The sequence below is a fragment of the Melospiza georgiana genome, chromosome 1 (genome assembly GCF_028018845.1).
Source record: "Melospiza georgiana isolate bMelGeo1 chromosome 1, bMelGeo1.pri, whole genome shotgun sequence".
Taxonomy (NCBI): Eukaryota; Metazoa; Chordata; class Aves; order Passeriformes; family Passerellidae; genus Melospiza; species Melospiza georgiana.
Window position 1 is genome coordinate 132,373,544 of NC_080430.1, and position 144,179 is coordinate 132,517,722.

Below are 144,179 nucleotides of genomic sequence, written 5' to 3' on the forward strand. Positions count from 1 at the left end.
TTTTCTGGCTGTGCTCCCCACTGGTGGCTTCCTCAGACAGAGGCTCCTTCTATGCTCCCCCAAACCTTTATTGGTGTGGTTGAGAGCACCCCACAGGAGCTGGATTCAGTCTTGGAGTGGGTAATAGGATGAAACTTAGTAAAGAGCTCCCCTAGGTGTGCAAGAGATGGATAGAACTACCCACTTTCATAACAAAGAACTGTTTTAACTGAATCTAAGTGGAACTTCTGAAGCAGTGCAAATTTTAACAGCTATTCTTGGTGAAGTAACTAAGACTTGAAAACAATTTTAACAGGGCCCTAAATCTAACAAGCAGTTATCTAACAGAAGGTAACTCAATGCTTCACTTCTGAAAGATAATTCATTTTGTTTCCCACCATGAACTATTCACTGACAGAAAGGAAAATTCTGAATATTTTCTCTCTAATAAAGATATCTCATTCATTATTTTTCAGTCTTTCCCACGCAACCATTACACATAATGTATTTTTCTGACTATCAATCTATTTTTCCTTTTGTGTATCCTACTCATCAGCCCCAAATGCAGACACAATGTTCTGGTGCATATGCCAAAATGAGTCCTTGCACTCAAAATGCTCAAACTTACTTCAGTGCTCAATATACTGGATACAGTAATGGGCATACATGATTTAAGGACATTTGAACTAGGAAACAAATGGAAATAGCTGGTGTTTATAAAAATGGCCACAAAATAATTAAATTTCTGGGCATCTGGATGGTATTGCTAGAGTTTTTCCAGTGTTCTAGTTAGAAACAGATGAACACTGGAAACAGTGCACACATCACTGGAAATGGGACCGTGTTTCCCTGGAGGTAACAGTTGTTACATCTGGAGATCACCAACCCCAGGTATCGCTTCACTCCTCGGAACACCAACACAGGCAGGAATTCTGTGCCAGGGGTCTCCTCTGGCTCAGGCCTGTTCATTCAGCACACGTGGCAAATGGACCCCAAGGACACATGCCAGTTCTAGCACTGATGTTTTAGAAAATCAGAAGCCATGCTGTCAGAGGGTGTCACCGTCATGTTTTCTGCAAAAATCCCCTTGCCCAGGATTCTTGTCCTGGGAAGCTGAGAAGCCTCAGAGAAAAAGGAAAACAATACTATCTCATTTGCTTCTCCTGTGTTTTTCTGCTTTGGAATGTGTTTGGAGATTGTTTATCCAACAGGTGCATGTTTCCTTGGTTTCATGTGAATTGCCTTAATGACCAATCACGGGCAAGCTGTGTCAGGACTCTGGAAGGGGTCATGAGTTTTCATTATTATCTTTCTAGCCTTCTGTAAGATCCTTTCTGTATTCTTTAGTATAGTTTAGTATAGTATTCTTTAATATAATATAGTATCATAAAATAATAAATTAGCCTTCTAAGAACATGGAGTCAGATGCATCATTCCTTCCTGCCACAGGGCACCCCGCAAATACAAGATCAGGGTTAAAGAGAATAGAGAAATGTCCTTGTTGCAAGGCTGTTACAGGATCTAGGTATGAACAGAATGCTCAAGAGGGCTTTCTGGCTCTTAACTACTTATCAGAGGCCTAACTCATCCCTCCTTTCTCTTCACCCTAAACAGCTATGGAAAGGGCACAAAACTCTAATAAATCCATTTTAGCTGTGGCTGATGGCACGTTAAACAACCAAGTACAATGCAGCAGAGCCTTCATAAAACATTGCTAAACAACCCAGTAACAGCGTGATGCCAAAGGAAATGGTGGTAATGCAGTGACTCAGGACAGTCCCACCCCAAAATAAACTCTCCTACATTCTGACACTTAAAATACTTTATACCTTTGCAGCAATTTTTGATATTTGGTCATAGTTACAAATTCACTAGACTCATAGCTGTCCATAAGCAACTCCAGAAATAAGGAAAAAGAGTGTTTGTTGTGATTTGGAGTCTTTGAATTCTGTGAGGAAAATGTTTACATAGCATTCAAATATATGATTAGATGACCATATAAACTGAGTAGTCTCCATAATCATTCATTAGCTGTCACTGAATTCTGGAATACATTAAATATTTTCAATTTAGTCTAATTTTTACCAATCCCTTCGAAAAGTAAGGTTGGAATACTAAAGAAACAGAACCACTGAATAGCATATTGCTCAATAGTACTTACTTTGAATTCAGAAACTTTAGATCCTCAGATCTCTATATCTCAATATCTCTAGTCTGACAATCAGAAAATAAATCTACTTAGAGATCCACCAAAAAGGATCCAGCTCTTGCTAAAATAAAATCTACTATGAACGCACTCCTACCCTCACCAACAGTGTTTTAAAATACTGTTTTAAACAAAAGCTATTCTTAACAGCAAAGAGGTTCAGTTGCCTCATATTCAAAAAAAAAAAAAAAAAAAACAAACCTACATATAATCTAAAATAAAAATGTAAGAAAAATTTCATTCATTTATTCATTTTCAGTGAGAAGGAAAAACCAAAAAACCCCAAAGCCAAAGGCTGTATGTGTGATAGCATACACTGATCCAAGCCTGCTGTCACCCCCTCATCCACACTGAAAGCTTCTGTGCTGCTTTCCTGGGCTGATGACAGCCTGCACTGGGTGCTTGGCTCTGGCTCCAGGTACACATTTGTGTCCACTGCTGCTTTTACATGACCAGTCTGTACTGTGGTTGCACGGCTGCTCCTCATACAGTCCTCCCAAGGTTCTCTGTTTATCCTCTGGGCCTTCTGCAAGGTCTCCTGTCCTCACTCTAGAAGCTGGATGGTGTTTACTGCACCACGCTTGGTATTTAACACCTCATTTTCCCAGTAGGCTAAGCTCTTCTGCCACAGCCCTCTGGGGCTGGTTAACCCTTGCTCTACCAGCTGAGAACACATTCCCAAAGTACCAAAGTTACAAAGTCATATTTTTGTGGCTACCTGGTGAATGTTTTTCAGGTACTTTGATTTGAGCTGTCAGCACTATACCATTGGGAACCAACTCCCCATGGCAGACCCAAGACCAAGTCACTGCAAGACAAACATCCTGGACAGCTCAAAAATCCAAAACCAAAAACAACAGCAACACAAAAACCCCAAAAACCAAAACCCCAAAACCCAAAACCAAAACAAAACAAAAACACAAAAAAAGCCAAAAAACCAACAAGAACAAACACCCCAACAACAACAAAAAACCCCAAAACCAAAAAATACCCAGCAAGAGGAGGTTTCCCAGTCCATGGGGCTTTACCCAGTTGAGCACCAGATCCACCAGCTTTCAGTGCTCCACTCCTCTAGCCACAGTGAGAGGAAGAAGAGTGGGGCTCTCACAGCAGCCTTGGAGCACTCAGTGCAGCACAGCGCTGTGCTGGACACGTGAGGAAGCTGCTAACAGAGAAGAGACAACTGCTGCTCACAGAGGTACAATCTGGTGAGGGCTGCTGGCCATATCTGCAGCTGTCTAGAAGAAGTTTGGTATAAAAGAGGAGATTTTCCCAGAAGATGGCAAATAAACAGATGGGCTCTCTGTTCTTTTAAGGCTTCCCTCATTCCCTAACTGGCTGCTAATCAAGAGCTGAATATTGCCATGGTGTGTTCTTACCAATTTTACCTGCGCTAGCTTAGCCATATTCCCATGCACCAGAGTAATTTTTCTGATGAACTGTTCTGGACTTTCATGAACCACAGTGTAGGAATACTAAAAAATAAAATTGAGATTTCCTCTTTAAAATAGCTATTTCCTTTGTTGGACAGCACTGAAACAATACAAGCCTGTTTCTCTGCTTTCAAATATCTTTCCATGGAAGTCTCCTTGAAAGGGATTGATGGCTGTTTAGGGCAGAGACATTACTGAATATTCAGTGTCAGTGGTAATAAATCAGTGACCTTCTACACTGCCTGTTGCAGGGTATTAATATTTGTCCTCTTCACTGTGATACCTCTTAAATAATATCAAGGGAAAAGAGATGCTCTGTGGCTTATGCCAAAGTCAGTGCCTCCCACCTCTTACCACACTTCAGGAAAATTTCTTTTACGGAGAAGCAGAAAACCCCTCCACTGGCCTGTAAGATCACCTTTTTTCACTCAAGTACCTTAAAATGTACCTGTCTTTGCTGAGCAGATCATGCTGAAAAACAAATTGGAAAACAAGTAATATGTTTCAGCTCATACCTTCTGCTCCTCTGTATGGTCTCCCTCCTTGTCTTGTAGTTCAAGTTTTCTTCCAAGGCTAAATCAGAAACATAAACTCCCCAGATCCCTGCCTCTCCACCTTCTCCAGCTACCAGCAAAACTGGCACAATACACACAAGGGGAAACACTCAACAGTTACGTGGAACATCAACACCTGCAAACAGTATCCCCCTCTTGAACCTTGTATAATTTCTCATCATAGATGGGAGGGAAAAAGAAGACAAAAAAAGCACCAGAGGCAACAGTTTTTAGCACTACAGAGGTTGCCTTTGGCTTTTCTTGTTCCCTAGGTAAAAGAGACAGCCTTTTTACTGTCATTAAGCTTCCAACAGACCTAACTTCAGTGTTTCTAAGTTATAAAGAACATAAGTTCATAGAAGAGAACCATTCTGAAGTTCTTTCAGCATTCCTTATTATCTCCCCATTTTTAAGGTAACAGGAAACTGTGATCAAATCAAAAACTTTCACTGAATGTAAATGAACTGCAAGCAATCTATGTGAGTCAATAAAATCAGTCTGTTTCCCCAATTTAGCAAACATGGTGAGTTACTTGGAAAAATAAATGAGGTCTTATTACATGAAAGCCACAAAATACCTCTTTCTCAATCCCATCATCTCAGAAATTAAAAAAAAAAGGGCTGCAGGCACTGTAAAGCCCTTCTAACTATCAGTTACAATATATTCCAAAGTACTTCACTATCCACAAGCCAGCACATGCATTACTAGTTCACTACTCATTAAAATCACTGTGTAGCATGGGCATCAGGACACAGAATATTAGTAATTTCCTCTGTCTTTCTGGACCAGTTGCTGACCAGTTGCTTGGAGCACAAGCCATATGAAGAACGACTGAGGGAGCTGGGGTTGTTCAGCCTGGAGAAAAGGAGACTCAGGGGTGACCTTATCACTCTCTTCAGCTCCCTGAAGGGTGGCTGTGGTGAGCTGGGGGTCGGTCTCTTTCTCCGGGCAACAACAGACAGAACAAGAGGACACGGTCTCAAGCTGCCCCAAGGGAGATACAGGCTAGAATTAAGGAGGAAGTATTTTACAGAAAGAGTGGTCAAATACTGGAATCATCTACCCAGTGAGGTGGTGGAGTCATCATCCCTCGAAGAGTTCAAAAAAAGACTGGATGTGGCACTTGCTGCCATGATCTAGTTGAATTGTTAGAACATGGGTTGGACTTGATGATCTTACATGTCTCTTCCAGCCTTGAATTTCTGTGATTCTGTGACACTTGCAGTTTCCAGTTCTAAAAAAGACCTATAGAGGCCCACAGAGTCCAACATCACAAATCATAATTATATATCATATATATATATATATATACATATATCATGTCCCTAGCCATGCAGGTATTGTGTGGGGGCAGGTGGCCACAACTGGGAGGGTGATATTTAGCATACCAGCAAGTAGCACCATCCTGCCTTCGTCATTACAAAGGAGCACTCCACTGTCACCCTGTTTCATCAAGTGATGCACTGGATTTTCTGTAACTCCTTGCTGCATAAGGAAGCCTCCACCAGGCTTAGCAGCACAGGACAGGTAGACACCTATTCTAAATCATGGCTATCAGTAGCATTTCACCAATAGAGTTAAATCACCAAGAAGAAACAGAGTTGCAGGTGCTGTAAGTTTGTAAATTCCTCACATGCTGCTCAACCCTGATGGCAGGCACTAGGTGCCCATGAACCCGGATGCCCACGAACACATAACTGCACCATGTCCTGCAAAGCATCAGAGCAGTACTCACTTGTTAAAACGTTTTTTAGCTCCTTTTAAGAGGCTACCTTGAGCCACTTGTGCTGTCAGTGGTATGAGATAGATCTGGCGAACTCATTATCTGAAAGTCAATTAGTAATTGTGGTGTATTCTGAGACAGCCAACCCAATTACAAACAGTTTTCACAGTAGCACAGCAAGCCACCACAATAACAAAAGGAACTCTTGACTTGGCAACACCAGTCTGGTATCAATCTGAAATAATGAGTGTCCAGACAGCAAGAGTAACCTGAACCTGCAGTGGATTTAGGACCAGAAGTTGTGTACTCCAGTGTGAGAAGACTGGGACAAATTCTTTGGATGGGTCCATGAAGCTTCATGGCCACAGGTTGTTTTGTATCTGCAGTGGGACACAATCCTAGCATGTGACAGCAATGTCTGTTCCAGACATGTCTGCATAGTGGTGGGGACAGGGTGACAACCACAGACTCACAAAGTCTTCCACCTTTGTCTCCCATGCTTCTATACAGTCCTCCTCATCCAGCACATATCCCTACCTTGGCAACTAAAAGGATATTCCAGTGCTTTCTGTACTGAGAGATGCCCCTGCCTTGCATAAGAATTGGGCTGTGGCTGAATCTCCACCAGCTATTTATTCCAGCTGCTGCTAAAAAATCCCACAGCGCAGCTGTAACTTGGACTAATAAAATCAAATGTGACAGTGGAGTAAATTAACTTCGATTTTGAAACAGTACAGGGAAGACCCAAAATGCATTACACAGCAGCTCCTAGAAGGGGAGGTGAATGACATTTGGTAATCAGCCAAATCATCAGCCCAGAAACCCAACCCTGTACAGGATACCCATGTGCAGAGCATAACCCAAGGTGCTACAGGACCCAGGAGGGTAACCACATTCTGGAAGCTGTCCAGAGAGTGCTGGGCATGGGGAAAGGACAACTTGCCAACCCAAGCACAAAGGCCAGATAAGCACACACAGGAATTGATGAGTTCAGACACCAAAATATACAGCAGATCAGAAAGAGCAGAGATCAGCATTCAATTTTACTGTCAAATGTAAATATCATAGTGGGACTGCTACACAACAGACTTGGTTATTTAATGGGCTTAGAGTATATGTACTACATATATAATTTAATTTTCTACAGCTCTAATGAAATGAAGAAGACTAAGGGACCTTAATTTAAAGTCATCTGTCTCAATGACATACAGACTTCCTGATATCACTGGTATAAAATGAATAATCTCTAAATCATATAATGATAAAATATTTAGGTCAGAAAGGACCTCTGTAAGCCATCAGGTCCAACCCCTGCTCAGAGGTGAAGCTGAGGACCATTTCAGTAACTTCTCATCACATAAAAGTTAATGGTGGCGCTATAGAACAGTACACCCATAGTATGGTTTACTCTGCATAGTTTCCAGTGGTCAGACAGCAAGCTCTAGCAGTGGGAATTCTTATTTTATGACAGCATCAATCCCCATGCCATGATTTTCTTCAGTTGCCACTTGGACAATAGACCTTTTCATTATCTTGTTCTTTTGAGAAAGACTCATTTGCACTTTCTGGTACTGAATCTCATCTAGACATCAGAGTTTCCACAACATGCCCAGAAAAGTAGCATGGGAAAACTGAGAAAATTCACTTTTACCATGCACAGCAAGTATTTAAATGAAAGCATATATTATATGACATATTATACACATGCAAGCTGCTTAGTTTTGTCTCTGAAGTAGTCACAAGCCACAACAGACTTAACTGCAAACAGAAAGGTTTGGGAGAAAAAAAGGATACAAGGGTTCTGAAATTTATTTGTGAAGTCACACTGACCCCAGCACCAGCACCACTGTAAACCAATAATTTGGGGATTAAACCCTCTCCATTCCAAATACTCTTTGTTCATAAGGAAAACACTAACAATGTATAAACACTAACACTGTATAAAATGAGCTTGTTAATGATACCCACAATATAATTAAATAGTGTTTACAGTTTTACCTTCCAATGGAGATGGTTAATAAGTAATGAGAGAGTATTTAGATCTGTAGTTTGCCTAGACTGACTAAAACATCTTTTACCATCACAGCTGGGTCCCCAAGCCCCAGCTCATAAAAAGTAGAATGTGCACTCCCTAGTTCATGAGAAATCCCAGTGAAGTCAATGGAGACACTCACATAAAGTAATTAGGTGTGAATATTGAGTGCAGGATTAAGGATCTTCACTGCAGCTTTGTGTAACTGAGTGCTGCATTTTCTGAAGATATAAAACAAATCAAATTTTATCTGATGAATATCACAGTGATACACATTACATGAGGAAAAGTTTAGAAAATCTCATGCTTAAAGCTGAGACATCTCCATGAAAAGTGTAATACTCCAAAACTATTTTGTAGATTTTGTAGGATTTAATGGAAAAGCCATATGAGTATTTTATTTAGCTCTTGATTTAAGGCAAATTTTTGATGGGATACAGTTTGATGATTTCTTCTTGTCGGCTGTTTGACAGAAGCGCAGCGTTAACATGTAACACAACATGTCACCTTTTCAGACCTCAGTCAGGATCATTCACCACAAACAAACCCAAGCACTTAGGAACTATTACATAAATCAGCAGGTTGCATTCTTTTCTCTCAGTCAACAATATTCTACAGTTTAGCAGTGATAGAGGCCAGTTTGACACAGAAAGGACTGCCTTCTGAAGCAGGAATACATAGTCATTAAAGATGCCATGATAATTTTTGCCAGATTAAGGAGCACCATCTCAGGAGAGTTTCCAGGGTAAGTATATTACATTCAGCAAACCGCCCCTGACTCCAGCAAACGCAGGGCTCTGAGGAAGCCCCTGCAGGTCCCAGGTGAGCCCTGAGCTACCTGAGGGCTGTGCCCTGGCACGGGGAGCAGCCGCAGCCCGCGCTGCCGCAAGCTGGTAAAGACACCTGCAGGCTGCTCTCGAACACGTTTCTAAGCCAAGTTCGGTTCCGATGCTACACTGATCTTAACAATACACCGGGGGTGTTTCCTTACAGCAGATACTGTTAAAGGAGTTACCGCGGCAAGCACGGGGAGGAGGATAAATGAAGTTTGCTCGGACCCACGCAGTCCAAAGGAAAGGGAAACCCTTCTCCTGCGGGCTGCACCACGAGCAGCGAACCGCTCCAGCGGGACCCAGCAAGTGAACATCCAGCCCAGCCCCAGACGCCGCCGCGGCCCCTCGCCTCGGCCTCCCGCTCCCCGCCGGGCCCCCGCCGCCCGCGCTGCAGCCCCTGCCGCCCGCGGGGCCTTCCCGGCCGCCCCCACCCGGAGGGGCCCCCGGGGCAGGGCCGTCCCTCCGCCGAGCGGGGCCCCGGGGCGGGGGTGGCCGCCGGCAGCGCAGAGACTCGGGAAGGCAGCGATGCCGAGCCCGCCGGGCGGCGCGGGACGCGGCGGGGCGCGGTGTCCCCGGGCGGAGCGCCGCGGACCCGCCTGGCGGGCGGGAGAGGCGAGGCGAGGCGGGGCAGGGCAGGCGGCAGAGCCGGGCTTACCTGAGGGGCTGGCGGGGCCGCTCCGCTCGGCGCGGCAGCGGCGGCGGCCGGGAGCGAGCGCGGAGCCTCCTCCCCTCGGCGCGGCCCCGGACGGCGCTCCCCCGCCCGCCCCCCGGGAGCTGCCGCCTCCCGCCAGCCCCGTCCCCGGCGGCAGCAGCCCAGCACTGAGGGGAGGGAACGCGGGGAGTCCCTTGTGGAGACACCGGCTGCCCTGCCCAGACCTCCAGAGCCGGCGCGGCACCGGGAGGCCGCGGGAGGAGCCGCGGAGAGCTGCGTTCCTCGCTCCTCAGCCGCCTGTGCCGTCAGGGACGCGGTTCTTCACTCCTGCCTGCCTCCCTGAGGGGTACGACCGCCGTCCCACTCCTTCCCGCGTGCCCCGTGTATGGGACCCGCTCCCTCACGCCTGCCGGGAGGAAAGAGAGGGAATCGACGGCTCTTGCGGGACACGCGCTGTCGGCCCCAGGCGTTCCCGCCGAGTCCGAGGGACGCGGGGCCCGCTCCCTCCCGCCAGCCCCGTCAGGGATAGGGGCTGCCGGCCCCTCGGGGCTCCCGGCCGCGGTGGCCCCGGCCCGGCCCCGCCGCCCCGCGCACCTCGGCCCCGCTGCTGTTCCTCCCTGCCAGAGCTGTGGCGGGCGGCCGGAGTAGCTCCCGCAGCCCCAGGAGCAGCGCCTGCTCCGGCCGAGCGGGCTCTCCCGGCGGGGCCGTGGGTTCCCGCTAGAGAAAAGCGGTGTGGTTTCTGTCTGGCGGCTCAGCGCATCCTTCCCCGGCCAGCGCCGTGCTCCCCGGGCCGCAGCCTTCCAGGGATGCCGACCAAAGGAAACGTCGGGGAATGGAAATCCCATTCCCCGCGGGCCAAGGCAAACAGTCCCTGGTGATTCATGCGGTGTCTGCCACCGCGGCGAACCGGTGGGAGTCTCCGTCGGAGAAAACGCTGAGGGAAGCGTGAATAAGTTGGCAAGTGGCAGGGATCGTCGTTTCTTAGCTGACACAGCAGCGGCGCGGTCAGTAGTCCAGGTGGAAAAACTAAGTGTGGGGTTTATATCAACATTTACGTTATTATGTATGAAGAAGAAAAAATAAAACTCCTGCTTTGTTCCCAAGCAATTGTGATTTCTGTTTCCTGGCAAACAAACAAACAAAAAAAAAGAAACCCAGTGAAAGCCATTTAAATGGCAGAGGTGAGCAGGGCCCACTGTCACTGTCCAGCATAAAAACATAAATCACCAAGCCATGCCAACTGCAGTACATCAGGTATCAGAGGAGTCTCACAGAGGAGACTTTTACCCCTCAGAGCTGCTGGAATAATGAGTAACTCTGGCAATCAGCAGAGCTACTTTATGTAAGTTTTGTAAGGCACAATTAATTGCCTGTGATGTGGGTGTACAAAATCTAATCTCTAAAAGGAAGCATACAGATAAGAAGCAAATCTAAAACTGAAAATGGTTGGATTCACCTTATCTTTAATTCTGAGCACTGATTCCTGAACCTTTCCTGTAGTCAGAGAAAAGGGAAAAGATAAAAATGCAACTGAGCACTGATAGACATTATAGCAAACCCAGCAGGGCCAAGTGCAAAACAATTCTCCCATTCTGTTTCTGTAGAATGAGGCCCAGTCCCAGTCCTAATTAATGCTCTGTTGTCTGAAAATACAGAAACCATACTTCCATTTTCCTGTGCTGTGGCTTGAGGCATCAGCTGATTTGCCAGAGGAAGAAGAAAGTCAGGAGAAAATGTTGTAGCAACAAGATCATGTGAGAGCCCAGAGTAACTCTGGTGGCTTTAGCTCCAGTGTATACACAAGAGAGCCCATCACTAGAGCTCGTCCCAGAGGCCGTGCAGCCTGCTGCTGTTGGCAGGATGAACACAGAGAAGGTCTCCCAGAGGGAGATTGGAGGAAAGGATGATGGCAAGTCAGCACAAAGCATCTCTTTGTTTCATAAGAGACAGCATAGGAGATCGGACACTTTTATTTGACTTTATTTGACTTTGGTATTTATTTATACCACACCAGAAGTACTATGTAATCCCCACATTTCAAAGTACCAGTCTCTTTGCTGCTTGTCCTTTCTCAAATGATGAGCTTCTGTCCTCCACTCCCATCGTGTGACTTCTTTTGGATTTGGGAGAGCCTTTGTTCAAGTCTGTCAGCATTTGATACACTGGGTAGAGGAAGATTGGAAGATGTTTCGTAAGGAAAAAGCTGGACCCTTCTATCAAGCCATGCTTTGATATGCAAAGAATCAAAAATATGGCAAAAAAAAAAATCAGGCAATTCTTAAGCTTCATGAAGATTGCTGACTAGATACCTGAAACTTTGAGTCCGTTTGTTCCTTTCCTGTCTTCTTTTACTGCCTGGAAGAATTACTCTCATTCTGGAAGAAGGGATGTAGGCTGCTTCTCACTTATCACAGGCAATCACTTAATACAAAAACCACATTTCAGAAAGTAGGTTTTATATTATAAGCAGGTGCTTTGAGTTAAACAGCAAGGAATTGATTTTCCTCCTGCTGTTAGAGGACTGTGTCAGACCTTCATGGTAGTTAGACACTTCCTACTCATTTCCAGTCTAAAAGTATTTATGGCAATTTTGTATTTGTTTCCTAATATCAACATTGTCTTTAAACCTAAAGAACTCATTTTGTTCTCCAAGGCTTGCCTAGGCCATTTCGTGAGAGCAATCATTTTCAGCTTTCATTCTTGTTTCACTCAGCAAGTTCTTGTTGTGTATGTGGCTCCTGAGAGGGCGTTTGGCAAAACTAAACACGATGCACCACGCAAGCCCTCTCCACTTCTCCTGATGTGGTCAAGGATTTCTTTATCATTTTCAGGGGCCACAGCACAACTGATGGCTGATGGTCACCTTTGTGTCCAGTTTAGATATGCAGCTGCACCTGTTTGCCAGTGGATTAATTCTCTCTAATACATGATCTTGAGGGTCTCTTCCAACCTTGATGATTCAGTAATTCTGTGATTTTATACTATGGTATTTCATCTCTCTTCTAGTTCTTTAATTTTTTTTTTTTGCTTCCAACTAGCATTCCTAATTGTACTTATTGTAGATATCAAAGTAGATGATTGATTTTTCTGTCTTTTGAAGAAAATATTTTATTTATCTGACTGTGAGTGAAACTTTTCCTTTGTGTTGGATTCAGTGGCAGTATTAGAAGTATCTTTTCACTACCTAACCAGGTTTAACTTAGCTACAAACCATACCAAGATTACTACAGATCTTCTGTAGCATCTCATACCTTTTTTATTACTGCAGCTTTGCTTTTATGCATTTTCCTGTGAAATATCATCTTACATTTAAATGGATTTTCCAGATATTTAGGAGCAGGGAGAGTTGATATTTTTCCCCAGCATTACCAGGTACACATTAAATTAAGCTATTCTATACCAACAATATCGTATCTACTACTATCTACTAGTACTTTCAAGAAGCCTTTAATCATTAATCCTTTCGCTACAACTTCTTTTTCAAGTTTTCTTCCTCTTCAGTCTTTTAAAACACAGTGATTACTGCAGAGCCAAAGTATTGGCAAATGCCACCACCACCACTGATTGTACTAAAAACAATCATATTTTGGAGAGCTCCTAAGGTAAAGTTTCTTGACTACAGGTAAAACAGAAGATTCACCATATGAGGCTGTAAATTAGAAATGCTGGACACCATCCTTGGGTATTTTTTTGATTCTACCTAAATTTTTCCATAGTACTATCATTCAAAAAAAAATGTTATAGAATATGTCATTATTCAAAAAACTGGTAATAAAACATAGGACTGCTTAAGGAAACAGATTTTGTCAAAATATCCCTTTATTCTTTCTTTTTAATGGGCTATGAAAGGATCAATATGGGGTTGAGTGTAAAGATTACACACTTGGACATTTCTTAGGCACCCACATAACACAATATTTTGACTAGGGAGCTATAATGCTGCAGCAACAGCTTTGCACATGTGAAATAGATTGCAAAACAGATGATAAATCTCAGCTGTATGTGAGCAAAGAATACTCATTAAGTGAGTATGTTTCAATACAAACTCTGCAAGGATAAATTTTTTACTCCATAGTGCTTTAAATTCTTTATCCACAGCAGAGAACATATTCTATTTTGGCTACACCTTAAAGCTCTGAATTCAAGCATAATGTTTAAAAAATCTTGGAGTGGGATAGCAAAGAACTGAAAGAACCATTAGAGAACTGGAAAATATGCCATCCAGTGAAAAGCTCAGGAAATGCAATGCCTTTAATAACTCAGATTTAGGAGGTGACTTAAGGACACCATATAAGTAAGTATATAAAGGACAAAACTTCAATAAAAGGTGTCTTCAGTGAAGCCAACAGAAATGTAATAGCACTTAATGATAGAAACCTGCAGACAGAAAAATCAGAAACAGACTGGTTTATCTACATCTCCGTCCTTCATATTCTATAACATTTTGTAAGGGAATTTTTTTTTCTCTTTTGCAATTTTTTGACTAATAAAGAACTGCTGTTGTGAGGCAATCCATAAATTAATGCAGAAAATAACCAGTTTGGGGTAATTCTTTATCTTTTTGTATACTGAAGACTCAAAAAAGATCTTGTATTTTAATTCCAAAAGGGATATGTAGAGAGCATATTTAATGGTTGCCCAACCTTCAACTTGCTCAGTTTCACTGCTCCCTTGGTGCCTGCAGCTCTGCATTGCAGACCACGTTTTCTCCAGCTGTGGAGCTGGGCATTCACCTCCTGCCTTGGCCCAGAGGGATCTGGTATGGAGAAAGACATCAGTTTGTACAAGGTTGAGCAGGCTGGTGCCCGGCTCATGCACGAGCTCCCTGCAGCTGTTTGGCTGCCCGAGTTCCCCTGTGTGCTCTTACATCACAGCCAGCACAAACCAGCAGAAATCTACCCCTCACAAAAAGCAAAGCTGGCTCCTAGTGTTTTTTGCCGGACAGTCTGAGATGCAGGTGTGACTTGGCTGCTGCTAACTGCTGTTTGCACAGAGGCTTGGAGCACCTGTCCTGGAAGAGTGCCTGAGAGCGAGCACAGGGTGACCAGCACAAGGTCTCACAGAGAGCTGGACAGACCTGCCAATCCTCCGTGGCTCCCAAGGTCCTCTGCACAGCCCTGACAGCAAAACCCAGACTCCTTGTCTTCTGGATGTGAGAATAGGATTGGCAACAAAGGGATTAACATTTACATTTCTTTATGAACTTCATGAAGAACCAAGTTTCTGGGGCGATTTCCACAAACCTAGGCATTGCAGGACCAAACTTTCAGGAGCCAAATTTTTTTAAGGTTTTGATTTAAAAAAAAAAAAAACACCAAAACCTCTGAACATATACTTAATTTGAAGATTGTGAGTAATCTCTTTTAAATCTAAATTCAGTGCAGGGTTTGGTGCCTCCTGTTATCTCCTCAAGGTGGTCCATGAGTCAGACTTAACTGTGGCTCAGCATCACAACTGTACCATAGCCAAAAGAAAAGATGCTTCCAGTACACAACATTAAATCAACACCAAAGCTTTTGTATATATGCATATGTATGTACACATCTACTGTGTATATGAATATCTATGATGTATATAATACATATATAATATATATTAGTAAATTATCACAATGGCCTTTTAACAGAACATATTTCATCTGAGATATGCAGAGTCAGGCAGCATTCTTTTAACTTTTTCTTTTAAAGATGTACTTATGAGTTTAAGTACCACGCTCCTGTTGATATGTGCTACAAGAAAGTCTCTTTCCTTTTTAGAGTAGTAATATCATCACTAAAGAGGAAATCAGAGGAAATCTCAAGCCAGGAGCCACAGCAATGACAGATCAGGCAGGTATTTCTGCTGCAAATGTTGCCACAAAAGCCCCCAGGAATCTGAATGGACTGGTTACCCTTTGGCTGTTGAGCATCTGAAACACATTTTAAATGTTGATATAATTTTCTTTCTGTATTCTTTGTATGAACACCATTAGGTCAAAAGCCATACTGCCTAAATTCTGCCAGAGTTGTGGTTCAGATGATATTTGGGTGCTTATTTGAACACCACACAGACATTACATAAGATTCATGAAGAACCTTGTTATTTCATTTAAGATCCGGACACACATAATAATCCAAAGACATTTTTACATTTAGAATATTCTTTATTGTGCAAGGACTGATTTAGAGCTAGCAGTTTGCATGCTTTCTGGATCATGTTGTAAGATCTAAGTTGGGCTTCTTGTGTGTGTGATGTCAATTTTGTCCCAGAATTGAGTAAGAAAACCTTGTCTTGCATTCTGAAGGAGAGTTGCATTTAAGCATGGCATGGCTTAAATTGCCAAGGGAAATGGTGAAAATGAAGTTTTCCTGCTCACATGTTCAAAGTTACAGCAGAAGTAAAACCTGTGAATATACTTGGCAGAGTAGCAATTCCAGGATAATTTTTCAGCTAGATAAAGTAGGTGAGTGCTGTCTGTGGATGAATTCAGTATATACTTTACCAACAGTATGTAACTTCATTGAGTCCTGCCTCTTTGATCATATATAAATTTTTTTAAAAGTAAACATTATCCAGCCTGGATGGTAATCATAAGCTGCCACATAGTTCTGAAGAAAATTAAGAAAATAGGTAACCTATGCAAAAGAAATACTTGCTTTTCAGTTACCATCTGCAAGAGTTCTGATTTTCTTGTTCCAAAACATTTTGAAGAGTCAAATGGAATTTCCAAGAGAATTTCAGTAGGAAGAACTTAGTTAATTGCAATATGTGGGCCTCAACAATCAAAATTTTGCCTTGTGCCCATTCTCTGAGCCCCTGTGGCTGACCTCAGCTGCTATCCATGGCACTCAGAAAGATGGAAGTCTGCAGGGGGACAGAGACAGCAAGGCAAAAGGAGCCTGAGCCTGTATGTCCAGCCATGCACACCAGGGAGTTACTTGCCTTTTTCATTCACTTTATTAATGTGAAATGATTCTTAGATTCAAGTACATCTCATCAAGATTCTAATCCTCAATCATCTAGAAATAAACCACAGCAAGATGACCACAGAATTGTGGGAGAGATGTGCAAGCTCTTTACATATTCATACCCTTTGATCTGTTTCAGTTCCCCCGCTTTTATGTGTATAATATAATGAAGTTTACAAACCATGAATTATGAACATAACTGTGTAATTTATGTATCATTGATCTATCAATAACACTCAGGATAGTCCTTTTTACCACAATTGAGAAATAAACACTTTTCATTACATCTGTGTTTGAGTCTTTACCAAATTTGTTTTTAACCAGCAGCATGTTCCTGGAATTATAGAAAATGTTAGCTCAAGGCAGAGGATTCAAGTAAGAAAGCAGTATAGGTTTGCAAAATATCTGTCTCTTCATTTCCCTTTAGAGGTGTTATAATGTATGGTGTACAAATTAGAATCATTTAAGTGTCAAGCAGGTGGCTAGCTATAGGAAGAGATGCTTAAAACAGCAAAGAAAAAAGTGGAGTGCACATCCAAAGTAGAACCTGTGGATGTAGCAAAAGGACAATGTTTTCAAATGGATGATGAGATAGAGAAAATTATCTACCTCTTCAGGAAAACAGATTAAATTTAGCCTTGAACTCTAAATCCTTATCTTTTAAGTGATTTTTAAGGGGAAAAAAAATGGAGAATCAAATGGTAATTGACAAATAACCAGTAATGGTTGGTCAGAGTGTTACTGACCATCTGTAATGTATCTGCTTTACATGACAGCAGTTTGAACCACAGTAGACGTCTAGGGAAAAGAAAAGTTGGGAAGGGAAGGGAAGGGAAGGGAAGGGAAGGGAAGGGAAGGGAAGGGAAGGGAAGGGAAGGGAAGGGAAGGGAAAAAGAGAAAAGAAGAAAGTCTTGTCTTTATTTAGGAAGAATAGTAGAGAAAGAAAAGATTGATAAAGTTTTGCTTTCAAGATGTTGTAGGAATTCAAGAAAACTCACTGTAACTAGCAGGAACTTGCATTCTTTATTTTAAGATACCAAACATCTGCTGACCTGGCACTTCAGGAGTCAGCTGAGACAGTTTGATTTCAGTCAGCACTGGACCCAGGAAAGGGTGTCTCCTCTAACTAAACAATTAAGACTGATGCTTCCACTGATAAACTTGAATTTGCATAGGCATTGCAAAGTCTTCTTGATTAATTGCAGTACAGTGTGGTTTATAAAACCAATGACCTAGTATTACACATAAATTCTACATTTCCAATCATAAGGCTGTCAGATACAAATGTTTTAAATTATTTAAAAACTATGGTTTGATCTCTCTGTAGACTAATAAAGACAGTTAATAGTACAACAACATTATGATCTTTTTGATAAGCATTTCAAACTCTGCATGTCAATAAATAAGAAGCTGAATTCCTCAACTGGCAAAAGCCATAGACTTTTTATTGCACTAAAAATTATTTTAATTTATTTATTTATTTCAAACTACTTTTTACTAAGATCTCAATTTTTCCTGTTTGCAATAGAAACTAACAAAAATTTTACCTAGGTCTTTGAGAAATCTGTCTTGCTTCTGTTTGTCTATGCAATGCTAAAGACTTTGCTATCTATAAATATTTTATTACAGTCAACACAGACAAAGGCAGGATAATGAATGAGAGCTGCAGCAACTACAAACAAGAGAGACATGAACCTTAAGACACATTCACATCAAGGGGAGGAGACAATTTCCATCCCAGCACAGGTATATCAAATTTAAAAGCAATAAATACCTCAGACCATCATGATTTGTACAAATGCCATCTCAACTTCCATTCTAATCCAAATAATACTAAACACTTCAGAACAAAATTCAAAGGAAAAAATTACAGATGTTTCAAAACATGAACAGGTTAAATACAGAACTAGCTTCTCAACATTAGCATGTGCTCATCAAACCTGCTTTGGGTTTTTTTTTGAGGCAAAGGAAATGTAGTAGATCTAATCTGCCTGCATTTCAGAAAAGCATTGCCACAGAGGTGATTTATAACTGAAAAAGGAACAAGCAGAAGGAATGTGAGCTAAGTATGGACCTAGCTCATGGCCAGGCAAGACATTCTGTGTTGGGTGCATGTAGACACCATGGATACAACCAGAGATCACATCCTAAAACTTTCCCAGCTTGTGACTCTATCTGGTCTCAGAACCCCTGAGACAAAGCTGTTTGGTAGATGTTTGTTTGTTTTCTCAAACATACACCTCTCTTTTTTCTTAGACACTCCTTTTTAGCTCCTCCTCAGGCTGGGTGTGTAAAATAAACTGGTCTGGGCTCAGCTGGGACTGTGCTGCTGGTGCAGCCTCTTGTACAAGAGCCACAGATAAGGCAGCTCACACCTAAATGTTGCTGCCCTACACCTGCACAGTGGCAGTTCTGGAACCATGCATGTTCTGTTGCTTGGTGCTAATAGGAGTGCAGCAGTTGACAGAGGAGTTTTTCTGAGCTTCCCTTTTTAACCAGGGCTACTTTCCTAGACCCCTGGAGTGCTCACACAGTGTCTGTTGAGTGCAATGATACATTACCTTTATTTGAAACTTATTTGCCCAAATTACTATGTCAGGACTTTTTATCCAGGCTGAAAATTTGAATTGCCGAGAGGAATAAGTAACCAAAAGGTAACAATATACTGTGTAGTGCTTTGGGCTTTTTTTTGGCTGACAATTCACAAGATAAAAAAACACAAAGAAAATATACATTGAAACAGAAACCAGTCAGTTCTAGATGAACATAAGGCCACAGATACTGTGATTAATATCTATGGATTTAAAAGGAAAAGATTTGTATTTAAAAATAAGAAAAGTCAATTTTTTTAAAGAAAAAAACACCCCAAATTAGTGAATCAAATAGTCTGTTTTTAAGAGCCTTTTGAACTTCTTTAGCTGTTTTTTTGATGAGAAGCAAATCAGCAGGATCCCACAATAGCAGGAAATTTGAGCTGTTCTGTCCAACTGACAAAGCTAATTTCATCCTCTGTTCTAATGTAATGAAAGAAAAAAAAGTCATCCAATTTTTCTAATGATTTAATGGGCAGAAGATTTTATAAATTCCCAAAAGATAAATATTTTAACTAATTGCCAGCTCTTGCCTTTGTTCTTTTACTTTCATTGTTCTTTCTGCCCCAGGTGAGTGTATCTGATATTGCCAAGAATGACCACATTCATATAAATAATATCAATCTCCTGGAGTTTCCCATTGATTTATTTTTCATCTATTGATCTTAAACTGGTGTACTGGTGATACACAAAATAAAACTATAAAAGCACTTGCCTATCCAGACACCTTTTCTCCCTCTATAAGAGAGAGGGTGCCTGTTTTGTGCTTGCCTCTAGCACAGAATGAAGGCTGTAATATCTTCCATCCATAAAGTAGAACATATCTCATCTTATTAGGATGGTATCTGAAATTTGAAGACCACCTTGCCCATCCTGGCCTTGAATGTTGGACGTCCAATTTCATGCTTGCTTGTACTGTCATGAAGGGTCATGAAATGGGGAGTTTTGGAGAGGGAAACAGATGCAATATTACATGAAAAAAAAAAGAATCTGAAAAAACTCCAACCCTTTCAAAACCAGAAGCATTTACATACTATGGGAAAGTTTACATGAAACAGAAGCCTGTTACATCTATAGAGTTAGGATGCACATAGGTATTGTGATAGAGCTCAGGGATTCTGGGCTAAAAAGCTTTATGTGGCTCATCCCTGCTATTGCTGGTCATGTCGACCTCAAAGAGCAAACAGAAGTCTTCTGGAATGCTTGCAGAGCCTCTGCAGTGCTGCAGCTCCCTCCCTCAGAGCAGCTTCACAGCTCTTTTGTCTAGCAAAGCTTCTCATGTAAGCCAAGTAGCCAGCCCTGCTGCAGGCCTGATTCATCCCCTTGTTGTTTATTCAGCTTTCCAAGTGACCCTGTGTCCTCCACTCAGACTAATTAGTTAAGTCCAGCTCTGGCTACAAATGAAAACATTTCATTATTTCCTGAAAACTCTCCTGTCTGAAATGTTTGAATAATCTGTGTCCTGATTGCAGCTATGATAGAGTTAATTCCTCTGAAGAAAAAGAAAATAATTCACTGCATTAAATTTCACCAAGGTTCTTCTCTAAAATAAACTACTGTTGTAGCTCATTGTCCAGGGTATAGCTGTAGAACTGCCTCTTTGCTTTGAAATAGCTTTGTATCTGCTGGCTGGCTGACAATGAGGCTTTCACTCCCAATGCTAGAGTATCCTCTTCTGCTGGAGGTGGACACAGGCTGCAGGCAGAAGGTCACAGATCTGTATTCCACACCCTGCTGAGCTATTCAGCTGAAAAACTGGCCACAGTGCAGAATGATTCCAGGTCAAACCCATGGGCGTGGAGACATCATTTACAAATACCAAAGTCACTAATCCTGATTTATCAGAGCCAAGACTCCCTTTAGATAGCTATAGCTGCTGTTTTGGATTTCTCAGAGCTGGAAACAGAGATAGTGTTATCTCCATAGTGAATTTGCAAGACATGCTTTTTTTGTGATATTTAACTGCAGTTTCTACACCTAATAGAGATGGGTACATGGGAAAGATACAACCTGGCTCCAGAGAAGCAGCATCTAAGGAGAGCAGCTTCTATGGAGAGAATATCTAAGAAGTCTCTAAGGATAAAACTTGCCTCCAGAGGAGCAGTTTAGAGTTGTCTGTCTGACTAGACAGTTTGGCAGGCATTAAACCAATCCTCCTTTTGGTTTAGAAATAATAATCTGTAGACTTCCTTGCATTAAAACAAGTAAGACAAATGTATCATCCCCTTCAGTGATAGAATTCTGGAACAGAGCTTGTCTAACAGCTAATATAAGAGGTTACATGAGCAATTATATTTCCTCATGACCACAGCAGATGAGAAAGAAAGGGCACATAAGTCAACCAATATTGCAGCAGTGAACCTTGTTTCTGTGCTGTTGAGAGATGTACATGAATGTTGCCCTCCCATGTTCTGTTTCTGCTCCTGCTCCTTTTATATTCCTTTTCTGCCCTTAGCAGTAGCCAAGTCTTCCATTTTGCACATTCCAAGTGTGCACAGACTTGTTATTAGCAACAATTTTTAAACTGTCCATGGTATCCCCAGCCAACAGGGTAGTGGTGAGGAATGCCCTAATTTGAAAGAATTTGGAATTTGTTTGGAAGTGGTTATCATTTGCTCTGCTTCCTTGCCAAGATTTTATCTGGCTGTGTATTGATTTGATGTGGCCTTTACTAACACATCAAGACTGGATTGTTTTTACCAACCAGAGGTTTTCCCAAAGAGTACAGACAGACTAACACCTAAAATGACAGTCATTAGCAATTGTTTTAGAAAACTTCATGTACTTACAAGCATGAGTGCCACACTGTTGGGTCACCACTACAAATTCCTTGTTGCTTTCTCCAGTATAAAGCATGGAATGTAGAATAAAGGAAAGCTGCATTTCTGCATTGCTGAATCAGGAATAAAAGCACATAAAATCAGGCACATATGAGAAAAGTTGGATTTGTGCCTTAGCATGTGTAGGATTTGTGAAGCCTGCAATGTCTTGTAGCACACATTAAAAAAAAAGAAAACAAAAGAAAACAAACAAACAAAAATAAACCCCAAACAAACAAAACCAAAAACAATCAACCAAAACCCCAGAAGATATTTCAGCAAAAGATCTACTTATATTTCTGGTACTATCAAAGTTTAGATTCCTGTTTGCTGGTTTTGGCCTTATATTTATGATGTTTCATGTCAACATTTCCTCAAAGTATTTTCTTTCCACTCCTAAGTTGCTAAAAATTATTAATAAAAAGCAGCTATATTAGAGTTTCAGATACAAAACCAGGAGACCATTTGAGTAAACAGATGCTCTAGTATCTGTGAGAAAGGAAAAAATGCAAGGAATATTGGAAAAAACTCTTAGGAGTAAGCAGCTCCCAAAACACAGAACCTTAAGAAGCCAACTTTTTAATAGGCTGTGTTGCAGATGACTATTAAAAAATTAATTACAGAAAAGCTGTGGTGTAAATTCCCCAGAATTATACATGGAAATGGAGAATGAATTCAGCATCTGAGGATAAAAACCCTTCAGCTGGAGTTTATGTCTCTTCATGTAACCCACAGAATGCCATTTTTGTTTGGGAGGAGTGGAACCCATGTCTCATGGGGATTCTCTGATATGTCACCAGAACTAAACTTATATTACATTATCTGTTACCTCCTACCCAGCTGTTTATTCTGTGTGCAAGAATGTCATGGATTTGATACCACAACTTTCCTGCCCTCTTTCACTCAAACTGGACTTAATCCAAGGGGAGTTCTGGCAGGACACACTGTACTCACATTTATGCATGCATGGGGTGTGTGAAGAAGTCTTGATTCCTTAGTGAGACAACTTTAAGTCTTAAGAAATTTCATGTGAATTAGCACATTATCCCTATTATGCTGTGGAGAAAAAGTCCCAGCTTTCAGAGTAGCTCAGTTTAGCCCTGTTCTGTATTACACACTTCATCAGACCTGAAAAAAAATGCCTGTGGTTTTGGACAATGAACTAAAACCTTGAATTATCTTTTGGTCTACTGTGCAATAAATTATAGAATTTACTGTCCTTTCCTCATTATACAGTATGATGGGAAAGATGACAAATTGACTGGTGAGTGGACTATATTTTAGTCCTCTATAGAGAAAATTCTACAGTGACAGACTGATTGGACAGGAATCTATGTATGTTTGTGCTTGGAAGACAATAAAAAATTATTTCCATAGTCTTGAGGAAACAATCCTTTTTATTGTAGAGAAGTTTGTTTACACAGATGCAATGTATTTACAACCAGCTTTTCTCAAACAGATGACTGCATAACATCCTTCACAAATCTGTCAAGAATGAAAGAAAATGAAGCTCAGAAGCCCAGCCAGCCAGCACAACACCCAAATTCAGATAAATTCCCAAAGACACCTGTAATGAGAGTAGATGGCATTTTTCAGAAAGGAAAAAAATAGGACTGTGACAAAGATCAGTGGATGGTTTTCAGGATTGGTTCATTCAAATGCATTGCTTAGATAAACCATGGTGGATAAACCATGAACTAAAATTTCAACAAGCAGATGGGGACCTGCCTTTGCCAGGGGTGTGGGAAGGACAGGCAGAAAGCATCTGTCCTTTCCTTCCCTTCCCTGGCTTCTGCAAGAACAGCTCACAGTTGCAATCTCTGTGAAAAGGATTTGTTGGTCCTGTGTTCCCCTGGAACGCTTTTTTCCAGAAAAAGTCAGGAAAAGTTCCACATTTCTTCAGTGAGCAGAATGGAGTCAATGCACTAAGGGTGAGGACAGCAGGGTGTGGACTCCCATGCCAGCCCAGCCACAGGAGAGATGGCACTTTGGCGTCTTCTGGTGCCCCTCCAAACTGTGACTCAGCTCTGCACTGCCCTTTCCCTGGGTGCTGTGCAGTGGCACCAGCTGAGCCTCAGCCTGTACAATCACCCCAAATGCAGAGGAGACAATGCAGAGGGAAACAAGGAGAGGTAGAGACACACATTATATTCCCTTTTCATGTTTCTTTTCAATTAAAAGTAGAAACTTAATCAAAACAAAAAGTTAGATGTGCAGGAGGCACTTCTCTAGAGAAGAAATAAATACCTCACACAATCATTCAAGGGTGGATGAGTCCCATGAGAAAGATTCTCAGTACAACCAGTTCAATCATAAAAGGAATCTATACTTTCACATTGATGTATATGAGAAACAGACAAAACATATCTGCTGATGCTCAAGGAATTACATGCTTAAGTTCCCCACAGGCTGGGAACATGTATCTTAGAATCTGCATAATTTAGTTAACACTCAGCAGAACACTGCAATATTTACAGGCACATTCCGATGGAAAAACATTTGCATGTTGAGTGTGAAAGACACAGCTTTGTCACCTAATCATGGGACTTTAAAGCAGGGATTTTGTGACCTCAAAATACTATTTGTGAAGTTAGTGGAGAGGAAGAAGGTGTGTAGGCGGGTAAAGAAAGTAATCAGAATTTGCTAACCTTTTTTTTTTTTTTCGAGGATTAGAATGGTTTCAGGCTGGGATGAATTAAGTCTGTGTAGACCACAGGTTCTGGCTTGTTACACATAGAGTGTTTTGTCTACTCTCATTTCCCATACTTCCCAATTAAATATGTTTCCCATTAGCCAGGTTGATGAGAATAGTGCATAAGACTAATTATTCTTCTTGCAATCATCATGATCACTCATAGCATAGTAACTTCAAAAATACTTGCAGAAGATGAATGAATTGGAATGTCACTTTTTTTGACTTGGTCTGTATTCTGAAGTTGAATGTGGGCATCTGAGAAACATATTTGCAATGTTTTGGAAGTTTTACAAATTAAAAAATTAAGTTATACTCTGAACCTGATTGAGAATGCAAAGTTCTACTAGCACTGTATGTCAGACATGGTGGAAAAAGCTATTCAGTGACTACTGTAACCCTAGTGCTACCCAGAATTATTCTGAAAACAGTTCACTAGTTTCTGAAACTACTGTAGTTGCAGCAAATTATTAAAACTATCTACAGAATATGAGTCATACAATTTATGCTTCAATATGTCAGCAAAACAGCGAAGTGTAACCCACAGAGGTTATATCCTGGAAGTGAAATTATCAAACTATTGCTTCAATGTCTGTAAAGTAAAGCTATCCTCCCTAGGGACACAGCACTCTCACTCATGCTGACACATAAGGTGGCGGTGGATCTTTAGCAGCTCCATTCACAGGATCATCATATGGTGGTAACAGGACCTGCAGGAAAGGAAAAAAGTTTTTATTTTTAAAAAAGAAGTCAGATGAGAAAACCAACAGAAAAGAAAACCCCTAAGGCCTTGTCCACAACCAACCAATCAAACCCCAAAACAACAAAAAACCCCAAACAAATCAACAAAAAAAAACCCCAAGACAAAACTTCAAAAAAAAAAAAAAAAGATTAAATTATTAAACAGGAGCAGAACAGTTAGGAAAAGGAATATTAGCATGAAGTTCCTCCTTTTCAATATGTATATTCATAATCTGTTTCCATTATGAAAGAAAACAGATTTCTTCTCATTTCATAGTAACCTCAGTAAAAACTTGATGTCATCAATTCACTGCAGGTACCTGAATTTGCTCAATCTGGCATGGCAGTGATAGTGGCTGCTTCTTCTGCAGCTCTCCTCTGTCAAGAGTGCTAAACCTTATCTCCTGGAGGAGTGCTCAAACTGCCAGAGTGAGAAAAGTCCTGAAAACCTCTCCTTCTGAGCCCTCCCTGGAATAGCTAATCATTATTTTGGAGTGGTGAAAAAGAAAGTAAATGGAGAACAAATTACTCAATGTCTAAATAAATCTCCAGATTTATACTTCTGGAGTACTCAGCCATGAGAAGGAAGATCTATACTCCCAGAAGCATTTCAGTGAATCCTTCAAACATCTGACAGCAATTAGGAAATTAGGACAGGTTTAGTCATATATCAACCCCATCCACTGCAGTCCAGGCAGCTTTCTAGGACATGGGATATGCAAGTTCAGGCCACACAGGGCAGAGGAGAGATTTGAACCAAGACTCCTACTTGTTTAGGAAAGCATGCCTAAACAAGCAATTTTTAATGGCACCTGCACTGACATTAGTTAGCTTGCATGTGAAAAGACAAAGGAGGAGTTGGTCTGTGAACCCCAGCAGGGAGTGAGGATAAAATAAATGTCTGAATGAAGAATGAGTGTACATTTCCTAAAATATCTCAATAACAAGTAAGAATATCACTGAAGTGTACTGTCTGAGATACTTTATGCAGCTGATGATAAATTATTCATAATGGAATTTCCATATTTATCAGCATTGCTTCTTGGTCATTAAAGAGCATGTAAAGCTGATTGTCTAAATGTACATAGGGAATATCCGTAGGGACTTCTGCCATGAGAGGATTTCACCAATTCTTATATAAGTTGATAACCTGCCTTCTGCAAAGAAACATCCATAATCATTCCTTTTGGACCTCAACCACAACATACAAAATCAGTAGGAATTGTTCTGTAGATTTAAATAGAGTTTGGAACAGGATTTTGTGGGGTAATTCCAAGTGTGATTCACATTATACTCATGTGAGTTTACAAACATGCATTGATGACCATGTGTTCAAGTACATCTGTGCATGTTGTTAAGATTACAGAATGGCTACCTTGGCATCTTCAGCCCTTAATCAGGAAAGCTTCATTACTTAGAAAAGGAAATTGTCAGAGCTGTTTCTCTTCATTAATACCATATGTTTGAGCTTGCAAATGCAGTATTTTATGCACTATATGATCTAAAAACCCTCATAGTTGAAAAGCATTTAATAAATTATGTCACCCTTAAAGGCTGCAAGCACCTTATGACTATTTATCTAGTGAAATTAGAACAAGATTTAGAATTTCAAATATATATTATGATAAAAATCATAAACTTATTTTGCAATGTGACCTCAGTAAATCACAATGCTGACATGTTAACTGTGAAAAGCACTACAGATTAAATCCCCTTCCTAGCACTGATCCCTAGTTTAATAACAGAATTTCTAGTTCCTCATGTTACTAAAAAAAGTATCTCAAATACCCTGAAACATGTTCATTAGTTTATTACGACACAATATAATTAGTTATTAAATCTGACCTAGAGATTACTCTGAAAATGAATGAAGTTCCCCTTGTGAAGATTTAGCTGTCTTACTGCACTTTTGTAATGCTAAGCCCCAACCTGTGATCCATTTCTTTCAGGTTCAGAGTCTGTTTCATCAGGTGTGACAAGAAGTGACAACAGGCCCTGTCATCCAAAGAGCTGTCCATCTTCCAGCTGATAAAGATGAGCTGATAAACAATGGATGAACCTCTTCCTGTGCTCTGATCCTCTTTTAAATCCATGTGTCCTAAGGCTACTGTGTTTACATCAATATTATTACTTCAGCATTGAGGTTACTGTCATTTCCAGTAGGTCTCCTGCCCTGGAGAATTAATGATATGAGTGAACTTCTCCATTCCCTTCACTCTTTTATGAAACAAAATCTGTCTGGTAGGAGAAAAGCCTCCTGGTGAGGCTTTTACATCTTGGGAGTAAGCACTCCTTCATTCTGCAGACCCAAATCTCATATATGGATCAATGGCCCTAAGGGCCCTCAGAAGACACTTTCTCACTTACCAACAATTCAACAAGAGGTGAGAGGAGATAGGAATGCCTGCAGAAGTCTGGGCAGCTGTAGGTACAGTCTGTGGTAATTGGGAGTGGGGCTGTGGCAGAGCCTCATCCCCAGTGGGCACAGCTGTGAAAAGCAGGTGAGCAGCATTGAAAGCAATGAGCCATGGAGTGCCAGGTGCACTGAACAATCACCACAGGGAACAGAGGGCACACAGGGGTAATGCATGTAAGATGAAGAATATAAAAGGCTGAGCTAAAGAACAAGAAGGGCAGCTGCTTGCAGCTTTCTGAAGTGGCATGGTGTCACTCTGTGTGGGGAATGCTTAAAGCCTTCTGAAGTTGTATGGTGACACTGTGTGTATCATGGCTGTCTCAGCTGTGACACGTGCTGTGACAGACAGCAAGGAGATAATGCATTGCTATGCCTCAAACACTAATGGCCACTCAAGTGGGCAAGTTGGAACAGAACATTCCTGGAAAGGTGGGACATACAAAGGTAGGGCAGTCCCATTCTGGAGCCAATTCTCCTGTTCTGTAGTGACCACACAACACACAAGTGCAGAAACAGGGTCAAACAGTGGTTATATTCCTAGAGAGGACTGCGGACCACCAAGGACCCCAAACACCCCCTGACTCTTTTTGGAACTCTCCATCAGAAAACTCTGCGTGCTCCATAGTGTTGCATCAGATACAAAAAAACTCCTCCCTGGAAGGGGTCTGGGTGCTCCTCTGCTAACTTGCAGGTACATAACCTGACAAACTTTTTGGTTTGTGGGTCCCCACCCTCAATGGAACACAACTGTAACCATTACTTTGACCACAGACATTGAAATTACAACTGTCAGATCTTGTCACTGGATCCGCAGGTGGTTATGTCTTTCCTCTCCATTATCTGCTCTTAATCATCCATCCATCCATAATGATCCTTCAAACCTAACTGAAAACCTTATATGATGGCTAATGGAAGCAGACAAGTGCTGTGAATATAAATCAGCACAGATATTCAGGCAGTACATTATGCTCTCCAGAGACAGAAAATGGAAGCCAGTCACTGAGCCAAAGGGTGAATTCGGAAACTGGAAAAATAGAAACTCACTATTCAGCCTTATCTGTGAATCTGATTGGAATGGATACAGTCTAAATTGATTGACAAAGTACAAAAAATATCTGCATATTTTAGGTATATAGTACCCAAGGCTGAATCTCCACTCAGACAGCTGACACATTTTGTTTCATAGGCATTATGTTTTTGCATTTCTTTGTTGTGAATTGAGAAAAATATATGATAGTAGCCTGAGTGCTGTGGGAATCATGTTTGCAGAGTGTTTGAGACTGTCATCCACAAGTTGCTATAAAAATTATGAAGGACACTCATTTTTTGGTACTCAGCGATCCCTATGTGAAGACATTCTGTTTTTTTTCAGTAGACCAGCAAGAAAGTTTGGAAAATTAAATAGTTGCAGAGTTCAGTCTTATAGCATGCCTAAAATCTAAAGGACAGAATCTCCTAGCTTATTTCACAAGCCCTATAACTGGATTAATTTTATTTAAGAAGCAAGTACCATTTTAACACCATCCTTTAAAATGCAGCCAGATGCAACATTACTCACTGTTTGTACAATAGTCTGGTGTAAAAGCATCACAGAGAGACTCTGAAATCAGAGCTCTAGGGGTCTCAAACCAAGAGGGTTCAAACCCACAGCTCCAATCTGCCATATGAATGCTCCAGATATAAGGTTTTCAGCTGGGGAGGGAAACTGGGGCTACATAGCCCTATGCTCAAGTGGGACAGGGAATGCTGAGTACTGGGCTTTGTTCCCAATAGCATTTAAGCATTTTGTGATAAGCAGTCTTGTATTATATGCGGAAGTAATCCATAACTGACCCATAAGAAATCCTGTTCCTGACTTAGCTGGTGTCATCTGAGTGGTTTGGTTAATTGTATTACATAAGCATCTCTATTATAAAGCACATGATACAGAATGACCTTCTCTGAAAGAAATAATTACCAAACAAGTTTGCCAATGGCTATAACATATTCAGTTAATATAAGCATATGTCATTTCATATTTTTTACATCCTGGTTAATCTGGTTTTGGAGAATAAGTTTTTTAAGGCATTGCTTAGAAATATATCTGAGAAGAAACACAGGTAAATACTTGTATATTCAAAAAGTTGTAGCTAATCTTGTCCCAACAGTGTTTTGTTTGTTTCTTTCTTTGTTTGCCTGTTTTGGGGGGCATATTGCATTATTTCAATAACCACTCCTTATCTTTGCTGCTGATTTCACATTTACTTGAACTTTCAGGAGAAAATTTTCTTTCTTCAGCACATGTATAAGTTTTCTCATATTGCTGCAGTGATTCCTGTTTGAACTCAAACTCTTAGATCTCCTCTTTCTAAAGGAGAAAATGTGCTCGGTTCTGTATGAGTAAAATAAAGTAGATCAATTGATAATTTCTGCAATAAAATAGATCAATTGATTATTTATAAGATCAATTTATTATTTCTTCATTCTCACTCAAACGTCACTGAACTCAACAGAAATCTTTATGTGTATCCAGAGAATTTTGGATTGCTTTTTCCAGCAGCCATTTGCATTCTCCACTGGATGGAAGGGTACTGTTGCTGCAAAGAAGGTTTGAGTTTGCACAGCATTCTGTTTGGCTGCTGTATGAAACATTTGGGAGTTCCCATGACAAAAAGCCTTGTTGATGTCTTGTTAGAAACACACAGAGCTCTATTATACTTTTATCCAACACCTTCTTAAATGCCAATAAAAGGCTATAGATTAAAAAGGTCAATGATAAGTACTGATGGTTAGAGTGAGCATTCATGATGTTTTCTCAAACTTTAGCTTTTCCATAAAAACACCTTTGCTTTATGCTGAAGGACTTCAGGTTGCATCACACAGATGACAGTGACAGATGACAATAAATAATTGTGTGGAATTAGGGTCATTTCTACTGCAATTTCCTCCTGGTCTTGTCCTGGTCCTGTTGCTATTGTTTGGATCTCTGACAAATCATTTAACTTTGCCTTAGAAGGATCTCACATTTGTAAAACAGGTGTATTATTTGTTACATCTTAAAAGATGTTGGAAACATCAAGATAGAGTCGAAACTCCCTTGGATGACACTTGGATATGACTGTATGACGCAGGTGCTAAACTGTGGAAATATTTACAAACGAAATATGCATTTGCAGAAATTTCAGCCTATGCCTGAAAATGTTTATCCCAAGCTCTTCACCACAGCTCTCTATGTGCTGCACATAATTCTTCTGCAGAAGTGACCTTTACATTTTAGACACCTAAATCCTTAGGGAGGGCCAATGTGAGTGTGTGGGGAGGAAAAGAAGGGAGGGCAAAAGGAGTCCCAGGTCAGTGGGCTCAGGCTGTATTCTCTGTTTATTAAAAAGAGGAGGGACAGTATAACCACAGGGTGAATAGTGTTAGACAGATGGGAAGAATGTGCCAGAATACGCCAGTGCTGAATGCAGTGCTGAAATAGTCACCACATGCCTTTCCTAATACAGGGTATGTTTTCTCCTTGATACAGCACAAAGCTGATGCATCAGGTTCAGAGACAACTGAACTGAAAAAAGAGGTTTGAAGCAGCACAAGCCTAATTGCACCAGCCCTCTGCTTTGGGTTCATTTTATCTCAGTGATTCCAGCCATGACCAACGACCGACTTGCACCAATCTGACACCCCTGTGTGCTTTGGAGAGGGTTTAATGGTATGCAATCACATTTACTAATTTCATGTTTACTTCCCTGCTGACCTGTCATTTACCCAGCCAAGAGCAGTGGAATTTCCTCCCACAGCTGTGGTGCTTTGAGGAGCCATAAACTGCAACCTAAAGCACGTTCAGCTGCAGTGAAGCAGCATCCAGCCTACAAACAGCTCTAGAGGGAAGGCTGCCATCAAGACCACCTGTCCCATTCAAGATAGTCCCAAATGTACTGTCAGGCTCTTGACTACACAGATGTTATGAAGATCACCTGGGGAAAACAGCAGATGTCTGTGTGCATACAGAGCTATAGCCAGCTGATTGCTTCACTCTGTAGGCAGGAAAGGCTTAGGATAATTCTCCCTTTGCAATGTTTGCCTGCCAAGTTTGACAATGTGGTTTTTTTCTGAGCAGTCTGAGCTTACAAAGGAAAATGTAAAATTAAGGTATATTTTTTTTCTTAAAAATTTCTGAAATCCAAATCTCTTCAATTTAAGCTCTGTTGTGGAGACTTGAGCCACAAAGTGGTAGCTATTTCCTTTAGTACTTTGTGTGACAATGAGGTCTGGACTATATGTAAATATCACTGATTATTTAATCAATTTTGTATTTTATTTGAAAGTAAATAAGCCTATTAATGTAGCACTTGTTTTACGTCCTGTACAAGATTTACTGGAAGCTACTAAATATAGGGATTTTATTGAGGCTGACCTTCAAAAGTTTTCAACATTTCTCTGTGTAGGGGGAAAAGAAGTAGCATTTATCAAGAGTGTCTGAAGAAATATGTTTTTTTTCTATAATGAGTATCCAAGAGTTCACAGAATCATAGAATATCCTGAGTTGGAAGGGACCCACAAGGATCATTGAAGCTCAACTCCTTGCCCTGCACAGGACCATCCCCAAGAGTCACAGCATGTGCTTTAGAACATTGTCCAAATGCTTCCTGGGCTCTGTCAGGCTGATGCTGTGATCATTTCCCAGGGGAGTTGTTCCAGTGCCCAACCACCCTCTGGGTGAAGAACCTTTTCCTGATATCCAGCCTAAACTTCCCCTGACACAATTTCAGGCCATTCCCACTGGTCACCAGAGAGAAGAGATGAATGTCTGCCACCACACGTCCCCTTGTGAGCAAGCTGTAAACCACGATGAGGTCTCCCCTCAGTCTCCTCTCCTCCAGGCTGAACAGACCAAGTGACCTTAGCCACTCCTCACACAGCTTCCCCACTGACCCTTCACCATGCTGGTGGCCCTCCTTTGGACACTCCCTAATAGCGTCATATCTTTCTTATATTGTGGTGCCCAAAACTGCACACAGCACCCACCAGTGGAGAAACAAGAAGTATTAAAACTAAGTCCACTGAGAATTCAGTTTTCTATTTAATCCCTTAACACAAATTCACATTTTACACTGACTGTATGAAAAGGCGGACAGCCTTCAGGAGAAGAGGGAGCTTTCTTCCAGTAGTGAAGAAAGAGGAGTAATAATAATACCACTACTACTACTACTACTACTACTACTACTACTACTACTAATAATAATAATAATAATAATAATAATGTGGTGAGAAGCAGTCAGATGTTGCATACAAGGTGAGCACTGGAGAAGTAGGGATTAGCTTTCAAAATGCTGCAGTTAAGCACAAGTCTGTAGGAACAGCTCTCCTGGGTAAGTTTGAAGGTCCATCCAGATACAGTAATAAGTGGTGGATGATAAAGAAACAGAAGTGCAAGACAGAACAATGAAAGAAATTTAGAAAGAGCAGTGCAAGCATATGTAGTTACAACCTGACCAGAATATTCTCTAAACTGTCAGAAATTTGATTGTCAAGGACTTTTTGGGCTACTGGTCATCAAATTAATTTTTCTTGCATTGATTTTTCTAGCCTGTATTTCAGTCCATGTTGATGTCTAGCACTGCAGTGTCCCCTGGTAAGCAGACCCAAAGCTCATCTAGGTGTTTCATGAAGAAATGCCTTTGCTTTGCTATGAAGCCTGCCAGTAGCTGTTCCACTGAGTGTCCCCTAGCTCCTTTCTAAGTCAGTGAGCACCCTCTCTGCCACTCATGACTGTAAGGACCTCTGTCAGGTCCTCTCTTGTTCTGCCCTCTTTCATCTCACTAAGGGTCCTTGCTCCCCTGCAGGGCAGCCCCCACTTGCTTTCCTCATACCAAGAAACCCCTAGACAGTTTTGGGTCCAGGCTGAAGGGAGAGCTCCAAGACCAGGTTTGTGAAAGGTGCTGGGGAGGGAGCTGACCTAAATTTGAGCTCAGCAAAGTGGCAGCCACTTTCACCCACCTGACCTAGTCAGATGGTCTTCCAATGAAATCAACTGCCCCTTAGAAGCAATTCTTATAAGTAAATGCTTATAAATATCTGCTTCAAATGTGCTTGTTTACAATGTAAGTGGATGCTTTGGTCAAATGAGTCCAGTCAAAGCAAATGTTTCTGAGGAAGTAATATAACAATGTCTAAAAAATGTTCCCCTCTTTTTCTTTTGATTCCTCCCTGTTCCCAGATAAGAAGACCCCTGGGTATAGGGCAAAAACCAAAGCTTCATATCTGAGTCAAATCTTCTTTAATATTAAATGAGAAATGTTTGACTTTGCTTCATACACAGATGCTGTTATGGTTTCGTTTGAATGCTTTTGCTTGAAAATCTGTCCAAAGTATGCTAGCTAATTACTATTTAAGGATTTCATTACATGTTGTCTTTCAAATAAATCCCAAGAAATCTTCCTCTCAATGTGGACAAGAAGTATTTTCATGTTTATATGTATGTATTTCCTTTAGAAACCACACTAGAATGATTACAGATGGAGTAACTGGAAGCAGAAGAGCTCAGAGATAATTTATAACCCCATTCAGCAAAGAAGTGCTCCAAAATCATTTGAGCAAAGTTAGAGCTGGTATGGCTTTTCTTTGGAAAAACTGCTTGTTTATTCCAAGCCACCAGCTCTCCAAGACACTATTTAGGAAACTTTACATGAGTTTATGAAATTCTGTAATGAAGCAACACAATGTTTTCAGCACTCTAGATAGATGAATAAATGTATATATTTCTAGGATACAACAATATTTAGGGACAGACTGTGATTACCCTTGTGGTGGAAGAAAATTGAATTGACGAAGGTATTGTCTTGTTCCATCATGTGCAGTCTCACAAAAGTCATGCAGAATAATGGTGTAATTACCCTCTCCATTCAGAGGCATGGAGCAACAGCCCTCTTCAGGTCACAGACATCTTTGCTACATCTTGGTCAGCCTCATACTGCTGCATCATGATTGTGTACAGGCAGAACAGCATTATTTTTTCAATTTTTCCTTTTTTTTTTTGTTTTCAAAATGAGCACTTTCTCAGTAAGCACATGCTTTCTCAGGGTATATTCATTTACAAGTCACCAGTACTGAAGACATTGAAGCATACATCTACTCTGTGTAACAAATGGTTGATGTCTTGAGTGCAGAAAACTGAGAGATCACTACTCTTTCAGTGGACTTTTTAATTACTAAATTACCTCTCTTTCTAACCTTATCTTTTACAATTACATTGTGTATTCCACTCAAGAGTTAACAAGACAGAAAGCTGGGTATAGCTCACAGGGGACACCCAAATTGTTTAACAGGACTGATGATCTCCCAAGAGTGTGGTTATCACAGCCATGCTTCCATTACAGATGCTGCTGGAAAGGCTCCTGTCTATATACAAAAAAATCTATTACTGTAAGTAAATCACAACTGTAAAGCACCTGTCAGCCAGAAACTCCCAAAAACTTTTGCGGATCTTCTAAATTTGGTGGATGAATATCCACTCATCCTTGCCCTTTCTGAAGCTGAGTGTCTGCCCCAGAGTTAATTTAAAGCAGACCTTGCTTTCCTCACTGCTCATAAGGCAGAGGAGCAAAGCCACAAGTGCTGTGCAGTTTGGAACAGACCACAGTGGACAGCCCTGTGTCCATAAAGAGTCCCAAGGGACGCTTGGGAAGAGTGCAATTGCTCTAAGGGAGCCACTAAAGTGAAATGCAATGAGACTTAAAGCCCCCAAGTTAGGTGAAACCATCAACAGCCACAGAAGGACAGACAGGCCTCCTGGCATTGCCAAGCACAGGCAGGTGGGTGTCCCTCCCTGGCAGGGAGCGTGGCCTCCAGGCCATCTCTGAGGGAACACAGCCACCCCTGAGCCACCAGCTGTCACCACTGCCCCCCAGCTGGGGCTCTTCAGCATCTGAGTGCTTTGTGGGGTGGGAGAGCTTTGTCAGAGCCTGGGGAGGGAGGGACTGGGGTGTGTGAGGAGCTCCTCCTCTGCTCGGCCTAGGCCAGGGCTGTGCTGGGCAGTGCAGGAGGCTGTGATGAGGCGACACCAGATGAGGCAGTGCTGGAGCTGCAGCAGGACCACGCCTGGGGAGAGCTCTGTAGCAGGGCAGGGCTCCTGCACTGGCCAACTCTACAGCTAAAAATGAACCCCAGCATGGCTCATTTCTGCTGGGACTCTGCCTCACACCCTGCTGCAACTCCCTGCTTGAGCAACACCTGCCTGAGCAAATTCTCACCTCCCCCATCCTTAGGTGCACAGTGTAACCATGACTTGAATCTGACCTGGAAAATTCACACACAGCTCAGCTTAACACCCATACACCCTGGGCAACACGGATTTAAGCTGTCTTTGACTTTTGCTGCACTGATATGTATCCTTGGAATTATACTGAAGACTTGGACTTGTGTTTTGAAGCCCAAAAAGCAGCAGCTGTCAGATGGTAGTGAATCAATCCCATTAGGATAAAAAGCACTAAAGAAAGAAACACTGCAAATTTCTAAACACTGTTTTTTTCCTACATTGCAACATACCCAATTAGTGAACCCAAAAAGATTTGGAAGATTTAAATTACATGTCCCCATTTCATGTCTTCTTTTTAATCTAATTATGAACACTGAGATCATATTTGTCTATTTTATTGTAAATCTCTCACAAATTGTCACATATTAGTTCCAAATTCCAATATGTCCACTGCAAATAAATACAAATTTTAAATCTTCTTAAGAAAATAGATAAACATGTATATTTTGAACTTGTAATTTAGCTCACAGGTAAATTTATAACTGCCATGACAAATGAAAATGTTTTGGAAATCTTGTTTTTGAACTTTAGAGGGTATTTGCTCCAAATTGACATTGTTAATAGTCCATTCCAAACAGGACAGCTGGCTTCTGACAGCAGCTACCTAATAATAGTTGAGACCCATAACAAGAAGTGCAATTAGCCTATAGCACTAAGCAACAAAGAAAACAGGCAGCATGAAGTAATTCTGACCACAGGGAATGCTGGATTGTAATTTAAAAAATCTTCCATAAACAGGGAAAAAGTGGAAGCAAGAACTGAGAATAGATGGTAAGATGGAAAGTTAAAAAAAAACTAGAAAAATAAAGGACCAATCTCTTCACTAAGATTAAAGGTCAGCTGACAAGGCATGGGACTTCACTGCAAGTAGAATATGAAATGCTGAAGCAGCTGAAGAGCTGTTTGTTGGCAGATACAGACCATCATGATACTTTTCTGCAACTCAGAATCAAACAGAAGAGGAAGAACTGCACATGTGGCATGTGCATACTACCAAGATGTGAATGGTGGCATCCATGGGGATCTTGAGCCCTTTGAAGATTCTCTCATTAAAGAAATTGCTTGTGTGGTTATGTTTACAAAGTGCAATTCTGAAGAAAAACAGCTCCAGCATTTAAACCACATTTCTAGGTCTCATGTAGACTATTACATCGTATTACTAATGAACCATCCCCTTTACTTATTGCACTGGGTAGTTCTACTTATATCCTTTATTTCTTGTCCCTGATTCTTCCTCCTCGTCTCTATGTCCTGCTTTACCTGCCTTTCCTCTTGCAGGTTTTACCAGACAGTTTCCAATAAGGAAGGTCAAGAGTCCTCTGCCTGGACTCCACTGGGGGCCCTGAATGCACTCAGAGAGTCATGCCAGGGATATTCATTTTGGTGGTGTCAGCTCATTTTGAAATATTTCCCTGGTTTCTATTCACTGCAAAAAGATATTTGTGATCTAGTGGCCCAGTAACAGTTTGTGGCACACAAACTGCCACACAAGACCAGGTACCTGGTGAGCATTGACAAGTTTGTAGGATTTTTAGGGAAAACATTTTTAAAGCAGAATTATTCTCTGAGCTGTCTTCTACTCTGACACATACCATCCCAAATCTGGCTCAGCAGCTGGAAACCATAGGTTCCAAAGCAACTATCAGAAATAAGAGCTCTTGCTATGGTTTATCTGTCTCTGGGATCCATCGCGTGCTTCAGTCTGTTTAACTGGCATGAGTCTAAGGGTCCTTCCCTCGGTCCATAGCCAAATTAATCACCAAATTAATAACACAATTATACAAAGAATGGCTCTTCCAACTTTACCAAAGAATTTCTTCCTGCGCTCAGAGAAATCATCCAGCAGGAATGAAAGATCTACCTCTGCACTTCTCAAATAGGTCTCCTATTGCTTTGAGAAAGGGAAGGCAAATAAAAGTGTTGACCAATTAATTGCAGGCTACTTAGTTGAGGTCATGTCCACAGAGGGAATATATCTGCATTTTTTAAAAAGTAACTTATTAACCATTGCGGATAAGGGTATGTGAGATAAAATCTATTGAAGCGATTTTATAAAGCACATAAAGATCTAAATCCCACTTTGAAGAGAGATTTACAGCTTTACATTTTATCCGCACTGGCAGCATGACCGGAGATGAAACTTCCATTGATTGGCTTCAGTGAGAGTTAAAAATAGACAGACTGAAATCCCCTGGCTGTCCAAGAGCACAATAGAGCTGCTACTGCTCCAGAGAACAAATGTCTAACTTTGGGTTATCTTTTGCACCTCTACACTGTCAATTTTTCCAAACTGGATGAACATTTCCATGGTACTACTGTGACAGTTTAAACTTGTGTGGAAAATCAACCCTCAGCCATGGTGCATTTGAGAAGGTGGCAGGAGAAAGCAATCCCAGATTGGGAAAGGGGAAATAAACAATCCTCAGGTTACTATGGATTGGGAAAGTGGGACAAGCAATCCTCAGATTACTGCAGGGCAGCTACTTTACTGCCATGCCAAAACCTCCTACAGACATCTCCAGAAACTGAGAGAAGTACTGGAAAAGCACTTAGGAGGAAGGAGATCCATATTCCCAAGAGACTCTGCTGTGACTAATGCACACAGATGGATTCTCAGGTCCTCAGGAGCATGAGTGTCACATCTTCCCCCTGCCTGGGGTCCAGGCCATTCCCTGCCCAGCATCAGGTGGCCCTCCCATGTCATAACACAGCCTGTTGATGGAGCCAAGCCAGGCAGATTCATGTGGTGTCAAATTTTGATCAAAGGTCACAGAAGGAGGATCTCTCACCCAGTGGGCAGCAGGAGTTTCCCATTCACAGCCTGCAGCAGGAGGAGGGATGTTTGCACCAGATGGCACACTTGCAAAAAGGATGGCTTAAACCACTTACACTGAGTGACAAAAATCAGATTATCTGGTAGCTGATAAAAGGTTAGTTACAGATCAGATCTATGAGCATTATTTATAAGAACCAGTTTGACATGGGGAACTAACTGGAAATTTCTGTGCTGAGAACAACAGAGTAAATGGGCAGCATGAAGCAATTCAGACTGCAGGATTGAGTTTAAGACAAAATCCTCCTATAAAGAAGAAAGCTTCCAGCTCTGGGGGTCTCATCATAAGTAGGGCAAGGACCTGTAGGAGGCAATCCAAAGGAGGGCCACAAAAATGGAGAAAAGGAGGCTCCAGGGATACCTTATAGCACCTTCCAGTATCTAAAGGGGGTCTACAAGAAAGCTGCAGTGGAACTTTTCATAAGAGCATGTAGTGATAGGACAAGGGGGAATGGCTTTAAACTGAGAGTAGGTGTAAATTAGACATTAGGAAGAAATTCTTTACTGAGAGGGTGGGAAAACATTGGAACAGGTTGCCCAGAGAAGCTGTGGATGGCTCATTCCCAAAAGTGTTCCAAGCTAGGTTGGAAGAGGCTTTGAGCAGTCTGGTCTAGTGGAAGGTGTCACTGCTCATGGCAGGGGTTGGAACTAAATGATCTTGAAGGTCTCTTCCAACCCAAACCATTCTGTGATTCTATGAATCCATAATACTTAACATTTTTACTCTAAACTGTAGCAATTACACCGAGCCTCATATTTAAACTTAGATTTTTACTTCCATTTGTACAGATTCTTTTAGATTCTTGCTGATGACAAGTACATATCAAAAAACATCCCTGAAGATGACAACATACCCTGCAGGTATGACCTGCAACTCTGTTGGAATTCAGGTAGCAGGTTTGATTCTAAAAATGACATATTTATTTCAATAAAGAGGGCAGAGATTGATTCATATTTGTTAAGAAACTTGTAGTTCATGATTTAAAGGCATATTGGTATGAAGAAGCCCTGCTTTCCCAGCATTCATAAAAATGAAAAACCTTCATTTTAATACAAAAGTACACTTGAATGTTGGAAGAATATTATAAATTACACAGACTGCGGTGACCTATCACAGCATTTCAAAATTTTGTAAGGTTTCCTCAAGAGCTCTAAACTCTCAGAGGCCCTCAGTATTTCACTTTCAAAGCCCTTTTCTTCCATGCTTCATTTTGAAGCCATTTTAGACCAACAGTGTTGTGCCTGTATTTTTTCACGGTCATGTGGAGAGGGGTTTGTGTATGTTTCGGAATGCAGACATACATGCAGAGAAAGACAATCTCCTGAAGTCTGTGATTCCAGGGGGTGAACAGAGGGAAGAACTGTCTTCTGACTCACAGTGGAGAAGGATGGGCATTTAACCCCACACACTGTCATTCCTTCTGAAGCTCAGAAAGAGCAGAAGAAAGAAAGAGGCTGCTCAGGAGCACATCAGCTCCTCCATCACAACCCTGAGTGCACCGTGCTGGTGGGCGCCCATGGAGCTTGTCAGGGAACAATGTGAAAGAGATGGATATGGAATATGTCACCTAAAGGTGAAAGTGCTCACCCTGACCATAAAGAAGTAGTCAGACATGGGTCTGAATGAAGCTTGCCTCCACCTCAAATTCAAAACTCAGGCTGTTAGCAACTCTCCTCTTACCTTCCTCCTGAGCCTTTCTGTACTCACAAAGAGGAAATTTTCAGTGACTTTTTTCTGGTTAGCTGATAAATTCCCACACAGCTCTTTCTCATTTAATGTCATCTTATTGAACTTTAGAAAGATGCATCATACCTTACAGGAACAGATTCTCACCTTATTAAAATTAAAGAAGTGTAAATACTGGGGAAGAAAAGGAGTCCAATGGTCAGAGCCCTAGCTAGGAATGCACAACCTTTCTCACAACATGCTTTTGCTTTAGATGTCTTCTAAGAGCAAGATAAGCAAAGTTAAATTAAAGGCTCAGTCTATGTCATCTATGAAGGGGATAAAAGGGCTTCCTTTTCCCACAGAAACATTTGGTTATTACCAAATACAAAAGTACTGAGAAGAGCTTTTGTAGCCAGGCATCTCTAAAAACAGTCTTTTGCTTTATGAAGGCAGCAGTGAAGCAGGTGGTTTTAATGTAACTTTTAAAAACTAAGTTTAGTTTCTCAGATAATCCAGCTGACACTCTCTCATTGCTGAGCCTGCTGGCTCTGTGGGTTGTAGTCAACAGTGTTTGAAGCTGAGTTACAACTACCTACAGGCTGAACAAAAAAGAGCTATTAAAATCATTTCACATTAAATTCCTGGGTTTATCCAAAGTAGATTCCAGTAAAGAAAATAGTAATACTTCTTAGCTCTCAATAAATCCATGTTTTTATATTTAAATGTCCTGGTTGCCAGCCGTGATCATGGTCTGTAAAACTTCTTATGTTTTTCTTGAAGCTTCAGGTATAGAAGACAAATAACTATGCAAGAGTTACATATTTCATGTAAAAGTAGTGATGGTTTACTAAGCCCTTGTGGCTGCATGGGAATCACTCATTCCAAAGGATTACAGCTGACAGTCTAAAACCTCAGTGTGTGGAGACCACCCACAGTTAGGAAAACCTGAGCAAGGCAGTCCTGGGATTTCACCCAGATGATCCAGAGGACCAAGTTTGTGCTGCTCTCATTCTGTTGCGTAAATGGTGTAAAGAGCCTTGTTCCATCAGCCCTGGCTCACCCCACGGGCTGCTCGGGCACAGAGCCCCCGGGTGGAACTGAGCAGCTCCATGGTAAAACCTCTGCAAACAGAACTGGCTCTTTTCCAGAGACCCCTTCTTCCCATAGTCCTTCAGTGCCTTCTGCAAAAAGCTTAGCAATCATGTCTTGCACATGTGCATGTAAGCTAAACTACTAAACTACTAAAAAGTGAACCTATGCCTTCCATTCTTTGAGGTTAAAGTCTGTTTATTATTTTCTTTCATGTCGATCTTTGTTTCATTTGGTCTCCTTACCATACAAACCCCATCATGCACTGGGAAATGAATCACTGAACTTCTGCTGCCTTTTAGCTCTTCTCTGTGAGTTTGTAAAGCACTACACTAGATGTTAAGTGTCCTAAATCACAGTTTCTATAGATAAATCAGAATTCCACAGCCGATGTAGACCATGGCATTCTTGAGTCCCAATCAGTCCCTCCACAGTCCAGATCATCACACAGCTGGAGAGCTCAGAACTGGAGATCATTCCTGGGACCACAAGATAAACTGTAGTTTATGATTAACACAGATTCTTTAACAGATAATATGCATAAAATAAAACCAGCGTTTTAGCAATAAATGCAATTTGCAACCACTGCATGCTAGTCCCCTGAGTTTCAAGTCCAAACATCATCAACAGATGAGGACTGCCAAAGGAATTAAAGTAGTAAAATAAAGAGTCAGAAACAGAAAATAAATGCATGATAGTACAGAAATGTTTGCCATGTAAGATCCTTACCGCAGTGTCATTGGTGGTGATGTACACCAGCACATCCGAGTTGTTTCTGCCATTGATGTATCGGTAACAGTTCCACACACAGCTTATCAAGTACCCCTGCAAAGAAAAGGGATTTATTACTCTGTGCAGAAAATAAACCATGCATGCTTTTCTGATAGAGCATTTCCATTCTTTATAAACAGGAACATCAGCATGATAGAAGCATGGGGCAGTCGCTTCCCTGGTTGCAGTGACTGTGAGAATGCCTGGGGGCTCTGTGAGTAATCCAGTGTCATTCCCCATACTGATGGCATTGGGGTTCTTTGGAATTGGGAAGGTTCTGGGGACACCTTATGGTGGCTTTCAATATATAAAGGGAGCTTATTAAATCAATGGATTCCATGTGACTGGAATGGTCTGGGGTCTTGGTATTCTTGCCTGACTAGAGAAAATTGCCGAAGTAAAAGCTTTTATTGACATCTGAAGTTATTTCTGACATTTTAAACATTTTTTAAAATACTGGTTTGTTTTTTTTTTCCCAGTGTAAAAAAAAACCTCCAGTAATAGCAGCAATAAACCTACTGCAAGATCATAAACTTCACTGCTTTTGTTCTTGGAGCTTGGGTAGTGCTGCTTCCTGTCAAACAATTAGTTGTCTCCACTTTTTTAACTGGTTGGGCAGAATAGCCACCACCTCTTTCCTGAGCAGGAGAGATTTTAGTCTGAGTAGCAGAGATGAGCAAAGTGCCTGGAAGGAAGATAAGAGGCAGGAAGATGTGGAGGAGCTGGAGTCAGATCCACAGGATGTCAGTAACACAGCTGGCAGGACCAAAGCAGTTCTCTCTGGAGCTTTCTGCTTCCCATTGTTGGAGGCTAGGGTTTTACTTTTGTTTTCTTTCAAACCAAGACATTCATATAATCACACATGATGGTGATGAGGAGAACTTTGTGTTTTGATAGTGCCCAACTTATATTTTTACTTAATGGGTCTGCACAGAAATTCTTCCATAAACCTAACACATGTAGATTAAACTGCCAGCACTGAATTTGCATGTGTGTCTCACTGAGTGAGTCATACTTTTGTGACTCACTTGCACTGATGGCCTTCCAAAAGCCTCTTATCCCTTTGAGCTGCCCTGTGCTTCCTCTGTCTCCAGAGCTGACACACATGAGCTGTGTTTTTCAGGATGCCACGTGATTCACTCATGGCTTGCTTGCAAATCAGGAAGGTTTTTTTCCACCAGGGCTGGCTAAAATCTGGTAGATTTGCTTCCTCTTTTTTCACAGCACCTTACAGACCCTGGATTGACTTACAGCTGTTGCAGACTTTGACAATAATTTTGGCCATCAAATGGAGAGAGCAAAAGGCTTCTGGAATGAGCTAAATCCCAAGGGAAGATTAGACAGGCTCTGCAGACCAAGCTGTGGGCTGTGCAATCCCACCCCGGGCTACTGAAACAAGTAAAGGCACACACATGGAGAACTGCATCTCTTCCAGAATTAAGTAAAATGTCATTGTTAATTTAAAGTGGTAATAAGTAGTTCAGCAGCTTTCAGTGCTCAGGTACTATAGCCTGGGAAAGGCATAAGAGGCAATGCAGAACAGAGACTGAATATAGTACACTTCTGCGGGGACACAGCCTGTCTATATAAGAAACCCTTTACATTAAGCCTACCTATTTGCAAAACTATTTCTATACCCCTTCTGTCAAAATCCAGAGTGATGGAAGCCCTGTTTTGGATAATACAATCCTCTCAGGGAGAAGCAAGTGGGAGATTTACTTTTTAATGCTTTCATTCCATGTGGTGAATAAAACACACTTAACCCCACAATGAACCTCTACAGCTTTCCCAGCTCTAAACCCTAGCTCTGCATGCACAGGCTGTCTCTCACTGGGTGAGGTATGTTCCTTGAATTAAGGAGGTCATCAGCCAGCTCACACCAAGGAACTGGCCCTGAGACACTGACCAGCATAGGGCAGAGAGTGGCAGCAGCTCAGAGAATGTCCCTGTCCAAGTGCTCTGGCCATGTGCTGCTGGCCTGCAAACCATGACTCACAGAAACTTGTTTTCCTCAACCTGAAACTTTATTTAGCTCATTCCTAATAATTATTTTCTAGCAATACTGCTGCACTGTTAAATGGGGCTCCTGATTCAGTTAGAAATTTACTTTCCTGAAAGACTTGGCTGAGGTTTCTAATACTGCTTTAAAATGTGTGGCTGGACACACAGTATATAAATATATTGATTTTTATCTCAGAAGACTAATGTTCACATTTGAAATGGGCCCTAGATTAAAGGCCTCCCTTGGCCTAATCCCCTGAGTGGATCTCCTGCTTACCACAGCACAGACTGGTGACAGACAGTGACACCTTTTGGGGGAGGCAGCCCCAAGCAGCCACCACCAGAAAGGACAGGTGAGTAAAAAGGCATTGTGTTGAAACAGGCATTGTGCCTATTTCTAGCCAGCTTTTAGTCCTCTCCTTTGGATGGTGGGAAATTACTTGAGACCCTAAGGATCTGAAACTCACACGACTTTGTCACCCTGTCTCTCACTGTTGCAGTTGCAGACTCACCTGTTAAGCTGCATAACAACAGAAATGAACTGCAGACCTGTGCTCATCAGATGCCTGACCAGAAGACTGACCAGCATCTTTGTGGAAATTAGAGGTTGTTGTATTGCGCTGCTTCTTGCAACACAGCAAGGGAAAGTCTGTGCTGATCTGGGTAACCCCTCACTGGCAGCAAGCGCAGGGTGAACGCCACAGACCCAAGAGAGCCCCCTCAGGTTAGTAGCTGCCTGCACTGAATCCCCTTTGACTGCCCAGCTGCTTTGATTTTTCTGTTTACAGAGCTGAGATGGGCTTCAGTCACTGGTGAAAATGAGATAAAGATCTCTACACAAACTGAAATTTATACGAAGATTTCAAATTATGCTAATGGAAGACCAGTTGACCACATGTATTTCCCATGTTGGTGTTACAGAGAGAGAAACAATGGGTTGCTGTGCTGATAAAATCTGGAATTAAATTTATCTTCTCAGCACACTAGAATGTGTATCTTGTGTGTTTAAAAGGGTTGTATAAGAACAACTGCTTAGAACTGAAAGAAATGCTGTAATTGGAAAGAATTAGTATTAAACCAAACCACTGCAACACTTTATATGGCATCTTACAGGGCCAGGACATTGGCTGTTGGCTAACAGTCACACACACTGAGGTATGCCATTTTAAGCAACTGATTCCTGTTTTAGAGACGAGTCTCCCATAACTATCCTGTCATCATCAGTGCTGGGACTTGTCCTAGGCCTTTGTGGAACAGGTGACAGCCTCATGGCTATGTACTGGCATTCCTGGGAGTGGGGACCAGAGCTGGGCTCTTGGGGCTGTGTTCATGGTCCCAGGTGCTGCCCACAGCCCTGCAGGAAGGCAGCAGATGCCAGGTGATGTGTTGCAGGCCTCTCCCCCTGCCAGGAAGAATGCCCTTGGACTGAGGGCATTCAACCAAATCTCTCAGGGAGAACACAGAACTTCATTCTTATCTTTTCCCATCTGCTGAGGACACCAGGACATGCAGAGTGGTCTCACCTCTGGGCTCAGTACCTTGGAGATGCAGCTTACAGGCATATTATGAGAACACATCACACTGGCAGCTACCTCTTCCTACCTACTGTTCAGAAAGAGAAATGCCAAGGAACAGCCCATACTCTGAAGCTGCAGAGTGCTTGGGGCAGCCTGGGGAAAGGTTTAATCTGGCTCATTGAAGCCTCAATTGTCCTGTCTCAGAATCTGGGAGAGCTGAGAGGACATGACTCAAAAGTCCAAACCAACTGCAGAGGACACAACTCAAAAGTCACTGTGTAGGCTATATGCAACTTGAAGTCCTGTGTATACAAATGCACATATAAATACATTTGTGCTGATGGATGTCCTTCCTCAGCCAGAAATGAAGCATCTATGTTTCATGGTATGCAACTCCAGTTCAGTTTCTAGACAAATACAGTGAATGGAATAATGTACTTTGGTCTACTCTGAAAAGCGTTCTGTGTGAAACCACCTGAAATTCCCATTAGGTGCTTCAGATGCAAGTAAATTATAAGGACTAAAAAGGCAAATGCTTGTGTGTGGTTAGCTTTCTTACCACCCTCTCATGTTCACAAACCCATGACTGCAAAACACAAACCCAGCATCTAATACTGCATAATCTTGCTTTCTGCTCAGCAGTGTTCTTCTCTGAGTGTAGCTTCACCCAAACCAAAAGTGTCATAATACCAAATACTTCTGAGGAATTAGGTGATTCTGTTTAGTATTTCCTGCCAGTTGAATGCAGCTTTTCCTACTGTAGTTTTTCCTAGGTCACAATGTTTTGGTTCCTCTCCCTATTTCTAGTTGAACTCCAGAGGGAGAGGAGGCATATTTTTTTATACACAGTACCTTTCCAGTTTCAATACATAAATGTGGTACCATCTGTTAAGTCTATCAGAGATGAAATGTGATGCATCTGTGTGTGTTCAGCTTTTATTTGATGGAGCAGATTCTGTAAATCTGCATAGCAGCTCTTCTGGAAACATAAGAAATTCAAATGAAAATGCTAACTGAACTTTAGCATATGTTTCTGTGTAAGTCACATATTTTGTGACTCATTTATATGATAATACATTGCTAGAATGAGCATTATATAAGCCACATACACTCTTGGAAAAAACATGTTTTACCGCTTAAAAACAAAATGAGTCTTTGGCACTATTAATTTCTTAGGTTTCTTGTCTCTGTAGTAAGCATTTATGCCATTCCAATTTTAGTTGCCTTTTTTTTTTAAATAAGCTTGAAGCTTTATTTACATACTTAGTCAATGAAACACCAGACCCACATGGGGTAAAATCAAGCTGTTGGTTGCATCACAGAGCACATTCCCTGTGGAACCTCAAAAATCTATGGATTTATTAAATTCACACATATTTCTTAGAAGTGCAAATAAAATCAGCTGTATGGTTGTGAACATATAAGGCCAGAAAGCTGAACTCTATTGCTAAATCACAGCAGAGGAGTGAGAACAGCTTCCAACAGCACTTTAATACACCCTAGCTGTTGGGTTTCTTTCCCCAATTTTTAAGTAGCTTCAATAACCTCATCTACCTCTTTTGCCACAGTAACGTTCCCTGTATATGTCATATGCATTGTCTGGAAGCAGCACCTTTGGTGTCACTGTGACTCTTTGGGACTTCTCTAATCTAATGCAAAACTACTTTGCAGAGAGAGCAAGACTAATCTGAAATAAAGTCCCACACAAGAAATACAAAACCAGCAGCACTGTGCTGTGAGAAACTCATAGAAGGCTGCAAGAAAAGGGCAAACACACCAGCATATTTTACAAGAGATCCAGTGCTCAGGGTACTAGTAGGAGCCACAGGTGATTGTTTTTCCTACATTAATTTGTCTGATCTTATTCTGAGCTCCTTTTGAACTTCTGACCCACAGCAGGATGAGTCTGCTGCACTGGACAGTCAACCTGGATGTGGTGGTTTCACATGAGCCCTTTCCAGCTGCTCTGGGAATTCTACATCTCCTCTTTGCCTGGTACCTGCCACCTGCAGGCCTCTCACCCACTAGGTTTGCAAATAAATTCTCATTCCCTGTGTCCTTCTGTTGCCAAGTCTGACAGTTCTTTATGGTGCTCTTCCCAGGAGAGATTCCTTTGATTTATTTACCTGCTCTACAGAATTCTTTCTGAGACAGGGCACCCACCAGAAGGGAAATCATGCTTCCAGAGATGGTGGGCATCAGAACTCGCTAAGAAATTACACAATTTATATTTTTGGTTTTTCCATTCCTTTCTTAATATTCTTAGCTTTTGATTTACTTGTTTGACCAGAAATGAGCTAAGTTAATATTTTCATGGGTCTATCTGTAACAGCTACAAGGTCCCTTTTATAGTGGTCATTCTTACTTCAGAGCCCACAGCAGTGTTTGTGAAACAAAAGCATCCTTCCTCAGTGCCCACTACTTAGAATTTTTTACCACTGAGTTTCTCTACCATTTCCTTGTTCAGTCAGTCCATCCCATGAGATTCTCCTGCGAAGATTTCTTGACTAATTATTTTCCCCATTTTGAATGACACTGCAAGAAAACGTTGCTAGAGTTCCTTCGCCTTCCCAGATCTCTTATGAATGCACTGAACTGCATGGGTCACAGTGTTGGAACGACTGATAATTTATCTTTATTCCCTAGCTACAGTCAGTGATGTGACCTTTTCTCTTCTCCCTACACATTTTAGGGTGATTTTTAAAGGTTTTCAAAGACACGCTGCCAAACACATTCTGAGAAAACAAGAAGTCTGTTTCAACAGGTTCTCCCTTGTCCACTGCTTCAAAGGATTCTTAAGCCATGAGTTCCTCCTACAAGAATCACACTTCCCCATTGTGGACTACATGTCCTTGTGTTTGCCTTTGAGATTTTTCACAACTTTTTCACATGTCTATAACCCTGTTTCCTATAGGTATCAGGCTGCTGGGGTTGTAGTTACCCAGAACTCTTCTAAAGACAGACTCCCAGCAAGGGACATTCCACCCATGACCAGAAGTGGACTTTATACACAGCAGTGCACTTACCTTAAAAGCCAAAATAATACTTATGAAAAGGAGGATAATCACAACCAGACATGTAGGGTTCACAGACATAATCTCTTCCTTGTAGGGAAAATTGTTGGGCTGTGTAAGCAAAAACAAGCAAAACACTGTGAGTCAATCTCAGAAGTCATTTAAGAGCCATTCAACTAGAGCACTCTATAATTAACAGCTTACAAAGCTTTCTGTGATCCACTAAATCTGGAGCTCTCCCCACCAACAACCAGTTTCAGTAAGTGTGGCTACAGCAGGCACTGTGAACACTCAGCTGCCAAAGGCTCCCTGGAGGGCTCAGGGATTTGCTTGTTGCTTTGGATGTGGTGTGGGCTCTCTCTTCCTCTGTGCACACTGGGTTTGTATCTGACACAAACTAGCAGAAGTCTGAGAGCTTTGCAGCAGGAAATCTTCCACCATGGGAAATGGCAAGCAAATCTCATACTCACTGAGTAATCATTACACTGACACTGGTTGCCAAAGAACAATGGCAGCTCTTTCCAGAATATCAAAGCAGGAAAAACTGGACAGCATAATCCTTTCACCTAATATTTTATGACATTTCAAAATACCTTGAGTCTATTCTACTCCATCTTATTTTGGCTAAATTTGAAGTACTTCGGTAGGAGCACGTGTTAGTGCTGCCAAGTGTGTGCCCCATGGAGTCATGGGTCCTACACGGGGCCACCTCATGATTTCAAGTTGAAATGTGGAAATCTGCCCCAGGCCCTTCTCTTACCACATACATGAAATAGAAGTGACAAAATGAATCTTCCTGTTTAGCACAGGCTCTAGTGATTTAGAGCTGTGAAACACTTTAGGATCAGTGACTGAAAAACAGCTCCTAAAAATGTTTTACTGTATTTTTTTATTGCTTAAAATTCCAAGCCCTTTGAAAAGAATGTTCCAAATAATTCTGAAATACTGCAAGATACAAGTTCCTGTTTCAGTTAGAATAAACCATTGTTCACAGACAGAGCTGTTCTCCACAAAAGATAACTCCACTGCAACAGTAGCTCATTATATCTGAATGCAATAGTTCCTTCCACAACTCCCTGTTCCCTTACAGGTCTAATTACTTAACCAGGCCAGCTCTGCATCCTTGTCAGGACAATTAACCAGACCGAGCTACAACTGTATTCTTGGCAATGATGGTGTAAATCCAGAGTAACCCCTTAATAACCCTTATTCCAGCACTCAGCCCAGTGCACCAGGAAATTATCTTTTTTTTGGACAGCTGCTACTGAGAATAGCTCTTTATTTAGCACTTCCATGAACTGTTCAGAGTGGTTAACATCAACAGCAGCTGTAACCATTTGCAGCTAGATGTTACATAAGCACATTTTCCACTTCTTGACAGCAATGTTTCTGTTCCTCTGCTGAATTCCATGGCTGAAGTTTTTATCATGTTATCTTCTTTGTTGAGGTAGAGCTTTTGTAGGGAACTAGCTTGCTATAATTCAATAAGTTACTGCTTTTTTTTTCCCACAGAAGGTTATTCTAAATATAGTGGATGCAGTCACCCAGAGACCAAGAAAGCAAGAGTATATGCAAAGAAACAATGCACTTAAAAATTAAACAAAAACTTTATATGCATAAAATTTAAGTATTAATGCCCCAACCTGCCCTCCTGTTTGCAGAAGAGACACCATAAGTTAGGAAGGTAGAAAGTCCAGTCAGTTAAGGACAGTTACAGTAAATCTGTATCCAAATGATTTTTTCAGTACTGATCTACCATTAAAAAAACAGTCAAAATAGTTTGTGAATATAATAAAAAATTCCTATTAAGACTTTGGTTCTCAAAGAAGAACCTGGTTTTTGGGAACCAGTCACTGGTCAAAGACTGGATGACTGCATGCTGTGTTTTTGGCCATAATCTAATGGCTGTTTCTAAACATCAGCTCAAAAGGGCTTTGCACGGGGGCGAGAGGAGGGCAGGGAAATGACCAAGAAATTTTCCTGCTTGAAAATCAGGAACATCTGCTGGAGCCATGATCGCTGGTCAAGTCTGGGCCATGGTGTTCTTCCCTTATACCAGCACCAGTGTTTCATCAAATATTTCAGCAAAGCCAGGAGAGCACATGAGGAACAAACACTGAGGTTTGTCCCCTTCAGGCTCAGCTTTCTGACTCTCTGTCCTGAGAGATGAAGAGATGAGAGGTGTAGGCAGCCCCAGCAAGGCAGGTGGGTGCTGCACCCATGCCATGGTCATCCCCACACACAGGTGCCAGGGATCTTGGTGCAGGATGTGAAAATGAAAGTCAGTCTCTTCTGGGGCTTCCAGGCTTCCTATGTGGGAGACAAAGCTTTCAGTTCTCTGATGGATAGCCCAGGAGCACTGGGTCAGCATGGAAGAAACCACTTTGCCTTTTTTTCTAACTGGGCTGGGCCGGCCTATGAGCAGTCTGATCTTAAATCCCAGCTACAAACCCCTCCAGTGCTGTAGGAAAACCAATTTATGATACCTGAACCTTTGGCAAAGAATCAGGAAAGATGGTAGGAAGCATCTCAGGGGCTCCAGTCTCACATGGTACAGGGACCACACTGGAACTGGTGCCATTAGGCAGCCCTTGGGGTCCCATCCCATGGCTGCAACTGTTCCCAAAATCTCATGAATTCCCACAGAAAAACAGGTACCAAGAGTGGTTCAGATGAATCAGACCACTGGTCTTCACTGACTGCAATGATGAATTTAAATATTGATGAGGATACATGAGGTGGGAAAAGAAATTCTGCTCCTGTCTTGGGAGTTTGCTCTCCTGTGGGAAGACCAATAGCTGAAATCCTGCTGCTGAGAAGATTCCAGCACCAGGCTCGGTGCTGAAACTTCTGGAAAAAGATCAGTGTCAGATGTTGTGCAAGGCTTGATGAAGCTGTGACTGAAATACATCTGGGTGGGAAAAACTAAGCCTATCATTGGAAATACAGGAGTGACTTTGGAGCAGAACATGATGAAATTTTCTATACAAACAAAAGGTAATTGCAATGGTGTTGCACTGGCAAGTTAAAGTTGTAATTAAAGTGTCATTTATAACCTTGTCATGGATATGGAGAGGGCTGTGTGCATAATAATATACCTGATACACTTCTAATTAAAAAAAAATACTGCTTATGCATATCAAAGCCCTATTAGACACTTTAAAAGACTCAAAAATGTCCATGGAAAGTACATTTCTGCTGCATTGGTATCATACAAATGCACAAAAAGAATAAAATGACAAAGGCTAAAGCCATTTCTCATTTCCTCAGCCTGCTGGCATGACCTTTCATGTCTTACTTCCCCTTGGATAACAAAAAATCCACTTTAAAATACAGTGTGTGGATTGTCATTCCAAGTTACAATCCTACAAGTATTGAAACTTACAACATTGAAAGAAAACAGCAATGTCTCTGTAGAATTTGTAAAGCTCTGCTATGAAGTTAGTGGTACTTCTTTGGAATTATAAAATGGCATTAAAAAAGTCAGAAAGGATATTTTGGTTTTAAGCTTTAATTTATAGGGAAAATTTCTTTAGGTTATTCTCTTTTATGTCCTCTAGACATTTCTCCATAAATTTAAAAGCATGACTGATACCACCTGAATTGTTAGGCAGCAGCATTGTAGGCAGTCCCACAGTAAAGTTACTTAATATACTTTGAAATTTTGTTTAGATGAACTGTCATAGTCCTGCATTTTGATTAGAAAAAAGTTTGCATAACTCAGTTGCAGACCAGCCTGTTCTGCACCTGTGCTTCAATCATTTCATATGCTGTTATCAGATGACAGAAGATGAAGTGTTTAATTGGAAGGCTTTAAAATGCCAATATATCAAAGATTTAGTGGGGTTAAACAAAAGAAATGTGCTTTAGGTCAAACTGCTTTAGACCTCTGCTTAGAGCAAGAACTAAATGATTTTTATTTTACATATGTTGAATTTGCTGTATGCAAAAGTTTTTGCTTTTTACATGACAATGATAATGACCAAAATATCCAGTGTAACTCTTAGAAACTTTGATCACATGATCACCACAAAACTTACTAAATTCAAAACTTGTAACATTGACTGATTTTACATGACCCTTCAGGCTAAGATGCTCCTGCAATCCATGGCAATTGTCGCACACCTGAGTGCAGCTGGGTATCAAAAGGCAACAAGAAGTTTCCAAAGAAGAAGCCAGTACAGACTGATGTTACCAAACACCCTGCGAGCACTACTGCAACACTTTCAGCTGTGGCCCTGACCAGCTCATTGATATGTGATCGTCATCTTGCTAACAGTACACGGAGAGTTTCACAGCAGCTGTAACTCATCACCCACACGCTGACATCTGGCAGATGTAAAAGTAACCATAGTATGATACCAAAGTAACTATATAACAATACCAGATAGTAGTAAAGTAGAAATGGTTAAAGAAACAGGGTTTTTCTCACCTTAGAGCAAACAAAAAGTTCTTCTGAGACTGCTAAATGTATTCTGTTACCAAATGCAAACTTTCTTCCAGATATTCCATAATGGATTTGAAGAACAGTTGGGATTTTTCATTTACCTTATGGAGCTGTGCCCCCTAAAATACCATTTCCCCAGTGCAAAGTGGTTTTAGAGGAACAGAAACTGTAAGAATGCCAGGAAGAAACACAATCCTTGTTCCTGCCTACCCTGGCAGACCACTGCAAAGGGGTGAGGGCAAGACAACCCCAGGCCTTGGGGTTTGCAAACCATCAGGAGGGATCACACCCGAATGGCCCTGCATTCATGGTGTAATTGATTTTCACCTTGTCCCATATCTGAGTATCTGGTAAGGGTGGATGTGCCCTTCACATCTCCCCTCTGGTCCTGCCCACTCAGACAGATGTACCTACTCTGAACCAAATGTAACAACCTTATGCCAACAGATGCAGCCCTTCCAGGTAAAGGGACAAGGGCCTCCAGTTGAGCCACATCACCCAAGACACAGGAGGCATAATCAGCTTCAAAGCAGATGCAGAACAGTTTCAAAACTTTTTTGAACAGGTGACATTAACTGTTCAAAATTCATCACAGCTCTTGGTAGTTTTTCCCCATCACTAATCTTCAGCATAAATGATAAAACACAAACTAATCCTTGTTTCTAAATGAACTTAACTTGAACTAGCTTCCAGCCGCTCATTAGCATTATGCCTTACATCTAATTTAAACAGCATTTTAATACCTCATTATTTTGCATATGAAAGCTCTAATGGCACTACCTCTTGGTCTTCTTTCTCAGTAAATGAAGCAGGAAAAGCTGATTGTCTCTCATCATACTACAAAATATCCAGCTTTTATATAGTTTATTCAAAGGGACTTTTCTGTATGTTCTCTGACTTGCAAGCATTGTTTTCTTACAATCAGTCTCCAAAAATAGATGAAGGAAATCCACACTACCAACAGAGAAGGGAAGCCTCCTCTCCCTTACTATTAATTGCTCTTTTTTCTGTCCACAAATCCCAAGAGCAATTTTTGCAAACAGCAAAACAACCTAGGGACTCTAGTTTTGGCATGTAAATCCCTAGGCTGCTTACAGGGTCACTGCATCCCAGGCACAGTTGTCAAACTGTATGCTCATCTGTATTGCTCAGGCCTTTACATTCCTTGGCATTAATCTCTGTAGCAACTGAGATTGGTGGCTGAACTCAAGTTCTCAGGCAGTCCAGCTCAGTGTCAGCCACGGGTTTCATGAGAAGTGAATCTGCAGGGAAAAGTCACAAGTGCTGCCACTGGGAGATGCAGAGCTGTGCTCACTCTGGGCAATGCAGGGGAGGGGCTTCCAGAGGATGACACAGAACAGCCAGATTATATTCCTGCTCACAGCCTCCCACCAAAGGACTCAATCCCTCCTGACAATGAGCCTGGAGAAGCTCTCCCACGGCTGACATCAGCTTTTGTGAAGTGCCTCTTGGGGTCCAACATTATTAATGGAAGTCAGGAGGAGCATGAAATCTACTGCTGATTGCTGGAGACCTTCCTCTACTGAAAACAGAAACTCACTGGCAGATGGTCAGCTTGACCACAGCCCCTGTGCAGTGTGCCAGCAACCCTCTCCTAATCCATGTGATACATCCTGTATTGATCTGGTGCTTTATTGTTGCTCTGAGCATCATGCTGCAAAGCCAAACATCTCATCAAGCCCATTATGCCCCTGCCCATCTTTATTGATGGAGTCAGTAATCTTGTCAGTGAAGGAAAATGAGCTTGCCTGCAGGACTGATTTCCCATGAAACTGTGCTGGCAGTCATTAATAAATTTTTTCTGGTCTAATCCATTATCAATTGACTGTCCTCTCAGCCCCAGCCCTTCTGTTAATATTCTGCTTGGTAGCAATGTCAGGCTAATCAGCCTATAATTATCCTGGAAATCCCCCTTGCCCTTTGGAGCACTGACAGTTTGGCACTCCTGAAGACCTGTGGCATTTCATTATCAGTCCAGAATATGATTTACAACAGCAAGACAAAGATTTGTGCAACCAAAGATTCAGCACTCCAGAGCAGCAGTACAGATCAGAGTGCTGTGCTGCACCAAATCCCTTCCAAAACCTGCTCTTTCTATTTCTGCTACAGAAGGACCTGTTATTTTTTTTATCTGCAAGGAAATAAAGGGATTTTTAGCACACATTTCAAGAGGAACAGCTGGTCTTTGCCCTTCCAGTGAGTCACCTCCAAATGCAGCACCAGATTTTCAGCAGAACAGCAGAGGCTTTTAAGTGAACATTGACCAGCCTGTTTTTGTCCCCATCCAGTTCTTGCATAGTGACCAAGACTGAGTAAAATCTGGTTACAACTCATGCTCTGGGAGGGGGGAGAGCTCTGCAGCCACACAGATGCTCGTGCTGCCAGAAGAGCAGGGCTGGCACCCATGCAGCAACAAGGGTCTGTAGGCAAAGGACAAGCAGCAAGGCTCCAGAAGTGGCAGTGCCAGCTGTAGCACTCCCAAACCATGGCTGTAATTTGCTCTTTTCCACTCATATCTCTGAGAACCTTCTGATTTATGCCTCTGCTTCTCTTCCAATGCAACATCAGCTGTGAATGCAGGTGGGTGTTAAGTAAGATGAAGGATAACAGGCTCCTGATACATCCCAGCTCTCACTGGCATGACACATTGCCTCTTGCTGCAGATTTGTGTGGCTACTTATCTGCCTGCTGGTTCTCATTACCTGTTATTTATACTGGCCAGCTTTCCATCCACACTACAAAGTTCACAGCCAAGCTAATCTGTATTCAGGCTCTCAAGGCAGATTTTCAGAGACATTTGCAGCACTGGCTTCTCCAGAGCTCTGTGACTCCATGTGAACCCTGCTGGATGTGGGATGTGTTCCTGTGATGAGACAGAGGCTGGTGGGCTCTTGTCTTTGCTTTTGGGGGTGGTGATCATACCTTGCACACTTATGCAATACTGGCCATAGATGTTTTTCAAGGCAGAATGAGAAGGGAGACTCTAAATATCCCTAGGACAGAATCCAAAATATTTTCTAGCAAAACCAAACCTACACTCAATCAAACTCCTGCCTAATTAAATGTGTTATAGCTACCAAATAAATTAAAAGGAGCAATAAAATATCCTTGAAAGAGTACCAAAAATAAGCCATATATGAATACAATAACTCTGAATGCAAAAGCAATTATTCATCATCCAAGTCTTGCAATATGAGTCTCACTCTAAATGAATGGTGCTAGAGCTTTCATATCATTGCAAAACTTCTGAGCTTTTCACAAATATTGTAGTAAGTTACTAATGTAGCCTTGCAAGGATGCTGAATTCAGTCTGGCAAGGACTGAAAGAACTTCTCAAGGACTGTATGAGAAGGATACCACTGGCCAGAAATACAGGACAGAAACTCCACCGTATAGAGGTTTTTCCCCCCAAAGCCCCCAGAGGTCTGTGAAGATGAAGTGATTTACCAGCTGGCGGAGGTAGTCCTGAATTGTGCTGGGATAGACGAGCACGCTGATGGCAACCAACGTGTTGAGGGCAAAGTCAAAGATCTGGTAACAGAAGAAAGGGATGATCCAAGCTGCATGTTGCTAAAAAGGAAATAAATTAGAAACTCATCAGCCATAAGTTAAAATAGAGGAATATGTCTTTCTAGAGGAATCTAAGAAATATTTGACATTATGGAGTATTAAATCAGCTAAACGAAATATGACATTCAGCCAAGAGGTTTGGCCAAGGCAATTTGGCAGCTTTACCGCAGTCATATGTGCAGTGCAACTCCCACAACTCGCTGCATTAGGAGATTCAGAAACCACACAATACTTTTCCTTTCTAATTAATAGGATTAATGTTGGAACAAACCACAAGCTTGGGAGGTGAATGGGAAGAATTCCCTTAACTTTGATAGGTACAAGATTCAGTTCTCTCAATTCACCATTTGCCCAGAGCTCACTCATATTTGAAACTGCAGACAATCAACACAACTGCAGCAGGGGGCCCTGGGGTACCACTGATCCAAGCGATCACTTCTGCTGCCTCTTCAACTTCTTTTCCCTCTCCCAATTTTCAGCTAAGCAAGTAAAAAAGCAATTGTTAGAAAAGAGTTTTCTTAATTTTGTTTCTATGGAGTTGTGTGGTTCACTTTATTCGTGTCTCCCCAAACGTAATGAATTATCAAATGTAATGAATTACCTTATATGCACCATATGTAGCCATTGCACAGATCAGAATCATGAGGAGAGAAATTGCAGTGGCAATGCACATATCTGGAAAAGAGACATGACACATCAATGATTGAAGGCAAATTCAGAGCTTGGTTCAGTTATTTTACCACCTCCTTTGTGCAGAGCATCTCAAATGCAGGGTGGAGATGGAGTCAGGCGCATTGTTCGGGCATTGCTGGAGGAAATCTCTGGCTTTTGTGGGGAACCTCCTAAATACAAGAAGCACAGACAGTGCTTCTATCTGTTCAAGTGCTGACACTGTGCAAACCACTACAGCCTCTATAAGACCATGGAGATGAATGGTCTGGTTTTACTATGGATTTTCAAAACTCAGGAGCAGTTTTGACAGGACTGTTTTACTCGTGGTGCTGATATCTGTAGTGAGAATGTGTCTGCTTTTCTGCATTCCAGATTGCTTCCTCACCAACAGCTGCTGCATACCATTGCTCATATATCTCTATACTGTAAAAGGAGCAAAACTGGCAGATAAAGTCATCTTAGCAGAAGTAACATCTTGAAAAATTTCATTTCAACCAATAATACTACAGAGATGTATTTATTAGTGGAAATGTATAATTGTCAGGAAAGGTAAAGCATAAAGGAAGGAAAACATTCTATTTTTTAAAGCTTTGATTGGACAAATTACAAGACTCCTATCTTTTTATTCTACTGCTGACCAGCTTTCAATTAACTCTTTATTCGATTTAAGAAGTTCCTAAGCCATGAACAGTTGGAAGGAGATCCTGGGGAAAAAAATCACGTTTGGTCTTTTCATATGCACATCCCTAGGTAACATTACAGATCACTGTCAGGAGATCAGAAGTGAATTTCTGAACTTGACCTTACAATGAGTTTGGGAGTGCATGGAACATTGTGCTTATTTTCTGAGGTTAAGCCAGTGCACAAAGAGGACGTGAGGTATATAGGACATGGCTTTAGAGATCCCACTCTGTTGGTATCTGTGAGGTCCATCCTGTTCACATTGCCGTCACCAGGAGTGTTTAAACTACCTGCCTCAATGAGGTACATGGAGGAGCTCTGAGATGCACAGACACACCACAGTGTTCAGGATGTTCACTACCCTGACTTTGGAACCATTCAAAGTGTAAAGATGGCATCATTTCACCACAGAACTGCCACAACATCTAACTCTAGCACATGATGAGGGGCATGGAACAGTCCTCAACTCAACTCCCTGGACGCAACAAAATCAGATCCTGGGTACGTGGCCTGGAGCCTTCAGCCAAGTCTCTGAAGGGATGTGGCAGCTGTGGACAGGTCTCACCTGCCACCAGCAGGAAGCAGTGCAGGCTCAGCCAGGTGATGCCTGAGGAGGAAGGATAGGCACCAAGTCTGATCTGTCATTATTTCCAGCCTACCAGAATGATCATCCATGTAGAGAACAAAGACCCAGTCCTTGATCCTCCTGTGCCTGAGGGAGCACAAACTTTGCCCTAGATGGCACCAATCCAGATTTCTGCATGCAGAGAGGAACCTGAGACCTGTGAAGCTGGAGGGAAAATGAGCAAGAGGAGACTGCTGCTGGCAGGTGAGGACATGTCCAGAGCTGCTTGTGTTCTCTGGCTCCTTGGGCACTGCACCTACCAACAGCAGGATTAAGGACTTCAGAACCCAGGTTTCCCCTTTTCCAGAGCACTGCCTGTGTCCTAGATTTCAGGATTCTTGTTCTCTCTCTTTTGCCCCCAGAGTTTGTCCTTGTGATTGCATAGGAACTCAAATGCCGCAGAAAAAGTCCTATGGCAGGTACTTCCTAATTAAATGGATTAAATTTGAAGGACAAAGTGCCCTTTCCTGGCACTTGGAGGAGCACATTCAAACCACTGTGGTCTGATGAGGCCCTGGAGCACAGATCCTTTCTCACAGTAGAAATGCCTGAATCTCTGTCTTATTGTCAGAATCAGCAGGTGTCACCCAGGAGAGGGGCCTGCACTCAGCAGCAAGTTTAGCTCACCCTGGTGCTCCCTGCTGCCTCCACAGTGGCTTCCTCCAGCTCAGCTCATGGGTGCTACACGATGCCACGGGGAGGCAGCTGGGCCCCCTGCTCATCATTCAGCAGGGAATGACACCTCAGTCATTCCAAACTGCTCTTCAAAGGCACCTCCTTCTCCTCTTAGAATGTGTAGGGACTCTAGACAACCAGTGCAGTATTTGAGCTGCATTACCTCGAGCAGTTTCTAGGTTTTCAGGAGCTGTAAAGGCTGTGCTGTGCCTGTTAGAAGTGATCTGAATTCTGCCCTCAAGAGGAAGAAGTATCCACAAAATATACCTCTACTAATAAAATATATACCTCTACTGCAGCCTCTAAGGACACTTCTGGTTGTGTGGCCTTTTACTCTGGCTGCCTACATACATCTTGTGAAATCAAAATTAGTACACTTAAGGTAATGAAAGAAAAGAAGTGAAAATTGCTGCTGTAGCCACTAACCTCAATTGAACCTCTTGTAAAAGAGGCTCATGGATCACTATTTTGATTCTGACCATCAGTTTGGAGGCATTGCTTATGCATTTGTTCTTGATCCCAACCACCTCCTTCCTGCACCTGGGGGGAAGCTGCTGCCATTGTCATTTGCAGCAGATGCAGGAGTCACAGGTTCCACTTTGCTGGTGACTGTGGCAGCTCTGGTTCAGAGCCAGAGCCCAGCAAACTGTGAGGAGCTTGACATTGAAGATCTGGTCTGCACACTCCTGCTCCCTGTCTCCAGTGTCTCCCTAACCGTGCTCCACCATGCCAAGTCCTAGTTGGCTCAAGCTAGTTCTTTCTCATTTAAGGCTTCATTGGGTTTTTTGAGCTGTGTCAGCTTCAATTAATCAGAGTGAAACTAGATATGCAGCACATTAAATGAGAAACTGACAGGGGTGTGTGATTTTTTTCCAGCCATGCTGTGCTTTCTATGGCTAGAAGGGCTGCACTTGCATTGCTGAAGGGGTTATCCAGCCTGTTTGTCCTAGATGGCTTTCTGAGTTTTCTCCTTGGGTTTAAAGAAACCAACTGAGTTTTTTAATTCTTATACCTTGCAGTGACATCCTACTTTCCTGCCTCTCTGGAGAGAAGCTGCTGCTGGGGCTGGGCAGAGCTGCTGCCATGGGGTGCACAGCAAGCTGCAGCTCAAGCTCCCTCAAATCACCTCAGAAGTATTTCCTTGTCTTCCTCTCTGCTCTTGCAGAGGTGGGTGCTGCAGGGACAGGGAGGAGCAGCCAGCAAGGGCAGTCCCTGGGTGCGGAGTGATGAAGATCTCAAATCCCCATCACCTGCCCCAGCCCTGGAGTTAATCACTGGCCCTCAGCTTTGAGAGCAGGGACCAGAAAGCTGCAGATCAGCAGCCTGCAGCCCTCCCTCAGTCCACTCTCCCAGCCTTATTTATCCAAGAGCCTCCTGACTGCCAGCTGAGGATTACTGCCTTGCTCTGCCCTGCAGGCTGCTTGTGCAAGCTTGATGCCCCTGCTGCCAGCCACCAGGCAGCCCCTGGGTCACAACCTGCACAGCAGCAGCATTTTCTCCCTGGGAAAGAGAGGTGGACAATGAGAAGGAAAGAATATTCTGCACCTTTGAGCCCAGCACATTTACTCTAGAGTATAAAATTAGAGGGGAAGATGCTGCCCTGAATATCTTATACTGGGAAGGGATTTAGTTTTTTGCCTCTCCCTATATCTGGGACTAGTACTGTATAAGAGGTGCTGATGGACTGGGACAGGAATGTACCTACTCCACCACTTCCTTTTATCCCCCAGCAGAAGTCCAACCATGCTGTCTGTAGATTTCTTTATAAAGTTTTTCTATTTGAAGTAATATTTTCAAGTTCTGGGTGCATGTTATATTCATCAGAGAGATCATCACATTATTGTCCCCTGTCCTGAGATGTCTGCCTGTCTTGTCTGCCCATCCCAGGGCAGGGACATGGGCAGATTTTGACCTAAGTTGCTGATATCAGTGTCAAAGTTTCCCTCAGTTTCTGTAGGTCATGCAGAGGATTTCAGTCCTTGCTGTCATGTGGCCTGTGAAGTATCACACACACATCTCTGACACTATGACAGCAGTAAATAAAACCAAGCAACACCCACTGCTTGTTTGGGCTGTTGACATGTCAGGATGATGATCTGTGTGTCTGGAGAAGCTGAGCAGAAGGCTCAGGCAAAACCCTCTGGGAAGTCAAAATGAATTAGAGGGCTTTTCCATCTCCTGCTCTGAGATAATTAGTCTTTCAACAGCAGCAGTATTACATTGAGCAGCTCACACATTTCTAATTTTCCCTAGTCCAGCTTCTAAACTCCCTCAGGAAATAATGAAAAGAAAGACAAGACTAAATGGGCTCAGCTGAATATCCAGCACAGGAGGAAGCCCAGCATTTTACCAGGTTCTGAGATGTACATTTTGGGGAGCCACACACACCACACACACTGGTGTGCACAGCAAGCTGCAGCTCGAGCAGCTTGCTCCCTCCAGTACCTCCCTCTGCCACATGGTTACATCTTGGCAGAGTTTCTTCCCCTTTGCTTCCTTTTCTAGGATAGAAGGGAAAATAAATAGCCTAGAGCTTTTTTCTAAGTGTTCAGGTAAATCCTTTCTCTGACTAATCAAACAGGTACTTTGGAGCCTCTGGTAATGCCCTTGGAACCACACTAAATCCTGGGATTGGAACTGATGTTGCTCTGGTATTTCCAAGCAGTTTGCACCAGACTGGCTGTGGCTCTGCAGGTGGCAGGAATTTTCCCCACTGCAGGAACAGAAAATTGAGAATTCTCCATAAACCAGGCACAGCTAGAAATAAATCTGAATATGATTATTGGGGGAATCCTGGTTTCTTGGAAGTCAAGGGAAACCTGTCATTAACTTCATTTGACTACTGTGACACAGCTGATAAATTTTGTTGGTTTTTTTTCCAGATGATGTTTTCAGATCTTTTATGAGGGATTCTCTTACAGGAGAGAGAGGAAGGGAGTGACAAATGTTATACGTAAACTCCGTGTCTGCATTTTTTAATTGTTTCTATTGATAGGAGGATCAACAGGAATGAGAATAATGGGTATCAATGTTTGTGTCATTATTATTTGTCAACAGAAGTACATACAGATAACAACTTTGGGACCTTCTTTAGATTAAAAAATATGTATCTTCCTGTATTTGATACACATGGTTTCAGTGCATAGAGCTAACCTGGAAAACACTGCTTCAAAAAAGACAAATAAAAGTAAGAAAAGAGCAGAGTATGTGGAAGTTTTTCTGGTGATTTATCTCATAATAAAACATTTCATTACATTTGAACAAATACAGTCATGCTTAAAGAATAGAAAAAAGAAATTATCTTCTGCCAGCTATTTCCAGTAACCATAAAAGTCAATAGCTTGACTCAACTGCCTTTACTCAGTAAGGCACCAAACCAGAGGGAGTCAAAGAATAAAAGGAGACATTAATTCAAGTGTTCATTCGTAATTTAACTGCCTGTGAAATGTTCCCTTTACCAAATGGAAATGAGGTTGCTCGGCCCATAAGCCATCCTTTCACAGTCTTGCAGGGTTCACTTCAGAAGCCTTGATAAAAATATACAGAAAATACAATTTTCAAGTGTAGATGGAAATCCCCAATGTACTTTATCTGACAGCTACTGCATTACAAAACAGAATTACAATTTGAAAGCCTTGGGCACTGGCAGGCCTCTGATGTCAGCTATATAAAACCACACTGACAGACAGTTATTACCAAGGTTAATCTCTGAGAATTAGGACAAGGCAGTCAGTTTTAATATGTCAGAATCAGCTAGGAGCCCATCTGTATCTACTGTGGTCCTTACTTTCTTAAATCCAGTTATATAAAAAGATTTTTAGTCGGAAGTTGTAGGTGGGTTTTCAATGAAGACACAATAAAGTTGCAATCACCCCTTATCATTAATTCAGTGTAGATCCTCAAGGCACATCTGCATAAAGACCTTGTGGAAATAAGCATCCTTTCAGTGATACCCAGCATCTCTCACACAACAATGGGCAGAATTTTCTTCTCATGTGTGGGGCTATTGCTTCTCCTACAGACATTTTTATTGACTTCAGCAGGAATGAGGAAAGGACTTAGAACCTTTAGCTGTGGATGGGGGGATTCTGAGCAGAAAGACACCAGTGTGATTAGCAACAGATCGCATTTCAGACTACCATGAGAAATGTTGAATGTAACCATTGTGAGCAGAAATGAAAATAAACAGACATTTTTATCAAAATCAGATGGAGGGAAAACTTTACTGGATATGAATTAATTAAATCAACAAACCACCAAATAATTTGGAAAAGTTATGGAACAAGGAAATATTCTCAAAGGACAAGAGTTTTTGTAGGAGACATAAATGGCCTAGCTTACCCTTCTCTGAAACTATATTAAAGATTTTCTATGTTGTCTTTCAGTAAGAGAAGGAATTGCTCTGTGTTATTGCTAATATGCCTGTGACTGTACAGTTGATATTTGCATTTGCATCTATTTGAGCAGGTTTCTGCAGGTCATGCCAGATGCACAGGGGGTGCATGAACACATCCAGCATGAAGGAACACACTCAGCTGTCTGAACAGTAGCATGAGTTCCTGCGCATGTGCAGGCACGTGGGATGTGGTGCTGCAAGATGCAGAGACTCCGTATCTCCCTCTGGCCTGCAAAATTCCCCTGGGGATTTCAGCGCCATGCTCAGGGATACATCTCCCTGCCAAGGGCTGGCTCTGCCCCTGCCAAGTCAGGACACAGCAGAGCAGATGGATTGATTACTAGTAGGTAGGTGGCAGATAAGGTTACTACTAGGAAACAAGTTTGAACTGTGTCATGACACCTTTCACAATAAAAATGCATCTGCAAGATACAAAGGTGAAGCAATCATTAAAAGGACAGTAATTACTGAAATGATAGGACAGTTACATAAACACTGGAGCAATGAGTGCTAGTAATTAGGGAATTTGTACTTACTGGCATCATCCATAAATTCAAATTCACCCCCTAATTCAGCACTAGTCAGGTGGTACTGGTCAGGATCAGTCAGGGCACTCAGCAGAATCAGCAAGACCACCGAATTTATAATCTACAGAGAGGAAAAAGGGAAAAGGATCAGTCTGTGAAAGTAATCCATGAAAAACCTCTGGGCAGTACACACCCACCATGTTTCACACCATCTGATAGAGACTGTTTTCCAACTGTACAACTGTAGTATTTAACTAACACTGTAATTAGTTTCTTTAAGCTGGTAAACAGGACTGACTTCTTCCCTCAGCAGCAGCATGAAAATTAAACAAAATGTAGATTACCTCTTTTCATTCTGACTCTATTCCACAGCAGAAAAGTTACTGCTGCTCTTTCAGACTATAAAACACATTAGCACATTCACCAGTCCTTCTGAGATTATTACAAATGGGTGTTGAAATCAAGGACTATCAGCACGGCAGAACCAGAATTGGGGACAGACCCTGTAAAACTGCTAGATACCAGAGGAGCTCAGTTACTGGAAAGGGCTGTGTTCTAAGAGGCCATGAGTGAGGTGCTGGCTCAGGTGAGCTGCTAAATGAGGAGGCCTGGGGGGGGTGGCAATGTGAGCCCCGTGTCTGATGCTCACATTCCTGTGTCTTATGGCACAGATGGACATTCACAACCACCAAGGCCTTGGCTATGAAATGCAGTAAGTGAACGAAATGCCAAGAATACCAAGTGATCCAGCAGAAGCGGATTGTCAACAATCAGCTATGGACGGATTGGAGAGGTAGCCAAGAGCTGTATTTTAAAACAAATCTGAACAAAATGCTCATATTGCTTTGAAGTGAAGAGAGCTAATTGCAGAAAAGAAGATTGCTCAGCATGAAATAATACAGCCAGGCTAAAAGCTTATTCTACAAAACTAGGAAGATAACTGGTGAAGAAGAAAAAGGAAAGGAGAAAGCTGAAAACAGTACGCTTGGAAAGATGGATTTCGTTGCTTTGGTTCTCACTTCAAAGTCATCCTAATCTGATCACAGGTTACTAACAGCAACAAGAAGGTACAGGTGTAGCACAGGTTATTTCAAGACATAACAGGCCAGAGACTTTCTCAGGTAAGATAAATCTTTTTTGATAGGGAAATTCCATCAAGTCCAGCTGATACCAGATCTGTTAGCAATCTTTGAAAACTGCTGAGAATAGACTGAGTTCACAAGACAAGAAAAGAGCAAGCACAGTTTATGCAATTTCAAAGCAGGAAGATCATGTAATGAATTTCTAGATAGACTGAGAACAAAATAAGAACAGATAATCAAGCAGTCTCCCCATTAACACTTCAAAATTGTATGGTGACAAGTAACAATCACCACGGGCTTGTCAAGGACAAACTGTAAGTAATTGATCTTATTTTCCTTCTCTGACAGACCAAGAGGCCCTATGGATAGGGCAGAAGCAGTAGATCACATCTCTGCATCTTAGCTCCCTTTTTGACATTTTGAGATTCTCACAAATGAGCATGGAAAACCTGGTTTGGTTGAATGTGCAGGAAGGTGAATGCACTGCCAGCTGCATAACTGTACTGAAAGAACAGCTGTGACAGATTTAAGGATTCACAGCCAGCAAAGATACATTGGTTAGGGTTTTCCAGTGTCATTGAGAGACTTGTTAAGTCACTTGTAACCTCTACCTTTCTCTAATTTGTAGACAAGTTGTAAGCACTTTGTGAAATAAGATTACAATTATTTTGACCAACTAGAGCAAAATTCAGACAACAGAGCACAATTCAGCTCCAAAAAGCATAGAGAAACACATTTGTGAAGAATTTCAGAAGAACATGAGGCAAAAACACTGAGTAAGTGACAACTGCTCAGAAAGGAGTCTGAGTATGGCAGTGAATTAACTGAACACAGCTCAGTGGAATCCCACAAGCTCAGCTTTGTGGCTACATGGTGCTGGGCAGTGCTGCAGAAACCTGGGCAGTAGATGCACAAACTATCCTCCCACTTGCCCTCCATGGGCCTCTGCAGAAAGGATTCAAAGTCCTTCTAAAATGTACAAGGAAAAACCCTGGGGAGGATTCTGCATCAGAACAGAGGGCAGTGAGACATCTGGAATGTAGGACAGGTAGGGAACAACCAGGGGTTGCTTAGCAAGGAAAAGGCAGGCGGAGATGCTCTCAGTCTTTTATGAGCAGAAAGGTGGGGGAAAAGAACAAGGCAACAGATCCACTGGCTAAACAGATCTGAATTACAGCCAAAGAAAATTTAAGTTAATGTGGTGAACAATTAAAAAAGAAGCAGATAGAGATTGTCTGGAGGGGGTTAGAGATTGTCATTACTGCATTTTTACATAGAGTAGTTAAATAGCTCTGTGTGGGGAATGCTGTAGCATGGTCTTGTCTTTCTCTTGGTTTTGAAGACATCAGATGGTTATCAAAATTCAAAGTACATTCCATAAATCTTACTGGGTTTTAACATCATGTATAACTCCATATCACACTTAGTTCTTGTTTTATACTCCTTTGTAGAAAGCTAGAAGATATAAGCCAGTAATAAATATGTTACCTAAGAAGACTACTCAAAATATCCAAGGAATCAGAAACAATAAATGCATAGAGTGTTGCTATTTAAAGACATATTTTTGGGTACAGATATAGCCATGAAAATTCATAAAATACTGACCTACACACTCTACTTTCTCCTTATGGATATGTCCTGATTCTGATTATGTGATTGTCAGCATTGCCTTAAATTCTGTATAAGACATAGATTGTGTTTGCCTGATCTGAAGTCTGCTGCAGTCAGTAGGAATCTCTCTAATGCTCTTTAGTGCATTACTTTTCTGTTCTATCAGTTTGTTCTCTAGAGATGCTCATAATCATCTGAGCACTTTCCAGCTGTGCTGTCAGCAGTGCAAGTGAAATACACCATGTGCTTGTTTGCTCCCTCTTTCTCCCAGAAATGTGTGCACAGTTGGGTGTATTGTGTTCATTAGTGTTTTCCTTTTGTTTTGAAAGCGATGTGACTGTTGAATTTTGAAAAATGTTCTAATGCACTAATTACGTCTGTCTAAAAACTTCCTGATGTAATGTTTTCCAAGGACACACAATCAAGGACAAGAGCATGAAAAATTATTCCTTGTTGGTATATGCAGTTAGTATGAGAGTTGAAATCTCCATTCTAGGAAAAGCAAAAGAGATTCCTGTGCTCTTTTGATAGCGCCAAAATTTCCTTCAAGATGTTTTACACTTTTTCAGCAACAAATTGGGTAACAACCAATCAGCAATGCTTAGAAAGCATTTTAATTATGCAAAGTTGCAGGAAGCTGCTAAACCCTGTACCTTCCCAGTGAGACACACTGTCCTTCTTTCATGGATGGAGAAACTGAAAGGTGTCCATGGCCATACACCAGTGCGGTTGCAGCAGGATGCTCTTCCTGGAATGGGGCAAAATAACTTGGACAGTGTCCTGTTTGCAAAGCTGTCAGTGGTGAACAAAGAAGGGGATCCATGCTGCCTTTGGTGTTGAACAATAGCTGAAGCCAAGTCTGACTCAATCCCGAAGTTAAACACTCTGATAGTGAGAAGAAAATGTGGCAGACCTGCTAAAATACCTGGATAAAGGAACAAACGAGTGCCCCTGCTGATAGTTTATCTAAAGCTCTGAGCTGACACAGCTGGGCTGGAGGCAGAATGGCTGACAGACAATCACCCAGCTCCAAACTGAACAGCAGGGCCTTCTACCACAGCCCTTCCTGCAGTGCATGTGTGGGCACCTCTCCCCCGAGTGGGGATGCTCATCAAGGTTACCTTTCAAGGCTGAGCAAAAGAAACTGGCCCTTGGTCACTGATATGGGTGGGTAACATCCATCTGTTAATAACAATTAAATATCAATTAATAATTTTTTTGCTAGCTTTAATACAATTGTTTCAATATTGCTTTGTGGTGTACTATAATAGTTGTTATATCTCCTATACTGTGTTATAGTGTATAATAATATACTGTGTTATAGTATATAATAATTCTGGCTACAATAGTTTTGTCTAATCATTATAATAATAAAACCATTATATTTATTTATTTAAATATATCTGGTTTGCTGTCCTTCATCCTGTGGGACAAAGTTGTATAAAGGTTCAGTTATACCTATATAATCCTTTAGACATAAACTGTTGATGAAGTCTGCGGTTAAGACTGGATCCAGCCATACCCAGACTCCTCTAGGAGGAGTTTAAAAAGCAAGGGGATCCTTTCTACACCCTGTAACTCAACAGGAGGGTTTCTTTAATAAACTTTACCTGAAGCTCCCACTCTGCCCCTGACAGGTGCTCAATAAGAATAAAATGCAAGACTTTGCACTATCAAGTCAGGACTGTGACCACAGGGTCCTACAGCTGATAGCACCCAGTGCTGCCAGGGGCTCAGGAGAGGAGCTCCAGGGACACTCAGCCTTATCTGACCTGCACAGCCCCAACCTGGGCCTGTCCCCACCCCTGCCCATGGCCCATCCAGGGCAGCCTGGGCTCACCAGGCCCGGTCCCAAGGGTACAGGACACGCCAGTCCCCAGCCATGCTCCCTGGAGGACCCTGCAAAGGCACATTGCAGCTGGTCTCCAGCTGTGGCCCTGGCCCCAGCCCTCTCTGCTTTTGGTTGGCACCCCTGGTTTATCCCCTGCCCTGCTGGGGCTGGTGGGATCAGCCCCAGTTCTGCCTCTGGGCTCAGTCCCTGCAGGATGGTGTTCAGAGTGCCCTAACAACACACTGGACAAAGAACCTACAGAAAGTCCTAAAAATGCCCACCTGTGCCCTTATTCTGATATGGAAATAAAATAATTATCTTTAAAAAATCCAAAATCTTACTTCTCTGGCAGCCGGATGGAATTACATCCACTTTTTTAATCAATGAAGGGGAGGAAAATAATAAATAATGCTTTATAGAAAATAATAAATAATGCCTTATAGAAACCACAGAATGTATGAAGCCAAGGAGAAAGAGGAAATATGGAAGAGACATCCAGATGTTGGAGCAGTAACTGGAGTTCTTGCTATGGGCTTATAAAACATAATTTCAGATTTGAGTAGAAGACACTTTAAGCAGCAACAGCTCTGTGAGAAAGGTGCATGCAGGCATGAGCATGAGCAGGTGATGAGACTGGGACTGACCACCAGCCACTGATGCTGCTTCCACTGCGCTGTGATAAAGAACCAGCAGATTAGGCACAATGTGAGGCAGTTATGCTGGAGAGGATGTCCAGTGTTTAGGATGCAAGGACACAAGCTCATGTCTTCCACAGGCAGCACCCAGCAATTATAAACTATATAATGCACGAAAATTTCAGACTTCTACAGTCAATAAGTCACCTTTTCTCCATGTCATTGGTTACAGAGGTCAGCAATGAACTGTGGTGACCCACAGGAATAAAATGCAGGGGAGAGGTGTCAGAAACCACTGCAGCAACAGGTGATCAGAAAACAAATATCACTGTCATTTCAGACCTTTTGTAGAAGTGCAGATGCATGGTATCTATCCCAGCTTATCTAAAATAAAATTAGTTCCAGTAGCTCCTAAGAGCCTGCCATTAACACCAATCTACTGATAATCCCCAACTCAAGCAGACAGAGAAATGCTTTGGCCAGCAACTTACACAAATGTCTATAAACACTGAAAGAATGGAGTTACAATGGCTTGCCAGGAGCTACAATGGCTTTCAGTCAAGAATCAAAATAAAATAGCTTTGTTAAAGGAGTTTAAGAAGAAGAAATATTATGCTCACTTTAAATCAATACACTGCATTAAAAACAGTGATGTTTCTATTGAAGTCTACAGGTTCCCCTCTACAAATATTCTACTGCAGCTTTCCCAAGGCTTTCTAATGCAGTGAAGAGAGATACCTATATTTACAGGAAAAAAGAAGAGCTCCCCCAGCTTTATTTCCATTGAGGGTTCAATCTATAACTGAATCCATGCATATAGCAGTCTGAGTGTTATGGGTGGTGAAAGATATTTGTTCAGTTTTAATTCTGTGACTGCTTTCAGCCTCACTGAACTCAAGAGAGATCCACTTAAGCACTCTCCTTAAATCTCAGCATTGGTGGTGAATTAACTCCCTGCCTGTGTCCCTTTTTGCAGTTCCAGAGCTGCTTTCATGACACTGGGAAGCCCTGTAATATGTAGGAACTGGCACACACAGTTCTAGCATATTTTTAGTACCCCACAAAACTGGCATGGTTTAGTTTGTTGTCCTCTACAGAGATACTAAGGAAGCAAACTGCCAAGGACATTAATTTTAGTAGTAAAAAATCCTAAAGATTTTTAGTAAAACTTAAGAAAATCTCCAGCAGAACCCTTGTACCCTCTTCTCTCTCTCCAAAAAACTCTGTTCTATACAGAAATGATAGAAACAAAACATCAGTCTTAAACTACTTTTGCTCCTTGAAACTAAACAGAAGAGTATTTTCTAGCACCTGGATATTTGAAGTCAGTTTCACTATCAGAAAAAGTAAGAATGAATGAAAAATGTCTATTTAAGAATCTCAATGTCTAATTCACCCTATCTACCTTTCCCTTTTCACTAGGCATGTTCTTTCCATATTTTCATTTTTTTCTTTAGGCATAGAAGATCTTAAGAAAAGCAAGAACACTTTTGTTCATCAAAAGAACAAAAGAACTCTACAAAGGAAAAAAAATCAGGGTCAGGATTTAACCAGCTCATGGTAGATTTGCACTATCTGGGGTGCATTTCCCAAACTTCTCTGTTAGTGTAGATAATGAATTAAGGTTTATTGTCCCATATAGGAAGATTTTTCTGTCCATTCTCTGTCTCCCTGTTAGACAAAGTTTTGTGTTTGTACGTGTTCATTTGGGGCTTTTTCTGAACTCTGACTGAAGAAGAAACAATGAGGCAATTTTATCAATAGAGGTTTTTAGCTGAGTGCTGTGAAGAGCAGGCAAATAGCACCTAAGAAGCAGGAAACAAGATGTCCCTTCAGTGTGCCCATGTTTCTTGACGAGTGTCCCTGCAGTGATTCAATCCCTTTCCCTCTGGAGGCACAGGAGCCAGCACAGCACAGCCAAGGTGTGAACTCCAGGAGAGGAGGAGCAGGAGAGCCCTGGCTGTCAGAGCAGACACCTCTCCCTTTTCCCTGCTGTGTAACCCTTCTGCCTCATGCTAATGAAAATGTTTCAACTGCCCAGGGCCTGGGGACAAGCTGCAGATGTGTTAGTGATGCACAACTTAATGAGTGCTCCAAGTTAGAAACCCAGACACCCTCAACTTTCATCCTATCTTTTCATCCAATGGAGCAAAACAGCCTGAACAGAAACAGAGAGAGGGACACTTGAACTTGGGTTAAAAGGGAATCCTTCACTCCTCTGACCAGTGAAACACATTATCAGGCATTATTACTGAAGCCAAAAGGTTGAAGGAATTCAGAAAAAAATTATTTATTTACTAAAAGGAAATGCAAGTGTTTAGTCATATCACAAAAGATCTGAAAAACAAAATATAAGCCTTCCTGCTTCAGGTGACTGCCCAACCTTAACATTACAGGATAATAAAAGAAAATGTTGTCCCTGAACAAGCTGTTCTTTCTCTCTGTGTGGTTTCTCAAAGCATGGTTCTAGCTGCTATCTGAAATACTGCACTGGAATAGGAGGAGCACTAGTCAGATCAGAAGTAGCAATTAGGATTTTATATTCTTTAATTTGGAGAAGATAGGGTAGAGTCCGCAATTCTTGTCACTATTTTTCCATACTACTTATGAGAAGGCAAAGAATCATCCAGGCAGGCTCAGACTAGCATATTGCAAAGTCCATATTATGGAGAGCATATAATAGAAAGCTGCATAAAGTATTTCAATCAGCTTTTATACACAATTTCAGCTTTGATTGCTATGACACTCAACATTGAACTCTAAAGATTATGCTGATTAAATTGATATAGGAAGTCCAGAATAATTTACCAGCACTCTTCTATACAAATGACTCAACTGCTGCCTACTGCCAATCTTTTAATAAGTTTAAAACCCAAACCACAAGAGGTCTGTTATTAGTGAAATATGGTAATGCTTACATTTATTAAAAAAAAATAGATGGACAGGTTGTGCAATATGCACAAGAGGTTTCTGGCTCCCTAGAGATAGAGTTTAGTTTGTTATATAGTTGTGAGAGACTGAAATGTTATGGTGTGTGGCTCAGATATTGTTATGAAGGACTTTTTGCCCATTAGGGCAAAACTGTATAAAGAAGCTGCAACCACCAAAGCCTTCCTCTTCCTGAAGATGCCTCCTGAGGGTAACTTGGGACTGTGAGTTAAGCTCCCTAAGGGAACTTGGGATAAGATAAAGGTGACACTGTTGTTCAGTCATCTCAGGTCTAGGGAGAAGGAGACAGACTGAGGGAGAGTGAACTATCCCCAGAAAGCCAAACCCAGCAGCTGTCCTGAAAAGCAGCTCTGGCTGGGATTGAGGTGGGGGAGGCCACAGCCTCATCTGCTGAGTCTGCACAGACTCTCCCCAGCCAAGGGGGCAGGAGGAGTTTTGGGTGTGTGGCACAAAGCAGAGGCAGTGAACAGCCATCCTCCCCTGCACCAGCCCCACAGGCCACATTCATGAGAGGCAGCTGGGGGGGTGCCATAATCCATCAAAGACCCCCCAGAGTGCTCCCAGACTCATTCCCAGAGCACTGCACGTGATGCAACTGCTCCAGAGCCTGTGGCAAGAGACTGTGCCACACCTGTTCCTGCAGGGCAGCTCCCTGGGCATCCCCAGCTGCCCTGAGGCACATTAACACACTGAAATCTGTGTTTTGAGGGACCCTCACCACCAAGGAGACCAGAAGAACAGGATCAATAGGACACCATCAGGATCCATGGAGTGGTGATATTTTCCCCTTAATCTGTCTCTCTGTCATGCTCTTCTTCTCCCTCCTCCTTTTTCTATTTCCTTCTATCTCTTTCTGCCTCCTATTTGCTGTTAAATAAAATCCATACTACTGACTTTGGCATATGGTCTTGCTTGCACCTTCATTTGGGCAGAGGCATCTCTTTCATAATTTTAATAACAGAATTGTAACATTATTTAATCTTAGTCCCTCCCTGGTTTAAAGAAATAAGCTATTTGTATACAAATTTATCAGTGGAGTCTTTGTTGCTTCTCCATTGTATTTAAAGCAAGTTGAACCTGTATCTAAGGAAAGTCCTGAAAATGACTGCTGAGGTCTTCTGCCCAGCAAGACCTCTAGGGAAATATTGGTGGAGTAATATAATCACATACACAATTATATCATTGCCAGATCAACTCACAATTTCTACTAAAGGTCATCTTGGTTCAGGATGCAGTGGAGAACTAGCAGAAAATTGGTATGCAATAAAACCTTATTAGAAAAAGGGTTGTTCAGGTGGGATTTGCTTGGTTTCTGCATTTCTCCTTGACTTCCAAAAATGCATGTTTGAGCCTTGCAGCTGACTGAAAGCTTGAGGGCAGAGCTGCTGAAGTGTGACTGTGATGTGAGCTGTGGCAGGTCCCACAAGGTCCCACTTTGGTGTGGCCTTGTGACAGAGGCTGAGCCACCGCTGTAGCTCCTCCCCAGGCTGGGCTGCCCAGGTACCCCCTGGCCCTGGCCAGCTCTCTGTGTGTCCTACAGCAGCGCCCAGGGCTTCTGTGCTCAGAGTCCCCTCCACCCTCCTGGACTCGGCCACTGCCCTGCTGAGAGGACTGGGCTCTGCTTTGGAGAGCAAGACACATACAAACACTTCATTAAAAAAAAAAACTAATAAAAACCAACACCAAAACACACCAAATCTTTGATCCATGATTCTTATGTAGCCACCACAGGCAATATCCAGAGAAGCCATACAAGTGACTGCACCCTTAGAGCACTCTGCAGCCCAAGGCAGGGATTTAGTCATGCAAGGAAGAAGTGGAAGGATGGTACAGTACAGATAATTACAGAAATAGTAAAGAACAGGATCACATGTAACCTGTCTGGCTGGCCACAGCTGTTTCACTGTTGGGAAATGCATCTCTCCAAGGTGAAAATCTCCCACAAATCTGTGTTTCTGCCAAAAGCATTTGTCTTGTCTGTTTTAAGCAGCTTAATATATCTCTGGATAGAACAAGACCTTGCTCAGCACATGCCAGCAACAAAATGAAAAGCAGTCACAGCACTCTCAAAACCCCTTTCAAGGCTGAGTACCAGGATAACAATAGTTAGAGCTGACTGCAGACACCTGAAAAAGAGCTGACCCTCAGGAGGTCCAGGAACAGTGTGCCAGGCTCATGTCCATGCTAATCTTCAGGGATGCCTCCCTGGCAATTCACCTCACACTGACCAGGAGCACTCTGACACCTTCAGACACAAGTGTGGGTTTTTCCTTCTTATTATGCTCTTTGGAGATTTGGGACTTTAAACCTCCAGCCCTGCTTGAGAACAGCACAGAAACTGCCCTGCAAGCCTTCAAGCCACTTTAAACTTCCAGAGTTTTACAGTCAAAGCACAAGCCTCACAATAAAACAAAGAGAAAAAGAAAGCAATCAAGGAAATTAACTCCTGGCTATTTTGCAACATCCGTTCTATATGTCCAAGAATATATAAGACTAATTGCATTTTCACTGACGTCAGTCTAATCAACGATCAGTTTAGGAAGCTTAATGTGTTCTCCTCTGGCTCACTAGGAGATACATATTAACCTTCAACAGAACTTCCAAACACATTTGACTTGATTAATGTAATACCTCCTCTCCTTTCTATAAATATATTCATGATTTTTTGTATAAAAACCCAAATGTAATTACAGCATACTGAACTCTTAATGGGATTCTTTCCTTCAAAAAGCATTTATGTAAACTTTGCTCCTCTTACAACCAACCATCTGTTTTCTCACTGAAGGGAATTTATTATCCAATTGAAGGCCTTAGTAAGAAAAAATGGGTATTTTACAAAGGTTTGCAGTTTCTGAGGTGATAATTGTATTGATTACATGAGACAACTGTGTGATTATCGAAACAACTGATGCAGATTATCAGCTGTCATTGCTATGATTACATACTCCATGAAATATCTTACTGTGGTATTTGGGGATATAAGAAAAACTGCCTCTGTTAGGGGATTAGAGCTTAAAGACATTTTCATAAATCCTTGTGTTGTGTCACAGACTAATAAACAGTTCAGTAAGTGCAAGAGCCGCCCAAAAGACCTTTTCAAGAAATTTTATCCCTCCAATAACTTAAAAGGTTTTTGCAAGAAAAAACAATTTTAATACATGTTTTCATGTCATACTGATGTATGACAGAGTCTGGGACAGACTAATAAAATGCTGCTTCTTCCTCTTTCTGCAGCACAGGAAACACACAAATATGGGGTTTTTTTCACCTAGAGCAGAAAGCACAGGTAAAACTTGGGATATGGTGTACCAATGAGCCCATCTTTTGCTCAGATAACCTTTTTGGCCTGCTCAGGGATGGATTCTGTCACACACAGGTAAGTGATTAGGCTCTTTGCAAGCTATTTTATTGATTGTGCCATTTAAATTCCTCCCATGCTGTCCTTTATTTTGCAATTCGACTGAAGAGGGCCTGAAGCATGAATTGGAGAAAAAAGATGGAATAAGGTCCTGCACTGCTGAAACCTACCTGGGCCTGTGCACAGCACAAAAGAGTTCTTTAGGAAGTTATCCTGATGCCATTCTTGAAGGTAATACATATTAAATTATTTAATAATGTATCTCTAGAGAAGTTACAGTCAGAATATGGTTATTGAGAAGGTCCTTCAGATAAGGTCATTTTGTTCACGCTAATGATCATTATTAGTCTTTATTTTTTGCTGTGACATACATAAAATTCATACATGTGCTTTCAGTTTGTTAAGTAAATGACATACAGGGCCTGAGCAGGTATTTGTGTGCAGAATCAGTAATTTTTTCCCTCTGGTCTTGAAGATAATGAAATGGATGTGATCCAGTCCAAGAGCATATACCCTGAACCTCCTCTGACTCCAGTCTCAGCTGGATATTCAACATGTACATCAATCATCAGGGAAGCCTTTAAAAGTAAGATTAATATTCTCCTCTATTCATAATGAATTCCAAGTTTTCTCTCCACTCTCCACAATAGCAAGCATGTGCATAGGAAGAGTCTATTGAGTTACTGGGGAGTGTTACTGGTTTTTTTCCATGATCTTGTCTTTCATCTTATGAAGTACAGACAAAAGAAAAACTAATGATCATTTTACAGACATGGCACTTGGGACATAAATATTTCATCAATTCAGCCATTTCTGTTAGAAGAATTGGGAATCTCATTTAATTTGACATTATGACACCTTCACTTGCTAGTGGAGAAATTTCAAGCACTGCTGACACTACGTCTCCTACCAAGGGATGGGAATTGGGAATGTCATGGGCATCACCCAGCTCTTTCCCCTGAATATACAGCCCAGGTCTTGGCCATGGACAGGAAACACCTGGTGAATCCACAGCAGGCCCCATTCTGCAGGAATGCTTTCCCCAGGGCCAGCAGCACTGGGCTGGCACTGGAGGTGCTAAAGGTGCAGGATAATCCCACCCAAGCCCAGCTATATCCCACTGGGACAGCACTGGAAGAGACATCCCTGGGTGATGTGAAGGAACTGAGCCTTCAGTGAGCTGGCTGCTATGGCCCTTCATACAGACATAAAGCTGAAAATCCTTTATTTTTAGTCCACTTCATTCCATATAAAGCTAATTTTCAAAGTAAAACACAAGGTCTCATATCAGTATTCATGAAAATTCCTATAACCTGACACTGAGATAACACATCAGGCTTTCTGATTGTGTCATTTTGCTCTTTTCACAACTTCAGTTCTTTTTTCAGTTTTCAAAATCTCCTGAATCTCCCAGGTTTAAAAATAATCAAGAACTTCTTCTTAGAATTTCTTTCTTTTCCCTAAAAAGGCCTTCACCGCCTGTTCAAGGGACCCTCAGGCACAGGTTTGGTGATGTGAGTAGTCTCAGACAGTGTAAAGCTTGCAGGAGAGCAGACAGAGCAGCTTGGAAGGCTCCAGTGCAGGGATATTTTGTTTACATGAGCAGTCACTGCTGATCTCTACCCCCTGCCAAGTAAGCCAAGATTACTGAAATCTTCTAACTGGTATTTAAGCACATTGCCATACATGCTGTTTTGCATGAGGCCTGAAAAATGCCAGGACATAAATGTGGCCTAGTCACAAAATATATATTTTCACTCTCCTTTTGACATTAGATCAAGTTCACTCTACCAATCTTGTCAGGGTGCTCAACCTTAAATCAGTGAGACCACAGCCCATTGCGCTTTTCTTTTCCTTTGCAATGTACGTCTACTACCAGTATATATTTTCATCATTAGGATTCAATCATTTTACTAAAAGAAGACTGGGACAGAGATAGATACTAAACATGCTTTCAACAATATATTAAAAAAAATCCAGAACTGAAATGTCACAACCAGCAATTCATGCCGAGCTCTCCACAAATAGCAGCTGAAACATTTAACCCACCTTGGCTAAAAACTTCAGCTCGGTCTATTTATGTTCTTACTGCACATCCTTCAGTGAGGGCCACACAGCTCGATAACCTGTGGTTATAAAAGGTTCTCAGCCTCCCATTAGTTTTTATTTTTAGCCCCTCGCTGTCAGGAGCTCCTGGAGGGCAGCGGCTCCCCAGGCGTGGCAATGGTGAATGCTCAGCACATTCTGCAAGAGCCCCTTGCCCAGGGCCAGCAGCTCTGCACTGGCACTGGAGGTGCTCAAGGTGATGCTGCAGGGTCCTGGGGGGCTGTGGGACCGCGGGGAGGAGCAGCCTGTGCCCGGGGCTCTGCTCTGCACTGGGGCACCAGGCACACAGAGCTCTAACGAGAAGGCTCCTTCTTCTGTTGTCTGTTTTTTTTTTTTAAACTGGTACCTTACAATTCCATCTTCTCCCCACCAAAGCAACCAGAAATAATCAGAATTCCTGCTATCTCAGATGTTGTCAGTGGATCCTCGGGGTGTGCAGAAACCCCACTGTCAGGAGAATGGAAAACCCTTCCATGACACTGTCAGCACATCTGATGTTGCTCCTTGTGTTTTAGACAAGGAAAGTGGAGTCCATTTCCTCAGGAAGAAGACACGCTGTGTTTATAAATGCTGTCACTGACAGGGGTGCTGTTACTCTGACTCACCAGCACTGACTGGGTCACTTGGAAACTGAAATGCCAGTTTCCCCCAGACTCCAGCACCCACTGGAGATCAGAACTGAAGTTGGCTCATTTCAGCATTGTCATTGTCCTAAGCAGCATAGTGACAAAATTCAGCTATGGGAAGTGACTTTCTAGTTTAACTTGGTTTGTTTTTTTAAAATACAACATTTGTAAGACTTTTGTGCCCCAAAATGTTTCTGCATTACTACTGTGACTTCTGATGTTATGTTATAATACAGACAAGTGTACAGTCCATCTCAGATAAAAACTCAAAAATTAATAACCAGCCAAACAAAACTGTTTGAAATAAACATTAACCCTCAGTCAGCCACATTGCTGACATTTTAATCCTTAGCATAATGTTTGTATTTAACATTGCAGCACCCTCTGTTAAGCTTTTCTCCCCAAGGCAGCACGCTAGTCCCTGAAGTGTGGGCTATTCTGCAACCCCATTAGATATTCTTTTCAGGAAATTTCCCCTGGCTACTCCAACTTTTGCAAGTTACTTTTTACACTGAAGTACCTCAGTGCTCAGTGACTTTATGTATATAGCATTATTTTGCTGTATTGCAAAATCACACAGCAGCGTGTTATATTACTGTAGATGAGCACCAATGGCTCTACCAGGAAGAAACTGCTGAAACACAAGAGCTATAGAAACATTAGTATTCTGAGATCCATCATGTTCTAAAATAGAGTAAAGTTAAATATTTATTTCCCAGCCAATGATACCTTATGAGACCATTGTGAGTGTCTGTGGCTGCTGTGCTTGAGATGGGAAAGCTCCTTGGGAAAACTTTTGTGGGAAAACTCCCTCAACGGCAGCATTGACAACTCCACGTGCACTCAGCTTCCCACTCTCCCCACTATTTGTGGGACTCCAAACACCCAGTTAAACATTACAACTAAATTAAAACATTAAACTTAAAGCTTATTGATGGGGGGGTTGCAGAATGTGGAGACACAGCCCTGAGGCTGTGCCAGCACTGCTCAGCAGCAGACAAAACCCTGGTGTGTTATCAACACCTTTCCAACTCCTGGTGCACAGCGTGGAACCCGGAGGGTTGCTATGGGAAGATGAATTCCATCTTAGCCACTATTTTTTCCACATTTACTCAGACATTAAATTCTGCCTCCTGAAATTCTGCTAACTCAAAACTGGTTCAACATGCGAAAATGTTGTGTTAAAAGTCTGCCAAAACTCCAAAGCTACTGCTTTTTCCTCCTTCAGATGCTTCTACTACTGAATCATTGTATTCGTTGTCATAGAATTAATAAAACTTACGCCTCACAGGTAGTGAGAAATGAAAAAGTAACAAGAAAACTATTCATTCTCAATGTTGATATTTTTCCTCAAGTAATTTCCTGTAAGGAATAATGGCAAAGCATATGTAGAATAGATATTGGTGTTGCAAAAACTCAGAGAGGGTTTTTGAACTTTGAAGTAATGCTCATGGGTCATGTGTGGCTTGGAGTAATGCAACCACCCAAAATACATGCAGAGAAAAAAAATGCCACCAGAACATCTATTTTTATGTTAACCCTTAACAGCACATGGTAATAAAACCATGATATGGGTTTATATGGGTTTATATGTTATGTTATATGGTTATGTAACCGAACTATAACTGCTCTTCTGAGCCAAAGAAATCTATTTGTGTTTGACTTTATCAGCCAGGGCCATTCATTCAAGGAACTACTCCTTCCTTACTTTGTGTTTCCTAACATAATAATCAATCAAAAAGGCTTAGCATTTATTATCTACATGCATCTAAATATCTATTTTTAATTATTAAATTTAAAATTCAAATACTTGCAATAGCAAAAGAAGCACAGAAAGAAATGTGTTCTGTATCAGTTTGAAGTAATTTAGAAATCCACTCTGAAAAAGTTATGAAAGCAAAACTATCAAGAACTGTAAATCAGGAAATACCTGCTCATAGGAAAGGAAATTTAAGACCAAATTTTGCAGTAAAATACTATGTGAAATTCGCCCACTGGTATTTAAATGTTTATAACAGATTAGGTAACAGTCTTAAAAGCTATCAGACTTTTCTTTGTATCCAAGCCCAGGTGATGCACCTCCCTCTTCCTCAAATAACTTTAGGTCCACTGAACAGATAAAATATCTATATCCCTTTCTCTGTGGAGCCAATGTGAAAAGGCTTCGTTCAGCTGAAGGCAGAAAGAAATAACAAGCTCCCTAGAAGAAATGTTCAAAAGCTTTCAGGTCATATTACAACTTAGCAAAACTTAATTGCAGCCAGGCAAAGAGAGGCATATTTTACAATATTGTCAGTATTGTACAGCTGTGGATGTTGCTATTAACCATATTTTATTAAACCAGGAGCAAGAAATGGTTCAACTAATGCACCATTTTCTCAGTGGTGAAATACATATTTTACAGGACATAGAATATTTTATATGATTTCTAGGACATAAATGTCAACCTAGCTTTTTTATTACACGGTTTGAATTTATTTAATGAGCTGCCTTACAGCGGAGGCAGCCCTGCATTTTTCACTTGCTTCTGCGGGGAATTTCAGTAGTTAGCAAATGAGCCCGGGTCTAATCTGCTTCCGTCTGCAATCATTTGAAAAATGATGCTTGGCAAACAGCTCTGCACAGCCTCGCCATCAGACGGAGATGGATTCCTCGCACCGAGAGACGGAGCAGGCTGAGAGTGCATCCACGTTACCTACAGCAAACAACCAGCCCTTTTTATTCTAACACCCTGCGACTAGAGCCGGACCAGCTCTGGGAAACCGCTTTCCCCACACTGCAAATGATGGGGAAACAATGGTCAGAGAGGAACCGAGAGCTTAACGCGGCTCCCCGGGCCAAATAACCGAGCGTCCGACAGCCCTTGGGTACTGCTGGGAACGCTGGTGTCCCCAGGGTGAATTCCGCACTCGTGTCCTGTAATCCCGGCAGAAGCAAGCTGTCTTTCCAGCACCTGCGAACAGCTGCCCGGAAGGCTTCAGCTCCCTACCAGGCACACCAAAACGCTACTGCCAAACGACGACCTGCCACACAGGGACAGCAGTGACAAGAACACTCGAACGCTGTATGAAGCAGCCACCAGAGATGATCAAACATGATTTTCTGCGCGGCGTGCGCAGGGGCCGGGCAGCCTGGCTGGAGCCAATGCACCGGCGGGGCCCGTGGGCTGCAGCCACCCCGGCCCGAGACCACCCCGAAGTTTGGGGGCAAACTCACCCCAGGGGTCTTCACTTATCACATTTTCAACCCTCACACAGCTTTTGGGTTGAGGCCCTCCCGTTCCTGCCCGTGCAGTGTATCCTGCATCCCCTGCCGCTGCCCCGGCCCCTGCACACGCACTCGCTCCGTGCCCCAGTTTCGCAGAGCCGGTGCCCGCCGGGATCAGCGGCGCGGAGCTGCTGCGCATTCCTCCGCTCCAACAACGCGGCTCCCTCCGAAACCCGCCCGGGCAGCGGAGCCGCTGCGATCGGCGCCCCCACCCGCGGAGCCGCCCCGCAGGCTGCTCCGGAGCCGGGCCGCGCTCACCAGGTACCACACGCCGAGGATGATGGTGCCCGTGCGGACATGGCAGCAGAGGCAGCAGCTGTTGGAGTAGAAACGCGCCCAGGGCGAGCTCAGCATCTCGGCGGCTCCTCGGGGCTCCGCCGCTCCGCGTCTCTGTGCGCGCCGCTCCGCGGGGCGGGACCGGGCTGGGGCCGGGCTGGGGCCGCCCCTCCCGCCGGGCGGGACCGAGAGCACGGCACGGCACGGCACGGCAGGGCCCAGCAGGGCGGAGGGAGCTCTGAGGGCTCTGCGGGCGTCTGTCCCCGCAGCAGCAGCAGCAGCAGCAGCAGCCCGGCCCCGAGGCGCGGGAGGGTTTCGGGATGCGCAGTCCCGGGCGCTCAGCGAGCGGCAGCCCGGCCCCAGCGCTGCCGGGCCAGGGCCGCTCCCGTGGAATGCTCCTCAGGAGATGCTCCTCAGGGGATGCTCCTCAGGGGATGCTCCTTAGGGGATGCTCCTCAGGGGATGCTCCTTGGGGAGATGCTCCTCAGGGGATGCTCCTCAGGGGATGCTCCCCGCCGCTCCTGGAACGAGCCCTGTGAGGGCGAATCGGCTCGGCGCTTCCTTGGCAAAGCTTGTAGTGCTCCTGGCAATTTTTGAGTGGCAAAGTAGCAGAAATAAACTCTATTTCTCTATAAGGAAAGATAATATTGGAGGAGGTCATGGAATGTTTGGAATTTACCCCCAAGTTCTGCATCCATGAACCTTTGTTTTCTTTCACAGTGCCCTCCTAATCCCCTCCCAAAGTTGCTGCTATTGGGGTGCCTGGAATTTCCTCGTGTCACTGATATACAAGGTAAGGTTGAGCTCATGGCCACTACCTGTAGTTAATGTCTTGATGATGGTGGGGTGTGAGGAGGACACGCATCATTAGGAGGAAGGACCCAGTCCTGCATATTCAAGCACTGGGCAAATTTGAGCTGAACTTCCCACCAAGCAGCTGACTTTTCATGTTTTATTATTTGTCCTCCAGATGAAACAATGAAGAAAATACTGTCAGAAGGTCTGTATGTCTACCCTGACCCTAAGCATAATTTACTTACTGCCATCCATCTTTGCTTGCCACCAAATTCCACGATTTATCATCAAAATATAACATTGAAAATACTCCGATGCTTCCCTATATGGTTGCTTTGGGGCTCTTCATTATTTCATACATACATCTGCGCAGAACAGGAACTTCAAGATAAAAGCTAACTTGGCACAGATGAACATTCTAACTGTGCTTTATCCCTACTTATAAAGCCACTATAGTAAATTAAATTAAAAATACTTTAGGTAGAAATTTTACATAAACTCTGTTCCTAGTTTGTCCTTTTAAAACTGGCAAGGGGTTGGCAGGAATTTTTGTGTATAAAAGGAAAAGCCACGTAGCCCTGAATTTATAATTTTGACTAGATTCTATGCATAAGCCGAATATTTTAAAGATTGATATTCAAAAATGAAACTAAAATTCTTGTAAAATGCAACATCACTATTGACAAATATTCCAGAGGCCAAAGGAAAATCACCAGCCGTGGGGTCTGGACTATCTCACTGATAACCTTGAGACACCTTGTCCTTTAATGCCAGAGAGTAGGAAAGTTAGAGATGAAACCCTTGCATGCGTCCCTTGAGGAAGGTAGGAGCATCTGGTTCATGAGGGCTATTGACCAAGCACCTGACCTTTTCAAGGCAGAGGCAATAAATTAAGGGGGATTCCATAAACAAGGGCACACAGATGCAAACCTGGTGGAAAAGGGGCCAGAGAGACAATGCCAAAACGCAGAAGTGTCAGGTTCCTGACTGATGGCCCATTGAAGAGCTCTGGGAAGGGTCACCTGCAGTTTGGAACTGATAAGAAGGGGAAACAGGAAGAACAGGAGGATTTGGGATATTTGAGGAGGACTCTGCAAAACTTTGGAGGGAATCATTAGAGGAAGGGGATTGTGAAGGACCAAAGGGGAGACAATAATTAGAGGAGGGGGATCAGGAAGGAGCAGAAGGAGGATCAGACAGACAGAGGTACAAAGGAGGTCAATCGCGTGCAGAGCCTGGCTGGACAGACTGCCCGCTCACCCTCACTTCTTATAAAACCTTTCTTAAGTGTCTCTCTGTAGTTTCCCCTCTCCACACTGTGTGTGGGGGCTGTAAGGAGCAAGTGCCAGCTGCTGGGGGGATCAGTGAGGGATCAGTGGGTGGGTGGGTGTTATTTGCTTGCAAGCATCAAGCTAGACCAGCTGGTCTCTGCTCGGATCTTCTGTGAGTCCTACTCCTACGTGTAGGAGGCACAGATGAGGGCAGCACCTTGTCTGTGGCCATCTGTGCAGCTGTCCCTGCTGGGCTCCTGTGCCTGCAAACGGGAAAGCAGCAGCTGCATCCCTCAGCCTGGGATGGGCACAACAAGCTGGGCTTTAGCAGCCAGGCAGGAGGAACTCGGGTCTGGAGCTGTGAGAGGCAGACACAGTTTATAACACCCTCCAGCACAGCCCTTCTCTCTGTGAGGAGAGGTTAACTGCATGTCTGCTTTCACTTAAGGTTTCCCATCAGTGGCTTTAACCCCCATATTCTCAGAAGGAAAAGGAAGAAAGAATAAGCAGCAAACACTAATCACTTCAGAGCAGTTTCCTGTATAATTATTAATTTCCATTCAAAAAGCCTGATGGGAAAGAGCAGGAAACATCAGGCTTCATGTCACTCTCTGATTTATAACAAGGTGTATTTAGTTTGCTTGGCAAGTTTTTGGTGGTGGGAGTGTTCAGAGCCTGAGTATTGCCACAGACACAGACCCTCCTCAACACAGCCTCTCGAAGTAAAACTTCCACGTCTCTCACTTTGCCTTACAAAGCAAGAAATGACAAGCACGAGTTACAGCGGGGGCTTTGAATCCTGAATACCTGATCTTACACCCTGATGATGGAAAATCATTTAAGGTGCAACAGGGCAACTTCTAAACCGGATGACACCTGAGTTTTGCCAAGGTTTCCAGAGGGACAACAGATACTCGAGATTGTCATCTTTATTCATCAAAACTTGAACAGGATCAGTATCACTGTCTTGCTCAGCAAGTGAGACAAAGTCAAGAGAATTACCAGCTTACTTACAAGCACTTGTTTCAGCTGTGCTGAAAAAATAAATAATTTTTGCAATGGGATCCATACGGTAAGAATTCTTTCCAAAGGAACACTCAATGCTGAAATTAAACACTGCACAGGGTCAGAGCCTCGCTCAGCCGCCGGTCAGCGTGAGGGCTGTGGGGTGTACCCAGAAAGGAAATGCAGGCCCATGGCTCCTGCCTGCTCCTCTGACCGCAGCAGAGCTGCAGATCACTGAACTCCGTTCACACAGCCGGTCACTGCACACAGCACACCCTGAGAGCTCTGCTGGGAAGGGACACAGCCCCCTTGGCTGCTCTGCCAGCTGCTCCCTGAGCTGCACTCTGTGTCCTGCTCCTGCTCGGTATTCCCCATCTCTCCCCCGTGATCTTCTCACTGCAGAGACAACTTCTCCCTCCTGCCAGAGGATGCTCTGACCCATTCAGCATTTTCTTGCGCTTTCTAGTGCTCAGTAAAATTGGTTACTGCTACTTCCCAACGCTGTTAATACCTGTCTGAACAAGATTGCTGGAAGAGGACAGGTGGCTTAGGAACTGCTTGTGACTCCCACCTTCTATCTGCCCCCACAGAGGTGGTGCAGCATAGTTCAGCTGCTTTGAATAATTCAATTACACTGCTGCCCAGCATTGCCTACAGCACTTAAACAAAAGGGCAGCTCAAGAGAATCGCATCTCCTGCTTGCAGGATTAGCCACGTGCTCCAGAGTGAACAAAGGTATTCTTAATTGTTTTGTATTTGGCAAATTAAGATAAGAAAAGGGTTAAACATTGCCCAGAAACCAAGGTCTGGGTATTGTCCTCAGGCACACGGAGGCGAGGACTTTGAGGAAGAGACTCTTGTAGTAGTAAAGAGCCATTGTAAGAGTCCTTTTGTTCAGCCTGCTTCAGAACCTGTGTTTCAGGATGGCTGCAAGTGATTCAAGTATTCAGAGCTGTAGGAATACTTAATGTAATGAAGTTTAGAAAATACCTGTACTTTCTAAAAGAAGTAAGCCTCCAGTAAAAGTCTGACACTACCCCTCTGCCACAAAGACTGCCCAACATGCAATCAGATAGGGCTGCTGCTACGATCCAGATTGGGTTCAAGAGGTCATTAATTCCCCTGGTTTGCCTAAAAAGGATCAGAGAAGAGTATTTTTCTCCAGCATGATACAACTCAGAGCACAGAGCCTGTAAGAAAGCCGTTGCAATGACACAGCTTGATGTGCTTGCAAAGCAAAATTCTTGTGTTTCAGCACCAAACAATGGACAACAAGTGGTTGGTGTTTGGGTTGGTTTTTTTTTAATTTCTTCTTTCTTTTAAAATTTCAGTTTAAATCATTAAAATTTGTTGAGAGAAATGCCTGGAACTTTTTAGCTCACTACTGGGATATTTTCTCATGATTTGTCTTATAGAAGATAGTGATTCTAATATCTTAGGAAATTTATATACGTGCCCATTTTCCTTCCTGATGGTAAAGTGTACTTGTAACTCCAGCTTCCTTGTGCCACAGCTTCATAATTCTACTTGAAGGTGTTGGTTTTAAGAAATATGTTATTAAAACATTTTGATATATTGCCCTGCCAAGAGCTGAAATATTCTCCAAGGAAAAGCTTGCTTTACTGCATGCTTCTTTCCCTGCTTTTCTTACTTGAAAGCCTCTCAATTTTGCTCTGAAAATATAGGACTCACAAGAAATGAGTCTAGAATACACTGAGATTCAGCTCTTTTTTCTTCTGGCCTTCTCATTCATGCCAGCCTCACAGATTAATTGTAACATTTTGGATGAGATGAAATAATCTGTGCTGCATTTGCAAGAAGCCTCAAAAATAAGCTGGGCAGTTATCTAATTATTTGCTTGGCAGCAGATTTGCAATTTGGTAACATGTTCCCTCAGATACAGTTTGCTTTCCCTGGGCTGCAGTCTCCTCAGGGATCTCTCCACAGGGAATGCCTGCATACCAAGGCATGGGGCTCTTTTGTGTCCACCCCTGCTCTCCTCTCCCCTGCCCGTGCTGCTCTTTCTCAATCCCTTTTGCACAGGGCTGCCAGAGGCTCACGTTTTCCTTGGAGAAGATATTTACACTGGACTTATAGCCTGGCTCTGCCAGTACCTTAACAAAACAGAACTCTCTCCTTTTGCCCTTGAAGTCTGTAAATTTCTGTAATTTTTCAGTTCTCCTGGTTTTTCCCTGCTGGCTCAGCATACCTGAAGATACTGAGAAGTGCAGACATCACCAGTATTTGCAACTGTTATCAACAAAATTGGAAGGTGCAGGTGTCCTGTATCCAACTAAAACTCATCAACTCTTCTCCACCAGGCTAATGAGCCCTTTACCATTCATATCCGAATAATTTCTACTCTACACAAACTCTTCTCCAATTTTTTTGATAAATTAACTTTCTGCTTATCAGACACTGTTTTCAGTCCTTTATGTTTATTGCTTCCCTCACCAGTGTGGGGATCTAGACAGTTTTGTACAAGCTTTTAAAACTGCAGGTATCAGGCATAACAGTATTCATTTATTCAATGCACACAGGATTGGGATTGTACCCCCATTCCTCTCCACTACTTGGATTAAAACATCCCCTGATTTACACTTGACCTTTTACTACACCAAACCAGTGGAAGGTCATGCTTGGAGCTTTTTGGTCTTTTGGCCTGAATGCTTGTGCTGGACACAGCATTAAACAGACTGGGACATTTTATCCATAATCTGTAGCCAGTTATAGAACATAAAGTACAGCATGCAAGGATGAGACACGGCGGTTGGATAAATTGGTTGTTGTGTTGCCAGTACTCTCACTGCTTGCCAGATTGCTTCAGCAAAGGAAATCTGTGACAGTTTTTAATACTGTGTTGAGTTTGCAGAGAGGTCACAGGTCTTTGATTGATAGGAGAGGCAAGCCTTCTAAGAAAAGCTAATATACATCAAACAGCATTTACTTCCTTTTAGTTCCATTAGTTAGATTAGTTAATGTTTAATTTATAGATTCATTTGAGTATGGTTCAACACTGGGAATGTTTCCAGATTTAATTCCCTTCTTCATTATGCCATTATGGGTTTTCCCCTTCTTTTAAAAGACCACCTTTTTTCTGTTTTAATATAAAAAGATGTAGACATTCCCATCAAACATGTTTTGTTTACCTACCTGTTTGAATTATTTTTTTTTGTTATATCTAGTAGAACTCATGATCATTTTGTCTTCTATCAGCAATCTCAGTCTAGTGATAAATCATGTCCTTACATTCTAGTGAGAACCAATACTGATTTTAAGTACAGTCAAGAAGAATTGAAACAACACATCTTCCATAACTGAGATTTATTACTGCCTGTAACTTACACAGGAAGCACTTCTCAGTTTCAGATTTGTAGATGCCAGTCAGGCTTCATGCAGTAACTCACCACTTCACCTGGGGACCTGCTTAGACTTTGCTCCGGATGCACTTTAGTCTTCTGAATATTAAGCCAAATGTGCCCAAACCTGGAGCTTTGAGCTACCACCAACTTTAAAGCAACTGAAAAGCATCAACATCATTACTTTGAATATCTATGGAGTTATCCCTCTTTTCCTGCTCTCTTCCAAGTCTGCTGTAGTCTCAAACAAACTCCAGGGAATGCCATCCAGTTCTTCTCAGCAGTGCTCACTGCAGGCAGAGGTTTGCTACAGAACCTTACAGAAACTTTCAGTCTCACGTGTATTGTTTTCTATGCTAAAAAAAAGCACTTAACTTCCTCATAGTGCCATATCCTCTGCTTGTTTACCCATCCACTGCTTATTAGGGAGTCACCAATGGAGATCAATTGCTTTCCAGCCAAGCCTGCAGAGCATGCCATAGGAGCTGGTGGCTTTGTGCTGTGAAAATATCAGCTGGGTTTGTCCCCTCCAGCTGTCTGTCCTGAATCCCCTTGATGACTGATTTGCTGAGCACACAATAGCAATACAAACCCAGTTAGGCAATATGTGCCTTTTTCTGCAGAGGCAGACTGCAAGTACTGTACATGCAATGTAACCTTTTATATGCACTATAAGTAATTACAGGTTGAGGATATGTCCTTCATGAAGTGCAGAGATACAGCACTGATGATATTACTGCTTCAAGAGCAAGGGAAACACTTCTGAACAATGCTGATGGTGCAGAAAGTTTAATTGGATTAAGTTTGTTCCAATTTATAAATCATTTGTATGTATTAGGAAATGCAACTAGGAAATCTAGATTTAAAGCTACATAAGACAGAGCCACCAGTACCATGTATATGTGTGTGTGGGATGAGACTGAAGCTAATACTGTATATTTTGTATTGTTTCTTCTAAAGAAAAGAAAGATCGAGGCTGCTAACATTCTCCTAATTATAAAAACCAAAGATACTCTTGGCTTCTCTTCATCACAGTCTCCTAAACATCCTCCTAAGATACCTAATGCCAGAAGTAACAGTGATAGTTTAAATCATATCTCTAATTTTTCATCTTTTGCATAGCAATTCACATAATAAATGCCAATACAATTCCAGTGAAAGAGCATTACTTGCCCGTTGACCTCCAGGTGCAGTATAAACATTGTTTCAAAAGCACACCTCACAATCACACAGCTTTCTGCTGTGTCCCAATATAATAGGTTATCAATGTATATTACTATACTGGGACTGTAAAGCATTTTATAGGCATGCACATGTCTGAACATGTTTGATTATGGCCTTAGGCAGCTTTGGGAAATCCTGACTGAGCCAACATTGCAGAGCTGTCCCAGCTCACAGCGGTATTCAGTAATGGACTAGTCAAGGCACAGGGGAAGTGTAATTGCAGTAAGACACAAATGTAACTCACCATCTGCACTGCAACTCATTTAGTGTCAAACATCTATGAATAAACCTTTGGAATGCCAGAGGTTTAGTCTTAGCTTTCAGAAACCCCATCTCTGCAGACCAGAACAACACACATTTGCCACTTTGGAGAGAACTTTCTTTTCATTTTTAATGTAAAAATCACTGATCACTAACATGACATTCTCCAAACTCAAACATAGTTTGAAAATGCAAATCTGTACATATTTCCCCTTCTCTTTTGATGTTTAATGTATATGAGCCTTTAAACCACTTAACTGCCACGTGGGGCAGTTTTGTATTTGTAAGACAAAAGACTCCTCACTGTGAGTTTTACCATGCTGATGCTGATGCTGATGGAGGCATCCTTAAAGCCCTGACAGAACACCCTCTTGATAGCTCACTTCATTTGGAGCAGGGCTGAGCTGCTGATTTGACATAAGAAAAAAAAAGCAAAAAAAAAAAAAGCAATTAGGACTTCTTTCTTCAGTTAAACTTCAGTTAAATTAGCTTTTTTGAGGTAGACTGCTCAAGAAATATTAGGAATATTTGGCTGTAAAGAGTTTAAAGCCTCCAACAGTATCATGTCCTGTCCTCCATACAGCAGTAACACAAAGCAGAAGTGAAACACTGTGTGAAAGATAACAGCGTGGTGCTCTCAAGAGATGTTAACATTACATTAAATGTTCACATAATAAAATGTGTTCCAGCACAATGCTCTCTGGCAGCACAAATTCCAGTGGTATACTAGTGCAAATTCAAGACTTTTAGAGATAGAATACTTAATGTAAAGTGAAGCACTTGCAGTCCTGCTTTCCCATAGTGATCTTGCTCTGCACAAGATTTCTGCCTCAAAGTGAAATAGATAAAAAAGTTATTTTATAATGTGACATATGACTTCTGACTAAGTTTGACCATAGTTTAGCATTCACATGATGTGATTGCAGAAATCCAAAACATATGGCAATCTTTGGGTATGTAAAACCTGCCTCTCTCAGTCATGTGTGAGGCTTTGGAACCCTTCAATTATGCATCTCTATAAAATATTTTTTGTATTCAAGGCTGTACAAGTTGAAGTGTTTTAATAATTACAAAAACAGTCACTAAATTTTCTATTCTGCATGCCTGCTAAGGTCTCACAGAAAAAGACATGCTCCTAAAACATCATGAAGGATTTCCATGGTTAACAGCAGGCTGCTGCATGAGTTGGATGACTTTGAACTGCATGTCTGTAGTATATGAATATAAAATAGCATAGTATTGATTTGCCAGCTCAATTCTATCAAGTGCTGATCCCACTCCAGAAAAGCACTTAAGTACTTCTTACTACTAGTACTGCTGTTCAGAAGTGTTCAATACACAGGTGAAGTCCAAGTAACATTATTTTTGTTTATTAAAAAGATAGGTTTTCCTTTTTTTTTAAATTAAATAAACACATTTGTTAAGAGCAGACTGCTGTTTGCAACTCCATCCTTGGAAAATGCAGAAAAGAATTCCAACAAAAATGAAGAAAATATTGAAAGTATCTGCTGATGAAGATTTTAAAGTGTTTTTAAATAACCAGCTAGGCATGAAGATGACAGACCATCATGCCTCAAGGTGGACCTCAACTGTGAAATACAATTGTGTGTCTTATACTTAATGCAACACCAATATTAACCCCACTCTACATAGGCCACAGACTTGACTTACAGCAGAAACACCAGAGAGCCAGAATAATTCTGGAGCAAGAATAACTCTCAAGTATCATCACAGCCCTCCCCTGATTTAACAGCTGCCTTTGCCCCTGCTGGAGGCGAGGCCGAGGGCAGGGCAGGGTTCGGCTGAGCTGGCATTGCTGCTGCTGGGCGCTGGCCACTGCTCTGCAAGAGCCACCATGCAGTCTCAGATTTGGTTTTTCTTGAAGTGACTACTCAGACCATGCAGGCAAGAGTTCAGGAGAAAGAGTTTAACCTGAAAAAGTTTCAAAGCAATTGAAAGACTCCAACTTTGCAGCCAGGCTAAAAGGCAGTGTAACTAAGGCACAAAACTGGAACAACATACTTCAAAAGTCAAATGAAACATGATGCTGGCACAGCAGGGTTACTTGCAACAGATGACTTGAAACAGGCACCTGAGGCAGCTGCCCTGTCCTAAACTGCCCCTGACAAAACTCAGTTGGGCCAAGACTACAGGCTTTTTTATCACTGAATTTATAGGCTTTATTCCCCCTCACACTATCACTGATTGATTACATTCTTCCATGATTCAGAAGCCATATGGTGGTGGTTATGAAAAGAATACTGTTTAACACTGCAGCAACCTAAAGCAAAAGAGTCTTTGAAGAACACATGGACCTGACAAAGTCTCAAACTTCTGGAGAAAATCACCCTGGTAACTGCAGAATTTTATTGATAGAAATACAATTCTTGAGATGCATTTTATGTATACCGCAGGAAAAAACCCAAACCACTTATGGAAAGACAGGTAGCAGTGATGAAGAATTTTACTGTAGTCTGTTTTCTGTTCATAATTTTACTGCATTCAAACAATAAAGTATCTTTATTGAGCTTTATGGCTTTTGGTGGTGGCATTGGCTTTTATTGTTGTTTTTTTGTTTGTTTTAAAGTACAGTACAAGGATCATCTGATCCAATCTTTGTAGGCAAAAGCACAGTTGAGACAAGATGGCCCAGCAATCTATTCATCTGGATCTCAAAAGTCTTCAATGTTGGGGAAATCCACAACTTCCCTGGGGAGATTATTCCAAAGGCTGATTGTTCTCTTTGTGAAAAAATTTCCCCATGTGTCCAATTGGAACCTCCTCAGGAATAACTTGTACCCATTATCCCTGGTCTTTTCCATGTGGCTTCTTTTATAAAGGGAGTCTCTATTTTTTCTTTAAATAGTGGAACATGGTGATAAGGTCTCCCCTAAGTCCTCTTTTCTCAAGGCTGAACAAACCCAGTTCTCTCAGCCTTTTCCCCTGTCACAGGCTTCCCAGTTTGTGGCTCTTCTCTGAACCCTCTCCAGCCTGTCCACATCTTTTCTGCACAGCAGGGACCAAAACTGAGCACAGCATTCCAATGTGGCCTGATGAGCTCTGAGCAGAGTGGGAAAATGACTTCTGGATCTCTGCTGGTGATGCCCTTGTGGATGCAGCCAAGTACCCCGTTGGCTCTCTGTGCCAGCACAGCACTGTTTGCTCATGCTGATCTGACTGTCCACCTGGATCCCCAGATCCCTTTCCACAGAGATGCTCCCCAGCTGGATGGATGCCAGCCCTATGGTGCTGCACACCTGGGTTATGTTTTCCCAGGTGCAAGACCTGATGATTGCCCTTGCTGGACTTCACCAGATTCTTGTTAGCCACTCTCCAGCCTATCCAAATCTTCCTGCAGGGTGGCTCTCTCTTCCAAAGCATCCACTTTCCCACTCAGTTTGGTGTTGCTGGGAAACTTCATCATGGTGCACTTGATCCCATCTTCCCAATCACTTTCTGAGGATATTAAGCAGAGCTGGGCCTGACACCAATCCCAGGGGACCCCACTCGTGCCACGCTGCCCATTTGAGGAGGAGCCATTGACCAGCACCCTCTGGGTGCTGCCTCTCAGCCAGTTCCCCCCACCACATGGAGCATCCATCCACACCACAGCCCATCTGCTTTTCAGAGGGAGGCTGTGGGAAACCATTCTGAAGCCTTGGAGAAATCCAGGAGGCAATGTCCACCCAGCCCACACCAACCAAGCAGCTTGCTTTGTCAAGCTCAATTTGTTCTTCATCAATCTATGTCGGTGATCCTGTGCCTCAACTGACTTATGATAGCTACCAGAAGGTTTTGTTCCATAATTTTCCCAGGGACTGAAGCAAGACTGATGGGCCTAAAATTCCCTGGATCCTCCTTTAAGGCTTTCTTGTGGATGGGGGTACATTAGCCTTTTTCAGTTTTCTGCCATACCCCCAAGTCCACATCATCCCAAGATGATGGAGAGCAGCCTTGCAATGCCAGCTCCTGTAATAGCTCAGCCCCACTGCTGGCTCTGTGTTTGTGCAGCCTGGATTTGGCCCCAGGGCCAGGGGCCCAGCAGTGCTGGTGCAGACACAGGTGAAGGAACTGTTGAGAGCCTCAGCCTTTTCAGCATTACCAGTGACTAATTCTCCTGTCCTGTTTATCAGTAGGACAGTAGTTGCCTTCTGTTTCTGCTTGATGTTTTTATACCCAAAGAACCCATTCTTGTATTTTTTGACATCTTGGCCAAATTCAACTGGAGCTGAGCTTTTTCTTTTCTAACTCCATCTTTGCACACCTTGGCAATGTCCACATAGTTCTCAATAGGTATGGATCCATATTTCCATCTCTGGTATGCTTTGCTTTTGAGTAGACTCAGAACCTCGCAGTTAAGCCAAGGGGGTTCTTGCTCCTCCTACATCTCTTATCTTTAAATGGGATGAACTGTTTTTGTGCTTTCAGAAAAAAAGAGCATTCTTAAGAAAGTCCCAGCAATCATTAGCTTCTTTACTCTCCAGGGAAGCTTTTCCTGGAATCTGTCCCTTTTTGAAAAAAATTAACACCGCAGTGATTTCAGACATGGCTGCAGGTATTTTCCACATTCACTGGCTGCCTTTGTGAACAGGTGAAAATGCAAGGTTATTGATCTTCTGCAGTGCCTTTGAAGACTTTTGAGAGCAGAAGCAAAGCTTGCACCTGTCCTTACACATATGCCCAGCCCCTCAGCAGCAGAGGGACAGCAGTTGATACAGCTCCTACTCTTTTGGCTAACTGGCCACAGCTCAGGAAGGCGCTGCTCTCCCAGGTCCCAAGCCTCTTCAAAAGACACATTAAAGCCCAGCCAAGCCTCTTCAAACACACATTAAAGCCCAGCTGTCTGAGCAAGTCCAAGTTACAGAGTCACATGAGAGAGGAATTCTCTCCCACCTGGAGCTTTGTTTGCAGACATAGCTCCAGGCATGACTTTATTTGTTAGCTATATAGGTAAGGCTGGCCAAGGAAATTTGAAAAACTGTGACAGCCCTTGTCAGAACAGCCTCTGAAAAAACCCACCTCAGTAACAACACATTTGATTTATACTTCACCAGGTATTTGAAATAAGGAATCACTTGAAGTCAGAGTCTATTGAAGAGCTAAGTGGAAATACTGTTAGTACAGGACTTGCTATCTGTGAAGAAACATACCTAGTCAGTTTTGAGCCCATTGTAGCAATCTGGTTCTGAGTGATCCACGGCTTACCCTCTGCCATGGACTGAATTAAAAATACTAAGCCAAGTTAAGGGATCACTTAATGCTACAAATAAGACAGCAAATATGTTTTATAGTTGCAGATGTTCCTAAGCCTGTTTTTTTTAAGAGTATTGTATGAATTCCTGAAACCATGAGTTTCATGTTAAGAGTTTTAAATGCACTTTTCAGAATACACCTCTATTAAAGACATCACAGTTTCCGTTAAAAAAACCAATTTTCAGTGAACCAGAAATCTTCAGCTTGGTACAAATAGCCAGAAATGAAAAGAGCAGAAGTTCAAGAGTTTCCTCAATGAAGGACCCACTATGGAAATCAGACAATTTTTGTAATGCAATTAAGTTTCAACAGGACAACCCATGAATCATTAATAACATGATACAGAACACAATCAACAATAATTTCCACCCCCCACCAATGAAGAAACAGAAATCATCCCACCTTGCTCCCAACATCCATCCCAACTAACAGTAGTTCTGTTAGTCCTGCAGTGAGCAAAATCCATTCTGTTGCCACATTACTTTCAAGTTAAGACTTATCAGTCACACAGCCCTTCCTGCTCCTTCTTCCCCAAATTCATTTGGCTGATACTCCTTGTTCTTTAATGAAGTAATTCACTCAGAATTTTAAGAGTAAAATATTTTTAGAAAAGTATTTTAAGAAGCAATTAAAATTATCAGGCTTTCTCCTGCTGTCTCCTTCCAGTTACAGAGAACAATGAAGAAATCTTTTAGTACTGGCCTGAAAAATCAGAACTGCTCATTTTTACTCAGTGGTCATCAGGAGGAGACTCACAGGCACAAGTGTCTGTGAGGGGCCCGCAATTTTTAACAACTGAAATCTTGATTGGCAACCTAGTTGAGTTAAAGGCACAACAAGTAACAGATGAAAGTCTGCTTAAACCATGTACTCTGATTTCTGCATTTTCCAAAAGCCTTATTCATAGGATAATCCCATGGCTAGAAACTATTAATAGGGCAATTTCAAATGAGATACAATTCAGTTACAACACAACAGTACTAGCAATATTTCTATAAATTTTTGAAATGCTTTTAATATGTACATTCTTTCTTAGTAAATATTAAAGTAGTGCTCTTCACTTGCACTTTTTTCTTTAGACTTCTAAAAGGGTATCAGAAATACAGTTTTCACCCCCCTCCAAACCAATGCAGTTACCTTTGTAACAAGCACATATGAATTCTGTACACCTTCCCCTCCCCACAAAGGAAATAAAAATATGCCATGGCTATCCAATTACACATCATCACAAGTTTAAATTACACATACAAATAATTCCAGAGTATTTAGAAAAAAACAACATATTGGATTTATGAAATCATTCCATGCATTCAACAACAGAAAAAAAACAAAGGAAAAAAAATTAAGTTTCTTTAAAATGGTGGCTTTTTGCTCTATCCAAGTACCAAAGTCTGGATTCAGTGTATCATTAAGACTAACCACTGCTTGAATCATAGAAACATGACAGTACATAGATAACCAAGTTTCTATTTATAGACAATATGATATAGAGTTACTACCTCTCCAATGAATGTCAAATAAAGCAAGTTTCGCTTTCTAAGACATTGAAACTGCATATTAAGAAAACAGTAAGAGGTGCTGCTAAATAGGTCACAACATTTTGAAAGGAAGGCTATGCATTTATATGACCCTGCTTAGCAGCAGCAGTTAGATAGCAGGGTTCCTACGTTTTAGCTAGTTTGTTTCTTTTTCCAGGATGACAAGCTATTTGACTAATCCAGAAATATCACAGATTTTATTTTCAAGAGGAAAAAAGAGTTTTTGCAATGAAAGTCCTTGGGGGCAGTCTCCTTCATGACATAAAATCTTTGTATTTTCTATAAGAGTCTCGTAGCATAACATACAGATTGGAAAGAGATTTCAGACATACATTAAAAACCCGAATTCAAAGGGTATTTTTTAACCTTTACTATGAAGTCAAGTAAAATTATATTATTTACATGCAAAGGACTCTGCATGATTCCATAATATCCTATTTTTCATGTTTACCTTAAGATACTCCTTGAAAAGCTGTACTTCAGTTCTAAATTTATTTCACATGAATAATGACAAATATCACTCATAGACATTATTCCCTCCCAGTAAATAAATCAATACCATCAATTTGCTCAATTTATTTTAACAGATCAATTTAGAGTGTCATGTTCCTGACATACAGGAGTTAATACCTGTGCAAGTTAGTATCCATTTATTAGGAAAGCTCTCCATTAGCAGGTGCATTTTCAGTACAAGTAAACCCAGCTTGCTGCATTATCTGCTCTTGCCTTGCAATACTGTCAAACTGCAGTTGAGTACAGTAAGAGCACAAGATTGTTGATCAGTACCACATGTTACAGCTGTTAACAATGCTATTTGTGCCACAAAACCAGAAGTCAATAATTTGAAAAGAATCCTGACTCTTCAACTGAACTTACCAGGTGATGTTAAATACCATCCTTAGCAAACCGAATTTTGTGAAGGCTATTTACAGTGTACATGGCTGAGCATGTACCTTACAGACACAAACACATCTCCACTTCAATACCACCTCATTACAGTGCCTGAAAATGACAACACATCTTCAATGCCATTTTAATTAACAGTTTCAAGCGGGAAATGGTCTTTATTTTACAACTGCTTTACTTGCATAATTTTTTTTATATAAAAACACTAACTCCTGTCCAGAAGTCTAGACACATTCTACATACTACAGGTTAAGGCAGTAAAAAAATGTGTTCCTGATAACTGTTTTTGACAATGTCAATTAAAGCTGTCTGAAGCTACTCCAGTTCTCCAACAGATCTTTTAAATCCAAATCATTTGTGAGTGAAAAATTCACTTTGATTTCTTCAGAGTTTTAGTAATATAGACAACAGAATTGGGTGTGGTAAGTCAACAAGTGTTAGGAGAAGGAAAAGTTTGATTTCAGTTCATTTCATGAGTTTAGAAGTTGAGAGAATAGATTTTAGATGGGATCCTGAATCAACCAAGAACTGTAGGGAATGAAAAAGATAACCAATTTTATGCACATTACTGCATTCTTAAAAATATACTGTTATCTTCAATAATTCAAGTAAGGTAATAGGCATTATAAAAAATAACTTCATGAACCATACTCAAGTTTCAAATCACATTCTCAAACTTTTAACCCAAAGCAGTTTTATTGTGTTAACTTCATATAATAAACCATGAAGGTCTGACTGTACGAATGGTTAATGATTTGCACTTGAGATTCCTGTGATAGCTAGCAGACTTGCTAACCAACTTACTGTAAAGATATGGCAGATTATGTATTGAATCAAAGCACTTTGATTTAGGCATAAAACAAATTCAAATGGTTGACATTCTGTGCTTCTAATGCATCACTCATAAGAGAGGCAAGAAACACCCATTATTGTAGACGATTATTTTTACAGAAAACCCTTCCTTGAAATTAATCATTTATCCGCAGCTGTAGATGAGAGCATAATCTGTTGTAAACAGGGCACTGTGTTGTAAAACCAGTTTTTTTTAAATTAAGATCTCTCTCCAAAAGTTGGGAAAACAAACTCTTCAGAATGTCTTTCAAATGTAGCATGTTCTGTTTGCTATATCATAGTTACTTTCATTTGATTCCTTTTTAAAGATGTTTGTGTTCACAGCAGTTCTGTTTTTAAAAATTGTTTGAAATTTTTATAAAATTCTGTACATGTTCACAAATTATTGCATAAACAGCATAATCTTCATGATAATATTCAGCAACATATGTCCATCTTAGAAGTTCACGTTTCCCTTCTTGCTTTTTTCTTCTTTTTAACTTGTTTGGGAGATTCCCAGCTTTCTTCAGACTTTGCTAAAAAAAAAAAAAAAAAAAAACCAAACAATTATAGTGTTAGGACTAAGACCATTTACACAGAATTGGCTTTTAAAATCCTGGATAATACACACTGTATTATTAGGAAGTGATCCAGAATAATCAACTAGAAGTTTTATTCTGATTAAAAAGTAGGATGAAATTGGCATGCATCTAACACAACACATGCCAATTTCATCCTACTTTTTAATCCCACAAATACTTAAGAGTGATAAATGTGAAAGGCCATTCATTTTGCAAATATATTACTTACAGTAGAGTCATTGTTATTTTCTGGCCTAGAAATAACATACAGGTACACAATTGACATTAAATGCTCACTCTTACCAGATTACACTGCTCTTAACCACTATATCTGAGTAGTTTTAAAAAGTATTGAACTATGTAAAGATGTGGTTACATGGAATCCATAATCCCATAAAGAAGCACTATGTTCTTAATAAAACAGACTGCCTTAAAACATGCTGGCTGCCAAAAGTAGTAAAAAACATTAAGTATTGTACATACTGAACCTAAGAGATGTTCTTTCAATTGCTGAGACATGAATCAATCACAAAAGATTTCATATTTTAGAACCAGAAAAGTTCTAAGTTGATACATTGACTTGAAATATTCCATTGTTTCATGTGTTCAAAGCCAAGAAGCCAATTAACGCAGCAGAATGAGATTTTGTAATTATAAAGTCATCATGTTTCTTCTGAAGTCATTAAAATCTCATTTTGTACTTCAACACTTAGCCAGCAACTTATTATGGATTGTCAGTATTTATTAATTTTCTTAAAGAATCTGAATCAAAACATCTTTTTTTTTCCCAAGCAATACCTTTCACATCCTCATTTCCCTTCTAAATTTCCTGTTTTACTGTGTAAGTACTTCAAACGCTTTTGAGTACGAACACTTTTGTCAAGTACAACAGGGGGTACATTTGACATTCCTGGGCACAGCATATTTTCAAAAAACAATATACCTGCAGCAATTTAGCCAGATCTATGCGCTGCTAGACTACAAAAAAAACAACTCCACCCAATACCTTTCTACTCCCAAATAACCAACTGCTTCCCTCTATGATTACATGGAAGCATATGGAAAAAGATGCTAATGAGCTAAATTGAGAAATCAAAAGACCTCAGTAGGCTGAAAATGGAATTATTTGTATTTTTTCCCAAATTTCTGGTAGCTAAATATTCTGTCAACTGCAATGTTAGTAACCATCTGTTCTTCACTGAAGAGTTACAAGCAGCCCTTTGAAACAATGTTGGCAGAACTCCTTAGTCACAGCAGGGAGCTCCAGTCCCAATGGTGATGAGTCCAAATCCAAATCCAAATGTCTATTAAGGACAGGACAAGCCCAACAGACATTTTCAGTCATCCAAGCATATGAAGCCAATTTTTCATCACAATGAAAACAAAAATATCAAGGTGCTGTTAACTTTAAGGAAGTAAAAAATATGGCAAGATGTATAAATAAGACACAATGATCTGATATGGCACTTAAAACTCAAACCCCAGAGCAAAACATTCTGACTACACTCTAGGGGAAAAAGCACATTCTAACTTCAGACAAATAAACTGCACTGAGAGATACTTACTCTGTGGAGGAGGCACACTGTTTTGCTTAATATTGGGACTAGAAACATCTGTCTCTTGCAGCATCTGTGGCACTTGGGAAGCGATCTTGTCAGAATTGCCCTCTGATACAATTACAGATGGCTCAGTAGAAACAGCAAGTGAAGGAGCCTCCTCAGACTATTTGAGAAACATAAATAAAAGTTTTCAAAAGTTTAAGTAATGCAAAAGCAAACACTCTTAAATGGTGTTATTCTGGCAGTATACTTAGCAGCTGCTGAGAAGATGGCATTGAAAAATTAAGCCAATATTAAAATCCTGAAAAATTTTCAATTGAGGCTGCAATACTATGACTGCCATCTAGTGCCAACATTTTTAATTGCATACAAACAAAGATAAGCAATACTAATTCTTAAAAGACAGCACATGTAAAGAAAGGGAGACCAATCTATAAATCACCAAGACCCTAAAAGGATTCTAGAATGTTCAACAGAGATGTGAAACAGTGACAGATATGCATTTGGTTGCAAGGTAAGCAGGCAAGTTAAATAGGACCAAAGATAACTCAAATCCAAAACAAATCACACCTCCAGTCATTCCTATAAACTGCTCAAAACACTTTGTATATGCTTACAGAATAACAAATATTGGCAAAAGCAGTCAGCAAGTATTTCAGTGGAACTTACTGCAGAAATAACTGCCAAGTAAAAGGTACTTGTGTTATTTTTCAATTATCTAGTTGATGTTGAAGGTTTCCACTACGGAGACAAAATGTAACTGTACCCTAGTGTGTAGTACTTATTGCAATTAAAATTATAGCAAAACAGAAAAAAAAACATTTTGACATTCCAACAGGAAAGTCAAAATATAAAAAAATATAAGATCTCACACCGAGTCACCAATGACAGAAAGCTTCAAAAAAGAATTTATTAGAACACAGCATCTTACCAAGCAACAAACCCCAAACATTAAGGTGTTATTAAGAAACCATAGCTGTAGTTGTGTCACAACAGCTGAGACCTGGAACTATGAAAACAAAATACTGAAGTCTACATCCCTGGATGCAGATGTACAGATCCTACACCATAGTCACCATTTTTACTGCTTCCATCACTATAATGTAGCCATCTCAAAAATTCAGTCAGAACATTCAAGAGCAATGAAATATAAATTTATTTTTAATTGTATCATACTAAGCAAGAAATTAAACAGCTTTAGTTGAAAAAAACCCAATACATTAATTTAAAGGATAGCAGTTCTCTGACCTTGCATGAATAGTTTGCTGTGCTCTTACAGATCAACTGAAACAAGTTTTTTAATATCTATAATTGCAGCATTTCTCTCAATCTACTGAAAAATTAGTAATCTCAAATCTTTTTATAGATCGACCATGCTGATAAAATGAACTTCCAGCCTACAGGAATTCCAAGCTTAGCCAATTCTAATGTTGTCTAATAGTTAGCAATCATCAGTTACATAAATAAATGAACTTAACAAACTGTGATTTCTAAAACAAAAGGAGGATATAAAGCTTCTAGTGCATGGTAATCAATTCAGGTTTGGCATGACAGTTTTGTTAGGATAGTCACACTTGACCAGCAGGTAAATCAACCCAATTAGGATTTTAATAGCTCAGCTGCCTCAGGTTGACTAAGAAACATGTTGCAGCTTGAGTGTTACAGCATGAAGTACTACTGCAAATGTAATGACACAAATACATAGAGCACTCTCTGGAAATTTTTCCAAATAGTTCTGTCCATGTTTTGAATACAGGAAAGTGGGTAGTGATGAAGACATAAAAAATGCAAGATATGCTCTCTGCTAATTCAGAAAGGAGGCCTGAAACAACAAATAAAGCCTATATGATAATATAAATAGTTATGTGCATAATTCTATGATTCAATAATGAAGTAGTGACTTGTCAAACTGTTACTACTTTTTCCAAGTATCTCTCTTCATTTAAAACTTGAGTCTGCTGATAAAAGGCAAAAGGTTTCAATGCAGCCCTATGTACAGCATGGGGGAAATACCATCCCCAGATACTGTGATGTGAAACACAAGGTTTAACATTCAGCTGTTTCTGATGTTTATGTGGATACACCGAATAACAACTGGTTTGTACCCTATATTTCATTCTCATGTTTTGGAGCATTGCTTAAGGCTAAACTACCTTACCTTGGAAACTTAAGTAATCCGTTCCACACATCACTCACAGACAGTTTCTACAACTTTTTACAACAGCCAAGTCAAACAGTATTGGAAGGCATCTTCGCATGTGTGAAATTACAACGAAGCCAAATCTGATAGCCAATCTCCTTTATCAGGGAGACTTGATAAAGACTGACAGACCATCTGCACTGTCAGAGACAACAATTCACAAGTTTCCCCTTATCAACTCTAGTTTCAGAGAATATTAGTAATAATTTTGTTTGTCCTTTGCCCCCACACTAAGTTTAATACAGAACATGTCTTGTTTCACGGTTACCGCTTACACAGCTATGCACAGACACATACATCAACAGATTGAATTTAAGGTTCAAGAGTAACAGAAGCTCTCAAGCCCCTCAAAAAGGGTGTAGTGTAGGTCTACATGAGATGCTGATGCCATCAAGTCACCTAGGAAGCTGGGTGTGATTTTAAACAGTAAAGCACTTAGCAAAATATACTGAAACTGCGCTTGTATTTTGGCAGTGCTGACAGCTTGTGAGAAAAAAAAATAACTGCAGATATTTTCCAAATCAATTTAGATTTCTGAACAACAGAATCTACAGTCTTCCAGGATGCACTATTATGCCACCTTGATGTCACAATCCAAGTTTTCTGTCTACACATTTTCAATTAAGCCTCTAAAATAAAACAAAACCTCACACTTCCAGGAGTTTGCGTACACAGGCAGATGCCTTTTCAAATACAGCTTCAAAAGAAGCCATCCCCAACACCAAACAATACACTAGTCAGGACAGAATAGGCAGCTGTTGCCAACCTTGACTAAAGGCTGAACTGATCTAAACTAAGCAGTTGTACTAAATAACTGTAGTAAAGCTCTACTTTGATAAGCCTTAAGTATGTCTGAATGTGCTTTTTATTTGGTGACTTGCAGTCCCTTGTAAAAGTTTTCAGTCTGATGTTTTCATTTGACTCTTAAGAACTCATTTTTATGAAACTAATGCTTAGCAATTAAAAATTAAATCTCAGTATTCTGATATATACTCTCTGGTACCAAACTGCTGTGTCACTAGTGTCGTTTCACTCTTTATAGAAATTAAAAACAAAAATCAAAGCCACTAGAAATATTAAATATTTTACACCTTCCTAGAATGAGATGCTTTATTGGGTAGCAGTACCTAAGAAAGCTGCTGTTTGGAGAAAGATGAAAGAGAATTTGTATTGTCTAGAATATGTTTTAACTGTGAGCTGAAGCAAACAGCTTGTGAATTGGTTCAAATAAAACCTTTTCTTACTCAGCCATTAAGCTCAGTAGAGCTATCAAAAATCAATTTTAGATTGCATTTAAATCAGAATATATTAAGTTAGTAACACTTCATTCTGTTGTAACAGTAGAATATGCCACTAGTCTTGTGCTCAGATCTCTTAGTTCTTAGGTTTCTACATTTCCAAGTTTTTAACCATTGCTTGAATATTCAAACAAGAAAGTAACTTGCCAGTAAACAAAGTCACTACTGATTGGGAAGATACTGCTTTACAGAGTAGACATACTTTTTAAAACTCATAGCTGACCTCTCCCTAAAATTCAACTGTGACCTTATCTACACAAATGATTTTGTCAAATGACTTGAGCACTTCCAAATCAAATTGTAACATAAATCAAATTTTGCATCCCTACCTTAGCTGGTTCACTAGTACTTATGGTCTTCAAAGAAAAAGCTCTTTCCTGCTGTGCTTGAACTTTTGAGGTATCCGCCTGAAATTGCTCTCCAGCTTCTCTATCCAGTTCTTCAGCATCCTACAAAAAGGGGAGTGGGAGGGGAAAAAAGAAGAGCCTGTGTTTGTAGTCAAGTTCTGACTCTTCTCCCCTGTCAATGAGTTTTGTTGCCATAATCAGCTTCTATAACTCAGAAAATCCATCAAAAAGAATAATTGAAGTAATGGGCTCACACTAGCCTATGCTAACACTCAAAATGTATAGAACATAATAAAGAAATACCCATAGAATCCAATAAAGCCCAGAAAGCAGAATGCTTCATGCATACTAACAAAAATCCCAGTCTCAGAATGAACCACACTTCACGCTCCTGTTAAATTACAAGAATGTGAAATTAAAATTAATTTACTCTACACACTTAGCAGAAGTATTACAATGACACTTGACTGCTCTTGGTTCTATGCTTTGTTACAAGTTTTAAATGCAAGCTGTATAGTTTTCTATCCTCACTATGCTTTAAAATGAATTTACTCTACACACTTAGCAGAAGTATTACAATGACACTTGACTGCTCTTGGTTCTATGCTTTGTTACAAGTTTTAAATGCAAGCTGTATAGTTTTCTATCGTCACTATGCTTTGATATTTTTGCAACCCAGTTTAGTTTACCATAACGCTTGTAAAGTAACCCTCAGTACAGAAGTTGGAAATATATCCAAAGTACCCAAGAGCCTCAACCTTTACTCCTCAAACAATCTAAAGTGGAAAGTTTTCATTGTTAATGTGGAATTAGAGTAGTTACACTCGTTAGTGGCACTAGAAGAATCCTGTGGTTGTGAAGAGGTCTCTGAGTTTAAACTGCAAACACTGTTCCTTCACTTATTTCCTTATGAAAATGCAGCCACAGCCTAAGTCTGACTCCTGACAGTAAGGAACACATATTGGCTTACTCCAAGCTCTTCAGCTGGCTTCTACTGCCTTAAACACTCAAGTCAAGAAATGAGTGTGAACATTAAAGTATAATCAATGAGAGAGATGAAGATGTTTAAATGAACGTGTTCCATTTTTAGAGGATAAGTACACAAATTTTAAATGAGTTTGAAGTAGGGCTGGCAAGTTAAATTACTAAACTGTTATAACAAGGGTAGCTTCTGTGAGCAGTTCAGTCTGCTCCTATCAAGCAAAACTCCCAATTATACATAAAAATTTAATACAGATGAGTTCTTATCTGTAAAATGATGACTTCATAGACTGATGGACTGAAAGAAAAAGTAACAAAATTGGACCGGTTGGAGAACAATGAGTAGAATAACAAATCTGATTATGTTAATATAGAAAGTAGGACTCGACACATATAATTTAAAAGACAGCTCACAAGCAATGGGAAGAAATTCAGAATGCCCTCACTGACCTTAAGTTTCATGTAGGACACTCACAAACACTTGTTAACCACAACTTATTAATCTTGACTTATAGAGTCATAGCAGAGTCCAGAACAAATTTCAATTAAAAAAAAGCTGCAGCCCTAGTGCTCCCAGACTGAATTTGCCTCAAAAGAAACAAGGGAAATCAACACAAGCTCCATCTCCACACAGACAACTTGAAAATAAAATTTCCTTGTAACAGGAATTTAATGTTTTACAACTTTAATAAACTGACTATGTGATAACCATAAAAGCTAATCCAAAGCAAGTATGACTGAAGATTTGCTTTCCCTCTCTAATTCTGTCTAATCTAGTCAGATTGCAATGAACATTGGTCATTCTGTAACTGTAAAGAATGTAAACTATGAATGGCTGTCACAATAAACACAAGCAGGATGCATTCTGATCATTAGCTACTAAAAGCTTTCTCCCTCTAGGAAAGTACTTGCTCCATCTATTCAAACATGATTCAATTGCCATGTGAAGTGCAATCTGCTTTTCCTAGCTTTACAAATCTGTTTCAATGCAATTCTTCAAAAGCTATTTAAGAAACACAGGAAACTCCAACCATCCTCAGTTTGAAAATATTCTTTCCCTCACTGAAATCTGACTCACAGAGTAGTTCCACCAACTGAGCTTGAAACATTGGCACTTACCATTTCTCATAAATCAAATTAAAACAGTACTTCAGAAAACCATTATATTCTCACACAATTGTACTGGAAGGCAGTTTAAGAGAAAACTTCAATTTCTTTTATTCTCCTAACTAGCTATATTCACCAAAGCAGATGTCTTTCAAAGGATATGAGGAAAAGGCTTCCCATGCAGAAGACAACTCTACCTGGAAACATTCCTACAGCACAGAATCCAGATTTGACAGAAAATAAGTAATTCAGGATAAATACTTTCCATGCACTTAGTGCTTTTCATAAATTCAGCAAAACTACAAATTATCCCACGTTCAACTTGTGAATACAACAAATTAAGTAAATACTAGTAAAATAAGAATTACTTTAACTCTTGAGAAACAATTGTAGACAATCCAATCCCATAAAGAAATTAATTTCCTAAAAATAATTTTTGTTCAAGATGCCGATAAGGCAATTTTGTGAATTAATTCCTTGCAATTGCCTTTTAAATCATTAAGATTTTACCTGTGCAGGAGAGTTAGCATCTTCACCCTGCTTCTTCTTTTTCTTCTTCTTTTTCTTGGATTTGCCACTTGCAGAACTCTGAAGAATTGGCTCTGCTTTTTCTCTATCATTATCTGAAATCTTCATATGGGAACAGAAGGTATTTAGCATTTAAAATGACAATGAAATATACCTTGTATAGACTAAGCATAAATCAATAGCTAAAAGGAATATAGATATACAAGTGGAAATGAGCACAGTGTTATCTATTTAGTTCATTCTAGACAAACCACATTCTTACATGCTATCTGGTAATACAGGTAGAGGAGCTGGGAATGGAAAAGGCAGCAGATCACCAGGAAATAGTGGCATGGAAATGCTGTTTTTCATGCTGAGAATTAAATATTGTCAAGAAATATTTATAAAAACAGATCTAAACCTTCCCACTCTATACTGATAACGTAGTCCTTGTAGTTATGGCAAGACAGAAAGGTTTAAGTTGGAGCTAACTGATTTTTCTCTTCTCAATAACATTCAGTGTTTTCCTTCTCTGTGTACAGAGCAAACACAGTCGTGCTACTCTTATCAGTAACTGTGATGAGAGATTACCTTTAGCATTACCCTTTTAGTTACTTTAAGAAATGGCAGTGGTAAGGCCAAAGTCCTGGAGCTAAGGAGAAAATACCACCTTTTACCTTCTGAGTATCAGATCTCTCTTCACGCTGAGGAACAGAAGCAACTTTTTCTTCATCTACCCAGTTTCCCCACTCTTCTGCTGGCGCATTCCAATCAGAGCTTGGATCAGCTGAAGAAAGTCCATCTACAAAGATGAAAAGGTTTTTTCAGGAATATTGCCTTACCCTACAGGTGCTCATTTCCAGTTTAAAAACCCCCTACACATACATCTACTTCTTGATAGCAAGATATAAATAGTAATTCCCTGTCTTTCTGAAAAAATGGTAAAGACTTTATTGATAAGTGGAGGACTTTTTAAAGTAATGAGTATGACAGTGATTTTACAGAGCCTAATCATAGCAGCAGCTAGGCTAGACGCAGTTGCTTCAAGACATTTTTCTAAACTATTTGAAGAGGAACAAATTTAAGAATTGTTATCTATCTTAAGCTGTTCTCTGCATTTTCTTTCTAGCTAGTGAAAAAATTAGGATGAACTGTAACACTGATCAATCTTGCCTTAGTAACATTCCTTTACAAGTGATAGATCTGAAACTAAATCTTACTGATTCAAGTAATCTTGTAACTTTGCCATTTTTAATAGTCTTTTTTTTCCTAAGACTCTTAAGTCCATACTCTATTTTGTTATTATTCATTTATAATGGAATGATAGGATTAAAGGGTCAGTTGCCTAAAAACAAAAAGTATCAGAAAGGAAGAACTAAGCCTTAGACTGTTTAGTAGAAAGTTGCAGCAAGCCGATTGTAAAACAGAACACACTGTGAAAGACTACATTTTCATTTCACATTTATATTAACATCACAAATATTTCTTCCCCTCAGTCTATACAAAACTGAAGAACAGCCAGATTTGGTCTGCCAACTATGGTATTCAATTTAAACAATGAAAATAAAGTAAAAATAAAAAGCAGTAATAAATCCAATTAATTTTTTTGGCAAACATTATGAAGCCAAAAACACATTGAGATCTTAAGATTAGTTAGAACATTTAGAATAGTTAGAAACTTTCCTAATAAAAATATTATCTGAACGACACCTACTTCAGATGCTAAAATTTACTGATTTGAAAAATATTATTCAATACTTTTCAGTTTACCTACTGCCCTCTCAGTAGCTGCTTAAGAAAAAAAATTCCATTCTTAGTAGTAATAAAAACTAGTAGTATTTGTATGTACAGTTAGTTTTCTTATCCTGATAAAGCAGCAGGGTGTATCTGTGTATCACTTTGGCCTAAACTTGCATTTGCCCACTTCTGCTAGTGTACTCTTAGTTGACAACTATGACAAAATTTTATTAACAGAAGCTTGAACCATAAACATTCTATGCTCAGATATGTGAATCAATTATGCTTTTGATAAAACATAAAACTGATTACTTTCAAAGGATTAACTGAAAGGTGCTTTCCTTATCCTTAAACTAGGTAAAGCACAAAAGGTAAGTTTCAAAATTATCTGGTAACAGAGCAATCATGCCAACAGTGGTGGAGTCAAGGACTGCATCAATCTATTCCACTCTTCCAGTTATTTAACTGCACTAAGTTGTTCTTAGGGAGAAGGTAACATGCAAGGCTGCTTCTGTCAACTTCTGGAACAATTCTTCAGGTCAACTCCTAATGAGATGCACTATGCTTTTTCATAAACAGGGAGGAGAAAGTGGGGAGTAAACAACCACTGTTCTACAACTCCCAAGTAATTTCAGTTATTTCTGTCCTGTATATGCTTCCTATATATGTAAGAACTTCCTAATGTTTGCTAAATGAGAAAGCAAGTAAGATTAAATAAAAGAGTCTGATGTTGCCTTAACTTTCCAGTAAGGTACAAACATGTAAAAACAAACTGACTCAAATTCTATCTACTAAAAACATATTTTGCAGACTTGCAGAAAATTTCTCATCACTTGCAGCAAGAGTCTTTCATTTCAAAGATTTTTCTACCTTAAAATGCATGAGCTCTCTCACTTCTGAGTTAGAATATCCAAGTATTTTTCCTAAAAATTTATCATTTTCTATCAGAATTTATTAAAATACTTATTTTTAATTCCTTCAAACTGTCTATTAGCTTACAGAATTCAAGTATTTCAGGTTTTTCCTCAGATACCCACCACTGTCTAATCTGAGTAGCTAATATAAATAACTACACTTTAACAGTAATTAACACTTTTTTAATGAACATTTTAGAGGAACATACTTAACCCAGACCATTCGTCATCAACAGGGGGTTGAGCATGACTTAAATCCCACTGAAAATCAGAAGTACCAGCCTGAGGAACTGATTCACTGTTGGAACCTGAAAGGGAATAAATAAAATTGTACTTGTAAGTTAGCAAGCTTCCTGAAGTTTTCTTGGAGGAGGAAGTCCAATCAAAGTAGGAAAGGAAGACAAAAGGCTCAAAGAAAAATGTCAGATTTTAAGGACTGTAGAAGACAGGAGAACTAGTAGGGTCTTGTGCATAAGGTATATTCAGAAAACAAGGAAGCTGAAGAAGGAAGACAAAATAAAGCCATGAGAAGAACTCAAAAAGAGATAAGAAGAGTGAGTAAAAGCAGTCTCCTCAATCTGAAAAACACCAAGAAATTTTATGGGAAATAAAACTGTTACCCTGTATCAATAAGATCTCTTACAGTTAAAAGCTTAAAATATCACTAGAAAGAAACCTCATTAATTACATTGCAGATCAAACAAATTATACATTACTAAGAATCCACTTCTCATTTAAAGCAAAGGTTTAAAGAACATAAAAGCAGCAGGACAAACAACAGTAAGGCCAATACCAGTCATGATAACAGAAGGTGTCACATATCTAACGTAACTACTTTCAGAAAAACAAACAAACAAAATTTCACAAAGAAGTAAAACAACAAAAACTATTTGTAAGAATTAAATAAATTAATATTTTACTGTATGATGAAACTTCTGAAATTCAGTTTGAATAGAATGTGGGTCTCTATTTTACATACACCTCTGCAAAGGATATCTCAGGTGACAGAAATATGGACATGTTCTCATTTCTTTTGTGGTCACTTTGCATTACAACATTGTTGGCCAAGCTGCACCAAAGAAAACTATTTCTCTTGAAGTTGAAATGGAGGTATTGCAGCTGAATCTTAGCTCAGTGTGTCACCCTAGTATCCTAGTTTATTTAATAAACTGTCATAAGTTTTAGCTTAGAAACTGAACTTGGTTCCAGGTGGCTGCTTGGGATTTTTTTTTTTTAATTAAAACTCTCTGTACAATTAAGATGCTGGACACTGAGCCTAAGTTCAACAGTTAAAAGCCTGGACACTGCAATAGAAGCAAATGTAGCCTAAGTGCATAAGCACTTGGCCAGCTATCTCCGAAAAGGAAACTGCCATGCCAAGCTCATGGTGTAAGAAAGCAAGAGCAAAAAACCTGACATATGATCCCTTTATTGCATAATAAATCATTGTAGGACTTATGTTAGTTGTTTAACACACAAGATTTATTATGAAGACAGGTTTGTACTCTATAGCACACAGCCCTTCAAAAAAGAAAACCCCAGAGCTTCAGCATTTCCATTCATCACACAGAGAAAGACTCAAGACTTCAAATCCTGCCTATGGAACATATTTTCAAAGTAATGATTCAGTTCCTTGATGGGGAAGAACTCAATCATCAAATAACAAACTCCCTCACAGGACTGGGGTATATGGGCTTTCCCAGAAAATCTTCAGATCTCTAACTTGAGATATTGCAAGGCTGAGAAACCTCTTATGCCCATTATTTAGACTTAACACACAACCAAGGCGGCTAAATAAGAAATCACAGAATCATAAAATCATTTGAACATACAAAGATCATCCCATTCCAACCCCCTCTAGTTCCAACCTTCTTACTAATATTCTGTGATTGATCTAGCTTTTGATTATCAATTTAATACAGTTATATTACTGTATATAATTTTATATGTATACTGTATATGTAATATACAGTTATATTACTGTGTATAATTTTAGCATAAGAAAATAGCTTATTAAGTGTCTTCAACCCCTTTGCAGTACAATTTTCAAAGAAAAAACAGAAAATGCATATTTGTATCACTTGGCAAACTCTATTCCACCTAGTGGGAGTGGAAGAGAGTGGAAAAATCTTTTGAAAGGCACACATACCAGAAACTCCAGGAGTTAATCCAAATGAGGAGAAAGAAGTAGAATTCTGTTCAGAGGTATTAATCCTTGCATCCACATTCCAAGCAGCTGTGGGGAAAGGGAGAAAAAAAAAAAAAAAGAGCATCACACACTGCTGGCAATGTTGAAAATGCAGCTATTTAATTAAGAATTGGATCAGAAAAACACTGGCTAGTCCAGCCATGATCGCCATGATGACATTTCACATAACTGAGGACATTAGTTAGTGCTGATAGAGTTGTGACTTGATGAACACACAGCTTGAAACAATTGTCAAGCTTTCCAAGACCATCTTCCCTTTACAGCTTTTTCTATATATAAGCTTCTCACAAAAGAGAAGTCAATTGGTTTTTGAGCCCCATACTATTATTCCTCCCATTACTGCAATCACTAAATTTTGAAAAGTACACATAAATGGAGCACAGCTTGGAGTATATTATATATATATATGTTAAGAAGGGAGAAAAATTCAGAACAATTTTTGATGAATAGGAGATACTGCTTAAAAATGAAGACATACTAGACTGTTACATATGCAAGGCAGAAAATAAGCAGAAATAGCCAGTAAAAACTACCAGTGGCTTTTATTTAGAATTACATTTACTTAATTGGGGAAGAAGGGGCTAAAAACCAGACAGGTATTCCAGATGTTGTCCAAAAAGTACACAGCCACTAACCCCCAATTTACTGACTCCTGTGTTAATGCATCCCAGCATACTGTTTGTGTCCTTTGCTACTAGGATCTACAGCTGGCTCACATCCACCTTGGGGCCCACCAAGACCCCTTATCCACAAAGCTGCAATCCAGGCAGTCAATATCCAGCCAGGGTTGCTTCCAACCAGATTCAGCACTTGATGTTTGTCCTCACTGAACTTCCTCGGGTTCCTTGGCCCGTTACTCCCATCAGGTTCAGTCCTTCCGGATGGGATCCCTGACCTGGACTGTTTCAACTGATTCCTCCCCCCACATTGAAGTCTGATATAATCTGGAAACTGGATGTGAATGATATGGTTGCCTCCTCCAGGTCACTTATAAAGATGATAAATAGGACAGTTCTAAGCACAGCCCTGTGACATCCCCCTTGTCCAGCCTCCATAGCGAGTAGGACTTACTGACCATTACCTTGGGCCTGATCAGTTTTACACCTGTCCTAGTTTGGATGCAACAACACTGTGAGAGACAGTGTTGAAAGCATTAGTCAAGCCATCATGAAAGCCTTTCACAGCTCTCCTTCATCCACAAAATTATTCATTTTACCAAAAGCAAATCAGCTTAGTAGATATGATGTATCCTCAGTAACAAAACCAACAAAAAGTTGGTCAGTCACTATGAACTGCCTTATTAGAATACACAGCAGAACACATCTAGCCAGAACATGAAAAAAGCCCTTCACTTCTACTTGGCAATGGTAAAGCTTCCAAGGGTATATCAGATCTAGCCTTAGGAACTTAATTTCAAAATCTGCCAGAGAAATAAAAGAAGGTCTAGACTTCTGCAGATTATGGCTGGGGTAGGGCTGTGTTTTGAATTTGTGCTGAAAACAGGGATGGTAATACAGGGATGTTGCTGAGCAGTGCTCACACAGAGTCAAGGCATTTTCCACTTCTTGTATCGCTGGCAGCAAGGTGGCTGGAGCTTGTCTTCCCAACAAGAAGTTGAAAGAGACACAGCCCGGACAAGTGACCCCCACTGGCCAAAGGAATATTCCCTACCATGTGGCACCATGCTCAGTATAGAAAGTAGGGAAGAAGGAGAAAAGGAAGGACATTTGGAGTTATGGTGTTTGTCTCCACAAGTCACTGTTAGATGTGATGAAGCGCTGCTCTCCTGAAGATAGCTGAACACCCACCAGCTCATGGGAAGTAGAGAATTATATTCTTGCTTGTTAAGACTCCACAAGTCTGAAGTAACACTGCTTTCCAGAAGAGATGAGGATACTTAGACTGAACAGTGGGGAGGGCCATGTTACAGCATTTACTAATAACTTGATGACTGTTGCCCAGAGAGAAATCAAGAAATCTCTTCTCCATTATTACTATGGACAGCGCAGGAAAAACAGCAGAAAACTGTACTGAGCACTAAAAAAAAGCCCAGTTTCTAATGAGAAAAATAGTGTAACACTGTTTTGAGAAAAACAGTGTAATGAGAAAACCAGTGTAACACTAAGTGTCACAAGAGTTAAACAATATTTATGCCTGGGGCCTAAAAAAAAAATACCTGCCAAAATGAGACAATTGATTTCATCATGTAGGATCAATAGAAGAGACTTACAACCTGGGTTTTAAGACATTATTTAAAATAAATTATGCTCCAAAATGGCTTAGTAATCATCTCCAGAACTTTATGAACAACACTGCGTTCCTGCGTTCCTTCACAGAAATAATTTTATGTCAGATAAACCCAAAAAACCCAGTTTAATTGTACACAAAAACATAGATGCTAAGCCATCAGCACTTGCAGTAAACAGAAATTGTTCTGTTAATATTTCACTAGACCATGTCAAGATTTTTTAATATATAAACAAAAATATTTCAGAGACTACTAAAAAATACATTTATGTAAAATCGCTTACATGAAGCAAGTTCTTGGAAATAGCTTACCAATAGGAGTGAACAAAGAACGCTCTTTCCAGGGCCTGCCCACCAGGCTTACTCCCCAGTCCTTTCCATTTCCATTAGCATCTCCAGTGTCTTGGCCCCATGCCAATGTCTCAGTCTTCCTCTTCCCAGCTGCAGTTGAAGGAACAGATGTCCATTTCTCCTCCCCTACGCCAATCTGTGAGGAGATTTTTACAGGCTTCTCATTCCAGCTTCCTCCATTTACTGTATGGCTTTCACTCAATCCCGGAGAAACTTAAATACAACAATAACAAAAGGATTATTTAACTGGATGGAGAATTAAAATATCACATATTTGCACATTCACTTAATAAAAAACCCCAAATGAATGGCAGCTTTGCTACACCAGTGTGATACAGACAGGGCTGCTGCTCTGTCTCAGCTGATTTTCCAGTTCAGATGATATGCACCATCTGTCTACCAACTTGAAGAGGGAGGAAAAAACAGGACCAACTGCACTCTTTCCTCATCCCTTTCTTTATAGGGCTTGAACCCAGTGTTGGTGAACTGGTGGTGTCTCTAGATTAGAAAAAGGGTGGGGAGGGTACTTTCAAAATTGTCAGCTAATTTCTCTTAGACAGTATGGGGATGACTTGTGGAAAAAACCCACACACTAAACGGTATTTCCTGTTTCATAACTGCGTGCAGCAGTTCTCCAAGCAGGATGTAGACAAAATTACCAAGTACTAGAAAATACTTCCTAAACACTACACAGCATTTACAAAGAGCATAGATATCATACTGATCATAGAATCCCTCACAGTGAGAGACAGAAATCATAGTTACACTCAATTTGTAACATATTTTATGTTTCACTAAGGTAAAAGACCACAACACTGCAAGAATCTGTTACATGTTACCCTCATGAGAAATTACTAGCCACTGCAAGTTTAATGTATTCTTGGAGAAGTCAGCAGTACACTGAGACAAAGATCATAATAGAAGATTTTTACATTTATGTCCCTATAAAATATAAGGGCTAGTGCATCCAGCCTCCCTTCCTATATATCACAAACCTTTCTCAAAGTGCTTTGTATATCAAATCCCTTCTCTTTTTATATATGCAGTGGAAAAAAACAGAAAAACTGCTCTTCCACAAGCATTTAAGAAATATTTGCATATTACAAGTGTAACACTTAAACAGTAAGCCAAACCCTTATGCACAAGTCAGTATCATATGCCAACAAAAAATACAGACCAAACATTTTATCTGTCAAATGAACTTGTAACTGAGGCAGCATCAACATGCCCAATTCAAGCTGGCCTCCCTGACATAGAATGAATTAGATGAGATATGCCTAGATTTTCTCAGACAAATCAATTCCAAACACAGACATCTGTAAGGTCACCAGTGCTGTACAAAAACCACTGCCCTTGGTCTACAGCACCAGCATTGCTCCTGTCAGTCAATGTCCTCCTAGCATCACATGAAGTCTTAGGGAAAGGCAACAAAAGAATACTGAAGAGACAGAAACCAAACTGCAGTTGCTAGAAAAACTTTTCTGCAACTTTGCAAAAAGGCAGCTGAGGTTCTGAAGAAGGAGCTTGATTATTCTCTGTTTTACTCTTTTTTTTCCTCTTTATTATACTTCTCTCTTGTCAAAAACTTCAACTTCTAAATGACCAGCCAGTTCTCACTGAATCACAGAAAACCAAAGATTGAAAAGGATCTCTCAAAGTCACCTAGTCCCACCTTTTGTTCAATGCAGAGATAACTTCAAAATTATACTACATTATTGAAGTTCTGGAAACCATAAAGGCTGATTGTCCAGAGATGCTCTGAACTATCTCATGAAAAACTTTTTTCCTCATGACCTTCCCCTTACTGAAACTCGGTTATTTTCCCCTGTGCTCCCATTAGGCATCTCTGAAGAATTCAGCACCCTCCTTCTCAGCCATGGTATAGGACATTTGTGTGTGAAGTAAAAGCTCTCAAAAACAAGCAGAAAGGAATTCACTTTCTGGATCTGTGTGCTTTTATTATGAATTAATTTTTTTGATTTGCTTATTTATACTAGTTATTTTTGATTACAGCAACACAGCTAATGTTGGCTATATGTAAGTAACAACCATCTTGATTTCATTATGTCAAACTAATTCACTTCAAGTATATTATAGCAGTATCTGTTATTAGAAAACTGTTAAGATTTACTAGTCAAATATATTAAGTTTTGTGTATGACATATGTCAAGTATATACATGTAAGTTTATAAACATGTAAGTTTATAAGTAAGAACTTTCAAAACTTATGTATTTATGCATCTCAAAGGAGAATGTAAAGAACTGAGTAACTTGTATATTCAACCTGGAACAAGTGTAAACAATAATCAGGACTTGTGAGCTTTCTGCAGTTTTCTATACCAGGGTTTCTTTGACAAAACAATTCATTAACACAAATACGTGAGTAAGTCTGAAAAGCTAGCATAAAGAATTTTTCAGCAGAGCTTAAAAATAAATGTTACTGTTCTGCACATAAAGATTTTTATAACAGGTAATCTACCTGAAAATTCAAAATTTCTACATGTAACAGAGACTGTTTTCAACTTCTTAAGAAATAACTGGAACTTAGAAGTATAATATTTGCATAGCCAAAAGAGCCAGATGTACAGTAAAGTTCCAGGCCAGTAACTCAAAACCCTGCATGGAAGTTGCTGTTTTCACTTCTGTAAAATACTCCTCTAGTTACTTAGGATGACCAATAACAGAAACTTTACCTTGTGGAATTGATGACTCCCCCTTCGCAGGTTTAGAACTGTTAATCTGTGCATTCAAAAGCGAATCACCTGATTAAGAGCAAACAAAGGTAGATTAAGCTTTTTTAAAAAACAACACCTGTAAAAATCTTTTAACAATCCATTACTAATATTTTAAGAAAATAATATATTAGTACCTTACAGTAAATTCAGACACTTCCAGAAAACTTAAGGATAAAATTAAAACGCTCTATTTTTTATTATTTGTGTTTATGCTGCAGACAGAATGCTGTCAAAGTGACTTGGGACCTATATACCAAATAACTACAGATTTCAAAGAACTTAAACTACTTTCCCAATGAACAAAGAGCATAAATCTAAACCACAGGTTGTTATTTACAAGCAAAGAGTGGCTTTAAGTATTTCAGACCTGTAACTCTTTCTAACATCTACCTCACCATAAAAACACTAGATACAGCTAAATTCTTTTTGGATTAGTCTTGTACACGGTGATACGCAAGATACAAAAAAAGTATGAGAGGTTACAGTAGTTACAGTTAGTAGCAGTGCATCAAGACAGTTGGAACTACCATTTCTTGAAACTCTGTGCAAACTGAGGGGAAAAAAAAAGACAACAGGAAACAACTGATCTAGTCCTCGGGGCAACAATGATGCACTCAGTCAAGGTGCAAATGAGAGTCAATGAAACAGGACAGGAGGGTGAGGCATACCAATTTCAATGAACTGTTTCAAGGTACCAGACAATTGTTCAGCTCAGTCTTTTTGTCGCTTTGCTAGAACACCAATTTTCCTTTAATTAAAGCATCTATTTCTCAGTTTTACCCAAATAAGAATTCCTGTGCCCACACAATCTTTTGCTTCTGTAACAGCAGCAGCTGTATCTACTGAATCTTCAGCTACAGTAATTGACTAGTAAATCTCAGCCACATGTGCCTTACCTATTATGAACAGCTTTAGAACATGATGCTACTAAATCTATGTTGGAAAAAAATACCTACATGTTAAGCAGTGAATGATATTTTAAGAGAACTTCAGAGGCATAACCTTCCCAGAAGGAAGCACTCAAAAAGTTAAGGAGTTGGTGCTGCCTGCAGCAGTGCTGAGGATGCCTTTGAAGTTTCTGAAAACAAAGGGCAGAGTCACAGAGCACAAGTGAAGGAACAGGGACGGGCCTGTGCAGCAACCAACAGCGCACCAGCGTGGATGGAGGCCGGTGCCTTAGCCACTTGCTCCAAAGCACTCTTGGGTTTCCCCAAAAATATGGCTAGAAAAGGGGGAGTTATGCACAATGAGAAAGTACTTTTACACAGCTTGAAATAATTTCCTCAAGAGTTTCACCTCCAAATATACCTAACATACATCCAAAACAGAGTCACTATTTAAGAATTCAAGTAAAGTTATCTTTCTAGGACACATTCACAGATCTATCAAGCATCATACCTTTATTTTTTCTGAGACCAACTGGAAGTGATGGTGTAGGCATCAGCTGTTCAATGGATACAGTAACTGTGTTTTCTACGCCCTGGAGATTTGATTCTCCTGAGCCACTGTCGGTCAGCACCTTGTCTCGTTTACGCTGCTGGCGCTTCTCTCTGTTACTGATTTTTGTTTCCCAGGCTCCTAAAACATCACCCAAACGAAAAAATCACTAAGCCAGAGAGGAAGAAAAGATGTTTAGCTTGTTTCATATCAAACAGAAGTCTGAGGGCATTTTAACCAGTCAGCTTCAACTTTAGATTGAAAACACAAATGATTAAAGGCAAGGGTTTCTGCGATAATACTTGGCTTCACAGAGCAAAACATGAAGAGCATGAACACCTTACTATCCATAGTTTCTCAGTTTTTATGAATTACTTTAAAAAAATCAGTTGAAGTTACTAATTACTGTTGTTTCAAAGAATCTATTTCCATATATAATACATGACTATGGAGTTATGAGTTTCTTGTGTTTCTTTATGAACCAAACATGAGTAAATCTTAAACAGCACTTAAGCCACAATGTTTGCACTTGGTGTTAAGTTTGTGTTCAGTACCTTCATCAACTTCCTTTCCATCCAGACGAGATGTATCCTGAACTGTTTTGGAATCTCCCTTTGATTTCTTTTTTTTCTTTGACTAGAATAAAAAGAAAACATTTTCTTAATGATTACTTACTGATCATTTGGTATAGTGATTCAGAACTCACTCTCCTCCTAAAATACAGGAATAAATTTAAAAGAGATTGTCCAAAACAACTCTCTGTGAAAGACTTATGCAGCACAGAATTGGCAGGTGAGGGGAACATTACTTATGCTGCAGAGTACAAAGCCAGTAGAAGAAACTATGCCGGCAGCATCATAGTCACAGAGGAGTAATGAGCTGTTTAGCAGGCAGATGTCACTCTGTCAAAATTTGTTTTGTGCAGAAGTATAAAGTTACACATGAAGAAATAAACAATGTCAGCAACTCCTTTAAAAAAAAAAAGGTTAAAAAAATCTAGCTTGTAAATTACTTCAAAACACAAGCTGCGATTAGAGCCCATACATTCCAAACTCTCTTTTCCTCAAGGTTTCACCAGTTATGGCTTCTTGGATGTAAGAGCTAAGCTAAACAAATAGGAACAGACATGACTGCTTCTGCAAATAGTTTCGGTGCAACAGGTAGCAATATAGAGTGTTGAAAACATAGTATTGAGGAAAAAAACCCCAAGATATTGGGAGAAAATATATTGCAGAAAGCCTTGGAGCAAATTGACTTGACTACCATAGAAGGAAGATACAGTACTGAAAAGCTTTTCAACCTAGTGAAGAAAGGTATAAGAACTACCAGATAAACATGAATGAAAAACAACGAGACTTTAAAAAGAAATATGGTTTCCCCCTCAAATGTTACAAGGTAAACTATTCACTTATTCACTGTCTCTGAAATATTTCAAGAATGCTGGACATCTTTCTGGAATACATCTGCCAGAGTCAGACTAGTAATTGCCAGCTGTATACCTGAGTTCCCAAAATTTGGTTTTCTAGTCTTAAATGTCCAAGAAGTGTCTAACAATCTCTCTGGAATTCAGAATTGGTAACACCTAAATTATTACTACATCTGCTGCAGATATGCTATGGGCCCCACAACGGCATGCAGCTCGTGTGCCTTAGAGTTACCACGTCCCCAGAGTAATCTGTAGCTTCAATACAGGTGCTGAGAGCAGTACAGCTTGTTAGTGCAGCAGAGATGATAAAAAACTCACTGCTTATATCAATGCTGCATCACCACACCTATAACATTTGGGAACTAATTTGAACGGTTAGCTCATGGTTTAACGTACATGGGGACCCAAGCTGAATTTTCATTTGCTCAGCAGACTACCTTTGCCCACATACCAGCTAACTAACTTCTGAAAAGCCTCCAAAAGAGAAGGGCTGGTTTCAAAAGGAACCTGAAGAGAATTTGTTCTAAAAATATGAACAAGTCTAATTATTTGCTAGGGCATCTTCTAATGAAAGAATTAAAAAGGAAAGTGAGAATTAGCATTAAAATTAGTTATATATTGCCTCTTCAAGCTCAACTAGAGAAAGATTACAAACAGAATAAGTTTGTACCTTTGTCTACCATTTGCAGCTACACTGAGACTGGAACTTGAGATCCTAAAGTTTCTATCCACAAAGCCATAACTACCCAACTGTCCTTTGGCACTAAGAGAACACCTGAAATTACTTCAGAAGGCTCCCTGACAACAGTTCAAGATGACTACTCTTCCAAATTGTGACTTCAGTTTCGTTAAATAACTAGCTCCTATGGTAGTATTGCCATCAAATTTTATACTTTTCAGGAAAACATCGAAGTTTAATAGCTGAAAAAGAAGTTTGTGATTAACAAACACTGTTTTTAAAAGGATCAAGAATGCAAATCTTGAAAACTTGCTTACTTTCCTAAACTGTGTTACCCTGTTCTGAAAAACCAGAACCATCCTTTTTTATCCAATCAACCCATCACCTGCTAAACTTTGTACTGCACCAGTTGCTATCTCAGTACCAAACTGATGGAAAGAAACAGCAAGAGATGCTAAAGCCAGAGCAAGCCAGCCAGTCATTCTGCAGAAATCTATGCATTCAGACTGTCACCTTCTGCAACACACAAAGATGCCAGTGTTGGCTCTGCCAACAGCCAAGGAGCACATGAGGAATACTGCAGGCATGCCAAATTTTTTTAAGTCTTTAGGATGCATTGTGCCCCATGCAAGAACAATAGAAAAATAAACCTTTCTTCTTGATCCCTAGCTGAGTAATCATTTCTAGTATTCAAGACAAAGCAGTTATGTGCTTGCAAACAGAATGGATGATGACATTTTAACTTCCCACAATCATTTCTTAGGGAACAGCTCTTTACACTAACCACTAAAGAAACCCCTGTACTGTGGCAAGTCACTAATTGCAGAATAAACCTGGTGAGCAGCCAGAGTCCAGACATTACCCAAAGCTTCCTCTCTCACAAAGCAGAAAAACACACATGAAATTCACAGCCCTGAAGCAGCCAAGAAATACAGAAACACACAGGATGTGTGATTTTTACTGAACACATATACTGAAGCACAAAAAAATAACCATGCCCTTCAGACCATATGCTATATGCATTCATATATGTAATACACATACAACTTCAATCACAGCCACTCTCTTACACCATCCATCCCAAAGATGGTACACAAAGACACTTACACAGGACCCCCTACAACCTCAGCAGGTTTGTAATGTTGCACATGTTATGGAAGCCCTGAGAAGCCTTACCAAATAAATAATTAAAAGCCTGTACAGTTACCATAGTTCAAAGGAAGTTCTTAAGCATGCTTTTAATTGAAGGGTAACAATTTACTCCTGACCCAATCATTTTCTGCCCAGGATCCCCCAAAGTGATATGAAACCACAATTTGAATAATCATCCACATTCATTTAGTGGTACTCACTTCCTAGAGCTGCAGTTTCAGCTTCACATTTTAAAATTCATGTCACTGTGTTTGTAATTTTAACATGAAGTTGAGTATAGAATCTAAACAGCTACTCTACTTGAAAACCTGCAAATAGAGTTGTTCATTCAGGTTCAAATTGTGGTATGTTCTTGGGAAAAAAAACCTCAGCAAAGTCAATCTGATGTGCAAAACATGGAGAAGAGGAAGAGCCACACAACATGGAACTTTAAGGCAAACCTATTTCACAGAAAAGTCAATCAATTTGCAAATTGCAAAAACATTTTAAGTCCTACAGCAAACTAAAAGGATACAGTCTTTTAGCCAAAATACTAACCACAAAAGAGGGTAAGCAAGTGTATTTATTAAAGCTGGGATTGGAAGGGACCTTAAAGATCATCTAGTTCCAACCCCTGCCATGGGCAGGGACACCTTTCACTAGACCAGGTTGCTCAAAGCCCCGTCCAGCCTGGCCTTGAACACTTCCAGGGATGGGGCATCCACAGCTTCTCTGGGCAACCTGTTCAAGTGCCTCACCACCCTCACAGCAAAGTGTTTCTGACTGTTTATACACAACCTTCTATTTTTCCTCAGTATAGTTACAACAAAAGCGCTTTATTGAAGAAAATAAGTCAGAAAACAACGACAGTGGGAAAACTTCATGCACAATGTTAGTAAAAGAATCAAGCAAAAAAAATTATCAAAGGCTCAAGCATATCCATGTTGCCCATAAATAACAGCATATATAACAAAGGAAGATTAGTCCTCACGGTTCAAAAAAGAACACTGCCAGTAGTAAGGTTACTTTTAGATTAGACATTGCAGATGGATGGTTTAAAATATATTTTAATGTAGCTGTTTAATTTGCGTAACAAAAAAGCCCACACCAGACTTCAAAGCTCACATTTACCATCAAAAATCAAGCACTCTAATCAGCAATGGATACATCTGGCAAAAGAAATAAGCAGGCACATGGTCTAAATCCTTTGAATAGTAGTCCCCCAATCGGTAGACCATTTACAAGGCACTTAACAATACTATCATTATGCTGCATCCCCATGAAGCCATCAAGATGAAACAAACTTTATTTCTGTAGGCTTAACGCTGTCACATGATGAACAGAGATATCAGTGTTTAGTGGGGGGCTGGGAGTGGGGTTTTCTTGACAAACATTCTGCGATAAGGAATGTCTCAGAAGTTAAGAAAATACCACTTTAGCTCTTTTCAACTCCAAATTGGATTTAGTACTCTTCACAGTAAGAAATCTGCCTCTTCATTCATATAAGTAACAGGATTTCAAACCAAAACCAGTTATTAGATATTGAAATATTATAAATCAAACTTCAACATTTTTGCTGTGTATCCATAACTAACCTTTTCATTCTTCTTTTCTGTGTCCACAGGCTGCTTTATATTGTCTTTATGGACAGTCTGTATTACTTCATCTTCAGATACATCAAGGAAAGACCGTCCATTAGGCTGTGTAAACAATGAGCATAAATAATAAAAAATTAGAGAAAGCAAATGAAAGAAAGCTCAAATTACACTATTACTGAAATGTAATTGTTGATGGAAAAATGCCTCTAAGATTATTGAATAGAGCAGACCAAATTGTAGATTGTTGTTCAAAGGATCTACTGCAATTCTGTATTTACCAAAGAAATGAAAACGCAAAGTGAACAAGTCTTATAATTTCATCTCACTCCTATTCAATTCAGGAATTTCATAGCAGAAGGTAAATTTTGGAAATTAACCAGCTTTTGAAATTACCTGTAGCTGTTCTGAAAACTGATTCAGCTACAGTTGTACATGCCATAAATTATCTAATTTAATCAACACGATTACCACTTTGTAGCAGTTCAGCAAGAGGACTAACTTTAAAAAGTAATTTCTACATTGACCAAACATCTGCAATTTCTCTCTATGCAAGTTCCCTCCCAGCTCACTTCCTTTGCAAGTTAAACTTCATAGTAGAACAGAAATTAGAAATCAAACATGAAGCATGACTAAGCATGGTAGCCTATTGTTCTTTTCAGACAGACTTGATTACAGGTGTTACACTACTCTACCATTTCTCCCTCACACAATTAAGGAAAGAAAATGAGCATGTGTTATTCAATATATAAAATTAAAACTCTGGACAATCATTAAATGAGTCTTTACATTACTTTTGACAGCAAAAGCATACACCTTAGTCTATATATTCCCCTTACAGAAATGTAGTAATTTAGAAATCATTTACTTCTAACAAAAGGCTATGACTGAAGTTACTCTGCTTAACTGCAAAAAAAGATCTAAATATTATACCACAGTCAGCCATTAATTTCACTACATGGAAAACAATTGTTAAGAGTAGTAATTGATAGAGTCCACACAAATATTACTGGTTCACATCCAGAATGACTAAGATAAATGAATGACTGAAAACTAAATAAGCATAAATAGCTACTTCAAAGCTGCTTTAAATCCTGCAATTCTCTCAAAAGAAATTTCAAGCTCTATTACCTTTAGTTAATTTTTTTTTGCTATTAAAAACCCAAAAGCTATTATAACTCTGCTTCACACAAACCTAATTGCCTCCAAATAAAACAAAAGCCATATCACAACTTAGCATGGCCTATTCCTTCAAATATTAGATCTGATCCTCAATTTAACTGTTAGAGGCATTTAAGTCTTGCCACATTGTACTATGCCTGCAAATCACCCCAGCATGATTTCACTAGTGCATAACACAGTATTGCTTACTGTAGTTAGCAAGCATGCCAACTTCTTCAAAGTAACTATAAATAGAAATTGAAAGATCAGGTCACCTATCCCTCTTCTCCTTCAACAACCAGCTTTAACCTAGACTTCTCATATCTAACATGCAGTGCATTTCCCTCAGCATTCTGAGAACAAAGTACAATTTACAAGTCTGACCTAGGAACTCTCTCTAAAAGTTCTTCTAAACCAAGTTCGCCTTATTGGTATATTCCACAGGGATACCAAAGAACTGATATTTCATCTTCAAAATAACTCATTGTCAAAAGTCAGTTCTTGTGCCTCTCTATTTTCTCCAGGGACTGCTTAGAAGTAAAGTTAGATAACACATTTGATGCATCTTGTATTGGGTGTAGACCAAAAATTTTACAGCCAACTAACTTTTTAAATTCTGTACCTTGCTTCTTAGCTATTACATATGTACCTTAAATTGAAAAGTACTTTATTAATCCCTTCCAACTATTCAATAAATAGAAGTTTTATTTTTTAGTTTAAAAGAACTTCAGCACTTTCTCTGAACTAATAAACGAATTCATATCCATTAAAAACCCTCTGGAAAAATTCATCCACATGACTGTTCAAAATGGTGTCTGATCATCTGATCATGTAAACAACAATCTTTAGAAACATGTTAGAAAACTTGGACTTTGATACATTTGGGAGAAATACATCCCTTAATTGTAATACCCTCCTTTTCAGTGGAAGCTTTCCACATTTATTTTCTGCCCATAGATGAATCATAGAATTTTAACCAAAATCCATGTGACCATTTTTGGATGAAAGAAAGCAACGGAAGCAAGAAACAAGAAAGTTTTTCTACAGTATTCAGAAATGTTTAATTTTAAAAAGACAACCACAGCCCAAAGTTTAAAACTTTATGGGTAATAAATTAAACACACACTGGCAAAATTAATTAACTCAAAATTGTGCAATTTATTATTTGCCATCTTTTCTACCCTCATCTTAAAGCTGCCAGGCAAGATGCAACAAGGCAGAAGCAATGCTGTCAGTAACAGCATTGATTACTAAATGCTTTTCTTGCCTAAGGACCTTAAAATTCCAATACTTAAATAAACCTTTTTGCACACACACTTCATTTGAGGGTGTTAAGATATACCAAATGTAGAAAAGGTTTTGCTTAGACTTTCAAAACAAACAAGAAGTACTCTTTAAACATGGTAGTGCAAAGGATAACTCAGTTTCATGCTTCAAACAGTATTAATGAAACTGCTATCACCTCAAGCTACAACGCTCTATTAGCCAAAATCTCAGTTACCCATTAGAAAGATACCTCAGCTTAGAATATCTTGGCCAAAGAAAGAATCTGGTAACCAATGTTTTCTGCAAGCTTCTCTTCAGAAAGAAACAAAGCAATTTTCTCTATGAGGCCCAAAGAATCCTACAGCCCTACTTTTGCCATATGAGCACTAACATATGCACAAACCAACACCTGAGTATCAGCAGAAAGTATAAAGTCTTTACACAATCTAAGTGCAAAGAAGCAATAAACAGCCTTAGCCCAAAAAGCTCAAATATGAAACTTCCTCAAATGAATGCAAATACTTTTACTAGAATGTGTAGCATTTATTCTCCAGGTGCATGAGAAACAATAAGAAGTACCAAGTCAATTTGGTATTTTCCACATCTACAAATGGATGGTGTGAATGGCTTCCTTTGGTGGTTGCAGAGCACAGAAGACGGCTACTCTCAAGTTTCTGTGGTGCTTGGCAGATTGCACAGAAACCATGTAAAGAACAGCTTCACTTTTTTTCTGCTGAAGTAGGAGAGGCACAGTAATTATTCAGAAGGGGGAAGAATCAAAATTAACTATAAAGTTTTATGGACAGAAAAAAAAAAATTCTTAATGAGGCTGAAGACCTTTGCCTCTTGCAGGAGTTAAAATAAAAACGAAAAAAAAAAAAAAAAAAAAAGCAGCTTCAGGTTTACTGCACAGAATCTGATGTAAAGATACCATGATACCCTGCTCCAAGCAGCCTGAAAGCCAGAACTGGCTCTGTAAACTTTGATCTTAATGAATGCTACACAGTTTCAGCTCCATTTTTTTCACAGTCTGTTCATAGCAAGTAAATAAACAAAATCTCATAGGTACTACTGTATTCAGTCAACACAGTGCTATTCAAAGAAACCTATTTTACTAAGAACACGTAGGGTAAGTTGGACCCTACTTATACAGGTACTGAATAAAGCCACATGCAAGGAAAAAACCAATCAATACTCCTCCTCAGAAAAGCCACAGTGAGGAAGACTTCTGACCCTGACTGATGAGTGTTACACATCACCTGCCATACAGTGAGCTCAGGAATTCTGTATTAAAGTAACCCTACAGCTTTTAATTAGACATCTGTAGTGTGTTCTTAAAGCCACAGAGCAGTTGCTCTAAGCTTTCTGAACTGCCTGCAATGGAAATCTAGACCCGGGCATAGCAAGGCTGTAGTAAATCTACTGCTAATAGGCTTTTCCCTCCAGCCCTCAGCATTAGCATCACAGCACACAAGCCACACGATGAAAATCACCAGGCAGCAATCTGTAAGAATTTTTGTTGCATCTTTACGTTTCCAATGCTATTTTGAGAATTTTTCACATAAGTCAGAAAACACTGGGACATGCTAATATTAGTCTCCAAACTTATCTTGGAAAATGAGCACAAGGCAGGCCTATTAAACTTTGTCACTGGTATAAACTTATTTGCACTTCAGTTAATGATTCAGTTTGTACATTTCCTTTTGGAAGAAGGTAGGATTTTTTTTCTATCTCACCATGGAAATAATGAATACAAAGTACTATAAAAATAACTTTAAAAATCCTAATGATACAGAATGACAGCTTAAAAACTACTTTGCTCTTTTGATTACAAAAAGATTTGCTCCTACATTGCCTTAACTTTATTCTATGCCTACATAAACCAAGCTCAATAGAGTACAATTATTTACATTCACAAAAAAGTCAGTTATTTTTTATATAAAATTAATAAAGTTTGTTTTTGTGAATCTGTCAAGTCAAGAGAGATATCCACCTATTCACTCAAATCTTCTGTGGAGGCATTTTTAATGTCTTTGGCAATGACTTGCACGAGCTTGTTATTTGTTTTCATACTGAAATTTCAACAAAATAAATGAAGCAAACTTGATTTAATTTCTAGGGTTAGTCTTTGTTGTCAAGAAAGCATAACATATTTATTTGACCCTGAAGTATCTGCTTCTCAAGATGGGGAAAAAAATTACATCTTTAGCATGCTTTCTCCAAAATGGAGAACCTAGCTACACTGGAAAGATTCTGAATCATGTTTCCTCTTCTTGGTGCTCAACATTCAGTCTCTTGCAACTTCCAGAAACAACTTCAGTAGTTCAGTGTTCAGAGACAGGTTGGTGACATACACTCTCATTAAAAAGTTTCCCAAACCTCTCAAATCTTAATGCTGCCACGGACTCAAGTGAAGATACAAACCTAATGTGTCTCCTTTCTCTCATCATTAGGGAAACAATTCAGATTTTATAGAGCAAGATATAATTATACGACACAGTTGTAATAGGCAGGGGACATCTGTTACACTTTCATTCCTATAATCTATTTGGACATAAATAGGATTACAAACATCCTAACAATACAAAAGCTATAGAAGCAATCCCCTTCAAGCCCCAAAACTGTGACAACTGTAAGCTTTAAAAGGACAGTTGACAATTTCTGCATTCTACTAATTTTCTCTTAAGTGGATGGATGCATATTGTAAAAGCTGGAAGGTTCCCACACATATTAAGGATTTAAAAAATATAAACTACAGGAATGATCTCTTTTTAAGGGGCTGCTAAGACACAGATTTCCTTATTAAAGGAGATGATCCTTACAGTAATAACTAAATCAGACACATTCCTACTGAGGCACGCTCACAGCAACATTTGACACTAACGTGTTCCATTGAAAATACAAAGCAAAAACCTGACTCGAGTTTGAATCATCACAGCATTCATAGAGCTTAGAATGCTGCTTCCAATAGTCTTTACCTGCCTAGACTACAACTCCTGGCTTGAAACTCTAAGCCATGCTAAGGACTCCACTACTGGTTGCTAACCCTATTATTCAGTGAATAACAACAGTAATAGCAGCTTTCATACGATTTTTGTTTACAATAAAACGCTTCCAAAAAGCCAGCCTTTTCCTCATCACCCAGGGTTATTAACGTGCAGTTTACTTGCGGCAGCGCTGCTCCTCCAGGTTTTCAAAGTAACAAAGTAACCCAGGCGACCTGAGACGGCTCCAAAGCAGACAGGACCCCCACACTTCCTTTCACTGGCAAATATCGCACGGCGGCTCGGGAAAACCTCTACGGCACCCGGATCCTTCCCACCGCGGCAGGGCCCGGGGAGCGGCAGCCGGGCTCGGGCCGCTCGCAGACGCGACCCCACCGGGACCCGGCCGGGTGCCACAGCCCGCCCGGTGCCGCCGCTGTCAGCTCGGTTTCACCCCCGCTGCCCTCCCGGCCCTCGCTCCCTCTTACCCGCGCCGCTTTCTCCGGCAGCTTCTTCCTGTTTCGCTTCTTCTGCTCATCGCCTTTCAGGTTCAGCTGCCCGGGGCCCGGGCCCGCCGACTTGCCCTGGCCCCCGCCGGCCGTCAGGCCCGCGCCGACCGCCTCGTCACCCTTCCTCACGGCCGCGCTCCGCGCCGGCTTCTTGCGGAGGCCGCCCCCGCAGGCCGCGGCCAGCAGCAGCCCCAGCAGCACGAACCCCAGCGCGGCCGGGACCGCCAACGCGAGCCAGGTGGGCAGCGCCTGCGGGTCGAGGCCCAGTTCGAGGCCCAGTTCGGCACGCAGCAGCCCCAGCCCGCCCGACAAGGCGTCCCGCACCCGGGCCGCCGCCTCCTCAGCCCACCCGGCCGCCGCCTCCTGCCAGCTTCCCGCAGCCATCGCGGTCCCCGGCCTCGCAGAGGCCCGAACCGAGCGGGGCGGCGAGGGCGCGCTCAGGCCGAGCGCATCGCGGCCTCGGGAGAGCCGCGCCGGCCCGCCCGAAGCGGAGGCACCGGGGGTGGGGGTAGGACGGGACGGGACGGGAGCGGAGCCTCCGCTGGACGCGGCCGCCTCAGCCTCGGGGCCGCCCGGGTCTCCTCCTCTTCCTCCTCCCCGCCCTCCGCCTCGCGCGCGACGTCACCGCCCCGCCGCGCGCCCGCCGCAGCGCGCCATCAGCGCCATCAGCGCCGTCAGCGCCGCGCGCGGGGCGGGGGCCGCGCCGCCTCCTCAGCCTCCTCAGCCTCCTCAGCCTCCCCGGCGCGCCCGGCCCGCCCGGCCCAGCCAAGGGCGGTGCCGGCGGGGAAGGCTGCGAGCTCGACGTGGCAGGCAGCGAACCGAGCGGGAGCGGCCGAAGCCGAGGGGTTGGAATCTGAGGTCATCAAATCCAACCTATGACCGAACAGCTAGACCTTAGCACTAAGTGCCACGTCCAGTATTTTCTTAGACACCTCCAGGAGTGGGCAGCCCATTCCAATATCTGACCACCCTTTCCGTGAAAAAATTCCTCCTAATCTCCAGAGTGAAGCTACTCCGGCGCAGCTTGATGTCCTCTCGTCCTGTCAATGTTTTCCTTGAAGGGGCCGCCCCCCTGCCCTCCCAACCTGGCTACAGCCGCCTTAAAGGTGATAAAGTGACCCCTGAGCCTCATTTTTTTCCAAGCTAAACACCCACAGTTCCCTCAGGAACACAGGACTTGTGCTCCAGCCCCTTCACCAGCTCCATTGCTTTTCTCTGGACATGCTCCAGCACCTCAATGTCCTTCTTGTAGTGAGGGGCCCAGAGCTGAGCACAGCTCAGCCTCACCAGTGCCAAGTGCAGGGTGACAGTCACTTTTGTGGTCCTACTGACCAAGCTATTTCTGATCCAGGCCAGGATGCCCTCAGCCTTCTCGGCCACCTGGGCACACATTGGCTCATGCTCAGTTGCTGTCAGCCAGCACTCTCAGCTCCTTTTCCGCTGGGCAGCTTTCCAGACACTGCGCCCTAAGCGTGTGGCATGGGGTTGCTGTGATCCAAGTGCAGAACCCAGCACTCAGTCTCACTGAACCTCTTAAAATTGGCCTCAGCCCATCGATCCGGCCTGTCCAGATCCCTCTGCAGAGCCTTCTTATCCTCCAGCAGATCAACACTCCCACACAACTTGGTGTCAGCTGCAAACTTGCTGAGGGTCAACTTGATCCCCTTGTCGAGGTCATTGATAAAGATGTTAAACAGAACTGGAGCCAGTACTGATCCCTGAGCAGCGCTGCCAGTGACCAGCTGCCAACTGCATCAGTTCCATTCACCACCACTCTCTGGGCCTGACATCGAGCCAGTATTTCATCCAGCAAACACTGCACTCACCCAAATTGTTAGCAGCCAGGAGAGGGCTGTGCAGTGTCAAAGGCTTTACCAGAGTCCAGGTAGGCAACATCCATACCCTTTCCTTCCCTCATCCACTAAGTGGGTCACCTTGTCATAGAAGGACAGCAGTTAGTCAAGGATGGTTTAGCGTGGACTGTTTTCATTTTCCAGAAAATAATAACTGTTGTTGTTGCAACTGGTTGCACATTTGAGCTACACTAACATCCCAAATAATGTATTCTGTAAGTATTCTAAGAAGTTTAGGATGTTGCACTATATAGATAGAGGTGACAGAACAGTGATCATGTAGTTATAGTTTTAAATACATCAAAGAAATATGTCTAACAAACTTGAAGGCATCATTCAGCTACAATGAATATTTTGTGTTTTGTATATATATAGATATGTGTATATATACATGCCTATACCTATACCTATACCTACACCTATACCTATACCTGTACATATATATAGAGAGATAGATATTAAACAGAGGCCACAGAACAGTAAATATTGTTAATTTTAAAGAAAGCACCGCAAGAACCTGGTGGGGCTGAATGCCACAATCCAAGCGATTGCCATGGTTTTCACTGCGGCGCCGGGACACCACCAAGTGGCAGCACCGTGAAGAGCTGAGCTCTTGTCGGAAAAACATTTCTGTCTTAAAAAAGAACAAAGGGCGCGGTTCCGCACCTGGAAATAGCCAGTTTCAGTTAGATTCGGCTGGTAAAGTAAGTTAATCTGAAATGAATAAATATATTTTTATTTTGAAGCAATGAGATATAGCCATAAATAGGCGTACAGTTGTAGCAAATTGAAATATTTTGAAGAAAGTCTGTGTGAGTCATTTAAACAGTTGAGAACAAATATACTACATTTTATTTGGAACTAATTTCGACACATATTAGTCTAGTATTAATTTTCAACTATATTAATAGATCTGATCAAAGTTAACCCAAGGACTCTTCCATCAGTGCCAATTTAAACTATCATACCATCTTTCTCATGCCATTCTCCCAAAGATTGCAGCACAAGATTGACACATTGCACATGACACACTAAAAAAGAGAAAATTATGGAAAATTATGGAAAAACCAAAAAGAATGGAAACAAAGGGTAAACTTAATTTTTTAAATGTCAGCTCTGTTGACTGTGCAAACATTCCTTGTTTTACCACAACAGCTTTTGGACATACCTTACACAGTACCTTACCACCATATTTAAAGCTCCATGGCTAGTTGCCATGGCATGAAGGAAACCCAACTATTGCTTTGCAGTCTCAAAATACCTGTTTCAAGAGGTTTTAATGATTATCTTGAACAATATTGAAGTCATGTGTCTTGCAGCTGTAGACATTCTTTAGATTAGAAGTCAGATGGATATGGCAGAAGCAGGTAAAGCCTCTGATCAAGTTAATAAGCAGAGTCCCAATAAAAACACATTCAAGGTTGTTGTGACAGGAAATTGAAAAAGTCTTGAACAATAAGCAATTTTGCTGTCTTATATGGATTGTGACTCTGAGTTGCTATAAGGTGAACTCAGTACATAATTCACTGAAAATACTGAGTCAAATACCCATTATTTTTCTGGAAGGAGGGATCAACAACAACAAGAACATCCCCGATCCAAGAATCACCATCCTTGGCAATGTTAACAAGTAGCTGGAAAAGGGATGAGTAGTCTGTAGAGAGAATTTTCATTGAGAAATTTCTCATCTAGGTCATGGTTGGATGCCTTGAGCCAAGGCTCAGCCCAGGTTGAGGAATGGGCTTAGAGTTAAACGCTGGATTAGGAGAATGAGGCTCATCATGCCCGGAAATGCACTTGGTATGGAGTAACCAAGAGCTGCCAAAAACGGGTAGAACATTAAAATAACTCTTCCTGGTGACATTTTTCATCCAGGCCGTGGCTGGGCGTGTTGGAGAAGGCTCAGCTGATGCCTGGGATTAGGGTTAATGTTAACATTACATACCTGGTTGGGAGAGAGATAAAACCTGGGGCTACAGTTGGTGTGGGGCAGAAATGGAGCAGCTGGAGTAAGGGGTAGGCTGCAAAACACCTCTTCCCTGAAATCTTTCTAATCTGGGTGCTAGGTCAGGATCTGGAACTAAGGTTCAACCCGTCCTTTGCATTCAGACTAAGTCAGACTTTTTACAGGGCAGAGCCAAGAGCTCCATTTTGATAAAAAGATCTGTTGTAGGAATTCTCTTCGGATAACTTGTTCATCATGACTGTGGCTTGGGGACTTTGGTTGGTCTCTGCACATACCAGGTGTTGGAATTGTGGCTACAATTAGGCTTAGGGATAGGAAACAGGCCAAGTTTGAATACCCACTTGGAGTGGGGCAGGAAAGAATTATTCTCAGAGAAGTTTCCATCTGGTTGATGGTTAGGGGCTTTGGGCTGTCTCAGCCTGAACCTGTGATTAGGGATCTGGTTCTGTTCAGCTTTGGGAAAAGGGAGAAAGCCTAGCACTTCATTTGATCAGGGATTGAAAAGGGATTCCAAAGGAAGGGATGGGGGCAAACATAATTGTTCCTTGAGGACATGTTCACCTGGGCTATGGCTTGGGAATGTTGAGCTGGATCTCACCTGACACCTAGGTTTAGGTTTAGAGTTGGATGAGACACAAAGAATAAAAGCTCCAGTTTAGTCCAGTTAAGCCTGGAAAGAGGTTGCCAAAGGGAACAGTAGAGTATCAGAAGAATTCTCTCCTGAAGTCTTGTGCTGTTGTCTTGGTTTAGAGACAAGTTTAGGGGAAAAACACTCTGGAATGAGTGTTTCCTCTAAAAAACAAAAGGCTTCCAACAATCCCTTTCTGTCAGTAAGAAATTAATACTAAGTGGATGAAAGTGAAAAAACCCCCAACCATTTATTGACAAATAGAGTGCTCATTTGGCACAGTAAAAAGTAAATAAATGCTAGATATTGAATTGTCAGAACTTAGCCCCCTCCACCCCCTTGCACGCGCACACACACACACACACACATCGGAACAAAAACCCAAAATGCCAGGGAAAGAAAAAAACCAACAACAGTTTGCCCCTTAGTGGATACAAAATGGCATGGGTTTTCAGGGAAAACTAACAAACAAGAAAAACTCCCAGCAGATTCAAGCAGCAGTTCAGGCAAACCAGATGTGAAACCTGGTGAGTCTTTGACATCAGTCCCCTCTTCACAGCAGAGGAAGCAGGTGAGCTTTCTCTTGCTGTCTCAGCTTTTCCCAAGATGTGAGCCTGAAATGGAGAGGCCCCTCATCTTTCCCACTAGTCTCAGACCAAAACCAAACCATCCAGTTCACTTCGAAGTGCTGCTGAAGAATTTCTGCTGCAGCCTCTCCAAGTCCAGGAAGGACAAAGAAAAAAACTTTTGCCTGGCCTAACAAAAAAATCCACGCTAGGCAAGCAAAAACCCAGACTGCATGGCAGGGACACCTGGGGGTGAGGCTTTGGAAAAGCCCACTGAAGAGCTTCAAGGCTCCCTTCTCCCTCCAGACCCACCTTAAAGCTAGAGCAACCATTTTTGGTCATGAAGCATGCAATCAGGGAATAGACTAATCATCATAAAATCACCCCAAGACAACTGTGTTAAATTTACATGAGGACCTGTTTATCTGAGTCATAGCCAGGAACTCATGGTCTCATCCAACACAGAGTCTGGGGTAGTTGGGGCAAAGTCCCCACATAAATTTGGGGTTGGGAGAGAGACAAAGCACAGAGCTCATTTAGGAGAGAAGCTTGAAGTGGGTTGCTGAAGGAAGGTGCATGTTGCAAAAAAATTTTGTCCCCTGAGAGCTTTTTTACCTGGGACATGGCCGGTGAACCTGGGCTAGTGCTCAATCACCTTCTCAGAGTGGTCAAAGCAAGACTTAGAACAGTGACATTTTTTCTGATGCAGTGCTTTTGGAAGGATTTTTTTCCTAAGGGAAAAGGAAGAGCTCATTATATGAGTAAACCATGTCCCTCTCTGACCTTCAAAGTTCACCTTATTTTTTTTCCTGTTGGTCTGGTCAGCTTTTTGAGCTGAGACAGAATCCTAAATCAAAATTCACTGTTAAGGGGTAATGTGTTCTTCAAAGTCTTTCTCAATTTTACATTATTTTTCATTTTAGTTTACATTCTTGTACATAATCATATAATTCAAATACAGAAACATTCTGCTAAAAATACTAAACTTAATTCCCTGTACAATGCATAAGTCTGTTCTCATTAAACCTTGCCATAAGCAGTGTTTAGTCATTAAAGCTAAGTTGTCATTATGACAGATAGAGCTCAGTCCTTGGGAGGTGAAGAACACTTTGGCAGACTATTCATGTTCAAATTTCTGTCAGCCCTAAACACTGAGAAGAATAAATTGCAAAGACTTGCTATCCACCTGAGAAAAAACTCCTTGAATTAATGGGAAGCAAACACCAAATTATAGGCCTATTAGCTCATATAATTGGTTGTATAAAATTGTATTAAGTGTACATTAAATGTCTCCTGTAATATGTGTGTTTGGAGAGTTTTCACAGTTTTTTTTTTTTTTCATAGGCTAGATAGTTTTTCTAATACAGCATTTTAATCAAGAGGTGTTGCTGTTCATAGAAGTGGCACAGTTTAAAGTTAACTTTAAACCATGTGGTTCATTTATTAGCAATACAGTTACAGAATCCAGTCATGCAGGCTCATTTATACATTTAGCCTGCAGTAGCACTGCAGTCTGTGTTGCTCACTGTCCTATGCTGTCAGTACCTGAGCTAGCAAGGGTCAGAAAACTGCTGGGATGTCAGTGTAGATGTCAGTACAGACATATTCAAGTTCTTTTGGTATGTCCTGCTGTAAATAATTTTGTTACAGGCTTGGACTGTTTTCTGCCATTCTGTCCCAGAGGTAGGTGGAAATATTCCAAAATACTAAATCAGCTCAGGGAAATTACAGTTACAAAGGAAAATGTGTCTCTTTCAGTGAGCTTTCAGTGCAGCACACCTTTAATGACTTTTGTGGACTGGCCTAGAACAGAGACTAGATGGAGCTAAAGAATAAAGTGGATATTCATTAGGAGGCTTCAATAGATCCCCCTTGGGCAGCACAAGAGTCCAGCCAAGGCTACAACCAAGATGAACCCAAAATGGTCACAAAATGGACAACCAGTCCCGAGATCTCACACATTTTAAAGTTCTGGTCCATTAGCATATTGGAGTTAACTGTCCAGTTACAGCTTTAGCCCATGAAGTCCCATCCTTCTTGTTTTTCTCTCTTCAGTCCACTGTTGTTTATGCTCTTGGGCCTGAGATTTGGATAGGTTGTTCTTGGTCCCCAGCTAGAGAAGGAATTGTTTTGCCTACCTACTCTGTGAAGAGAGCTTACTATCCCCTAATATGAAGCTGAGAAGTATGCACTAAAGCAGTACAGAATCTGAAAAATATTAAAGCCAAAACCCGAGGCAGCACCTTAGTCATGCAAAGGAAGCCTAATCTCATCCTGTTCTCCCTGATGGCTCATGTAGCAGCGTGCTGCAAAGCTTGGGCACCCTTGGCTGTGAGGTCTACCACAGAAAAGACCTGTGCTTGGCAGCTGTAAACTTGGAAACCCAGAAAAACAAACCCATTGCCTGAGGTAGAGTATCATGTATTTTTCCATCCCCTTTTTTAGTCAATGGAAAGCTGTATAGTCCAATGGGAGAAGGAAAAACCCACCAGTCAATAATGAAACTATGAATAATACATAGAACATATGTGAATTCAGTCTGAAACGTCAGTCCTAGAGATGGTATTTCCTAACTTCTGCGCACTTGATTTGGCATTCTTAATTATTCTTAATTGAAAAATTTGCATACAAATTAGACTTTTTAGAAAATCGAACAGAAAAAAAAGTTCTCCTGGTTTTAAAATCTGCTTCAGAGAGACATTATTCCCATACAGATTAAAAACTTCAGCCTCATTTAAAACTAATTGAAACCTGACTCTCTGAAAGACTGTAGTGTCTATAATATATGTGTCTATGGTGCTCAATAAAACAATCCCAGGGATTGTTTCAGTTCCTGACTCTGGGGTGGCACACTCTGGCTCACACTCACACTGCTTTAACTGATGAACTGTGTCCATACTGAATAGGTTGTGCCTCTGGGTCTCATTTGGGTACCATGTGATGTTCCTATGACCCTGAGAGATAATTGCTGCTTTTTTGTAGGTTTTTTCTTAGGTCAAGCTGTCAGACACAATGTGAGGGCTGTGTTGCAGCTTGCCAGAGAGAAGTTTTTATCGAATGAGATTGAGAGTTGCACACTTTGCTGTGTGATGTAAGGGTCTATGAAGATATTTCAACACATGAGGGTTGTGTAGGTCCAAACCTCATCAACAGTGCTTAATGTAAAATATCCTGAGCATGCTGCCTGAGCTTTGGTTGGAAAGTTAGCTGGTGTGGTCCAAACCAAGCTCAGGATGCACATTTCCTCCTCGTAATTGGCCAAGCTCAGCCTGAGAGTCTAAAGTAGAGCATGAAATACCACTTGGATTTCTGTGGAATGTGTGCACTAGCTGCCAGACCAGTGCTTTTTGGTAGTCATGTAGCTGTTACTCAATCATTCTGTGTATTGTTTTGATCTAACCCAGAGCACTACTGTGCAAAACATTCACTTTTAGAAAAACAGAGTAAATTAAATTGATGAATTCCCATTGCCTGCAAGAAGTAGGGCTAATTCTGAAGTTTGATCAGGGTGCTCAGGCTTGCCCGATCAGGTTTTGAAAGTCTCCAAGAATGGGGATTCTTCAGGTTCTCTAGCTTCATGTGCCAATACTTGTCCACATTCATGTGAAAATTATTATCTTTATCTCCAGCTGGAATGTCCTGTGATGTGGCTTGCAGCCTCTTATGTTTTGCCCATCTGAGAAGAGTCTATGGCTATTTTCTCTGCAACTCTTTGGTTAGCTGAAGATGGTAGTTAATTTCCTCTCAGTCTTCTCTTTTCCAGCCTAACCAAAACTGAGTCTTCTTTTAAGGCATATGACCCAGCCCTGTAAGTATGGAAAAATATTGAGAAAGCAGTAAATTTTACACTGAGAAAATAGATTTTAGAGCCTGAAACCAGCATGTAAACAAAACAAAACAAAACAAAACAAAACAAAACAAAACAAAACAAAAAGAAAAACAAAAAAAACCCAAAAAACAAACAAACAAACAAACAAAAAAACAAACAAAAAAAAAAAAAAAAAAAGAAAGAAAAGAAAGCTGAGACCAAAACAGATACTTCGGGCTGAAAGCTAAACCTGGACAAAAGCAAGACTTCCTTTCTGCAAAGAAATTTTAGAATTTATGTATTTTTAGTGTTATTTATGTCTTTTTAGATTTATGTCTTTTGCTTAGTCTTTTTCTTTAGTTTTTAAAAAGAGAAAATTTTATTTTGAAACAAAAGTTTTTGTTTTCAAACTTTTCGCATGTCTGAACAGAAATATTTTTATTGCAAAGAAGCTTAACTGTTTCAATCTATATGGATTTTCCACCCTGTCTTGCAACTGAAACCTTTAGTCATAAGTTTGACCCAAATTCATAAACACTTCCCTTTAGTTCCATTTTACCATATTCACTATTAATTAATTTTTCTGTGTGTTGAGCTTTAAGAAACATTTTATAGCTTCTGAAAGATGAACAGGCATGTTTCATTTAAAAAAATGAAGACCTAAAAAGTCACAAGTGTTGAATTCCAGTATTTTTCAAGGCATTTCCATGATCATGAACCAGTGGGATCGCTGGCAATCACTGACGACTGTACACTGTATTTCTGAGCAGCATTCCAACTTTCTGCCTGCAGCTGTGCTGTCTCTATGCCATCAGAACATCTTACTTATGGCCTTTGACCTTAAGAAAATTCTGCTCATCCCCTTTCCTTCTTTCTTTTCATTCTATTTATAAAGTCCCTTTGAAGTAAATAAAAAAAAAAAGAGTAGTCCGCTAACCTAAGGAATAACTTTTATGATAATTAGGTTTATTATGTGTCATTTGTGCAGACTATTCAACAATTGCTTCTCCTTTTTTACTGTGTCTAAAGTAATCATTCTGTTTCCTGTATTAAAAACATACTCTCAAATCCTCTCATGAAGTGTAGGATATTCTTTTGGGAATTCCACTTAGAAACAGTAAGAAAATATTCTCAGTACATCAGCAGTCTGTGTGCATTAGGGAAGAAATAACATTTCTTTACAAGACAATGGATTCCTATTAAAATCCAAGGTGGTTGTTATGCAGGTGCCAAAGTGCTTCCAACAGTTACGGTTTTTAGAGTAGTTATATTAATGGTGGCCATTTTTCTCCATGTTTTCTCTGATAAATCCTGAAATACTCCATTTCTTGCAGTAGCATTTGAACAATAATGGAGAGACATTTTTTTAAAAGGCCAACAGATTGTTCATTTATTCTACAGGGCACAAATAACATGCTGCATGCTCTGGAGTAGATAGTAGAAGTTTTTCCTTTCTTGTTGGTCCTGGTTCTTTTACTGCCATTTCTGCAACCTCATCTGTTTATCCTCTGACTTACCTTCCTCCTAGACCTTTCAGTTCCCTATGACTCTGCCATGTTTTTCATTCCAGGGTTATGCCTGCACTCTTGCCCTTTTCTAATTCCATAGCTCCTGTAATTCATTCGCAGCTACTTCTTGTTATAAAAGATATAATGCTATAATATATAATATAACTGAATAAAACCCTAAATAGTATAGTTTGAAAGTTTGGTAGCCTTTTCTAGTGTTACTCCATGTGCATGTTACATCTAGTTTTCATCCTACCTGTGTTATCATAAATCATCAGACCTGCTACAAGACTTGCCTTAAGCTGGTGAAGGATTGCTGAGGCTGGTTGGGAAAACCATGAGCTGAGCACCTGGCTCAAGTAAGGCCTAACAACTGAACGATGTTCAGAGCAAAGTGGAGGCCCCACTTCTGAAGCACAGAAGAGCACCCGTGCCTCCAGACCAGCCATTGGCTTCACCCTTCCTTTCACATTGTCAAAGAAGACTTGCTACAAATCTGGTTCTTTAAGGAAATAAGTATGCATGAAAAAGCTCTCTGGTAAAATGTCAGACAGCGTTTACTGCCTCTTTTGTAGGTGGAGGAAGACTAAAGTGTTTATTTTACTCTTTCTGTCAACTAAGAATTCTGAGTGAAAGTAGCCAGAACTGCCATGGAGCCTGGTTTGCTTATTAACTTTCACCCAGTAAGAATGCAAGGGAAAAGAGAACATGCTTTACATGTGTTGTTACAGTCACCAATCCTCACCAGTAACATGCAATTGTTCCCTCCTTTTGGGCTAAAACTTACTGTATAAAAGAAGAGGGGTTTGAGGCAGAAAAAAAAAGGAAAAAAATATAAGAGAGGGGGGGAAACACCTCTGCTTGTCTGGGATCAGTCAATGGACTGTGTCTCTCCTCCTTCCCAAAGGGAAGCATTTAGGTGAACATCTATATGGGAGCAGTTCCAGGAATATTTATTTTCATCTATATATATATACATATACATATTTATAATAGATCCCTGTTACTGTACCTTTGGTTGCTGTACATACTAACTCTCTGCAATTAGTGCATTTACCACTGTCAATCCAAAACTTGTTTTCCTGTTTCTTCAATAAACCATTCTATTTGTGACTCTGCATCAAGTAAGCTCTTACTGAACTTGGCCAGACCTCCAGTATCAGAGTGGTAAATCACACTATTCCTGAATCTTGCTCACACACATTGTTATTGATTAGACTCAACTCATACTGTTGAAGTTGCACTACTTGTGAACCTGTGCTCATCAAATTCTTACTGAACATGACCAAACATAGAGTGCTGAACTGGTTATAATCACAGAAATTAAACCCAGCAACACCCAGCCTCCCTGATCTCTGAGAACCAGCTGGAACACAAAGGGTTTATTTTCTGTCAAATTTCTATACTCTTAATAGAACAAGTGCAAAGTGTTCAGGGCAGGTCAATATCTCTTTTGATGTATTATTTAATTTTTGTTTTGGTGGGGTTAGGTACACTGGCATCCCCTTTATGCATCCCTTCTGGGACACCACTGCAAAATTGCTTTTTGTTACAGTTGTACAGAGGACCCAAACACTTGAATGGATCAGGCTGGCTGAGGAAAGGAAGAAAGAGGCTCCATCTGTTATATGATTTAAAGAAGAACGACATCCTGAAATAAGGAAAAAAAATTGCCTCAATGTACTCCATTTTTGGCTCTTCTTTAGAGCTCTCATATCAGTCTTGGCTCCTAGGGAGTACTTGGCACATTTCCATCCTGATTAAATAGTCTGTCTAGACTGATAACTATCCAAGCCTCAATAAAATTACAGCAGAAATGCAGCTTTTGGAACTGTCTTCTGAAGAAGTGGAGAACTAGAGTAGTTTAATCCTCAGGAGTGGGGAGAAGATGCTGTGGTACTGGAGAAGGACCGATCAGGAGAATGAAGAGTAGTCAGAGAGTTGCAGTGTTGGAAAATTGTTTGGGATAGCTTAAAAAGAAAACTTTTATCTAATCCCTTGTGCACACTTCACCAACCATGGTAGCAATATACTAGGGTGTAAGGGAAAAGTGAGACCTGCATTTAGAGTAATAATGACATGAAAAATAACTTATTTCCTTTTATTATCATGATTCCTAATCAATTAAGTGACATTTTAATAAGAAGTAACTGATTAGGAACAGTGGATGTATTGTTAAGATGCTGCAGCAAAGCATTAGAAAATAGGATTTACGAACTTGAATCCATTTAATGAATTTTGTCTGCTCTAAGACAGTCAGCAGCTTTATCCAGCATTGAAGAATGATATGGATCACCTAGAAAGCTTTGCGCTGTGGAATCAAGTAGAAAAACCAGGTGAAAAGAGACGAGAGAAAAAAGACCAAGTGTTGGACTGGTGTAGTTCATCACACCTTCCTTGCATTAATCCCCTCAGTCATAAGCCAACAAAAAGAATAGCAGGACTTCACACTTTTTGTTTTCTGAGGAATGTGCTGATTGTATTTGCATTTTTACTCAGGACTAACAATCTGACAGTGTTAAAAATGTAGTCTTTTCCATTCAAGTTGTCTTTTGGTAAAATTCACGTTAGACTTCCACATCTTGAACATTATGTGTTGCTGAACATTCCTTGCAAGTGCAGAATTTAAAAAGGAACAAAAAAGGGGCTACAATTTAACTACTTAAATGAACTTCGTATCATCTAAGTTCTTCAACTGCTTATTTTTTGTATTGCTAATTGAATTCCCTGAGAAACCCAATAGCATATGTAATGTACAAACAGAACAAAAGGGACAGTTTCTGTCCATGAGACCATACTTCCTTTAAGAGAAATATTGGTGGATATCTCCTATCACCTTTACTTGGTTCAGAAATATTTACTGAGCAAATAATCCTTTGTCATGTTATCCTTGGTCCCAGGCACAACATTCAGAAATCTTGAATCCTGTGCACATGCAGTCAGTTCTCTACACAGGTACTTGGTGCTGTTTTCCAAAATATATTTGCCGTGCCCTTACCCCTTTTATGCCTCTCTCCTAACTTGAACACTTTGGTGGCTTTGAAAATTTGGCCTTATTGTAAAAAGTGGGAGGAGTTTACAACAAAGATGAACTACCCAGAGACCAGGGAATTGAAATGCTTCTTAATGGGGAGAGAGGCAAAAAGACTTGCCAAAAGCATGAAATCATACCAAGAAGAAAAATGTCACAAATGATCCCACTGAACTCAATATGGGGTTTTGTATTGGCATGTGTCTGTGAATTTAAGCTCAAACATCCAGAAGCTGGGCTACAGAGAAGCAGCAGCAAGTTCCAAGTGACTCTAAAAAGTTTTTTTTTCCTCTGCCTCAATAGTGCCAGCTAGGAGGTGAAGGGGGAGAAATTTTATGCATTTTATACATCACCCCACATTTGAAGTGTATTTGTGTGATTTGGATTCTCTTTTCCTGATACTCGTCCAGGAGAGTGAATTATTTTTTGATCCTACCAAAAAAAAAAAATAATTGTAAGAATAGTTTCAAGATGTCATTATTTTTCTTTTTGGTTTTGTTCCTCTTTTTGTTTTGACACTAATTAGCTGCAGCACATAAGACAGAGCACAGCTCTTTCTGAGTACTAGGCAGCAATACCACACGACTCTGCACTCACATGAACCCAAGACAGGAACAGGCATGCATGGACTGAGAAAGAAGAAAGAAAATAGCTTAGAACATAGAGGACATTTATAAAACTCTGGTTTTGACCACTTGGGAAAGTTTTGATGCCCAGGAACCTTTGCTACCAGAAAGCAATGGAAGGCTTTAAGTACACACATCACCCACATAGCTCAAAATACTGCCTTGTCTGTCACTGAATAACATTGGTTGTTCTTTCACATTTGCTCTGAATCCAGTGGAAAGGCTATAAAGATCAGTTGTGGAATAAGGCTCTCTTAAAAGTATAGAAGCTATACTCTAAATACAAGTATTTTAGGTATTTGAAATATTTTAAATAGTTGGCAAAACATACATTCTATAGGACATTAGATATTTCATATGCAGCTTTTCAGGGAGCAATGGATACCTATCTATTCTAAACCCACTCATCCATAATGTTATACACATGACCAAGTATCCTTTAATCTCATGTACATTTTCTCCTCTTACTCTTATGGAGATGAGCGTTTTCATTACAGTCTTCAGTGGATAGGGGCATTATGCAGTATGTCTGCATTACTTTCTCTCCATTCATCAGCTGCATGAGAAAATTATATCTCTCTATTTCTGCAGTCACAAAATTACTGATATTCTAATCATTGTTATTAAAA

General features: G+C 40.8%; 2 protein-coding genes across 3 annotated transcripts; both read right to left on the reverse strand.

Moving 5' to 3' along the window:
* Positions 1 to 23,146: 23,146 nt before the first annotated feature.
* Positions 23,147 to 82,311, reverse strand: LAPTM4B (lysosomal protein transmembrane 4 beta). The gene is made up of 7 exons (XM_058024577.1): positions 82,143 to 82,311; positions 64,429 to 64,540; positions 57,445 to 57,518; positions 56,721 to 56,843; positions 48,818 to 48,916; positions 42,232 to 42,327; positions 23,147 to 25,171 (listed from the first exon to the last, which is right to left on the reverse strand). Exons 1-7 carry the CDS (start codon positions 82,236 to 82,238, stop codon positions 25,097 to 25,099), a joined length of 675 nt encoding a protein of 224 aa, XP_057880560.1. The 5' UTR covers positions 82,239 to 82,311; the 3' UTR covers positions 23,147 to 25,096.
* Positions 82,312 to 96,317: 14,006 nt separating this feature from the next.
* Positions 96,318 to 130,122, reverse strand: MTDH (metadherin). 2 transcript variants are annotated; one of them, XM_058030879.1, is made up of 13 exons: positions 129,544 to 130,121; positions 123,645 to 123,749; positions 119,368 to 119,449; positions 118,775 to 118,954; positions 117,335 to 117,403; positions 114,603 to 114,854; positions 111,984 to 112,070; positions 110,044 to 110,142; positions 107,861 to 107,985; positions 107,187 to 107,306; positions 104,571 to 104,690; positions 100,750 to 100,906; positions 96,318 to 99,139 (listed from the first exon to the last, which is right to left on the reverse strand). In XM_058030879.1, exons 1-13 carry the CDS (start codon positions 129,946 to 129,948, stop codon positions 99,069 to 99,071), a joined length of 1,872 nt encoding a protein of 623 aa, XP_057886862.1. In that variant the 5' UTR covers positions 129,949 to 130,121; the 3' UTR covers positions 96,318 to 99,068. The 2 variants fall into 2 exon arrangements, with proteins under 2 accessions (XP_057886862.1, XP_057886871.1); XM_058030888.1 differs by lacking the exon at positions 104,571 to 104,690 and having other exon boundaries at positions 129,544 to 130,122.
* Between the last annotated feature and the right edge of the window lie 14,057 nt (positions 130,123 to 144,179).

Bases quoted from the DNA above. Each gene is read 5' to 3' on its own strand.
- LAPTM4B (XM_058024577.1), bottom strand. From the start codon at position 82,238: ATGCTGAGCTCGCCCTGGGCGCGTTTCTACTCCAACAGCTGCTGCCTC. The intron at 57,519-64,428 runs GTAAGTACAAAT...TCTCTTTTCCAG, and splicing joins TGAATTTATGGATGATGCCA to ATATGTGCATTGCCACTGCA. The intron at 48,917-56,720 runs GTAAATCACTTC...TTGCTTACACAG, and splicing joins AGGACTACCTCCGCCAGCTG to CCCAACAATTTTCCCTACAA.
- MTDH (XM_058030879.1), bottom strand. From the start codon at position 129,948: ATGGCTGCGGGAAGCTGGCAGGAGGCGGCGGCCGGGTGGGCTGAGGAG. The intron at 117,404-118,774 runs GTATGATGCTTG...GCTCTTAATCAG, and splicing joins TGGTCTCAGAAAAAATAAAG to GTGATTCGCTTTTGAATGCA. The intron at 100,907-104,570 runs GTAGGGATGCAA...TTTCTCAAATAG, and splicing joins GTACTAGTGAACCAGCTAAG to TCTGAGGAGGCTCCTTCACT.